General features: G+C 41.1%; 12 protein-coding genes and 1 pseudogene across 12 annotated transcripts; all 13 read right to left on the bottom strand.

The window, feature by feature from the left end:
• Positions 1–2,788: 2,788 nt before the first annotated feature.
• Positions 2,789–8,249, bottom strand: LOC135236206 (extracellular calcium-sensing receptor-like). Its single transcript, XM_064302443.1, has 6 exons — positions 8,023–8,249; positions 6,972–7,266; positions 5,713–6,510; positions 5,025–5,246; positions 4,811–4,934; positions 2,789–4,555 (listed from the first exon to the last, which is right to left on the bottom strand). Exons 1-6 carry the CDS (start codon positions 8,247–8,249, stop codon positions 3,633–3,635), a joined length of 2,589 nt encoding a protein of 862 aa, XP_064158513.1. The 3' UTR covers positions 2,789–3,632.
• Positions 8,250–15,226: 6,977 nt separating this feature from the next.
• LOC135236164 (extracellular calcium-sensing receptor-like) lies at positions 15,227–21,586 on the bottom strand. Its single transcript, XM_064302379.1, has 6 exons — positions 21,238–21,586; positions 20,210–20,504; positions 17,539–18,336; positions 16,829–17,050; positions 16,623–16,746; positions 15,227–16,324 (listed from the first exon to the last, which is right to left on the bottom strand). Exons 1-6 carry the CDS (start codon positions 21,462–21,464, stop codon positions 15,411–15,413), a joined length of 2,580 nt encoding a protein of 859 aa, XP_064158449.1. The 5' UTR covers positions 21,465–21,586; the 3' UTR covers positions 15,227–15,410.
• A 3,890-nt stretch (positions 21,587–25,476) lies between these two features.
• Positions 25,477–29,304, bottom strand: LOC135236483 (extracellular calcium-sensing receptor-like). The gene is made up of 5 exons (XM_064302907.1): positions 29,042–29,304; positions 27,706–28,503; positions 27,004–27,228; positions 26,791–26,914; positions 25,477–26,569 (listed from the first exon to the last, which is right to left on the bottom strand). The coding sequence occupies exons 1-5, from the start codon at positions 29,300–29,302 to the stop codon at positions 25,656–25,658; spliced, it is 2,322 nt and encodes a 773-aa protein (XP_064158977.1). The 5' UTR covers positions 29,303–29,304; the 3' UTR covers positions 25,477–25,655.
• A 6,768-nt stretch (positions 29,305–36,072) lies between these two features.
• On the bottom strand, positions 36,073–41,412 carry LOC135236675 (extracellular calcium-sensing receptor-like). The gene is made up of 6 exons (XM_064303159.1): positions 41,207–41,412; positions 40,214–40,508; positions 38,588–39,385; positions 37,922–38,143; positions 37,211–37,334; positions 36,073–36,986 (listed from the first exon to the last, which is right to left on the bottom strand). Exons 1-6 carry the CDS (start codon positions 41,410–41,412, stop codon positions 36,073–36,075), a joined length of 2,559 nt encoding a protein of 852 aa, XP_064159229.1.
• Positions 41,413–44,683: 3,271 nt separating this feature from the next.
• Positions 44,684–50,155, bottom strand: LOC135236489 (extracellular calcium-sensing receptor-like). The gene is made up of 6 exons (XM_064302913.1): positions 49,956–50,155; positions 48,959–49,253; positions 47,248–48,045; positions 46,582–46,803; positions 46,036–46,159; positions 44,684–45,811 (listed from the first exon to the last, which is right to left on the bottom strand). The coding sequence occupies exons 1-6, from the start codon at positions 50,144–50,146 to the stop codon at positions 44,898–44,900; spliced, it is 2,544 nt and encodes an 847-aa protein (XP_064158983.1). The 5' UTR covers positions 50,147–50,155; the 3' UTR covers positions 44,684–44,897.
• A 4,932-nt stretch (positions 50,156–55,087) lies between these two features.
• Positions 55,088–60,566, bottom strand: LOC135236121 (vomeronasal type-2 receptor 1-like). The gene is made up of 5 exons (XM_064302318.1): positions 60,148–60,566; positions 58,900–59,697; positions 56,726–56,947; positions 56,511–56,634; positions 55,088–56,211 (listed from the first exon to the last, which is right to left on the bottom strand). Exons 1-5 carry the CDS (start codon positions 60,550–60,552, stop codon positions 55,298–55,300), a joined length of 2,463 nt encoding a protein of 820 aa, XP_064158388.1. The 5' UTR covers positions 60,553–60,566; the 3' UTR covers positions 55,088–55,297.
• Positions 60,567–64,115: 3,549 nt separating this feature from the next.
• LOC135236788 (uncharacterized) lies at positions 64,116–67,797 on the bottom strand (annotated as a pseudogene).
• A 242-nt stretch (positions 67,798–68,039) lies between these two features.
• Positions 68,040–75,275, bottom strand: LOC135236229 (extracellular calcium-sensing receptor-like). Its single transcript, XM_064302474.1, has 7 exons — positions 75,213–75,275; positions 72,981–73,084; positions 71,783–72,077; positions 70,503–71,300; positions 69,656–69,877; positions 69,441–69,564; positions 68,040–69,154 (listed from the first exon to the last, which is right to left on the bottom strand). Exons 1-7 carry the CDS (start codon positions 75,261–75,263, stop codon positions 68,241–68,243), a joined length of 2,508 nt encoding a protein of 835 aa, XP_064158544.1. The 5' UTR covers positions 75,264–75,275; the 3' UTR covers positions 68,040–68,240.
• A 2,225-nt stretch (positions 75,276–77,500) lies between these two features.
• On the bottom strand, positions 77,501–81,845 carry LOC135236122 (extracellular calcium-sensing receptor-like). Its single transcript, XM_064302319.1, has 6 exons — positions 81,613–81,845; positions 80,947–81,241; positions 79,669–80,466; positions 79,124–79,345; positions 78,909–79,032; positions 77,501–78,595 (listed from the first exon to the last, which is right to left on the bottom strand). The coding sequence occupies exons 1-6, from the start codon at positions 81,843–81,845 to the stop codon at positions 77,682–77,684; spliced, it is 2,586 nt and encodes an 861-aa protein (XP_064158389.1). The 3' UTR covers positions 77,501–77,681.
• A 7,195-nt stretch (positions 81,846–89,040) lies between these two features.
• On the bottom strand, positions 89,041–93,928 carry LOC135236152 (extracellular calcium-sensing receptor-like). Its single transcript, XM_064302363.1, has 5 exons — positions 93,634–93,928; positions 92,417–93,214; positions 91,761–91,982; positions 91,546–91,669; positions 89,041–90,110 (listed from the first exon to the last, which is right to left on the bottom strand). The coding sequence occupies exons 1-5, from the start codon at positions 93,892–93,894 to the stop codon at positions 89,197–89,199; spliced, it is 2,319 nt and encodes a 772-aa protein (XP_064158433.1). The 5' UTR covers positions 93,895–93,928; the 3' UTR covers positions 89,041–89,196.
• A 7,936-nt stretch (positions 93,929–101,864) lies between these two features.
• On the bottom strand, positions 101,865–106,762 carry LOC135236055 (extracellular calcium-sensing receptor-like). The gene is made up of 6 exons (XM_064302216.1): positions 106,553–106,762; positions 105,556–105,850; positions 104,281–105,078; positions 103,735–103,956; positions 103,520–103,643; positions 101,865–103,206 (listed from the first exon to the last, which is right to left on the bottom strand). The coding sequence occupies exons 2-6, from the start codon at positions 105,814–105,816 to the stop codon at positions 102,293–102,295; spliced, it is 2,319 nt and encodes a 772-aa protein (XP_064158286.1). The 5' UTR covers positions 105,817–105,850; positions 106,553–106,762; the 3' UTR covers positions 101,865–102,292.
• Positions 106,763–110,865: 4,103 nt separating this feature from the next.
• LOC135236129 (extracellular calcium-sensing receptor-like) lies at positions 110,866–115,277 on the bottom strand. The gene is made up of 6 exons (XM_064302332.1): positions 115,073–115,277; positions 114,264–114,558; positions 113,021–113,818; positions 112,475–112,696; positions 112,260–112,383; positions 110,866–111,969 (listed from the first exon to the last, which is right to left on the bottom strand). The coding sequence occupies exons 1-6, from the start codon at positions 115,162–115,164 to the stop codon at positions 111,068–111,070; spliced, it is 2,433 nt and encodes an 810-aa protein (XP_064158402.1). The 5' UTR covers positions 115,165–115,277; the 3' UTR covers positions 110,866–111,067.
• A 1,816-nt stretch (positions 115,278–117,093) lies between these two features.
• LOC135236450 (extracellular calcium-sensing receptor-like) lies at positions 117,094–122,814 on the bottom strand. The gene is made up of 6 exons (XM_064302849.1): positions 122,615–122,814; positions 121,703–121,997; positions 120,436–121,233; positions 119,779–120,000; positions 119,564–119,687; positions 117,094–119,362 (listed from the first exon to the last, which is right to left on the bottom strand). Exons 1-6 carry the CDS (start codon positions 122,803–122,805, stop codon positions 118,449–118,451), a joined length of 2,544 nt encoding a protein of 847 aa, XP_064158919.1. The 5' UTR covers positions 122,806–122,814; the 3' UTR covers positions 117,094–118,448.
• Positions 122,815–128,551: the final 5,737 nt, after the last annotated feature.

The raw sequence follows: 128,551 nt of genomic DNA, 5'->3' as shown, positions 1-128,551 counted from the left end.
AGGAAACTAGAGCACGTCCTTTAGCTCACACCTCCTATATAAAACAAAATAGCACCAGGTAAATATCAACATTACAGAACATTTCTTTCTTACCATGTTGTTTTCCGATTTTTGGTAAACAACCTAATAATGATATTCTTGGTTAAACGTAAGATTATCCAACAGCAAATCAAGGTGGATGAACATGTCACTTTAACAGGTAGGCCTATTCATAAGGCATACCCGGTATAGAATTAATCATGATCAATTTCCACAGATGCACTTTTGCCTTTCATCGACGATCTTTTTTGCACTGCAGAAAAAAGTCAGCGGGAATCAGTGGATATGCTGCTACAGTTTCCTATATATTGTGTGACAAAAACAAATTAACATTAGACCTTTGTTTCAATAAGAACAAAATAATTCACCCACATGTAGACTGTATCCTTTTTACTGGGCTTCCAAGAAGTCCCAGACTATGGCTTATATGTCCCGATTGATGCTCTTTATTTTATCTTTTGTAGCCTATATGTATGTATTTATTGAAACTATCACAAGGTCTCGTATTGACTCTTAAAGAGATTAACAGATAATCTTCAGTAGGTATAGCTTCCTCTTCTGCAATATTAGATTGATGTAAAATGATTATGATAATAGTTGTTATATTAAAACGTCATTCATAAGCCTTTACAAGTGAGACAATTGATTCGCTTGGCATAGATTGATAAACTTTTCAGCAACACAGTGAAGGCCAGCTTCAACGTATGACGTACCTTTGGAAGTGCCCCTTAAGGGAATTGTTAAGGTATAGTCTGGGAAACACTCGTAAAAAGCGGTTTCCCTTTTAAAGGTATACCTTAGAAACCTTTGTAAAACGTTAAGGTACATCGAAACTCAGACATGGTTTTTCTGCGCGGTTTTGTTCTGCTTTGCTAACTGGATATGCACACCTTCATCAATTAAATGTTCAACTCTCACATTTCCCAAAAGACTCAATTGTACGGTTGCACTGACATGCTCCTTCGATTTTGCACAAATTGTAACAGGCCTGTTGAAATTACACAAATCATCAAAGACATCTCTTGAACATCCATCTCCTGCAGGAGCGCACTTAAAAAAAAACAAGCATGGCTAGCAGTACATGCAATTCATTAGCAAGCTCCCTGATAGCCACTCCACCATGTCATACCATGACTTTTTAAAACTCCAACTTACTGAGCCCACTCAAGCCCAATTGATCAGAGGCTTTAGTCTCCTCCCTACCTTAAATCACAGCCTTTGTTCATAGCTTTGAAAAGAATGAAAAGAATCCCAAAGAATCCAATCCAGGATTTACATGTTCCATTTTCTTCCAAATTAACAAAAAGTGGTCTAACTAACGTTTCCTAGTTAAATCAACAATTTTAGAAAATAGCTAAAATTAGCTATTAGCTGGTTGACAGAATTGTTTACTGGTTTACTTGGTTGCATCTTCAAAACTTTCAAGGGGACTTAGAATGTCTAGGATACATTTGCCAAGCTAAACATTAATTTATATTTTATCTCTGGGATTTCTGAACAGAAAAATCTCTATACTATATATATTATACTTAGGTTTCTGTGGTGTGTATACTTGGTAAAAGTCTTTTCCAACTCTGTGCTCTCACTGGTTGTTTCCATCAGGTCATCAATGATGAAAAAATTGGATTTGTGTACAGGTAACAACTCTTCATCAGTCAAAGTTTCAGGGAGCCTTTTTGCAAACTGTTTTATCTCTTTATTTTACAAAGCAATTCATCATACATTGTTTGCTAGCATGAACAAAACCAGACAGAGGACAAAACATGTGATGCATTTTCCAGCAACTTTTTGACAAAGACACTTTTACCACTGTTTGATGGTCCTGAGATGATGCATGAAGGCAGTGGATTGCATGGATTTTGAAGGCAGTTGTCTAAACCTTCATCCCCAGATTTAGAAGCCATATGGTAATGATGTGAAGGAGCAGGGCCCTTTTGTTGTAAACTACTCAGAATTCCTTAGATACTGTGCGGTTGCTTAGAGAGAATCCTCTCTTATTCCTCACAGTTTGCTCTGTACATAGTGCTGTACCAAATCTGTGAGGGATGAAAGACTGACAACTTATGTGTTAGTATGATGCAGTGCAGTGGTCTCCAACCCTGGTCCTGGAGAGCTACAGGGTCTGCTGGTTTTCATAGTGACTCTTCACTTCATGAATCAATTAGAGCAGTTGATTACACAGTTAACTCAGCTCACCCGGTGTGTTGGGTCTCAAATGGGTGCTGATTTTAAGGTGAAAACAAAAACCAGCAGACCCTGTAGCTCTCCATGACCAGGGTTGGAGGCCACTGATATAGTCTTATAACTTTGACTTTCATGCATGTTTTACCTAGTAATGTCTTGTATCATTTGTTAGTAGACCCTTGATTAACCTCATCAATAAGCTGTAACTGATGAGAGTTGACAGGTATATGCTGCGGTCAGTAGCTGGTCTTTTGTTTCTCTATGATTCAGAATATGTACTACGTAGGCTTTTCGGTACCATTTCAATTAAATATTTTTTCTAAAATGTCCACCTCACAATGAAAAAACTTCTGAGTATTTAAAAACATTTATATTTAACCTCAGCCTGGTTGCTTGATGTTGTAGAACTGGTCATGATGGTTGTAGGGGATATGGTCTGGGCAGACTCAGTTGTGACCTCACGGGGCTGGGTATTGGCTGGGCCGGACGGTTAGAGACTGAAGCAGAATGTCCTGATCCAATTCCAAGGCCTGCAGCTCAGTGTCATAAATGCTGCTCTCTGTTACATCAATTAAAATTTAAATCACCATAATGAATCAAATTTACGGTGCTGTTCGTCAAATCTTCTATGAGGTCAACCAAGTCTGCGAAATATACAGCAGTTGTTTAAAAAACTTGTACGTCAAGAAATAGAGCATTAACCCTAGAATATTTATCCATAACACATTCATGTGTTTAAAATAAACAAATAATAATGAAACATACTTAATTCGCTGGGTCATGCGATATCCCCTTGCTGGTTTGGAACGGAGTTGTATATCTCCGAATCACGGCTTGCCAAAAAATGGTAGAAACCTGTTATCTTGGGGTTTCGTTACACACTTATATTAAACCAATTCTATTTTGATTGCCTCTGATGCCACAGTGTGCAGTTCCATGGGACCTTTGAATCACGTAGTCAACTGAATTTGTGAATTAAATTATAATCCCTGAAACAAGCATTTATTATAGCCTACTATGCTGAACATATTGAGCGGTTTAGGTAAGGAATAAACCACAATGGGCTGTCCCCTTATTGGTAAATAATGTACGACAGGGTTGATGATGCGGCCAAGACGAAGCCAAGGTGAGTCAAGTACCAATCTTGTTGCTTTGCTTGGTGCATTTTCAGTAAGGACTGAACAATTGCACAAAAACACAAACGCCAGAAAAAACAAACAACCTGATTCATCAATGCCATGATATGGTCTGTGGCTCATTATAAATTATATTACAGATGAAAAATATGGTTCTCAGAGAAATTTAGAGATATTAACTTTTTCACTTGAAGAAATACCGAGCATAAAAAATATAACATCATAAACTTTTTAAATACAATCAACATTACTGACAACATTACGAACATTTCTTCATGTGCTTCCGAAAGATTTTGACGGCATTTTCCCCATCATGTGCTTTTTGGTATTGTTCTCGGGCCGAAACAATATTATGAAACATTTAGGGACAAAAATGCAAACGATAAGACCAAAGCTGGAAGCTAGAATTGCAAAGATCTCCACAGCTACAGTGAACTTTCCAGGTGAGCTGACATAAGCTGGTATAAAGGTGATCCAGACTGCACAGAATATGAGCATGCTGAATGTGATGAATTTAGCTTCATTGAAGTTGTCAGGCAGCTTACGAGCCAGAAAAGCTAAAACAAAGCACAATACAGAGAGGAGCCCAATATAACCCAGTACAGCCCAGAACCCCACTGCTGATCCTACATCACATTCTAGAATGATCTTTTCTTTGTAGTGCTTCATGTTCTTGTTGGGGAAAGGAGGTGATATTGTTAACCAAAGCACACAAATAAGGACCTGAATGAGAGTGAAAGCAAGAACACTCAGTCTCTGCTGGGTGGGCCCAAACCACTTCATGACATTACTGCCTGGAAGTGTAGCCCTGAAAGCCATTAACACCACTATTGTTTTTCCCAGAACACAAGAGATGCAGAGGACAAAGGTGATCCCGAATGCAGTGTGGCGTAGCATACAGGACCACTCAGAGGGCCGGCCGATGAAGGTAAGAGAGCAAAGGAAACACAGTTTCAGCGAGAAGACCAACAGGAAGCTCAGCTCTGAGTTATTGGCTTTCACAATGGGAGTGTCCCTGTGTCTGTAAAACACGGCAGCCACCATGATGGCCATGCAGGCCCCAGTTACAGAACAAGCTGCAAGGATGATCCCCAGAATCTCATGGAAGGACAAGAACTCAACAGGTTTGGGTACACATTCATCCTTCTCATCATTTGTCCAGTAGTCGACTGGGCAGGTGATACACTCCAGGGAATCTGCACAAAAGAGAGAAAACCTCAGTAAGAGGAGGTCAGGGCATGGAAAACAGGTCCTCAGAGCTGAGGGATTGAAACATGTGACTAGAATTATGCTTCAGGTCCTTACACTGAAATTAAACCCATCAAAATTGGCCTAAGCTCATAAAGTTGCTGGTGTGTCCCAAAACATGTGAGAGCCACCAGAATTTCCTTATGCTAAATGCAATATATTTAATGTGGTACATACAGCTATTTATTTCAGCTTCTCTGTACCTGTAACATTGCTGATTTCACCCTCAGCACAGGGCACACAGTCATAGCAGCAGACAGGCCTTCCTCTCTCCACAGCCTTCCGAGTGCCTGGGGGACAGCTCTCACTGCACACTGACACAGGCACCTTCAAACAAACAAATATTGCAGCAATATATATGGAGCCAACTCTGACAAGCCAGCATAACTGTCTTATAACATTAGAATTTGAAATTACCTGTGGCTGGCCACCTGCCCAGGTGATGTTCTTGTTCATGATCAACACCTGTCCATCTGGAGCAGATGCATCATAGTGGCCCACAGTCACAAACTCCATGTGTCCATCCCCCATCACCTGCCAGTTCACCAGGTCATAAATGGCCATCGGATCCCCATTTGCATCAAAGGAGACTTTGTACCCGTTCCTGGAGAAGTTCACTTTTCTCAGGTGCTCCATGACCTGATGGGAGGGAGCCAGAGGGCTGAGAGTACACCAGCTAGTGACCAGAGCAATATCCAGTCAGCCTCCATGTTAATCATTTACCCAGTTTTCCCCAATAACCACATCATCACAGCCACCCCCCCCCAAGAAGTGGTATGTTCCTTTTACATATTTTTGTGGCCGGCATAAAAAATTGTCAGTTTTTCATATTCCACATCAGTAAATTCACCATGAAAATAACCTGTTCTGCTGATTGAAAGGGATTTAAGTGATTGAATGCTATATTTTGTAGTGACCTTTTAGGTCATAGCGTGTGTAATGTAGGTTAAATTGTGCTTGCTGAGTTATAATTTGTCAGCTGCATTGTAGTATTGAATAATCACTAATTCACACTGGATAACGGCATCAGCCTCAAAATAACAATAATTATAGTGTTGATACCCATATCCAATATAGTTGAAAGTTTGTGCAATGGACCGTTTACCTGTTGTGGCTCAAAACTTATACTTGTGTTGCAGTGGGGTGGATTGTCAGTCTTGTCTGTGCAGACGATGCTGTGCATGGCATGGGCTATTGCATACACAGCCTTGTATACCATGTTGGAGATGCGCAGCTGGGATGTGTCTGTGTAGGGGTTCTGCAGATCTTGCAGATTCTGGTTTCCATCGCATGTTTTCTGGGCCGCTGAGGTCTGATTTCCCCCCAGGCTGCAGCCGAAAGCGGTCTCCCAGAACTCTGTGAGGAGCGGTGAGTGGGAAACCTGTGCCGGCCCCAGGTCCAACAGGAAGTCTCGCAGCCCTGGAATGACTGAGCGGGGGATGGCAAAGCCGATGGCACCGGCAAACAGACGGAACTGCAACATTATGCGGTTAGTGACCCAGGACTCACTCCCAATCCACTGTAGTGGAGCCATCAGCCTGCCTTCCAGCTCCGACAGCAAGACCAGCATGTCGCCTGTGGCAATGAACGCCACAATGACACGGGCTGTGGACCTGCTGATGACCTCTGCCACGCGTCGCACTTTTGCGCGGGGGTTGGTCCTGAAGAATGCCTCTGAGTACTCCACGCAGATGCCCTCTGCCTGTGCAGCCTGCAGGAAGGCAGCCATCCCACTGTTCCCATAGTCTGAGTCGCTCCTCACCGCCCCAATCCAAGTCCAGCCAAAATGCTTAACTAGTCTAGCCAGAGCAGCTGCCTGGTAGTAGTCACTGGGGATGGTCCTGGAGAAGGTTGGGTACTGCAGCTTGTCACTAAGACAGGAACAGGTGGCAAAATGGCTCACCTATTGCTCCATGAAAGGAAAGATGCAACTTCAATCTAACCAAGAATATCAGTGAATCAATATATCTATCTACCAACCAAACTACTTATTTGTCTATTCAGAACTAATACAGTAGTGCTGTGCCAAATTCCTGTAGCCATTCAGCAAATTCACTGTTTCCCATAGGTGGAATCTTGTAGCAAGAAATATTGTGGCTATATTTGGAAATGATGGTAAATATGTCTGTTCACAAAAACAGTAGTAAGGCCAAGTTGCCACAAAAGCAGCAGTCTTCTTATTCCAAAATATTTCGTGTAAATCGGATGCTTAAAGATGTAATATGAACACAACAGCCTATGTATTAATGGCTCATCTATATATTTATTCCAAATACAATTTTGAATGCAAAGATTATCATATCGTAATAATATCAGGTAATTTATTGGAAAAATGCAATGGAGGGCTGGGTAGGAGGAGCTCACCTGGGGGATGCCAAAGGGTCCAAGAATTCTGGATATGGCCATGGTAGGAGAGGAGTTAGACTCGCCCACTACAGCACGCACAGTGGCAGACTTTGAGCAGGACTGGTTGGGAAAGAAAACTGGCTCAATGCCATTGGCTAACTGGAATGCCACCTTCACAGCCACTGGCACAGAGGCACAGGAGTCATGGATCTGGTAGCCCAGAGTTACACCTGGCAGGAGCTCTGAACTGTTGTTGATTTCCTTGATGGCAAAAACCATGGTTCTAGCAAAGCGAAATTCCCGGAAATTTAATCTGTTTTGAACAACAATATGAAGAGTCACATACAATGACATGAACATAACAGAACATGCAATAAGTTGTCCAAAGACAAGAATGTAAAAATATACCTTATATCTTAATTTAATTAGACATATTCTATATGTAGATAATAAAAAATAATGGAGCATTGCCTTGGCACCCCAGATTATGGCGGAAGGTGGACTTGGAATTATAATGAATGTTTCTAGATTTTATTTCATATTTATTTTTATTTTATTTTATTTAGTTTATATCTAGATTATATTTCATATTTTATTATGTGTATTTTATATTTATTTGACTTTCAGACTTACAGAACTGAAATATTTTGGAAATTGCTATCTATATATATATATATATATATATATATAATTATAAGAGAATACTTCTAAGCATGTGCACCAGCTTACCTTTAAGTTGAAACAGACGGTAAATAATGTGTGAAATAATGAAAATAATCATCATGTAAATAATTTGTGAAATAAGAAATCAACAATGACTACAAACATAAAATAAACAGAATTAAACAAAACAAACTTAACAAGCTTTTAAGGTGAAGAGTAAATCTAAAACAATCCATTACAAAACCTGTGGAGATCATAATATTTGTATAACAAAATATATTTACATCCTGCAGTTCATCTGAGTAGTGCATGTTATGATATATTTGGTTTATATTTATGTAGGTATCTGAAGCATATGTCCACAGTGGCTTCCACATTTTAGAATGCTTTTTCTTTCTTCACTGACCTCCCTGTACACTGCAGCGCTTTGGGTCGGCTGGTGTAGTTGTTCTCAGTGGTGATCACATAGTAGTGAAAGGTAAAAACACCTCCGATCACGAAGTCCCCAGGCTGGGATAAAGACGCAGGACTGGGGGTCCCCTGCAGTGTGCACCCCAAACCAGACCTTCCATTTGCCACGGCAAGAGATCCAGTCACCAGTGCCAGAACCAGCGTAGTCCAGAGTACCTCCATGCTTTCAGGACAGGATGTGGTGCTCTCTCATGTTTAAATACCCTCCTGGAGCACATCCCCTTTAGCTTGTGGAGAGGGAGAGGCATTCCCTTCCTGGGGGAAACATGTAGAGAAGTAGTTATGTATTATTTACAAAATGACCAACTGTCATGATTCAGTTTTTTAGATTTAGTCTCTGATCCTCATAAGAATGCTCTTCTCACCACACAGGCACAGAAAACCACACACAGTAGTAACACTTAACTGAGCAGTATTCTGTAAATTCACTGATACAAGAACCAGTAAGTTCCATGAAATTGATGCAGCAATAAGTACTATCCGTGTCACCTCTCTCCTGGCTCAAAATGACCACATTACATAACTTGACCCCAAATATAATGTGCCAAATATGACATAAATCATCATTTCAGCTCACAAGATTAAATGACAAATTTGGAAAAACATTTATCCCAATATTGTCTAAATATAGTGACTTGAAAGAATTGAGGAAATATTGGGTAGCATTGCTTTGGAATACATTTTATTTAATATCAGCGAGGCAAGATAGCCTATATTGTTTGTAGTACCGTAACTTGGCGTCATTTTGATATCAATACTTTTAATGGCAGGCCTGGATTTTGACAGTCTGAATGAATAAGTTATAGATTTATAGGTGTATGTCTTGTATGTGTGAGTAACTTGGCATTTTTGTACGTTGAAAATGTGTTTTTTATGAGATGATGTATACAACAGAAGACTGTAAGTCCTGTTTGTAATACAGGTCAGGGCTGTGTTTCCCAGTTTCGATGTACCTTAAAGTTCTACGAAGGTTTCTAAGGTATATCTTTCAAAGGGAGCTCACTTTTTTGCGAGTGTTTCCCAGACTATACCTTAACAGTTCCCTTAAGGGACAGTTTCAGAGGTACGTTGTAAGTTGGAGCCGGCCTTCATTGTGGTGCTGAAAAGTTTACCAATCGATGCCATGCGATTGTCTCACTTGTAAAGGCTTATGAATGACATTTTAATATAACACGTGTTGTCATAATCATTTTACATCAATCTAATATTGCAGAAGAGGAAGCTATGCCTACTAAAGATCATCTACTAATCTCATTGAGAGTCAAAACGAGACCTTGTGATAGTTTCAATAAATACATGTAGGCTACAAAAGATAAAATAAAGAACATCAATCGGGACATATAAGCCATAGTCTGGAACTTCTTGGAAGCCCAAGAAAAGGGATATATGCTACATATGGGTGAATTATTTTGTTCTTATTGAAACAAAGGTCTAATGTTAATTTGTTTTTGTCACACAATATATAGGCAACTGTAGCAGCATATCCACTGATTCCCGCGGATTTTTTTCTGCAGTGCAAAAATGATCGTCGATGAAAGGCAAACGCGCGTCTGTGAAAATTGATCATGATTAATTCTATACCGGGTATGCCTTATGAATAGGCCTACCTGTCAAAGTGATATGTTCATCCACCTTGATTTGCTGTTGGATAATCTTACGTTTAACTAAGAATATAATTGGGTTGTTTACTGAAAATCATAAAACAACATGGTAAGAAAGAAATGTTCTGTAATGTTGATATTTACCCAGTGCTATTTTGTTTTATATAGGTGTGAGCTAAAGGAAAGGGGTGTAGATCATTTGTCCTGTTTGTTCATTATGAGCCACCGTACCTGTATGTGTGTTTATGGCTAGGCCAATCAACATTCTTTAGTTCCATCTAGTCCGGTCATGCAAGTATACTCACTCAATGTCGGCTTTGCTCACACGGGTTTTATATTTTTAATAAACCGGCGGTTTGTTCCAAGTCAGTGTGATCATTGACTCACACACAAATAAACTAATTTCTACAGGGTATGCAGTCAGAAAAGCCATATCCTCAGTAAGCTCCACTACGTAAAAATAACATAAGCTTATTTTTTTCACAAATTGGATTAGTATTATGGATAGGCCCTATACGTTATTACCATCATGATGAGAATAGACAGGTGAAACGACAACATTCTCATGATGTCCTATGCACAGAAACGTTGTTTGGATAATTAATTTTCATAAAGTTAATATTAAACTATCTGTAATGAGGCTGTGCTTGCGGCGGTGCTGCCACTGGGTGGCGGCAGAGGTCATTCTCCTCGCTCTCACATCCCCCGCTAATTGCTGATTCGGTCCACCTGGAGTCTACCCTTTATAGGAACCTCACTCACTCTGCTCTGTGCTCTTGCATTTTACAAGCAGCCGGTAACACTCTGGGTATTTAGAGAGCTAGGTGTGACTTACTCGATGGCTATCCGGTACGGGAGCTAAATACGTAGCAACCGGGGCACTTAAGAATTGTCCCGTTTCTTAGAAGTGTATTGTGTATTGTGTTATCTCCAGCTAGTCTCAGTCTTGAGCTGCGAGATCTTACTTGCCTATGTGTTTGTTGTTTTTGGTTCTCAGTCAAGAGACTTTCGTCCTGTTTTTGAGGATTGCTTTTTGTTTGGCCTTTTGCCAGGGTTTATCCCCCTATTTCCTTTGTCCTACCTCGCTTAGTGGTTGACTGCTGTTCGCAGTCAGCTTTTAGACTCCCCTTTCATTTATTGTCCGCATTTGATGTTGCTCGCCAGCCCCATCATTACACTATCTATGTCATTTGTGCATGCAGATGTAGGCTACTAGACGCGCACTGTAGTACAACTGTCGGTTTGTAATGCAAAATGTTGGCCTAATAAGGATAAAACTGTGACAGGATGAGCGGAGCGCATCGCTAAGGGACAGCTCAGATCACCCTTCTAAAGGTATACCTTAGCAAAGGAGGCGCTGGGAAACAGCTTGACAACTAAATGAAGACCTTAAGGTATACCTTATGATGCACGTAGCGCTAAGGAGGCTCTGGGAAACGCAGCCCAGGTCTTTTGGAGACCCTGGTCTCCTCTCACGTACACACATCCACTTGCAAGAAAGGACAAAAAGACTCCAGTCCTATGGACAACAAGTAGGACTGGTGATCAATGGCAGTAAAACCAAAGTCATGCCCATCAACATCAATACACCAACAGAAATAACAATAGAGTAACAGGTCTTAGACAGCACTGATAACTACACATACCTAGGAAGCACCATTTACCACGATGGGGGTACAAACCAAGATATTCAAAACTGGATCAATAAAGCACGCACAACCTTCATAAGACTTAAACAAATCTGGAAATCCAACCAATACAGCACCAAAACCAAACTCCGGATCTACCAAAGCTGTGTACTATCAACACTACTCTACGATGCAGAATGCTGGAAAACAACAGAACAGGACACAAACTATCCACCTTCCACACATCATGCCTACGTAAGATCTTGCATATATTCTGGCTAATGACCATCTCCAACAATAACCTTCTCAAAATCACCCAGCAAGATGACATACACTTCATACTCAAGACACGCAGGTGGACCTGGATTGTCTATGTGCTCAGAATGACATCAAAGCAATCCCAAGAGTTGCATTACACTGGACCCCAGAAGGCAAAAGAAGGAAAGGGAGGCCCAAAATAACATGGCGCAGGATAATAGAGAAAGAACTCCAACAACACCAACAGAGCTGGGGGACCCTAGAGAAGACAGAAGGAAATGGAAGGACTTTGTGGCTGCCCTATGCGACAGCCGGCGCAATGGGGATGAGTGAGTAAGTGAAAAGAAACCTGGACGGAGGGTCCAAGCCAAAGTAAAAATGAAATTCAATATGTACTGGACCTGCGAGCAAAGCTACAGTTAAAAGGACAAATTGCACATGAACATTTTCCCCCAGCCCCGGAACGGCAGAGATAGCAAGATAGAGATAACAGGGGAGTTTGATTGCGAGTATATCAACTGGGATGTCTTACTCCCGTCATCAGCATCGAAATTACTAGCTCAGTGACAACAACTTTTCGAGATCACACAGCAAATTGGGGATGTAGACAATGAGGTTATTTGTTCTGACAGGGGTGTAGCACATCAGATCTACCATCTCAATTTCCTAAAACTGTGGCAAGAGGTTGACCCTGCTTTGCTTGCTACAACGGAAGTCAGGTCAGATTAGCTGGGACCGGGAATTCCTAATTTGGGAAAAACCTGCTCTGTTCCAATTAACAGCCATCTGACTCCAGAACAGCAAGCAGAGGTGGCTTGGTTGCAGCAAGAGTTTTCACCCCTACCAGGAAGAACTGACCTTATAGAACACTGCATACATACTCCCTCCCCCCGGGCACTGTGGTTAGAAGTCCCCCGTATCGACTACCTGAACATAAAGGAAAACTAGTTCAGGAGGAATTGGGCAAAATACTAGAGATGGGAGTGATTGAGGAAACACACAATGAATAGTGTAGCCCCATCATGCTTGTACCCAAGCCATATGGGATAGTTTGTTTCTGCATAGATTACCGAAAGGTAAACGCAGTTTTGAAATTTGATGCTTATCCTATACCTCGGTTGGATTTGCTGCTGGATCAGCTGGGCACTGCTTGTTTTATTCAACTCTGGATTTAACCAAGGGCTACTGGCAGATTCCCTTGCCTCCAGAGTCCAAGGGAAAATCGTCTTTCTCCACTCCGTTTGGATTACACCAATTTGTCACCCTCCCGTTCGGTTTGGGGCACCCTTCCAGTGACTAATGGACCTGCTTTTAAGACAGCATGCCACATATGCCGTGGCTTATTTAAATGACATCATTATTAATAGGTTGAGGCATATACTGCATTTGCAAGCTATCCTGAAGATGTTGCAGAGGACGAGACACATGGCAAACACCAGGAAGTGTGCAATTATGCGGCGGGAGGTACAGTATCTGGGGTTTCTCTTGGAGTGGGGACGAGTCAGCCCATTAGTGGTTAAAACTTCTGCTGTAGCGGCTTGTCCTCCACCCAAGTCTAAAAAAACAAGTGAGATCGTTCTTGGGATTGACAAATTATTATCGTCAATTTATCCTGGACTTTTTTAACCTTACAGGTCCCTTTACCCCTTTACCAACCTCACTTGAAAAGGAGCTCCTGATTCAGTCCAATGGATGGAGCAGTGCCAAGTGGCCCTTGACCGGTGCCTCAGATAGAGGACTGGGTGTGGTGTTGTCCCAGGAGGTGGACGGCGAGGACCAACCGGTGCACTACATTAGCCACAAGCTCAGCCCCAGGGACATTCAGTACAGTACCATTGAAGGAATGTCTCACTATAAAGTGGGCTATACTGACTTTTTGGTACTACCTCCTGGGTTGACCCTTTGTCCTTTATTCAGATAATGCCCCCCATCCAGTGCCTGCATAAAATGAAAGACCCCAACTCTCTGATTACGCGGTGGTATCTGGCTCTCCAGCCATTTTGGTTCCAGGTAATCCATAGGCCGGAGTCCGTTACCCATTGTTGTTCTGATTTCCTCTCCCAAGAGAGGGCAGTGTCATCCAAGCTGAATGCACCCCGGCTGCATTCTGGTGGTACAGGATTGTGCCAGGGCTTAGTCTGTGGGAGAGGTTTAAGGCAATCGGAAGACCACACCTACTAAGTAGGCACACGTGCCTGGAGTGCATTACTAATTAGTCCAGGCATTTAAAGTGTGCTTTTTTCCAGTAGGTGTCTGTGACCAGGGGATTCACAACCTGAGAGGGAGGAAGTGACCAGCAAGGGGAAAAAAACTGAAAAGGAGTTTTGTAATTTTGGTTATTTTTGTCTTTGTTATTTTAGTATGTTGTGTTGGTTCATTATTTTTTACCTGGATCCCATGAGGGTGAAATGCAAAGCTGTTTTATTTATTTTGTAATGACTCTCTGGTATACAAAATAAATACCAGAATATTCCGGAATTCTCGTAACTTCGTGTCCAACTGTTCTGTCCACCAAAGAGGTGTGTCGCGGCGTGCAACAGCCTACAATACGGCGTTTAATTCTAATTAATTATAACTGTAATTTTGATACCAAACACTCTTGGGGCATTGCTATAAGAATATACTAATTAGCCTATAATCTAATGTGTTGTTGACAAAAATATAGCTTGGGAGCTACAGACCTATATACACTGTGATTATGCAATGGCTTATTTACCAATAGCTAACTTATGATAAAATGTGTAGTTTCCTCCAACAGTCCAAAGACATGCAGGTAGGCTAATTGGAGACTCTAAATTGCCCATAGGTATGAGTTTGTAAGTAAATAGTGAGTGGATGGTGTGTGCCCTGTAATAGATTGGTGGCCTGTCCAGGGTGTATTCCTGCCTTTCGCTCAATGTAGGCTGGGATAGGTTCCGGCACCCCCCACGACCCTGCCCAGGATAAGTGGGTATAGATAATGGATGGATAGAAGTATAATCCATAAAAAGCGATCCAGAATGAAACTTGTCCACAGACACCATCTTGGACTTGCCAGCATTCTATTGGCTGTCTGTCTGTACCTCCACCTCAGGTCGCTGAGTCCAGTGTCCAATCTGCTTGGTCAATTGCGCATAAGAGACAGAATGGCAAATACCTCATCAGAATTTGTCAGTTAAAATATGGCCCACGAGAATACCACACAGAATGGTGTAAGTTTTTTTTTTTTTTCTTCCTGTCACTACAACTAACTTAGATTTAAAAGAAAACACTTTTAAAAAACTTGAACGCTTTGCTTGAAACTAACACACAAACACACACACCATGAACCCCAAAAATGAACGCAACCGAAGATGAGACATAAAAAAAATAACAATACAAAAATTTATAATTAACTACCCTTATTGTCCTATTAACCATCATTCAAATTTTGTAATTTGCCGGGACCCATTATCTCTCTTTCAGCCATACCTCCATCTCCCCTCTGCAGCTCCCAAAGGAGTAAGACTGACTCTGCCGGCTCTCCAACAACAGCACTCTGCAGGCAGAGGCTTTGTTCTCCATGGAACTTGCAACTCAAGTTCCAATTTTGCTACTTTACTTGGTGCATTTTCAGTGAGGACTGAACAATTGCACAGGAACACAAACACCAGAAAACGCAAACACCCTGATTCATCAATCTTTTATTGCTGATATGAAATCCCTGATACGATACAAATAAAAAATGGTCCTCAAAGAAATGTAGAGATGTGCATTTTCTCAGTCAAAAGTATATGCAGCAGAAGAAATTTGACGTAATTAACTTTTTAAATACAATAAACATTACTGACAACTTTACTGACATTGCGGCATGTGCTTCAGAAAGATTTTGATGGCATTTTCCCCATCATGTGCTTTTTAGTATTTTGCTCAGGCCGAAACAATATAATGAAACATTTAGGGACAAAAATGCAAACAATCAGACCAAAGCTGGAAGCTAGAATTGCAAAGATCTCCACAGCTACAGTGAACTTCCCAGGTGAGCTGACATAAGCTGGTATAAAAGTGATCCAGACGGCACAGAATGTGAGCATGCTGAATGTGATGAATTTGGCTTCATTGAAGTTGTCAGGCAGCTTACGAGCCAGAAACGCTAAAACAAAGCACAATATAGAGAGGAGCCCAATATAACCCAGCACAGCCCAGAATCCCACTGCTGATCCTACATCACATTCTAGAATGATCTTTTCTTTGTAGTGCTTCATGTTCTCATTGGGAAAAGGAGGGGATATTCTTAACCAAAGCACACAAATAAGGACCTGTATGAGAGTGAAAGCAAGAACACTCAGTCTCTGCTGGGGAGGCCCAAACCACTTCATGACATTATTGCCTGGAAGTGTAGCCCTGAAAGCCATTAACACCACTATTGTTTTTCCCAGAACACAGGAGATGCAGAGGACAAAGGTGATCCCAAATGCAGTGTGGCGCAGCATACAGGACCACTCAGAGGGCCGGCCGATGAAGGTAAGAGAGCAAAGGAAACACAGTTTCAATGAAAAGACCAGCAGGAAACTCAGCTCTGAATTGTTGGCTTTCACAATGGGAGTGTCCCTGTGTCTGTAAAACACAGCAGCCACTGTAATGGCCATGCAGGCCCCAGTCACAGAACAAGCTGCCAGGATGATCCCCAGAACCTCATGGAAGGACAAGAACTCAACAGGTTTGGGTACACATTCATCCTTCTCAGCATTCGACCAGTAGTCGGCTGGACAGGTGATACAGTCCAGGGAATCTGCACGAAAGAGAAAACCTCATTATTCAGGAGAGTGCAGGAGAGGTCAGGGCATGAAAAACAGGTCTGAGGGTTGTGGGATTGAAACATCTGACTAGTTTTGGGCTTCAAATTTTTACATTGATATTAAATGCATCAAATTGTCTGGCCTAAGCTCATTAAGTTGCAGGTATGTCCCCCAACATGTGAGAACCTGTAAAATGCATTGATAAAAAATATACATGTTCAACATTCACCTTTGCTAAATTCAATATATTTATTGTGGTACATATAGGTCATTATTTTTGCTTCTCTGTACCTGTAGCATTGCTGATTTCTCCCTCGGCACAAGGCACGCAGTCATAGCAGCAAACAGGCCTTCCTCTTTGCACAGCCTTCCGAGTGCCTGGGGGACAGCTCTCACTGCATGCTGACACAGGCACCTTTAAACAGCAACAGACATGGAGCCAACTCTGACAAGCCAGCATAATTGTCTAATAAAATCACATTTGACTGTGAAATTACCTGTGGCTGGCCACCTGCCCAGGTAATGTTCTTGTTCATGATCAACACCTGTCCATCTGGGGCAGATGCATCATAGTGGCCCACAGTCACGAACTCCATGTGTCCATCCCCCATCACCTGCCAGTTCACCAGCTCATAAGTTGCCACCGGATCCCCATTGGCATCAAAGGAGACTTTATACCCATTCCTGGAGAAGTTCACTTTCCTCAAGTGCTCCATAACCTGATAGGAGGGAGTCAGAGGGCTGATAGTACACCTGCTAGTGACCAGCTCAACTTCCACCTAACCTCCATGTTAACCATCCACTCAGTATTCTCCAATAACCACATCCTTGCAGTCTTGGCAGTCGTATATGCCTATCCCTGATTTTTGTGTTAGGAGAAAATTAGGAGGTCTTTCACATTCCACATCAGTATATTCACCATGAAAATAACCTGTTCTGCTGATTGACTGTTCTGTTGACTGAATGCGATATTTTGATGTAACACTTCAGATAGTAGATTTTGTGTTGTATCTTACACTGTGCTTGCTGAGTTATTATTTGTAATTTGCACTGTAACATTGAATGCTTTCTAAAACACACAGGTTCAGGGCATCAGCCAATTAATAATAATAATAATAATAATAATAATAATAATAATAATAATAATAATAGCAGTGTTGATACACTTATCCATTATAGCTGAAAGTTTGTGCAGTGGACCCTTTACCTGTTGTGGCTCAACTCGGAAACTTGTGTTGCAGTGTGGTGGAGTGTTAGGTTCGTCTGTGCAGATGATGCTGTGTATGGCATGGGCTATCGCATACACAGCCTTGTACACCATGTTAGAGATGCGCAGCTGGGATGTGTCTGTGTAGGGGTTCTGCAGATCTCGCAGATTCTGGTTTCCATCGCATGTTTTCTGACCCGCTGCAGCCTGACTTCCCCCCAGGCTGCAGCCGAAAGCGCTCTCCCAGAACTCTGTGAGCAGCGGTGAGTGGGAAACCTGTGCCGGCCCCAGGTCCAACAGGAAGTCTCGCAGCCCTGGAATGACTGAGCGGGGGATGCCGAAGCCGATGGCACCAGCAAACAAACGGAACTGCAACATCTTGCGGTCAGTGACCCAGTCCTCACTCCCAATCCACTGTAATGGGGCCTGCACCTTGCCTTCCAGCTCTGACAGCAAGACCAGCATGTCGCCTGAAGCAACGAACGCCACAACAACGCGGGCCGTGGACCTGCTGATGATCTCTGCCACGTGTCGCACTTTTGCACGGGGGTTGGTCCTGTAGAACGCCTCTGAGTACTCCACACAGATGCCCTCTGCCTGCGCGGCCTGCAGGAAGGCAGCCATCCCACTGTTCCCATAGTCTGAGTCACTCCTCACCGCCCCAATCCAAGTCCAGCCAAAATGCTTGACTAGTCTAGCCAGAGCAGCTGCCTGAAAGTAGTCACTTGGGATGGTCCTGGAGAAGGTGGGGTACTGCAGCTTGTCACTAAGACAGGCACAGGTGGCATAGTGGCTCACCTATAGCTCCATGAAAGGAAAGATGCACTTTTTAATAGTGAATGAAACATTATTATTGTCGTGAACAATAGTAAATCAAAATATCTGTCTACATGCCTATCTACTGTGCAGTCTGTAAGTATTTGGACTGTGATATAAAAAATATTCAGCTCTGTACTCCAGCAAATTGGATTTGAAATGAAACACTGATTATCTGACTGTGCAGACTGTCAGGTTTAATTTGAGGATGTTTACAGAATGAGGATGTGATCTGTGTAGGAATGACACACTTTTTTTTTTACATCATTACATTTTACGGGACCAAAATTAATTGATCAGTTGGCTGTTCAGCTGTTTCCTGGCCAGCCGTGTGTCTTTATGTAATTAGTTCATGCATAAAAAAAGTTAACAAAAGGTCCAGAGTTGATTGTCCGTGAGGCATTTGCGTTTGTATTTTGTTCATGTTGCCTTTCAGCATAAGGACCAAATAAGTGTTAATTCCAGTAAAGCAAGCCATCATGAGACTGAAACAGAATAAATTGATCAGAGACACAGCCAAACGCTGGGTGTGTCAAAATCAATTGTTTGGTGCATTGAAGCAATAATGCACTGGTGAGCTCGGCAGAGGCAAATGACTTGGTAGACTATGGAAGACCATTGTAGTGGATGACTGAAGATTACTTCCAATTGTGAAGATAAACCTCTTTCTAGTGTTGAAACAGATTAAGCACAGTTTATAGGATTTTGGCATCGACTTGTCAAAGACTTTAAAAAACAATTTCTGGAACAAAGTCTTATGGGACAGACGAGAGAAGTAATTAACCTGTACCAAAGCGATGAAAGGAGGAAAGTGTGGAGAAAGTAACTGCTCATGATGCAAAGCATACCACCTCATTGGTGAAACATGGTGGTGGATAGGTAGTGTTATGGCTTGGGCATAACAGGCTGCCATGAGAACTGGCTGTCTTGACTTTATTGATGTGACTGCTGATGGCAACAAAAAGATGAATACTGAAGTGTACAAACATCGTATCTGCTCTGATCCCACAAAATACCTCTAAACTCATTGGATGGCACTTCACCTTGCAGCACTACATTGACCAGAAACATACTGCTAAAGCAACCAAGAAGTTTTTCAGCAACAAAAAGTTGAATGTTCTTAATCAGCCAAGTCAATGCACAAGAAACATGAGTCCAAATTGAACTTGAATCCAATTTAACTTCCTTTTGAATTTCCACATAAACAAACAGAAACTGAAGTTGACACAGTGCAGGCCTGCCAGAGCATCACAGGGAAGATAGTCTTCCACAGCAAAATATTTGTAACCAAGGACTAAATACCCTACTGATGTTAATTTGTCAAAATACTTTTGGTCCCATAACTGAGAAATGGGGCTATACATTCTACACAAATCTCCTGAAATGAATGTAAAGACCCTCAAATTAAAGCTGACATTTTAAACTCATATTCATTGTTTCATTTCAAATAGAATGTGCTGGAGTAGACAGCCAAGACAACAAAAATTGTGTCCCTGTCCAAACACGTACGGACAGCACTGTACTTATTTATCTATTCAGTACTAATGCACTAGCACTGTGTACAAATACCTGCAGCCATTCTACAAGTTCTCCAGAAAGAGGAATGTTGCAAGGAGGAATCCAAGATATATTGAGGCTAATTTGGGAAATGATAAGATCTCCATTTACAGAAACTGTAATAAAACCAAATTTCCATGAAAGCAACAGGCTTACTACTGGAAAATATTTACCTGTTGTATATTCTATATTAATAGCTCATCTCTTGTATTTATTTCAAATACATTTATGAGTGCAAGGGATATACAGTGATAATTTATTGGAAGATGCACATGAGGACTAGGCAGGAGGAACTCACCTGGGGGATGCCGAAAGGTCCGAGAATTCTGGACATGACAATGGAGGGGGTGGAACCAGACTCACCCACTACAGCATGCACAGTGGCAGACTTTGAGCAGGACTGGTTGGGAAAGAAGACTGGCTCGATGCCATTGGCCAGCTGGAATGCCAACTTCACAGCCACTGGCACGGAGGCACAAGAGTCATGGATCTGGTAACCCAGAGTTACACTTGGCAGGAGCTGTGAACTGTTGTTGATTTCCTTGATGGCAAACACCATGGTTCTAGCAAAGCGCAGTTCCCGGAAATCTACACTGTTTTGAACAACAATATGACAAGTCACACACAATGACATGAACATAACAGAACATGCAATAAGTTGTTGATAGACAAGAATATAAAAATATACCTTTTATTTTAATTTAATTAGACATATTCTATATTTAGATAATAAAAAAAGAGTGGAGCATTGCCTTGGTACACCAGCAAGATCAACAGATTATGGCAGAAGGTGCTGTTAGAGTTATAATGAATGGTTCCAGATTGTCTATATATTTCTAATTTATTTGACTTCTAGTATTACAGAACTTAAATATTCCTGAAATTGCTAAATATATAGTATATTTGATTAATTTAAGAGAATACTTGATTGCTCTAAGCATTACCTTGAAGGTATAACAGATGCTAAAGAATGTGTGAGATAATGAAAATAATAATAGTAATCTAAAAAAATAAAAAATAAAAAATCTTCTAAATAATGTATGAAATAATAAAACAACTATAACAACATATGTTAAACAAAATAAAACAAAATAAACTTAACAAGCTTTTTAGATGAAGAGTAATACAATCCATTACAAAACCTGTGGAGATCATAATATATGTACAGTAGAACAATATATGTTACAATATAGTTACATTCTGCTGTTCATATAAGTAATGCATTTTATGACTTATTTGGTTTATATTTATGTATATATCTCTTAGATCTAAAACATGTCCACAGTGGCCTCCACATTTCAGAATGTTCTTCCCCTCTTCACTTACCTCCCTATACAGTGCGGTGCTTTGGGTAGGCTGGTATAGTTGTACTCGGTGCTGGTCACATAGTAGTGGATGGAAAAAATGCCTCCGATTACAAAGTTCCCAGGCTGGGAGAATGAAGCAGGCCTGGGGGTCCCCTGCAGTGTGCACCCCAACCCTGACCCTCCCATTGCCAGAGTGAGAGGTCCAGCCACCAGTGCCAGTACCAGTGTGGTCCTTATCACCTCCATGCTTTAATGACAGGATGTGGTGCTCTCATGTTTAAATACCCACCTGAAGCACAGCCCCCTGAGCTCATGGAGAGGAAGAGGCATTCCCTTCTTGGGGAAAAACATGCAGAGGAATATGTATTATTTACAAAATGACTGACTGTCATGATTTTTTAATTATTTTAATTATTTTGTCTCCAATCCGCATAAGAATCCTTTTCTCACCACACAGGCATGTTGGATAAATTAGGTGTTTTATTTGTTGATGCACTTGTGCTCGTTATTCAGTGCCGGATGTCAAATGAGGGTGTTAATGGTTAAAACTGCTGAGTTCAGAAAATTAAACATATTTCACATAGTCCTCACTCACCTGACAGGTGTTTCATTTATGCCACAACTAACCAAAAGTAGTGGAGTATGAAACTAGAGAAGACTGGGGCAGGTTGGCACAGGGTTCGGTTGGCACACAGCTATTTTCTGGTCCTTTGAAAGTCAGAGAAAACAGTAATATCAATATGTTTGTTTTCTTGAGTTGCAGTCATGTTAAAACATATTAAATCATCTGACAAGTACTTAATATTTCAGTTTTGTAGTATCAAAAGTAAAGGAATAATGGACTTCACACTAAATCATAAACTTGTGTTTTTTTTTTTGTTTGTTTTTTTTTTTCAGACAGAAATATTGAAACTATATTACTGCCAGTTAGTGGAGATAGGAATCAGCTTAATTTTGATTTAATATTTGAAAGTATGTCATGAGTGATGTTAGCTGGGAAACATTGTACTATCCCAAACGTGGGTCTCAATATGAGTTGAATTGTTTGGAACACTGATTTTGGGGTTATGCCAACCAACCCTGGTACAGATGTTTAGTTAATGAGAGTTTCAATTCTATTTTATGTAATAATTACCATACATTTTATATTTAATATATTTATTGTATTTATGTTTATTCCATTGAATATTCATACTTTCTAATTAATTAAGTATAGATGATGATTAACAGTGATTGTAACACACCGCGACACACCCCTTTTCTGAACAGAAGAGTTGGACACAGGAATATTTGAGAATCAGGGAATATTCCGATCTTTAGCCTTGGTGTTCAAAAGCACAAAAAGCTCAAGACATTCAGGCTGGAGGTCGCAGATGCACTTATTCACGGTGGAAAGAAGAAGGGAAGGCCCTCCAAGGGAAGGGAGGAGGATGTGCCCACCAGATGCATCCAAAGACCAACAACCCCAAGACCTGTGAATGATGTCCGCTATGATCAAGTGGATCACTTCCCAGTTTTTATTGACAAGGGAAGGTGCAGGTTCTGCCCAGATGAACAGACAACCATCTCCTGTCAGAAATGTGGTGTTCGTCTGTGCATCGTCACCGGGAAAAGCCCACGCAACTGCTTCCAAAATTTCACAAAAAATGAGAGTGGAAAGAAGGAGGAGGAGGAATGAGAGAGAGGAAGTGAAAGGCATTGTGGTTGTTCATTTGTATGTGCCTTGTCCTTTTTGAATCAGTTAAAAAATGTTATTGTTGAAAAATGAATTGTAATGTACTTTTGTTTTTACGTTACTTTTTATGTGGTTGATATTCACTTGTTAGAACTGGATTGGTAGAACTGAAGGTTGTGGTAGGCCTATACTTTGAGAGAAATTATCAAATCAGTTTAAAAACTTGTATGTGTGATGTAAATGACCAGAGAAAACAAGAATGTATCACTTCTCTTTATCAAATAAAACATTAAAATGTTTACCATTTTGGCTGTTTTTACACCTTAATAGGGCATCCTGGGAGATACAACTCATAAAATCTGAAATATACAACATATTAAAAAAAAATATGTATGGAAATGTTTTACTTGGGTGCAAATGAGATAAGGAGTAACATAAAAAAAAATTTACAACTCATTTTCCACTCCTGCCTGTTTAAGGGTTAAGCACTTTAAAGAGAGAGAGAATTCAGTCACTATAAACAAACAAAACAGCTTTGCCCTTCACCCTCACAGGATTGTGGTAAAAATAATAAAGCAACACAACAAACTAAAATAACAAAGACAAAATAACGAAACTACAAAACACTTTCCAGCCTTATTCGTGCTGGTACGTTCCTCTCTGTCAGTTTGCCTCTTCCTTGGTCACAGACCCCTACTGGGAAGAAAGCACACTTCAAATAGCTGGATTAATTACTGAAGCACTCCAGGTGCATGTGCCTACTTAACCAGTAGGCACGGTCCTCAGACTGCCCCGAACCTTTCCCACAAACCGACCCCTGCCACAGTGATGTTTACAACGACAGTCACATGTTGAATTCAGTTCGATTAGTTAGTACCGTGGACATGCTGCAGTATTTTTAAGTGTTGTACAAGGGCATAATATGTTTTGTTAGAAGCAGTGGGAAATGCCCAGGATAAAAATGAGAGCAGTTATATAACACTTAACCTGCACAAAAAAGTCAAATAAAATAATGAACTAATCATTATCATAAGTCAAGAATTTAATTAGAATCAAGTGTCTTAGTGCTGAGTTAAAGCAAAAACCTACACACACACTTTTTGGATACGACTGGATACCCCTGCTTTATGTGGTCGCATTTGTCTTTTTTACTGCAGTGATACTCAATCCTGATTCTAGAGAGCCACAGCGCCTGCTGGTTTTTGTTTGTTCCTTATGGTCAGCATCCAATTCAGACCTAAGAAACCTCTAACGCCAGCCGTCCCTGCGGCTATACAGGGCCAGGAGGATGGAACACTGGCTCAAAGACATGCTTTTGTAGAATTTAAACTTCCATCCATGTTCACTTTCCTTCCTGAATCTCCTTATATTAGATCAACTAATTGTTGTTATAAATTACTCAATTGGAAACTCGCTTTTACAAGTAGTCACTTTAATGAGCCGTTGCAGTGCCTATGGGGACCCTTGGAGGATAACATAAGTTTAAATCTCGACAGGTCACATGGTGAAAACAAACTGGTGGCTCTATTCATGAGGAACAGTGGCTAAGATGATGTTGGCTTTGAAGTCTGTGTAAAAGACCACATCAAATACGGACAACCATGGTCAGCACGCATACTGCTCAACCAAGATGTCCTTCCATTGGTTCAAGATTCAAGGCAAAATGGATGAGCAAATCAACTAAAAGCAAATATCAATCTTGGTCATGAGTGGGCAATTTTATGAAGAAAAATATGTTATGGCTGTTGAATACATACCACAACAACCCCCCCCCCCCCTTCAAAAATAAATAAATAAATACATTTTGTTACTAAAAACCCTTAGAAGTACCTTTGCTTTTACCCACTTATTTTCCAAATTATCACATCATTGAACAGTTGTTCTGAAGAGTGTTTCATGCTGACATAAGTGGCTAACGCTGTGATTCTGATAAGTGTCAGAAGTGGAGAGATTGATGTGTGTGAACTGCTCTATCAGTCTCATGAACCTCAATGCACCTCTGTTGGCTGTGGAGGTGACAGTATAACATTTCTTGATTTTTCTCAGTTTCACGTACTTCAAAAGTCAATGTATGGCAGGTGTTCATTTTATGCTCATAAACAAATAATCCCTGTACACCCCTTCTGTTAAATGGAGAATGGCTGGTGGACAAACAAGCATGTCTGATCATGCAGTATGTTTTTGGTTACCTGAGAGCTGTCTGCAGGATATCTGTGGGAGTCCCTTCTAAGATCATATTACCAAATAGTTTTCAAACAAATGATCACCAGGCAAAAAATAATCCGCCCTCACAAAAGAATGAGCTGAAAACAGCTATGCCCTCCCAGCCCTGAAAAACAAATGTATTGTTAAATGGCAGCTGCAATAATTTTCAGAAATACCTGCAGCACTCTTCTGCAGCTCCCAAAGGAGTAAGACTGACTCTGCTTGCTCTCCAGAAACAGCACTCTGCAGGCAGAGGCTTTGTTCTCCTTGAAACTTGTAAGTTAAGTTCCAATCTTGCTACTTTTCTTGGTGCATTTTCAGTAAGGACTGAACAATTGCACAGAAACACAAACACCAGAAAACACAAACACCCTGGTTCATCAATATTTTATTGCTGATATGAAATCCCTGAATAGATAATAAACGGTCCTTTGAGAATGGTCCATAAACCTATGTACTTTTTCACTCAAAGAAATATACAGCAGAAGAAATAACATAGTAAACATTTAAATATAATCAACATTACTGACAATATTACTGACATTTTTTCATGGGCTTCAGAAAGATTTTGACGGTATTTTCCCCATCATGTGCTTTTTGGTATTTTGCTCAGGCCGAAACAATATTATGAAGCATTTAGGGACAAAAATGCAAACAATCAAACCAAAGCTGGAAGCCAAAATTGCGAATATCTCCACAGCTACAGTGAACTTTCCTGGTGAGCTGACATATGCTGGTATAAAGGTAATCCAGACTGCACAGAATATGAGAATGCTGAATGTGATGAATTTTGCTTCATTGAAGTTGTCAGGCAGCTTCCTGGCCAGAAAAGCTAAAACAAAGCACAGTAGAGAGAGGAGCCCAATATAACCCAGCACAGCCCAGAACCCCACTGCTGATCCTACATCACATTCTAGAATGATCTTTTCTTTGTAGTGCTTCATGTTCTTGTTGGGGAATGGAGGGGATATTGTTAACCAAAGCACACAAATAAGGACCTGTATGAGAGTGAAAGAAAGAACACTCAGTCTCTGCTGGGTGGGCCCAAACCACTTCATGACATTACTGCCTGGAAGTGTAGCCCTGAAAGCCATTAACACCACTATTGTTTTCCCCAGAACACAAGAGATGCAGAGGACAAAGGTGATGCCGAATGCAGTGTGGCGTAACATACAGGACCACTCAGAGGGCTGGCCGATGAAGGTAAGAGAGCAAAGGAAACACAGTTTCAATGAAAAGACCAGCAGGAAGCTGAGCTCTGAGTTGTTGGCTTTCACAATGGGAGTGTCCCTGTGTCTGTAAAACACGGCAGCCACCATGATGGCCAAGCAGGCCCCAGTCACCGAACAAGCCGCCAGGATGATCCCCAGAACCTCGTGGAAAGATAAGAACTCAACAGGCTTCGGTACACATGCATCCTTCTCAGCATTCGACCAGTAGTCGACTGGACAGGTGATACATTCCAGGGAATCTGCACAAAAGAGAGAAAAGTTAATTGTTCAGGAGAGTGCAGAGGTCAGGGCATGAAAAAGAGGTCTGAGGGCTGTGGGATTGAAACATTTAACTCTAGTTTTCAACATGTGAAAGCCTGTAAAATGCATTGATTAAAAAATACATATTCAGCATTTACTTCTGCTAAATGCAATATATTTCATGTGCTACATATAGGTAATTATTTCTGCTTTTCTGTACCTGTGACATTGCTGATTTCTCCCTCAGCACAGGGCACACAGTCATAGCAGCAGACAGGCCTTCCTCTCTGCATGACCTTCCGGGTGCCTGGGGGACAGCTTTCACTGCACACTGACATAGGCACCTTCAAAAAAAACAAATATCACAGCATGGAACCAACTGTGACATGTCACCATATCTGTGTCATGGAATTACATTTGAATGTGAAATTACCTGTAGCTGGTCACCTGCCCAGGTAATTTTCTTGTTCATGATCAACAACACCTGTCCATCTGGAGCAGATGCATTATAGTGGCCCACAGTCACAAACTCCATGTGCCCATCCCCCATCACTTGCCAGTTCACCAACTCATATGTAGCCACTGGATCTCCATTGGTATCAAAGGAGACTGTGTACCCATTCCTGGAGAAGTTCACTTTTCTCAGGTGCTCCATGACCTGATGGGAGGAAGCCAGTGGGTTGATAGTACACCTGCTAGTAACCAGCTCAACTTTCACTCAACCTTCACATTATCCATCCACTCAGTATTCTCCAATAACCACATCCTCACATTCTTGACAGCGGTATATGCCTGTCCCAGATTTTTGAGGCCAGCATAAAAATTAGCAGGTCTTTCACATTCCACATCAGTATATTCACCATGAAAATAACCTGTTCTACTGATTTAAAGAAATTTACGTAGCTTAATGCTATATTTTTTTGTGGCCTTTTAGGTAGTAAGTTGTGTACTGTGGGTAAAACTGTGTTTGCTGAATTATTATTTGTAATATGCACTGCAATATTGAATACTCTCAAAATATATATTATAAGGGCATCAGCCTAATAATAACAATACTAATAATAATAACAACAAGTATAACAGTGTTGATGCCCTTAATCATTATAGTCGAAAGATTGTATAATAAACCATTTACCTGCCTGGGCTGAACTTGCATACTTGTGTTGCAGTGGGGTGGATCATCAGATTCGTCTGTGCAGATGATGCTGTGTATGGCATGGGCTATTGCATACACAGCCTTGTACACCATGTTGGAGATGCGCAGCTGGGATGTGTCTGTGTAGGGATTCTGCAGATCTCGCAGATTCTGTTTTCCATCACATGTTTTCTGGCCTGCTGCAGTCTGACTTCCCCCCAGGCTGCAGCCAAAAGCGCTCTCCCAGAACTCTGTGAGGAGTGGTGAGTGGGAAACCTGTGCCAGCCCCAGGTCCAACAGGAAGTCCCGCAGCCCTGGAATGACTGAGCGGCGGATGGCAAAGCCGATGGCACCGGCGAACAGATGGAACTTCAGCATCTTGCGGTCCATGACCCATGACTCACTCCCAATCCACTGTAGCGGTGCCAGCACCTTGCCTTCCAGCTCTGACAGCAATACCAGCATGTCGCCAGGGGAAATGAATGCCACAATGACCCGGGCCGTGGACCTGCTGATGACCTCTGCCACGTGTCGCACTTTTGCACGAGGGTAGGTCCTGTACAGCGCCTCTGAATACTCCACGCAGATGCCCTCTGCCTGTGCAGCCTGCAGGAAGGCGGCCATCCCGTTGTTCCCATAGTCTGAGTCGCTCCTCACCGCCCCAATCCAAGTCCAGCCAAAATGCTTGACTAGTCTAGCCAGGGCTTCTGCCTGGTAGTAGTCACTGGGGATGGTCCTGGAGAAGGTGGGGTATTGCAGCTTGTCACTAAGACAGGCACAGGTGGCATAGTGGCTCACCTACAGCTCCATGAAAGAAAAGATGTATATTTTAATAGTGATTGTAACATTATTATATCCATGAATATTAGTAATTCAAAATATCTCTACATGCCTATCTGCAGTGCAGTCTGTAAGTATATAAAGAATGTAAAGACTCTCAAAATAAAGCTTACATTCTGCTCTTTAAACTCATATTCATTGTTTCATTTCAAATCGATTGTGCTAGAGTTGATAGCCAAGACAACAAAATGTGTGTCCCCTTACAAACACTTATGTATTTATTTATCTATTCAGTACTAATACATTAGCACTGTGCACAAATACATGCAGCCATTCATCAAGTTTTTCAGAAGTACGAATCTGAATGCAAAATATATCGTGGCTATCATCTCTATTTACAGATTACTAAAATTACTTATTACTAAAAAATATTTACTTATTGTATATTAGCTAATCTCTCCGATTTATGTCAAATACATTTGACATACATGTGCAGGGGTTATATAATGATAATGTATTGGAACATGCACACGAGGACTGGGCAGGAGGAGCTCACCTGGGGGATTCCGAAGGGTCCTAGAATTCTGGACATGGCGATGGAAGAAGTGGAGCTAGAGTCGCCCAAAACAGCATGTACAGTGGTAGACTTTGAGCAGGACTGGTTGGGAAAGAAGACTGGCTCAATGCCATTAACCAGCTGGAACACAACCTTCACAGCCACTGGCACAGAGGCACAAGAGTCATGGATCTGGTAGCCCAGAGTTACACCTGGCAGGAGCTCTGAGCTGTTGTTGATTTCCTTGATGGCAAAAACCATGGTTCTAGCAAAGCGCACTTCCCGGAAATCTAAACTGTTTTGAACAACAATATGGTGTGAACATAACATATCAGTACATGCAATAAGTTGTCCAAAGACAGGAATGTAAAAATATAGCTTTTATTTTCATTTAATTAGACATATTCTATATTTAGATAATAAAAAAAGAGTGAAGCATGAAGCAGGAGCGGTAAGCAAGAAAGATCAACAGATTTTGGCAGAAGGTGCTCTTGGAGTTATAATGAATGGTTCCATTTTGTCTCTATATTTTATATTTATTAGACTTCTAGAATTACAGAACTTAATATTTATGAAATTGCTAAATATATTTGTATATGTTTTATAAGAGAATACTTGATTGCTCAAAGCATGTGTACCGGCTTACTTTGAATGTGAAACAGATGGTAAATAATGTGTGAAATAATCAAAATAATAATCCTGTAAATATTGTGTGAAATAATAAAATCGCACCGACAACATACATAATATTTACAAAATAAAATAAAAGAAAACAAACTTAACAAGTTTTTAAAGTGAAGAGTAAATCTTCACTTTATTACAAAACCTGTGGAGATCATAATATATGTAGAACAATATATATTGCAATATATTTGCATTCTACAGTTCATGTACGTAATGCATTGTATGATGTGTTTTGTTTATATTTATGTATGTATCTCATAGATCAACATTATATGTCCACAGGCCTCCACAGTTTTCTTCCTCCCTTCACTGACCTCCCTGTACAGTGTGGCGCTTTGGGTCGGCTGGTGTAGTTGTTCTCAGTGTTGATCAAATTGTAGTGGATGGTAAAAACGCCTCCGATCACAAAGTCCCCAGGTTCGGAGAATGAAGCAGGCCTGGGGGTCCCCTGCAGTGTGCACCCCGACCCTGAACTTCCCTTTGCCAGGGTGAGATTTCCAGCCATCAGTGCCAGAACCAGCGTGGTCCAGATCGCCTCCATGCTTTCATAACAGGATGTGGTGCTCTCACATGTTTAAATACCCTCCTGGAGCACAACCCTCTGAGCTCATGGAGAGGGAGAGGCATTCCCTTCTTGGAGGAGGGGCTATGTATTATTTATAAAATTCAATTTTTTTTATTTTGTGTCCAATCCTCTTAAGAATCCTCTTCTCACCACACCGGCATACTCAACCACACACGATTGTAAAACTGAACTGAGGTGTGCTGTTTACTTACTGGCACCTGAATCAATTAGCTCCCTGAATTTGATGCAGCAATAATTACTATCAGTGTCAACTCTGCTGGTTCAAAATTGCCACATTACCTAATTTGACCGTAATAATATTGGGCCACATATTACATACATTTAATTTTTGCCTACAAATCATTAAATGGGCTAGCTCCAACATATCTCTCTGTCCTGTTACATCCACACGTCCCATCAAGGTCACTCAGGTCTGCTGACCAGTTGCTTCTAGTTGTCCCAGGATCTAGGTTGAAGCAGAGGGGAGATCGCACTTTTGCAGTGGTAGCCCCCAAACTCTGGAACGAGTTGCCTCTGCATGTTAGGCTTGCCCATACAGTGCCTGTTTTTAAATCCCATCTTAACACACATTTTTATTCTTTGGCTTTTAACTCAGTATGAGAGTTGCCCTTCTATTTCTTGTGATCTGTTTTATTATTTTATTGTCCTTTTGTCTTTTAAACTGGTCTGTGTGTTTTTATTGTGTTGTTTTTAGGGTTTTGCTATTTCTGATTGTACAGCACTTTGGTCAGCTGTTGTTGTTTTTAAAGTGCTTTATAAATAAATTTGGATTGGTTTGGATTGGATAAATCATGTTTACAGCTCACAAGATGAAATAAAAATTATGAAAAACTAAATTATTTATGTCAGGTTAATAAATAGCATAAATATGAGAAATTAATTTACCTAAAACAGCGATGTTTTTCATGAGTAATGATTGTTCATATATAAGTGCCAGACCAGTCCAAACTGTGCATCCTCTGGATAGGCATGGATACCTGGTGTGGTAATGTGGGACAAGGGTGAGAGCAAAGTATTTATGTCCTGCAATCACATGGACTGGACTGGTTCATTTTGTGTATATTATGGCTACCACATATAAATAATAAAATATTAGAACACCAAACAAAAGACAGTGTTGGAAACCTGGACATTTATTCCAGTCATATCTCTGCTATAAAAATCATTTTTGCACATTCAATTTTTTCCGTCCAGAGGGTGCCTCACCACCTCTTGCTGTGGGTACTCCCGAGGCCTCGTGTCCCCTGCCCTCTTCAGCCAAAAGCCGCCACCACCCCACCGCCAGCATGCTCATGGTTATATACAAACATTGTGGACAGGGTAAGTGTCCTGATATTGTATTTTGTCTGCCATTTATTGTAGAAAGGCACACAGTGTCTTTGAAAGGGAGTGGTTGGCAAGGTATGTTTAGAAGGACCTTTTAAGTGACTTAGGGTGTTTTTACACCTGTGCTTTTTAGTCTGGTTAAATCGGACTTTGGTTCGTTTTCCCCCTTGGTGCGATTCGTTTGGGCAGGTGTGAACACAGTAATCGCACTCGGATGTGGACCAAAACAACCGCACCGAGACCCTTGTGAGGAGGTGGTCTCGGTCTGGTCCCAAACGAACTCTGGAGCGCTTCGTTTGTGGTGGGAACGTGATCCGACCTCGATCCGACCCAACTACCAGGTGTACCCCGCAAGTTTGAGCTAAATGGCTCTTGTAACCATTTTATTATATTTTATTACATTAGCTCCTTTGTTCTGCTCAGTCGTCTGAAGGCAGCATGTCTTCTTTGCAAAGTGTAAAGCAGTATAGTATTTTCAAGACGTTTCCTCAAAGTGCATTCGGCATTCTGCTGGTATAGTTTTGCCTGGTATATTGCCCAGATAATTACCACGGTTATGAGCAAATGCCAACTCTGCCGTTGCTCCATGTTAAATTGCATAGCAATGTTTCTCTCACAGAAATATGCACTAGCCTAGAACACAGGACCATCTTCCTGTATTTACTTTCTTGCTCCCGCCCAAGACACATCTGACCAATAAGCGGAATGAACGTGCACGTGGTTCGTAGTGATGCATTTTGGTTCGCTTAGATTTTTCTCTGTGTGAAAAGAGACCGAACCAAGGGGAAAACGCTCCAAGTTTACAAACTCATCAATTGATTCGGACCAGAGTAAACAAACGAAAGGTGTAAAAACGCCCTTAGACTGATGAGGAGGGCGTCCAGTTTGTCTCCCTTTGTTTTCTCGCATGGTACTTCAGTCCTCCGCCAGCTAGAGGTCGCGATAGCCTTTGTCAAGCCCTTTCTCAAACAGTCCCCTTTGCACCATCTCAATAACCTGATACAGTAATTGGCCCTAATTAAGCACAGATGATCACTGACCACTATGTTTAGGAGCAGTCACATGTTATATTTAGTTTGAATGCTTACTTCCGTGGATGTCTTGTGGTTTTTTAAGTGTTGTACAAGGGCATGTTATGTTTTCTTTGATGCAGTGGGAAATGCCCACAATATAATTGAGAGCAATTATATAACCTTTCTTGATACAGTGGGAAATGCCCACAATATAAATGAGAGCAGTTATATTACCTTTCACAACATTCACAAAAAAGATATATAAAAAATGAATTCATGATTCAAATAATTAAGTCAACATGGTCTTCGATCAAGAATCTAATAGAATCAAACATCTTAGTGCTGGGCTAAAGCAAAAACCTGCACACTTCTACCCTTTTTGGAGAAGATACCCCTCCTTTATATGGTTGCATTTTCCATTTCACTGCTTCACTCACTCCTGCTCTCCTGAGATCTACAGCGCCTGCTGGTTTTTGTTTTTTCTTTAAAGTTAACAACAGATTCAGACCCAAGAAACCAGATGACCTAAGTTAACTGTGTAATCAACTGTTTTAACTTACCAATTGCTGTGCTCCTGAAGTGCTGAGTAACAAAGAAGGCCAGCAGGCCCCACAACTCTACAGGACCAGGAGTGAGGAGCACTGGCTTAAAGACATGCTATTTATAGAATCTAAACTTCCATCAATATTCGCAAACTGATGGGCCCTATTCATGAGGAGCAGTGGCTAAAGATGATGTTGGCTTTAAAGTCTGAGTGAAAGACATCAACTAGGGTTAACCATGGTCAAAATGCGTACTCCTCAACATGGACTTCTGTGCATTGGTTCAAGATTCACGGCAAAATGGTCGAGCAAATCAACTGAATGTAAATATCAATCTTGGTCATGAGCAGGTGATTTAATAAAGAACAGCATGTTATGGCTGTTGAATACATACCACAACACCTCTACCCCCCTCCAAAACAGAGAAATTTTAATGCTAACAACACTTTGAAGTATACTTGTTACCACTTACTTTCCACATTATCAATATAATTATTTATAATTGTTATTTTGATACCAGACACTTTTGGGGCATTGATATAATAATATAATAATTAGCCTACAATCTAATGTGTCAAAAATATAGCATGGGGGCTTCAGACCTATATACATTGTGATTATGCAATGGCTTATTTACCAATAGCCTACTTACTGTATGCTAAAATGTGTAGTTGCGTTAAAAATGTGTGCACTTTTTTATAACAGCTTGTTATAGACTACTGTCTTCTCATAACAGAACAGGGATCTTTCTGGACCCCATATATGGGACGTTTTCACAATGTTATTTTGGTTAAAAATAACATAGATAGATATAAGACATAGCCTATTATTTTTTAAATTAAAATATAGTTGGAAAAAAACTGGACCCACGTTTAACTTCCTGCTTTTATGACTTTTTATAGGGCACCAAGGGCTATAAAAATTATCAAGTACATTCCCATGGGACCTTTGGTTCATAGTAGTTGACTTAATTTTTAAATTATAATTATAATCTAGTTCTTCCTGTGTCTGCGTGGGTTTCCTCTGGGTACTCCAGTTTACTTCCACAGTCCAAAGAAATGCAGGTAGGCTAATTGGAGACACTAAGCTGCCCGTAGGTATGCGTATGTGAGTAAATAGTGAGTGGATGGTATGTGTGCCCTGCAATAGATTGCCGACCTGTCCAGGGTGTATTCTTGCCTCTTGTCCAATGCATGCTGGGATAGGCTCCAGCACTCCCCGCGACCCTGACCAAGATAAGTCGGTATAGTTTATGGATGGATGAAATAATAATCCATAAAAAATTGTCCAGAAGGTGCCAAGGGGAAATAAAGTGTTTTGCCAGATAAACCATGTCCACAGCAGAACTGGGTCAAGTATCTATTTGTTTTCAATTAAAATACTATTCTACGCTTTACTGATCTTGTCTGCTGTATTGGAACCAATGGAATACTCTCAAAAAGTGCAAACCCCACCTTCTGGTCATATTGGCAGGCTCAATTACACCAGGCAAGATCAACAGAGCACAAAAAAGTATTTGAATCCAAAACAAATACGTATTTGACCCAGATCTGGTCCACAGGCACCATTTACGAACCAAGTTAACCAAAAACCTTCTGGGGTTTCTATAGTCTGTATGTGCATGGACAACATTATCAATCATTTTTTTACAGATACTTTCCAGTATCTATTATGGTGTGGTAACTTGGAAAAAGTGTTCCTCAGACCTCTCACTTACCAATCGAGTAAGGATGTTGGACTTGCCGGCATTCTATTGGCTGTCTGTACCTCCGCCTCAGGCCGCTGATTCCAGTGTCCAATCTGCTTGGTCAGTTACACATCGGCGACAGAACGGCAAACACCTCATAAGAATTTGTCTGTTCAAATTCAGCCGTGAGAATTCCAAACAGAATGGTTTAAGTATTTTTGTTCCTATCTCTACAACAAACTGATTTAAATGAATACTCTTTTCACATAGCCCGATAATTTAGTCCACACGGCAGTGCTTTGCTTCATAGACAAAATTAACTTGTATTATTTATTTATTTTTGAAACTTGTTTTGCAAATTTAACACACGTTTACTTAAATCTATGCTATTTACTCATAGCCAAATTTACAAACCAACTAACACATTGCAATAAAATAAACATTTAATGATTGTATGCTTTGCTTAAAACTTTTATTTATTTCTTGTTGATGTATTTGAGTCGGATGGTTTGCAAACAAAAAAAAGTGAAAACTGACCCAAGCACTTTTACAGGAAACCACCTTTTTTAAACATTTTTAAAAAGCACCAACTTAACACTTTCCCTTCACAGAACCGATTAAAAATAAAATGTCACACACACACACACACACACCATGAACCCCAACAATAAATGCTACCAAAAATTAGTAATGAAATAATAATAAAAATTGTACAATTAATAATTAACTGACCTTATTGGCCTATTAGCCATCAATCAAATTTTGTCATTTAACGTGACCTATCTTCTTTCTTTCAGCCACACCTCCAGCTCCCCTCTGCAGCTCCTGAAGGAGTAAGACTGACTCTGCCTGCCCTCCAGCAACAGCACTCTGTAGGCATAGGCTTTGTTCTCCTTGGTACTTGCAAGTCAAGTTCCAATCTTGCTACTTTGCTTACTGAATTTTCAGTAAGGACTGAACAATTACACAGAAACACTAACACCCTGATTCGTAAATGTTTTATTTTCCTGAAAAGAAATCCCTGAGGGATTTAAATATTACAGATAAAAAATAAATTTATATTACAGATAAGAAATATGGTCTTCAAAAAATTTAGAGACATAAACTTTTTCACTTAAAGAAATATACAGCAGAAGAACATTTTAAATATAATCAACATTACTGAAGAAATTACTGACATTTCTTCATGTGCTTCAAAAGGATTTTGACGGCATTTTCCCCATCATGTGCTTTTTGGTATTTTGCTCAGGCCGAAACAATATTATGAAGCATTTTGGGAAAAAAATGCAAACGATCAAACCAAAGCTGGAAGCTAAAATAGCAAAGATTTCCACAGCCACAGTGAACTTTCCAGGTGAACTGACATATGCTGGTATAAAGGTGATCCAGACTGCACAGAATATGAGCATGCTGAATGTGATGAATTTGGCTTCATTGAAGTTGTCAGGCAGCTTACGAGCCAGAAAAGCTAAAACAAAGCACAATATAGAGAGGAGTCCAATATAACCCAGCACAGCCCAGAACCCCACTGTTGATCCTACATCACATTCTAGAATGATCTTTTCTTTGTAGTGCTTCATGTTTTTGTTTGGAAAAGGAGGACATGTTGTTAACCAAAACACACAAATTAGAACCTGTATGAGAGTGAAAGCAAGAACACTCATTCTCTGGTGCAGAGGCCCAAACCACTTCATGACATTACTGCCTGGAAGTGTAGCCCTGAAGGCCATTAACACCACTAGTGTTTTCCCCAGAACACAGGAGATGCAGAGGACAAAGGTGATCCCAAATGCAGTGTGGCGCAGCATACAGGACCAATCAGAGGGCTGGCCAATGAAGGTAAGAGAGCAAAGGAAACACAGTTTCAATGAAAAGACCAGCATGAAGCTCAGCTCTGAGTTGTTGGCTTTCACAATGGGAGTATCCCTGTGTCTGTAAAACACGACAGCCACCATGAAGGCCATGCAGGCCCCAGTCACAGAACAAGCTGCCAGAATGATCCCCAGAACCTCGTGGAAGGACAAGAACTCAACAGGTTTGAGTACACATGCATCCTTCTCAGCATTCGGCCAGTAGTCAGCTGGACAGGTTATACAGTCCAGGGAATCTGCAAAAAAGAGAGAAAACCTCATTAATTCAGGAGTGTGCAGAAGTGGTCAGGGCATGAAAAACAGGGCTCAGGGCTGTGGGATTGGAACATGTGACTAGTTTTCAACATCTAAAAGCCTGTAAAATACATTACTAAAAAAATAAATATTCAACATTTACTTTTGCTAAATGTGATATATTTAATGTGCTACATATAGCTAATTATCCCTTGTTTCTCGGTACCTGTAGCATTGCTAATTTCTCCCTCAGCACAGGGCACACAGTCATAGCAGCAGACAGGCCTTCCTCTCTGCACAGCCTTCCGAGTGCTAGGAGGACAACTTGCACTGCACACTGACACGGGCACCTTCAAACAAATATAACAGCAACAGACATGGAGCCAACTCTGACATGAACTAATGTTAGACGACATGAGTTCATGTCTCATGTTAGACAAGACATAGCCAGTCTTGTACCTTTTTATTTTTTCTTTCTTTTGATTTATCTCTATATGTTAAGTTTCCTTAGTGTGAATTTTTCTTTACTTTTCTTTGTTATCATAAAATGATAAAAGAGGGGACTGTGATAGAAAAATTATTCTTAGCTACAGCAATAAGAAACAGTAAACGGAAAATTACAAATGTACCTCTCACCCCTCCCTTAAAAGATGTGTTGTGCTGAACCGAAGGATATAAGGGAGGGGGAGAAGATTATACTTTATGCGAGACACACCTACGAAGTGTAAGCTTATAAAAGAGAAGGCTCTCTAGTGTTCAGAGAGCCTTCATGCAGAAACTATGTTTTTTTCTCTGTGTGAACTCTCCTATTTGGCCAAATAAATGGTTGAACTGAATATTGTGTGAAAGTCTATTTGACTCTTCGAACTTGGAGATCTAGAGAATGTCCACCACACCCCATATCTGGACATGAAATCACATTTGAATGTGAAATTACCTGTGGCTGGCCAACTGCCCAGGTAATGTTCTTGTTAATGATCAACACCTGTCCATCTGGAGCAGATACATCATAGTGGCCCACAGTCACAAACTCCATGTGCCCATCCCTCATCATCTGCCAGTTCACCAACTCATAAATGGCCACTGGGTCCCCATTGGCATCAAAGGAGACTTTGTACCCGTTCCTGGAGAAGTTCACTTTTCTCAGGCGCTCCGTGACCTGATGAAAGGAAGCCAGAGGGTTGATAGTACACCAGCTAGCAACCAGCTTAATTTCCATTCAGCCTCCATGTTAACAATCCATTCAGTTTTCCCCAATAACCACGTCCTCGCAGTCTTGATAATGGTATATGCCTTTCCCAGATTTTTGTGGCCAGCATAAAAATGAGGAGGTCTTTCACATTCCACATCAGTGTTCACCATGAAAATAATCTGTTCTGCTGATTGAAGGGCATTTAAGTGACTGAATGTTATATTTTGTTGCGGCCTTTTAGGTTGTATGTTGTGTGTTGTATCTTAAACTGTGCTTACTGAGTAATTATTTATAATTTTCACTGTAACATTGAATTCTATCTAAATCACAGTGGATTAGGGCATCACCCTAAAAAACAGTGTTGATGCCCGTATCCATTATAGTTGAAAAATTGCATAATGGACCGTTCACCTGACATGGTACAACCCGGATACTTGCGTTGCAGTGAGGTGGAGTGTTAGGTTCGTCTGTGCAGATGATGCCGTGTATGGCATGGGCTATTGCATACACAGCCTTGTATACCATGTTGGAGATGCGCAGGTGAGATGTGTCTGTGTAGGGGTTCTGCAGATCTTGCAGATTTTGGTTTCCATCGCATGTTTTCTGGCCCGCTGCAGTCTGACTTCCCCCCAGGCTGCAGCCGAAAGCGCTCTCCCAGAACTCTGTGAGGAGTGGTGAGTGGGAAACCTGTGCCGGCCCCAGGTCCAACAGGAAGTCTCGCAGCCCTGGAATGACTGAGCGGGGGATGCCGAAGCCGATTGCACCGGCAAACAGACGAAAATTCGACATCATGCGGTCAGTGACCCAGTCCTCACTCCCAATCCACTGTAGCGGTGCCATCAGCCTGCCTTCCAGCTCTGACAGCAATACGAGCATGTCGCCAGGGGAAATGAACGCCACAACAACACGGGCCGTGGACCTGCTGATGACCTCTGCCACACGTCGCACTTTTGCGCGAGGGTTGGTCCTATAGAGCGCCTCTGAGTACTCCACGCAGATGCCCTCTGCCTGTGCAGCCTGCAGGAAGGCGGCCATCCCGTTGTTCCCATAGTCTGTGTCGCTCCGCACCGCTCCGATCCAAGTCCAGCCAAAATGCTTGACTAGTCTAGCCAGGGCAGCGGCCTGGTAGTAATCACTGGGGATGGTCCTGGAGAAGGTGGGGTACTGCAGCTTGTCACTAAGACAGGCACATGTGGCATAGTGGCTCACCTACAGCTCCATGAAAGAAAAGATGCATACTTTAATAGTGATTGTAACATTATTATAGCCATGAATATTAGTAAATCAAAATATCTCTCTAGATGCCTATCTACAGTGTAGTTTGTAAGTATTTGGACTGTGATATATATATTTTTTCAGCTCCAGCAAATTGGATTTGAAATGAAACATTGAGTATGTAGTTGAAGTGCGAATTGTCAAGTTAATTTTGCATCATCAGCGAAAATACAGTTTTTCACTGCGAACGATTTGTAACCAAGGACTAAATATGTTGTCCTTAATTAATATGATGTTAATTTGTACAAATACTTTTGGTCCCCTAAAATGCAAGAAATGTGCACAAAAGGGCTGTACTTCCCACACTGATAACTCGATGTGAATGTAAAGACCCACAAATTAAAGCTTACATTCAGCTCTTTAAACTCATATTCATTGTTTCATTTCAAATCGATTGTGCTAGAGTTGATAGCCAAGACAACAAAATGTGTGTCCCTGTGCAAACGCTTACGAACGGCACTGTATTTATTTATCTATTCAGTACTAATACATTAGCACTGTGCACAAATACATGCAGCCATTCATCAAGTTTTTCAGAAGTATGAATCTGAATGCAAAATATATTGTGGCTAATTTGGGTAATGATAAGATCTCTATTTACAGATAACTAAAATTACTTATTACTAAAAATATTTACTTATTGTATATTCTATATTAATAGCTAATCTCTCCGATTTATGTCAAATACATTTATGAGTGCAGGGGTTATATAATGATAATATATTGGAACATGCACACGAGGACTGGGCAGGAGGAGCTCACCTGGGGGATGCCGAATGGTCCTAGAATTCTGGACATGGCGATGGAAGAAGTGGAGCTAGAGTCGCCCACAACAGCATGCACAGTGGTAGATTCTGAGCAGGACTGGTTGGGAAAGAAGACTGGCTCAATGCCATTAACCAGCTGGAACACCACCTTCACAGCCACTGGCACAGAGGCACAAGAGTCATGGATCTGGTAGCCCAGAGTTACACCTGGCAGGAGCTCTGAGCTGTTGTTGATTTCCTTGATGGCAAAAACCATGGTTCTAGCAAAGCGCACTTCCCGGAAATCTAAACTGTTTTGAACAACAATATGGTGTGAACATAACATATCAGGACATGCAAGAAGTTGTCCAAAGACAGGAATGTAAAAATATAACTTTCATTTAATTAGACATGTTCTATATTTAGATAATAAAAATGAGTGGAGCATGAAGCAAGAGCAGTAAGCGAGAAAGATCAACAGATTTTGGCAGAAGGTGCTCTTGGAGTTATAATGAATGGTTCCATTTTGTCTCTATATTTTATATTTATTAGACTTCTAGAATTAAAGAACTTAATATTTATGAAATTGCTAAATATATTTGTATATGTTTTATAAGAGAATACTTGATTGCCCAAAGCATGTGTACCGGCTTAATTTGAATGTGAAACAGATGGTAAATAATGTGTGAAATAATCAAAATAATATTCCTGTAAATAATGTGTGCAAGAATAAAATAGCACCCGAAACATACATACATTTTACAAAATAAAAGAAAAGAAAACAAACTTAACAAGTTTTTAAAGTGAAGAGTAAATCTTCATTACAATCTATTACAAAACCATAATATATGTAGAACAATATATATTACAATATATTTGCATTCTGCAGTTCATGTGCGTAATGCTTTGTATGATGTGTTTTGTTTATATTTATGTATGTATCTCCTAGATTCACATTATATGTCCACAGGCCTCCACATTTCAGAGATTTCTTCCTCTCTTCACTTACCTCCCTGTACAGTGTGGCGCTTTGGGTCGGCTGGTGTAGTTGTTGTCAGTGGTGATCACATTGTAGTGGATGTTAAAAAAGCCTCCGATCACAAAGTCCCCAGGTTCGGAGAATGAAGCATGCCTGGGGGTCCCCTGCAGTGTGCACCCTGACTCTGAACTTCCCTTTGCCAGGGTGAGATCTCCAGCCATCAGTGCCAGAACCATTGTGCTCCACATCGCCTCTATGCTTTCAGGACAGGATGTGGCACTCTCTCATGTTTAAATACCCTCCTGGAGCACAACCCTCTGAGAGCGAGAGGCATTCCCTTCTTGGGGAAAACATGTAGAGGAGGGGCTATATATTATTTACAAAATTACCAATGGTCATGATTCAATTTTTTTATTTAGTCTCCAATCCTCATAAGAATCCTCTTGTCACCATACCGGCATACTCAACCACACACGATTGTAAAACTGAACTGAGGAGTGTGCTGTATATTTACTTACACCTGAATAATTTTGCTCCCTGAAATTTATGCAGAAATAATTACCATCAGTGTCAACTCTCTGCTGGATCAAAATTGCCACATTACATAATTTGACCGTAATTATATTGGGCCACATATTACATAAATCATATTTACAGCCCACAGGATTAAATGAAAATTATGAAAAACTCAATTATTTATGTCAGGATAAAAATTAATTGACCTAAAGCTGCCATGTTTTTCATAAGTAATGATTGCTCATATATAAGTGCCAGACTAGTCCAAACTGTGCATCCTCTGGATATGCATGGACACCTGGTGTGGTAATGTGGGACAAGGGTGAGAGCAAAGTATTTATGTCTTGCAATCGCATGGACTGGACTGGTTCATTTTGTGTATATTATGGCTACCACAAATAAATATTAACATATTAGAACACCGAACAAAAGACAGTGTTGGAAAACTGGACATTTATTCCAGTCATATCTCTGCTATACAATTCATTTTTGCACATTCAGTTTTTTCCGTCCACAGGGTGCCTCACCACCTCTTGCTGTGGGTACTCCCGAGGCCTCGTGTCCCCTGCCCTCTTCAGCCAAAAGCTGCCGCCACCCATCGCCAGCATGCTCATGGTTAACATTCTGGACAGGGTAAGTGTCCTGATACTGTATTTTGTCTGCCATTTATTGTAGAAAGGCACACAGTGTCTTTGAAAGGGAATGGTTGGCAAGACATGTTTATAAGGAGCTTTTAAGTGACTTAGACTCATGAAATCTTTCATGAGGAGGGCGGCCAGTTTGTCTCCCTTTGTTTTCTCGCATGGTACTTCAGTCCTCCGCCAGCTAGAGGTCGCGGTAGCCGTTGTCAAGGCCTTTCTCAAACAGTTATCCCCTTTGCACCACCTCAATAACCTGATACAGTAATTGGCCCTAATTAAGGACAGATGATCATTGACAGCTATGTTTAGAAGCAGTCACGTGTTAGATTTAGTTCGAATGCTTCCATCTATTATATAAAATAATATAATAATTAGCCTACAATCTAATGTGTCAAAAATATAGCATGGGGGCTACAGACCTATATACATTGTGATTATACAATGGCTTATTTACCAATAGCCTACTTACTGTATGCGAAAATGTGTAGTTTATTTTACAATATAACATACAGTACTTGCATTAAAAATGTGTGCACTTTTTTATAACAGCTTGTTATTGACTACTGTCTTCTCATAACAGAACAGGAATCTTTCTTGACCCCATATATGGGACGTTTTCACAATGTTATTTTGGTTAAAAATAACATAGATAGATATAAGACATAGCCTATTATTTTTAAAATTAAAATATAGTTGGAAAATAACTGGACCCACGTTTAACTTCCTGCTTTTACAACTTTTTATAGCACCAAGGGCTATAAAAATTCCCAAGTATATTCCTATGGGACCTTTGGTTCTTAGTAGTTGACTTAATTTGTGAATTAAACTGTAATCTAGTTCTTCCTGTGTCTGCGTGGGTTTCCTCTGGGTACTCCAGTTTCCTCCCACAGTCCAAAGACATGCAGGTAGGCTAATTGGAGACACTAAACTGCCCATATGTATGCGTATGTGAGTAAATGGTGAGTGAATGATGTGCATGCCCTGCCATTGATTGCCGACCTGTCCAGGGTGTATTCTTGCCTCTTGTCCAATGCATGCTGGGATAGGCTCCAGCACCCCCTGCGACCCTGACTAGAATAAGTCCGTATAGTTTATGGATGGATGAAATAATAATCCAGAAAAAATTGTTCAGAGGGTGCCAAGGGAAAATAAAGTGTTTTGCCAGATGAACCATGTCAACAGCAGAACTGGGTTAAATATGTATTTGTTTTCAATTAAAATACTATTCTACACTTTACTGAAAAAGTGTTCCTCCAGGACGCCGTCATTACATGGAAGGATGTGACTGCCTGCATTCATGGCTCGTCGTACTCGCCTCAGGCCGCTGATTCCAGTGTCCAATCTGCTTGGTCAGTTACACATCGGTGACAGAACGGCAAACACCTCATAAGAATTTGTCTGTTCAAATTCAGCCGTGAGTATTTTTGTTCCTATCTCTACAACAAACTAATTTAAATCGTAAATGGACTGCATTTATATAGCGCTTTTATCCAAAGCGCTTTACAATTGATGCCTCTCATTCGCCAGAGCAGTTAGGGATTAGGGGTTAGGTGTCTTGCTCAAGGACACTTCGACACGCCTAGGGCGGGGTTTGAACCGGCAACCCTCCGACTGCCAGACAATCGGTCTTACCTCCTGAGCTATGTCGCCCCCCAAATGAATACTCTTTTCACATAGCCAGATAATTTAGTCCACACGGCATAGACAACATTAACTTGTATTATTTATTTATTTTTGAAAATTGTTTTGCAAATTGAACACACATTTACTTTGCTTAAATCTATGCTATTTACTCATAGCCAAATTTACAAACCAACTAACACATTGCAATACAATAAACATTTAACGATTGTACGCTTTGCTTAAAACTTTTATTTATTTCTTGTTGATGTATTTGAGTCGGATGGTTTTGCAAACAAAAAAAAGTGAAAACTGACTCAAGCACTTTTACAGGAAACCACCTTTTTAAAACATGTTTAAAAAGCACCAACATAGCACTTTCCCTTCACAGAACTGATTAAAAATAAAATGGCACACACACACAGACACACCATGAACCCCAACAATAAATGCTAACAAAAATTAGTAGTAAAATAATAATAAAAAATGTACAATTAATAATTAACTGACCTTATTGGCCTATTAACCATCAATCAAATTTTGTCATTTAACGTGACCCATCTTCTCTCTTTCAGCCACACCTCCAGCTCCCCTCTGCAGCTCTGACTCTGCCTGCCCTCCAGCAACAGCACTCTGCAGGCATAGGCTTTGTTCTCCTTGGTACTTGCAAGTCAAGTTCCAATCTTGCTACTTTGCTTACTGAATTTTCAGTAAGGACTGAACAATTACACAGAAACACTAACACCCTGATTCGTAAATGTTTTATTTTCCTGAAAAGAAATCCCTGAGGGTCCCTGAGGGATTTAAATATTACAGATAAAAAATAAATTAATATTACAGATAAGAAATATGGTCCTCAAAAAATTTAAAGAAATATACAGCAGAAGAACATTTTAAATATAATCAACATTACTGAAGAAATTACTGACATTTCTTCATGTGCTTCAAAAGGATTTTGACGGCATTTTCCCCATCATGTGCTTTTTGGTATTTTGCTCAGGCCGAAACAATATTATGAAGCATTTTGGGAAAAAAATGCAAACGATCAAACCAAAGCTGGAAGCTAAAATAGCAAAGATCTCCACAGCTACAGTGAACTTTCCAGGTGAGCTGACATATGCTGGTATAAAGGTGATCCAGACTGCACAGAATATGAGCATGCTGAATGTGATGAATTTGGCTTCATTGAAGTTGTCAGGCAGCTTACGAGCCAGAAAAGCTAAAATAAAGCACAATATAGAGAGGAGCCCAATATAACCCAGTACAGCCCAGAACCCCAGTGCTGATCCTACATCACATTCTAGAATGATCTTTTCTTTGTAGTGCTTCATGTTCTTGTTTGGAAAAGGAGGACATGTTGTTAACCAAAGCACACAAATAAGGACCTGTATGAGAGTGAAAGCAAGAACACTCATTCTCTGGTGCAGAGGCCCAAACCACTTCATGACATTACTGCCTGGAAGTGTAGCCCTGAAGGCCATTAACACCACTAGTGTTTTCCCCAGAACACAGGAGATACAGAGGACAAAGGTGATCCCAAACGCAGTGTGGCGCAGCATACAGGACCAATCAGAGGGCCGGCCGATGAAGGTAAGAGAGCAAAGGAAACACAGTTTCAGTGAAAAGACCAGCATGAAGCTCAGCTCTGAGTTGTTGGCTTTCACAATGGGAGTATCCCTGTGTCGGTAAAACACGACAGCCACCATGAAGGCCATGCAGGCCCCAGTCACAGAACAAGCTGCAAGAATGATCCCCAGAACCTCGTGGAAGGACAAGAACTCAACAGGTTTGAGTACACATGCATCCTTCTCAGCATTCGGCCAGTAGTCATCTGGACAGGTTATACAGTCCAGGGAATCTGCAAAAAAGAGAGAAAACCTCATTATTCAGGAGTGTGCAGAAGTGGTCAGGGCATGAAAAACAGGGCTGAGGGCTGTGGGATTGAAACATGTGACTCTAGTTTTCAACATCTAAAAGCCTGTAAAATACCTTCCGAAAAAAATAAATATTCAACATTTACCTTTGCTAAATGTGATATATTTACTGTGCTACATATAGCTAATTATCCCTGCTTCTCTGTACCTGTAGCATTACTGATTTCTCCCTCAGCACAGGGCACACAGTCATAGCAGCAGACAGGCCTTCCTCTCTGCATGGCCTTCCGGGTGCCTGGGGGACAACTCGCACTGCACACTGACACAGGCACCTTCAAACAAATATAACAGCAACAGACATGGAGCCAACTCTGACATGAACTAATGTTAGACGACATGAGTTCATGTCTCATGTTAGACAAGACATAGCCAATCTTGTACCTTTTTATTTTCTCTTTCTTTTTATTTTTCTCTATATGTTAAGTTTCCTTAGTGTGAATTTTTCTTTACTTTTCTTTATTATCATAAAATGAAAAAAGAGGGGACTGTGATAGAAAAATTATTCTAAGCTACAGAAACTATGTTCATGCAGAAACTATGTTGTTTTCTTTGTGTGAACTCTCCTATTTGGCCAAATAAATGTTTGAACTGAATATTGTGTGAAAGTCTATTTGACTCTTCAAACTTGGAGATCTAGAGAATGTCCACCACACCCCATATCTGGACATGAAATCACATTTGAATGTGAAATTACCTTTGGCTGGCCAACTGCCCAGGTAATGTTCTTGTTAATGATCAACACCTGTCCATCTGGAGCAGATACATCATAGTGGCCCACAGTCACAAACTCCATGTGCCCATCCCTCATCGTCTGCCAGTTCACCAACTCATAAATGGCCACCGGGTCCCCATTGGCATCAAAGGAGACTTTGTACCCGTTCCTGGAGAAGTTCACTTTTCTCAGGTGCTCCATGACCTGATGGAAGGAAGCCAGAGGGTTGATAGTACACCAGCTAGCAACCAGCTTAATTTCCATTCAGCCTCCATGTTAACAATCCATTCAGTTTTCCCCAATAACCACATCCTCGCAGTCTTGATAATGGTATATGCCTTTCCCAGATTTTTGTGGCCAGCATAAAAATGAGGAGGTCTTTCACATTCCACATCAGTGTTCACCATGAAAATAATCTGTTCTGCTGATTGAAGGGCATTTAAGTGACTGAATGTTATATTTTGTTGCGGCCTTTTAGGTTGTAGGTTGTGTGTTGTATCTTAAACTGTGCTTACTGAGTAATTATTTATAATTTTCACTGTAACATTGAATTCTATCTAAATCACAGTGGATTAGGGCATCACCCTAAAAAACAGTGTTGATGCCCGTATCCATTATAGTTGAAAAATTGCATAATAGACCGTTTACCTGCCATGGTACAACCCGGATACTTGCGTTGCAGTGAGGTGGAGTGTTAGGTTCGTCTGTGCAGATGATGCTGTGTATGGCATGGGCTATTGCATACACAGCCTTGTACACCATGTTGGAGATGCGCAGCTGGGATGTGTCTGTGTAGGGATTCTGCAGATCTCGCAGATTCTGGTTTCCGTCGCATTTTTTCCGACCTTCTGCAGTCTGAATTCCCCCCAGGCTGCAGCCGAAAGCGGTCTCCCAGAACTCTGTGAGGAGTGGTGATTGGGAAACCTGTGCTGGCCCCAGGTCCAACAGGAAGTCTCGCAGCCCTGGAATGACTGAGCGGGGGATGCCAAAGCCGATTGCACCGGCAAACAGACGAAACTGCGACATCATGCGGTCAGTGATCCAGTCCTCAGTCCCAATCCATTGTAGCGGGGCCATCTGAATGCCTTCCAGTGCTGACTGCAAGACCAGCATGTCGCCTGTGGCAACGAATGCCACAACAACGCGGGCTGTGGACCTGCTGATGATCTCTGCCACGCGTCGCAATTTTTCAACGGGGTAGGTCCTGTAGAATGCCTCTGAGTACTCCACGCAGATGCCCTCTGCCTGTGCGGCCTGCAGGAAGGCAGCCATCCCATTGTTCCCATAGTCTGAGTCGCTCCGCACTGCCCCGATCCAAGTCCAGCCGAAATGCTTGACTAGTTTAGCCAGGGCAGCTGCCTGGAAGTAGTCACTGGGCATGGTCCTGGAGAAGGTGGGGTGCTGCAGCTTGTCACTAAGACAGGCACAGCTGGCAAAATGGCTCACCTATAAGTAAGTATAGGTGTAAGTATTTGGACAGCGATATAAAATTTTTAAAGCTCTTTACTCCAGCAAATTGGATTTGAAATGAAACACTGAGTATGTGGTTAAAGTGTAGACTGTCAGGTTTAATTTGTGGATATTTACATATTTATTAGGTGATCTGTGCAAGAATGACAGCCTTTTTGGTCATCATTACATTTTAAAGGATCAAAAATAATTGATAACTGAAGGTGCAATTGAAGGCTAAAAGCTACCTAAACAAGCAGGAACAGAAGTTGACACAGTGCAGGCCTGCCAGAGCATCATGAGAGAAGATACAGTCTTCCACAGCAAAAGATTTGTAGCAAGGACTAAATATGTTGTCCTTAATTAATATGATGTTAATTTGCACAAATACTTTTGGTACCCTAAAATGCATGAAATGTGTACAATAAGGGCTGTACTTCCTACACAGATAACCCAATATGAATGTAAAGACCCTCAAATTAAAGCTTACATCCCACACAGTAAAATTAAAATTTCAAATCAAATATGTTGGAATAGACAGGAAAGACAACAAATTGTGTGTCCAAACACATGCGGACGGCACTGTATTTATTTGTTTGTTCAGTACTAATACATTAGCACTGTGCACAAATACCTGCAGCCATTCATAAAGTTTTTCAGAAGGAGGAATCTGAATGCAAGATATATTGTGGCTAATTTGGGAAACAATGAGATCTCCATTTATAGAAATAGTAATAAGACCAAATTACCATGAAACAGCAGGCTTACTACTCAAAAATATTTACCTATTGTATATTCTATATTAATAGATAATCTCTTGGATTTATTTCAAATACATTTATGAGTGCAAGGGTTATATAATGATAATTTATTGGAACATGCACACGAGGACTGGGCAGGAGGAGCTCACCTGGGGGATGCTGAAGGGTGCGAGAATTCTGGAGATGGCGATGGTAGGAGAGGAGTTAGAGTCGCCCACAACAGCATGCACAGTGGCAGACTTTGAGCAGGACTGGTTGGGAAAGAAGACTGGCTCAATGCCATTGGCCAGCTGGAATGCCATCTTCACGGCCACTGGCACGGAGGAGCAGGAGTCATGGATCTGGTAGCCCAGAGTTACACCTGGCAGGAGCTCTGAACTGTTGTTGATTTCCTTGATAGCAAAAACCATAGTCCTGGCAAAGCGCATATTCCGGAAATCTACGCTGTTTTGAACAACAATATGAAGTCACACACAATGACATGAACATAACAGAACGTGCAATAAGTTGTCCAAAGACAATAATGTAAAAATATAACTTTTATTTTAAGTTAATTGGACATATTCTATATTTAGATGATAAAAAAGAATGGAGCATTGCCTCGGTACACCAGATTATGGCAGAAGGTGCTCTTGGAGTTATAATGAATGGTTCCAGATGGTCTATATATTTTATATTTATTTGACTATTAAAATTACAGAACTTAAATGTTTCTTAAATTGCTAAATAAATAAATATTTTTAATAATAAGAGGATACTTGCTTGCTCTAAGCATGTGCACCGGATTAACTTTAATGTGAAACAGATGGTAAATAATATGTGAAATAATCTAAATAATATTCATGTAAATAATGTGTGAAATAATAAAATAGCACCAACAACATTCATAAAATTTACAAAATAAAAGAACACAAACTTGACAAGTTTTTAAATCGAAGCGTAAATCTTCATTACAATCTATTACAAAACCTGTGGAGATCAAAATATTTGTAGAACGATATATATTACAATATATTTACATCCTGCAGTTCATCTAAGTAATGAATTTTATGACAGATTTTGTTTATATTTATGTATGTATCTCCTAGATCTAAGACATATACACAGGCCTCCACATTTCAGAATGCTCTTCCTCTCTTCACTGACCTGCCTGTACAGTGTAGCTCATTGGGTCGGCTGGTGTAGTTGTGCTCGGTGCTGCTCACAAAGTAGTGGATGGAAAAAACACCTCCGATCATAAAGTCCCCAGGTTGGGAAAATGAAGCAGGCCTGGGGGTCCCCTGCAGTGTGCACCCCGACCCTGAACTTCCGTTTGCCAGGGTGAGATCTCCAGCCATCAGTGCCAGTACCAGTGTACTCCACATCACCTCCATGCTTTCAGGACAGGATGTGGTGCCCTCACATGTTTAAATACCCTCCTGGAGCACAGCCCCCTGAGCTCATGGACAGGAAGAGGCATTCCCTTCCTGGGGAAAACATGCAAAGAAGTAGCTATGTATTATTTAAATGACCCACTGTCATGATTCAATTTGTTAAATTTTGTCTCTGATCCTCATATGAATCATCCCCTCACCACACAGGCACAGAAAGCCACACACAACAGTTGTAACACTGAACTGAGGAGTGTGCCCTAAACTCACGGACACCTGAATCAACAACCTCCCTGAAATCGATGCAGCAATAATCACCATCAGTGGTTCAAATTACTCTCTGCTGGTTCAAAATTGCCACTTTACATAATTTGACCCCAAATATAATGTGCCAAGTATTACATAAATCATATTTAAAGACTACAGAATTAACTAAAATTCTGAAAAACATGTATTCCAATATGGGCAAAATATTGCATTTCAAAATGATTAACGTCATATTCAAAGATGATAAATTAATTTACCTAAAACAGCAATGTTTTTCATGAGTAATGATTGCTCAAATATAAGTGCCTGACCTGTCCAAAGTCCATTCTTTGGATAGACATGCACACCTGGTGTGAAAATGTGGAACAAGGGTGGGAGCAAAGTACATATATCTTGCAATCACATGGACCGGATTGGTTCATTTTGTGTATATCATGGCTACCACAAATAAATATTAAAATACCGAACAAAAGACAGTGTCGGAATATTGGACATTTATCCCAGTCATACCTCTGCTGTAAAATACATTTTTTTCCTCCAGAGGGTCGCTCACCACCTCCTGATGCCATGAGCCCTCCAGAGGGTCCCTTGCGGCCGCGTCCTGATGTCGCAAGCCTCCCTCCGGATGAGGAGCCCCCGCAGCCTGCTGCAATGGAGCCCTCCAGAGGGTCTCTTGCCACCTCCTCGTGCTGCGAGTACTCCCGAGGCCCCGTGTCCCCTGCCCAGTTTAGGGGTTCAGCCAACAGCCGCCGCCACCCCATCGCCAGGATGCTCATGGTTGTATACAAACATTCTGGACAGGGCAAGTTGCCTGATACTGTATTTTGACTGCCATTTCTTGTAGAAAAGAACACAGTGTCTTTGAAAGAAGAGTGGTTGGTGGGACATGTTTGGTAGGAGCATATAAGTGACCTAGACTGCTGAAATTTCCCATGATTAGGGCAGCCAGTTTGTCTCCCTTTGTTTTCTCGCATAGTACTTCAGTCCTTCGCCAGCTAGAGGTCATGATAGCCTCTTTGTCAAGCCCCTTCTCAAACAATTATCCTATTTGGACCACCTTCGTAATCTAAGTTGATAAAGTAATTGCCACTAATTAAGCACAGATGATAATTGACAGCTATGTTTAGAAGTAGCCACATGTTAAATTCACTTTGATTACTTACTTCCGTGGACATGCTGTGTTTTTTTTTTTTTAAGTGTTGCACAAGGGAATGTTATGTTTTCTTTGATGCAGTGGGAAATGCCCACAATTTAAATGAGAGCAGTTATATAACCTTTAACTTTCACAAAACATATGAATAAAAAATTAATTAATGATTCAAATAATTAAGTAAACATAGTCTTTGTCCAAGAATGTAATGAGAATCAAGTGTCTTAGTGCTGGGCTAAAGCAAAAACCTGCACACACATCAACCCGTTTTGGAGAAAATTTGACACCCCTGCTTTATGGTTGCATTTTCCTTTTCACTGCTGTGATACTCCTGATCCTGGAGAGCCACAGAGCCTACTGGTTTTTGTTTTTCTTTAAACTCTTAGTGCAATGCCCCTAGTGGTCGGCACGCCGACGTGCCGAGATTACTAAACTCAGACATTCGGTGCTACTGCAACCAAAGTACATGAGTTAAAAACAGAAACGCGTTGTTTTAGTTTCATTAGTAGATTATACACGACAACTATGCCGAAAACTGAGCTTCGCTGCCCCACCATTGTCGCTCTGGTCGTTCATTTAACACGCACCCCCTCCCTGCAGTCTCATCTACCAAACACCCCCCACCCTTGACATAATGGACAATACTGTCTAACTTGGCATTCATAAAAATATTCTTTCACCACTAAAAAATCATATTCCGTCATAGCAACAAGATAAACCCGGCAATAGCCCTAAGATATGCCTATACAGCAGTGGAAACGCTGCTCACTGACTAACGAAATAAACGAGAAAAAGTTTTTTTTTAATTATACCATGTTATTCTACAGTCAATATCTGGGACTAAATATTGAATAAATATACAACCTTACTGTTGGTTTTACGTGTAGAGATGTCCCTTTTGAGACTGCGTGGTCATATATTGTTTTGGACAATCCGTTCGGGAAATATACGCGCATTTGTGACATCTGGGTATCTTCCAAAATAGCTGTGCATAATACCACACCTGTTGTTCACGGCGTCGTCGCCCTTTTCAGTACAGTCTGGCTTGATTGACAATTCATTTATTCAGTAGGTGAGAGTATAAGCTTTCTAACGATGTACAACACGTCTAATTCTGCTTTTGGAATAGCGTTTTATAGGTCAGCGTAACCGAAAATGTTCTTATCATCGCATTCAATTACGCATTCTCTGTGGTAGCAGTAAAACAAAGACGCTGCTAACAAAACGTTGTCAACGATTTTTCGTAAATTCTTGGAAAATACTGTTATTTAGTATTATTATTGAGGACTTCTGAGCATAGCTAAGCCATATGTTTGCTGATAGACCTAGCTGACATCGTTTTCTGGAGCAAAACAGAAGCGAATAGAACAGTCATTTATTTACTGTCTCTGTCTCCATCTACTGAACATAGACAAGATTTCATTCATTGCCATGTAAGTATTACTTCTCAAAATACTTCGGTTATATACGTTATTTTTGAAATTGAGAGTCTTTAAATAGATTTGTGGTATTATATAATGTGGATATTTCACACTGTAATGTAAGCATTAGTTAGGAATGTAATGTTTGTGAAGCATGCAACAGTGATGATGTAAGAGTTGGAACATTGCGAAAACGTGGTGGACGGTTGAAAATTGTTTTCATGTTGTCCCATCCCCATACAAGAAAACATACCAGAGAGTTAATTATTGCACATTTAGGCACTCTACTGCATTGTGTGACAATATTTTTGTATTATTTTTTAATCTGATAGCAATGTTCCATCTTAAACCTTCATTAGGGGCTCATTTAGGCTATATGCTTTATAATGAACAAAAAGCATTTTATTCAATTTTGGAGAGATTTTGGATATGTTTCTGGACCCCTAGATATTTTAGACCACTGTACTGAAAGCTTGTAATTCCCACTTGAAAATTATGCAACAGTGATTTTCTTGAGTCAAAACAGTTGATTTGTAGTGAAATATGTGAGTTTGTTGTGATTTACAGCAATGCATAATTTAGACATTTTGGATAGATTTTGAGACACTGGGTACACTGCTTAGTTTTTGCTTCATGCATCTATAGTAGTTCTACAAATTCATTTTTTATTTTTTGTCAAAACAATTGCATTTGTGGCACTTTATTTCTTCCAAAATTATGAATATAAACTAATCTGCATTAGTATTGTAAATTGTACAAATGTCTTGCTTCATTTACGCCATTTTTCAAGTCTCTGTGGTGTTCACATCTGGAGTTATAAAGCTTTAAATAGGGTACCCCCTAAATGGGTAAGGATTAGCAAGATTTGGCTTGTGCGCTAAGGGGTTAAAGTTAACAACTGATTCAGACCAAAGAAACCAGATGACCTAAGTTAACTGTGTAATCAACTGTTTTAACTTATCACATGCTGTGCTCCTGAAGTGCTGAGTAACAAAGAAGGCCAGCAGGCCCCGCGACTCTACAGGACCAGGAGTGAGGAGCACTGGCTTAAAGACATGCTAATTATAGAATTTAAACTTCCATCAATATTCACAAACTGATGGCCCTATTCATGAGGAGTAGTGGCTAAAGATGATGTTGGCTTTCAAGTCTGAGTGAAAGACTAGGGGGCAGCCATAGTCAGAATACATACTCCTCAACAAGGATGTCTGTGCATTTATTTCAAGATTCACGGTAAAATGGACAAGCAAATCAACTGAACGCAAATATCAATCTTGGTCATGAGCAGGTGATTTCATAAGGAACAGTAAGTTATGCCTGTTGAATACCTACCAAAAACCTCTGCCCCCATCCAAAAAAGAGAAATTTTGTCACTAACAGCTCTTAGAAATGCCCAATCCCTTGCTTGTCCACACTTACTTTCCAAATTATCACATCATTGAACAGTTGTTCTGAAGTGTGTTTCATGCTGACATAAGTGGCTAATACTGTGATTCTAATAAGTGTCCGAAGTGGAGAAATTGATGTGTGTGAACTGCATAGCTCTATCAGTCTCAGTAACCTCAATTGCTTGATTTTTCTCACAGTTTCACATACTTCCAAATTCAATATATGGCAGGTGTTCATTTTATGCTCAGAAACAAAATAATCCCTGTACACCCCTTCTGTAAGATAGAGAATGGCTGGTGGACAAACAAGCATGTCTGAACATGCTTTATTTTTTTGGTTACCAGGGAGCCGTCTGTTGGATACTGTGGGAGTCATATTAACACAAGGTTTTCAATCAAATGATCACCAGAAAAAATCAACTCTGCCCTCCCAAAGGAATAAGCTGAAAACAGCTATGCCCTCCCAGCCCTGAAAAACAAACATATTGTTAGAATGGCAGCTGAAATGTACTTCAGCCATACCTCCAGCTCCCCTCTGCAGCTCCTAAAGGAGTAAGACTTTGCCTGCTCCCCAGCAACAGCACTCTGCAGACAAGTTCCAAACTTGCTACTTTGCTCGGTGCATTTTCAGTGAGGACTTAACAATTGCACATCATGCACAAATGCCAGAAAACACAAACACCATCATAAATCAATCTTTTATTGATAGCATGAAATCCCTGAGGGTCTGTGGCTCCAGATAAGTTAATATTAGAGATAAAACATATGGTCCTCAGAGATATTTAGAGATAGGCACTTTTTCACTTAAAGAAATGTACAGTAGAAATACATTTTAAGTAAGATTTTTTTTTAAAAATCATCCATAAACATTACTGACATTTGCGTCTCTGCTTCAAAGAGATTTCGATGGCATTTTCCCCATCATGTGCTTTTTGGTATTTTTCTCAGGCTGAAACAATATTATGAAGCATTTAGGGACAAAAATGCATACTATCAGACCAAAGCTGGAAGCTAAAATAGCAAAGATCTCCACAGCTACAGTGAACTTTCCAGGTGAACTGACATAAGCTGGTATAAAAGTGATCCAGACTGCACAGAATATGAGCATGCTGAATGTGATGAATTTGGCTTCATTGAAGTTGTCAGGCAGCTTACGAGCCAGAAAAGCAAAACCGAAGCACAGTATAGAGAGGAGCCCAATATAACCCAGTACAGCCCAGAACCCCACTGCTGATCCTACATCACATTCTAGAATGATCTTTTCATTGTAGTGCTTCATGTTCTTGTTGGGGAATGGAGGGGATATTGTTAACCAAAGCACACAAATAAGGACCTGTATGAGAGTGAAAGCAAGAACACTCAGTCTCTGCTGGGGAGGGCCAAACAGCTTCATGACATTACTGCCTGGAAGTGTAGCCCTGAAAGCCATTAACACCACTATTGTTTTTCCCAGAACACAAGAGATGCAGAGAACAAAGGTGATCCCAAACGCAGTGTGGCGCAGCATACAGGACCACTCAGAAGGCTGGCCGATGAAGGTAAGAGAGCAAAGGAAACACAGTTTTAATGAAAATACCAGCAGGAAACTCAGCTCTGAGTTGTTGGCTTTCACAATGGGAGTGTCCCTGTGTATGTAAAACACGGCAGCCACCATGAAGGCCATGCAGGCCCCAGTCACAGAACAAGCTGCCAGGATAATCCCCAGAACCTCGTGGAAGGACAAGAACTCAACAGGCTTGGGTACACATTCATCCCTCCCAGCATTCGTCCAGTGGTCGGCTGGACATGTGATGCAGTCCAGTGAATCTGCACAAAAGAGAGAAAACTTCAATGTTCTGGAGTGTGCAGAAGATGCTAGGGCATGATAAACGGGTCCTAAAGGCTGTGGGATTGAAACATGTGACTCTAATATCCTTCCTCAGATCCCTATCCTGATGTTAAACGCATCACCATCATCTGGCCTAAGCTTAAGTTGCAGCTATATCCCCCAACTTCTGAGAGCCTCCAAAGTACATTGATGAAATATACATGTTCCAAATTTGCTCATGCTAAATGTGATATATTTGATGTGCTACATAGAGCTAATTATTCATGCTTCTCTGTACCTGTGACATTGCTGATTTCTCCCTCAGCACAGGGCACACAGTCGTAGCAGCAGACAGGCCTTCCTCTCTCCACAGCCTTCCGAGTGCCTGGGGGACAGCTCTCACTGCACACTGACACAGGCACCTTCAAACAGATATCACAGCAATAGACATGGAGCCAACTCTGACATGCCACCATATCTGTCTAATGAAATTACATTTGTGTGTGAAATTACCTGTGGCTGGCCACCTGCCCAGGTAATGTTCTTGTTCATGATCAACACCTGTCCATCTGGAGCAGATGCATCATAGTGGCCCACAGTCACAAACTCCATGTGCCCATCCCTCATCACCTGCCAGTTCACCAACTCATAAGTGGCCACCGGATCCCCATTAGCATCAAATGAGACTTTGTACCCGTTCCTGGAGAAGTTCACTTTTCTCAGGTGCTCCATGACCTGATGGGAGGAAGCCAGAGGGCTGATAGTACACCTGTTAGTAACCAAGCTCAACTTTCACTCAAACTCCATGTTAACCATCCACTTTGTATTCCCCAATAACCACATTCTTGAAGTCTCAGCAGTGTATATTTCTTTCCCATATTTTTATGGCTAGCATGAAAATTAGCAGGTCTTTCAGATTCTACCTCAGTGTATTCACCAGGAAAACAACCAATTCTGCTGACCGGAGGGTTTTAAAAAGTGGCTGAATGCTATATTTCTTTGTGACTTTAAGGTAGTAGGTTGTGTACTGTGGGTAAAACTGTTTGCTGAGTTATTATTTGTAATATGCACTGCAATGTTGAATGCTCATATATATATATATAAATAATAGCAATACTAAATATTGCCGCAAGCGGCAATTCTGGGGGTTCAAGCCAACATGGAACGTTAGAAGGTGAAAGCTGTGAAGTGCAATAAGAACTAGTCAGAATCAGAGTAATTGTAATAGTCAAGTCTATTTATACATACAAGGAATTTGACTTGACACAATATGTTCATTCTCAATGAATGAATGAAAAGGTTTAATTGCACAACAAGCTAACAGTAGCATAGGACCATCATCATCATGTCATACACGAACTATAAGAAAAAAATAGTCATCATATCATACAAGAACTAAATAAAAAATAAATGACGGTTTGATTGTGTCTGCATGAAAACTATTTAAGGTATTGGGTTTGGGAATAGGGAGCCTTAACACTTATAATCAATGGCTATATTTCTGTTTGTAATTGTTATTTATTTTACTGGTACATTCGAGGTGCGAGGATATACCCATATATACTCATTCAAGCTAAATCCAGTTCTAATTTACGTTCTAGAATGGTCATTTTTAGATGTGAAGCACCTTTATGACCAGCAATGTCACTAACTCACTCAGTCAGCACCCCCGTCAGTAATTCAATCAGTTAATTCATGGTTCTTGAGGCAAATTTGTAGAGTGAGGATAGATGGAGGTCTGTAGCACGTTTTGTATAAATCAGACTCATGGCGTAGGAGTTATGACCTTCAACCTTTGCCTGTAGACTGGTGGTGCCCCCTATTGGACGATTTTAAAATAGTTTTACACACGTTGTTCAACAGTGTTATGAAACATATCCTGCGAGTTTTGTAATGATTGGACAAACAATTTTTGATTTATAGTCTGATTTGTGTTATGCCACGCCCAGTTTTTGCATTTGTAGTGCCCCCTAGTGGTCAATTTGAATGAAACATTCAGGGTATGTTTCATGTAGTTATGTGGACATATCCTGCAAGTTTTGTGATGATTGGCGCAACGGTTGCTGACTTTGGTCTATTTATGTGCTGAGCCACGCCCTTTTGAAGTTCATTGGTAAATATCTTCGAAATGCGATAAGATATCAACAAGTTTTGAATAAGTTTTGATAAGCTTGGTCCAGTAATGTTCCACAGTAAATTTGGTAGGAATCAGACCTACAGTTTAGAAGGAGATGTCAAAAATGTGTTTTTCAAAAAATTCTAAATGGCGGAAAATCTAGTCTTTAGATTCGTAGACACGGACTTTAATGGTTCTTGAGTGAGGATAGATGGATGTCTGTAGCAAATTTCATGTAAATCGAACTCACGGCATAGGAGTTATAACTTTTCAAATGTAAAAATTTTGACCTTTAATTATAGCACCCCAATCAGGCCGATTGGGGTCATATTTCTTGGGCAGCACTTGCACACAACTTCCATCAATCAATGAGCAGAATTTAATGTCTCTACCATTTACCATCTCACAGGAATTTGCGCAAACATTTCTGAAGAAGATTAATAATAAACCAGCACAAAAGCAAAAACTAGGGTTTCAGCCCTTCGGGCTTGAACCCCTAATGATATTAATAAGAATAACTGTTGATACCCTTAATCATTACAGTCGGAAGATTGTGTAATAGATCGTTTACCTGCTGTGGCTCAACTGGGATACTTTTGTTGCAGTGGGGTGGAGCGTTAGGTTCATCTGTGCAGATGATGCTGTGTATGGCATGGGCTATTGCATACACAGCCTTGTATACCATGTTTGAGATGCGCAGCTGGGATGTGTCTGTGTAGGGATTCTGCAGATCTCGCAGATTCTGGTTTCCATCGCATGTTTTCTGGCCCGCTGCAGTCTGACTTCCCCCCAGGCTGCAGTTAAATGCGCTCTCCCAGAACTCTGTGAGGAGCGGTGAGTGGGAAACCTGTGCCGGCCCCAGGTCCAACAGGAAGTCTCTCAGCCCAGGAATGACTGAGCGGGGGATGCCGATGCCGATGGCACCGGCAAACAGACGGAACTGCAACATCTTGCGGTCAGTGACCCATGACTCACTCCCAATCCACTGTAGCGGGGTCATCAGCCTGTCTTCCAGCTCTGACAGCAAGACCAGCATATCGCCCGAGGCAATGAACGCCACAACGACGCGGGCCGTGGACCTGCTGATGACCTCTGCCACGCGTCGCACTTTTGCGCGAGGGTTAGTCCTGTAGAATGCCTCAGAGTACTCCACGCAGATGCCCTCTGCCTGTGCGGCCTGCAGGAAGGCGGCCATCCCGTTGTTCCCATAGTCTGAGTCGCTCCGCACCGCCCCGATCCAAGTCCAGCCAAAATGCTTGACTAGTCTAGCCAGGGCTTCTGCCTGGAAGTAGTCACTGGGAATGGTCCTCGAGAAGGTGGGGTACTGCAGCTTGTCACTAAGACAAGCACAGGTAGCAGAATGGCTCACCTATAACCCCGTGAAAGGAATGATGCGCATTTTTAACAGTGAATACAACTTCATTCAAACCAAGAATGTTAGTGAATTAATAAATCTGTCTACCTACCAACCTACGTATCTATCCATTCAGAACTAACACAGTAGCACTGTGCACAAATTCCTGTAGCCATTCAGTAAATTCAAAGTCTCCTGTAGGAAGAATCTTAACTGCAAGAAATATTGCCGCTACATTGGGAAATGTTGGTAAAGATATCTATTCACAGAAACAGCAGTAAGACCAAGTTTCTACAGAAGCAGCAGGTTTATTATTCAATAATATTGCACAATAGCCTATATATTAATGACTCATCTCTATAGTTATTTAAAATAATATTTTTTAAAGGCGTGGATTATTGTATTATAACTATTTCAGGTAATTTATTGGACCATGCAATGGAGGACTGGGCAGAAGGAGCTCACCTGGGGGATGCCAAAGGGTCCGAGAACTCTGGACATGGCGATGGTAGGAGTAGAGTTAGAGTCGCCCACAACAGCATGCACAGTGGCAGACTTTGAGCAGAACTGATTGGGAAAGAAGACTGGCTCAATGCCATTTACCAGCTGGAATGCCACCTTCACGGCTACTGGCACGGAGGCACATGAGTCATGGATCTGGTAGCCTAGCGTTACACCTGGCAGGAGCTCTGAGCTGTTGTTGATTTCTTTGATGGAAAAAACCATTGTCCTAGCAAAGCGCACATTCCGGAAATTCAAACTGTTGTAAACAAAATTAAGAGTCAAAAACATTGACGTAAACATAACAAGAATGACCTGAAATAAAATTTGCTTTGTATTTTCATTTAAATTGGACATATTCATATTCATGTTTCATATTCTGATTGAAATAAGAGAGGAGCATTATATGGGCTCACCGTGACGATCAGCAGATTATTGTAGAGTACCAAGTTATCCTGGTATTGGGGTTATAATAAATAGTCTAAGTTCATCTATATATGTTATAATTTATTTGACTTCTAGGATTGCAGAACATGTATATTTCTAAAGTTGCAAAATTGTCTCTAACCTATGTGAGTACACAACTGCTCCAACGACATACAATGTATTAACTTGAAAGCGAGACAGATAGAAAAGATATCTTTTGCTAAAAATGAAACAACCAAAATTAAATAAAATTTACAATATATATTCTAAATAATTTCTAACATAATAAATCAACAATGACAAAATTTAACAGGCTTGTCTGTTTTAAGATTAAGAGCAAACCTGTGGAGCTCATAATATAAGGTGTATGTATTTAAATTATAATGTATTTACCCTATATTCTGCAATTTATATAAGTAATACATTTCACAACATGTTTTGTTTATGTTTATGTATATCCAGAAACTGAACAGCTGTCCCCACAGTGGCCACATTGTACAATGCTCTTCCTCTCTTCACTGACCTCCCCGTACACTGCGGCGCTTTTGGTCGTCTGGTGTAGTTGTGCTCAGTGCTGCTCACATAGTAGTACATGGAAAAAATGCTTCCGATCATGAAGTCCCCAGGTTCGGAGAATGAAGCAGGCATGGGGGTCCCCTGCAGTTTGCACCCCAAACCAGACCTTTCCTTCATCAGGGCAAGAGCTCCAGCCACCAGTGCCAGTATCAGCGTTAGCCAGAGCACCTCCATGCTTTCAGGACAGGATGTGGTGCTCTCCCATGTTTAAATACCCTCCTGGAGTACATCCCCCTTATCTCATGGAGAGGAAGCGGCATTCCCTTCTTGGGGAAAAACATGTAGAGGTGTAGCTATTTATTATTAACAAAGTGACCAGCTGTCATGATTTTATTTTTATGCCTCCGCAACGGCACAGCCGTGGCCGGAGGCATTATGTTTTCGGGTTGTCCGTCCGTCCGTTCGTCCATCCCATTTTCGTGAATACGATATCTCAGGAACGCCTTGAGGGAATTTCTTCAAACGTCCACTTGGACTCAAGGATGACCTGATTAGATTTTGGTGGTCAAAGGTCAAGGTCACTGTGACTTCACAAAACACATTTTCGCCTTGAGGGAATTTCTGCAAATTTGCCACAAACGTCCACTTGGACTCAAGGATGACCTGATTAGATTTTGGTGGTCAAAGGTCAAGGTCACTGTGACCTCACGTCTGTCCCATTCTCTCGTGAACATGATATCTCAGGAACGCCTTGAGGGAATTTCTTCAAACGTCCACTTGGACTCAAGGAATTCCGCTACAACTTCCATTGCATTACTTGTGTATAAAAACCATTCTGCTCCGTTCATTTTATCTATAATTTAATAATTTATACGTATATACACACTTGTCCTCCTCTCCCCCACTGCCTCCACACTGTCCAGTTCCAACCTGATCACCTAGCTAGCCTTCCTTAACAGCTTGTTGAGACTGCTGACCTTTAAGCCTTGATACCACCACCCCAGCACATCACTGCGAAAAACAGAGCCCTGGCTCCTGCTTGGCGGAGGCATACAACCGCAAGGCGGTATTTCTAGTTTTATATTTTGTTTCCAATCCTCATAAGAATCCTCTTCTCGTCACACAGGCATAGTAAACCACACACAATTGTAAAACTGAACTGAGGAGTGTGCTGTAAACTCACTGACACTTGAACCAATAAGCTCCCTGAAATTGATGCAACAATAATTACTATCAATGTCAACTCTCTTCTGGTCCAAAATGACCACATTACATAATTTGACTCCAAATATAATGTGCCAAATATTACATAAATCATATTTACAGCCTACAAGATGAAAAGAAAACTCTGAAAAACATTTATTCCAACGTGGTCAAAATACTTAATTTCAAAATGATTAACATAAGGATAAAAATTGCATAAATATTTCATGAGTAATGACTGCTCATATGTAAGTGCCTGACCAGTCCAAACTGTGCATTCTCTGGATAGACATGCAGACCTGGTCTCGTAATGTGGGACAAGGGTGGGGCCAAAGTACGTATACCCTGCAATCACATGGACTTGACTGGTTCATTCTGTGTATATTATGGCTATCTAACACAAATAAATATTAAAATACCAAACAAAAGAGAGTATGGAAAAACTGGACATTCATTTCAGTTGTACCTCTGCTGTAAAATTAATTTTTGCACATAAATGTTTTTTCTTAATAATAAAGCCACGCTCACACACAAATTTATGGAATTGTTATTTTTTCAGTGATTAACACTGTTATACGTGCCGATTTTTTAATTTACTATTAGCTGAATTTTCTCAATACCAGGAAATTTACTCAAATGTATTTACAGTTTACACTTTAATGTAATTCGACAAGCTTATTAATGTGTAATTATTGGGAAAATTATTGGGAAATTGTATCCACAGTATTCCTTTCCTTTCACTCTTCTTGGCATGTAAAAGTAATGAAGTTTTTTAAATGAAGTTAATAGAGCAATGTCAAGGTCTGTGAGTGAGAAACCAGCATTTTTGGTATGTAGGGAATTGTGATAACCATATAATAATGTGAGAAACCATACACTACAAGCAGTTAGCATTTCCCATAACAGCTTCTTATATTTTCCTTTTACATTAGATTTCTATCTTTTTGGAATTGATATAGTAGGGGAGAGAAGGGCAAAATGTAACACTGAATTTTTAGGTTGATGCTTCGAGCTTGAACAACGTATTTCACGTTAAACACACAGAATTACCCTCTCTTTGTCTCTAATGAACAATGGGAGATTTCAGTAAATATTTCAAGAGATACTGTCAGAAGTCTACAGTTCTAGTTTAGGCTATATGCAAGTAAAGAAAATTTGGAGTTTTAAGCGATGTGTATTTTTTTAAGTGAAGTGTTTTTCAGCTACTGTATTGTGTGTTTATCTCAAGGAATCCAAAGATATGTCATCATAAAGTTATTTCACACATCTTGCGATGCACTTGGATGCATCATCAGTGATGTAACCTGGGGTCATGGGGTGTTTGGGTCTTTTAACAATCAGACACCCTCACCCAGGTGACCCAGCCAAGATTGATCAGGCCTTATCTTGTAGTCCAAGTAGCATGTGTTGTCCACAGATCTCTCCTCTTGATCCACAGCCAACTTGACACCCTCTCTGCGGACTCAGTGGTGGTCTTGATGTCTTTCCTGCTGTACAGTCCTGTGATGCTGAGGATCTTGAATGCCCTGCAAGGAAACAGGCCTGCAAAGCCTCTGCAGCCCACCTCCACAGGAACACATTGTGCCCACCATCCCTGCCTCCGGCACTCGCTAACCAGGTCCTCGCACTTAGCTCGCTTCCTCTCGTAGGCCTCCTCCATCCGGTCTTCCCAGGAAACAGTCAACTCCAGCTGGACCACCTGTCTAGATATTTCAGACATCAGGACCATGTCAGGCCTGAGCATAGTCGCTGCAATTGTGTTTGGGAACTTGAGCTGCTTCCCCAGATCAACCTCTGGTGTCAGTGGAGTCTCTGCATTGCAGCACCTCTCTTGCACGGATGACCATGAACTCCTTAGTCAGGCTACTGAATGGGAGCCATAGCTTGTTCTTCTGCTCATACAAGGCGATGCTGCTCAGGCTTCATGGCAGGCCCAGCCATCTGTGGAGGAATTAGCTAACCTTACTTTTGAAGCTCTTGACAGTTGTCAGTGGGACCTAATAGACTACCAAGGGTCATAGGAGATGAGGGAGAATGCTGTGCTGGTATGTCCAGGCCTTGAACTTCCCTGGCAGCCATTATTTGTCCACTGTCGTCAGCCATGACTCCAACTCCTTACTGGTTGTCTGGAGTGATGCAGTGTCCTTCAGGGTGCAGTCAAAGACCTTGCCTAGACTCATGACTAGCTTCTCAGTGACAGATGGAATCTGGATACCTCCTAGGGAGAAGCAAAAATTGTCTGTTACCTTCCCCTGCTTCACAACCAATGACCACGGTGATGAGTCCATCAAGGCCTTGGAGAATCTATCTGCATCCAGGCACCGATGTAGTTGTCACTGTCAAGTCGTCCATGAAGGCTCTGATGGGGGGCTGTCGGACATCAGACTAGATCAAAGGACCTCTGCACTCCACTTCTGCTTATTTAACCAGCATATCCTTAACTAAGGAAAATAGGGTCACTGAAATGTTAAATCCTGTGATTATCCCCTTCTCCAACCAATGCCATGCTGTTGTTGTAGTTCCACAGGTGACTCTCAAACTGAAGCAGTTGTAATAGTCCAGAATGAGGTCCCTGATCTTGCCTGGAATGTGGTGCCAGACAACTGCTACTTCCACCAGCTTATGTGGTATGGACCCATAGGCGTTGGCAAGGTTCAGCCACAGAACAGCCAGATCTCCTCTACCTTCTCTTGCCTTTCTGATGAGCTGATTGACAACCCCTGTGTGCTCAATGCATCCTGGCACTTTTGGGACACCCCCCTTCTCCACTGAGGTGTCGATGAAGGAGTTCTTCAGGAGGTTCTCAATCAGGCATCGGGCAACGATACTAAAGAATACCTTGCTTTCAACACTGAGGGATGAGATAGTTCTGAACTGCTATTCTGAACTAAACAGTCTATTAGTGACAAACAGATTGCATATTTTTGCTTTAGCATGCTAACGTGCTGGGATTGCAAGCCAGGCAAAAGTGTAGACAGATCTGGTGTGCTATGTGAGGTGTGAATGTATGTATCTTTTGGAATATCCTGCTGTGTTGTAATTTTGAATTTTGGTCTTTGTACATCCTTGGATTACTTTGGGACAAAAGCTGTGGTTTGGCATCTGCTTTCATTATTTTCTTGGGTGACTGCCCATGTCTGTAACCTTTGTTAATTGTTTTAAGGTAGTTGAACCTTGTCTTTAGATTAGACGTGAATATTTGTTGTAACTTCAATTTATCAATTTTCATCTGGTTGTGAATTGTACATTTTGATAAAGGTTAATCCAACACTTTGCTCTGCCTATCAATGAATTTGGTGATTTAATTGATAATTGATATCTTAGATTATATTTACCAAATTAAATCAAATAAATATATTTTACATGTTGGTGAGGTGTTTTAACTGTTGATGCACTTGTGCTCATTATTCAGAGTGCCGGACGTCAAACGAGGGTGTTAACGGTTAAAACTGCTGGGTTCAGAAAATGAAACATATTTCACATAGTTCTGACTCGCCAGATAGGTGTTTAATTTATGCCACAACAGAACAAATGTACTAGAGAATGCAACTGGAGAAGACTGAGGCTGGTTGGCACAGAGGTTGTTTGGCAGCTATTTTCTGGTATTTTGAAAGTCAACTTTCACTTTAGGCTACCTGGTGACATGTGACATTGACTGATACAGCTGTTTGGATCAAAAAGATAAAATATAAGACAGGAACTAGATAATATTATACAGTCTTGTAATAGATTTATTAAGATAGATCGGCTGTTTGTGTTATGTAACATTGAATTGTAGTGAATTACCTTACTTTGTGTTAACTTTTAAAGCTTTTAAGACTGTTAGGTGTACCCCCGGCCCCCGCCGCATTCGTTTTTACCCCACCCACAGGGTTAAATGTAACATTTCACTCCTGGTACTTTCAGTCAGATTGCTAGTGAATGGTATGTCCCAGAAATGTAATTGTTGTGTGTAATCATAGCCAAGGGATGTAGGTTGTTTGTAATTAAAAATGATGAATCTATTTCTAGTAATATTTTCACAATTGAGCCAAATACAAAAACCATTAGTTAGTTCTGCACTCTCACCAAACTGCCAACTTACTAAAGGAAACACTTAAGTAATGAGGGATACAACGTATAATGAAAGCAGGTGCTTCCACATGGGTGTTGTTCCTGAGTTAAACAATTAACATTACAGCTTGCTCATGGTTGTATACAAACATTCTGGACAGGGAAACTTGCCTGATATTCTATTTTTGCTGGCATGACTTGTAGAAAAGCTCTCATTGTCATTGAAAGAGGAGTGGTTGGGCGGGCATGTTTGTTAGGAGCTTTTAAGTGACTGAGACTGCTGAAATTTTTCATAACTTGGGCCACCAATTTGTCTTTCTTTGTTTTCTCACATGGTACTTCAGTCCTCCATCAGCTAGAGGTTTCAATAGCCTCTTCTCAAACAATTATCCCCTTTGTACCACCTCAGTAACCTAAGTTGATGAAGTTATTGCCACTAATTAAGCACAGATGATGATTGACAGTAATGTTTACAAGCAACGGTCACATGTTAAATCCAGTTTGATTACTTACTGCCGTGGACATGCTGCAGTATTTGTAAGTGTTGTACAAGGGCATGATCTGTTTTGTTAGCAGTGGGAAATGCCCATGATAAAAATGAGAGCAGTTATATAACACTTCACTTTCACAAAAAAGTCAAATAAAAATAAATTCATGATAACCGTTGACATATCAGTTTAAATCCCAACAGACCACATGGTGGAAACAAACTGGTGGCCCTATTTAAGAGGAACAGTGGCTAAGATGATGTTGGCTTTGAAGTCTGTGTAAAAGACCACATCAACTACGGGCAACCATGGTCAGCACGCATACTTCTCAAATGGGATGTCGTTCTGTTTGTTCAAGATTCAAGGCAAAATGGATGAGCAAATCAACTGAACGCAAATATTAATCTTGGTCATGAGCGGGTGATTTCATAAAGAAAATTATTTTATGGCTCTAGAACACATGACCACCCCCCCCCCCCCCCCCAAAAAAAAAAGACATACATTTTGTCACTAACAACCGTTAGAATTGCCAAATCCCTTGCTTGTTACCACTTACTTTCCAAATTATAACTATAATTGGACAACTGTACTGAAGAGTTTTTCATGCTGACATAAGTGGCTAATGCTGTGATTCTAATAAGTGTCAGAAGTAGAGAAATGGATGTGTGTGAACTGCATAGCTCTATCAGTCTCATGAACCTCAATGGACCTCTGCTAGCTGTGGAGGTGACAGTATAACAATGCTTGATTTTTCTCAGTTTCACATACTTCAATGCATAACAGATGTTCATTTTATGCCCAGAAATTAATTCCTGTTTACCCCTTCTGTTAGATGGAGAATGGCTGGTGGACAAACAAGCATGTCTGATCACTGTTGTATTTTTTTGGTTACCAGGGAGCTGTCTGCTGGATATCTGTTGGGGTCCATTCTAAAGTTATATTAACACAAGGTTTTCAATCAAATGATCACCAGACAAAAAATACTCTGCCCTCAAAAAGAATGAGCTGAAAACAGCTACGCCCTCCCAGCCCTGAATAACAAAACTTTTGTTAGAATGGCAGCTGCAACAAGTTTCAGTGAAGTTCCAGTCTTGCACCTTTGCTCAATGCATTTTCAGTGAATACTGAACAATTGCACATCATGCACTAATGCCAGAAAACACAAACACCCTGATTAATCAATCTTTATTGATGGTATACAATCCCCAAGGGTCTGTGGCTCCTGCTAAGTTAATATTACAAATGAAAAATTTGGTCTTCAGAGATATTCAAATATATGCACTTTTTCACTTAAAGGAATATACCGAAGAAATATATTGAAAGTTTAAAATACAATCATACATCAACATTACTGAGATTTTCTTTTGTGCTTCAGAGAGATTTTGATGATATTTTCCCCATCATGTGCTTTTTGGTATTTTTCTCAGGCTGAAACAATATTATGAAGCATTTAGGGACAAAAATGCAAATGATCAAACCAAAGCTGGAAGCTAAAATAGCAAAGATCTCCACAGCTACAGTGAACTTTCCAGGTGAGCTGACATAAGCTGGTATAAAGGTGATCCAGACTGCACAGAATATGAGCATGCTGAATGTGATGAATTTGGCTTCGTTGAAGTTGTCAGGCAGCTTACGAGCCAGAAAAGCTAAAACAAAGCACAATATAGAAAGGAGTCCAATATAGCCCAGTACAGCCCAGAACCCCACTGCTGATCCTACATCACATTCTAGAATGATCTTTTCTTTGTAGTGAATCATGTTCTCGTTGGGGAAAGGAGGCGATATTGTTAACCAAAGTACACAAATTAGGACCTGTATGAGAGTGAAAGCAAGAACACTCAGTCTCTGCTGGGGAGGCCCAAACCACTTCATGACATTACTGCCTGGAAGTGTAGCCTTGAAAGCCATTAACACCACTATTGTTTTTCCCAGAACACAAGAGATGCAGAGGACAAAGGTGATCCCAAATGCAGTGTGGCGTAACATACAGGACCACTCAGATGGTCGGCCGATGAAGGTAAGAGAGCAAAGGAAACACAGTTTCAGTGAAAAGACCAGCAGGAAACTCAGCTCTGAGTTGTTGGCTTTCACAATGGGAGTGTCTCTGTGTCGGTAAAACACGGCAGCCACTGTGATGGCTATGCAGGCCCCAGTCACCGAACAAGCTGTCAGGATAATCCCCAGAACCTCGTGGAAGGACAAGAACTCCACAGGTTTGGGTACACATTCATCCTTCTTAGCATTCGACCAGTAGTCAGCTGGACAGGTGATACAGTCCAGGGAATCTGCACAAAAGAGAAAACCTCGTTGTTCAGGAGTGTGCAGAAGAGATCAGGGCAAAAAAAAAAAAAAACAGGTCTGTGGGATTGAAACATCTGACTAGTTTTGGGCTTCAGATTCTTACATTGATATTAAACGCATCAAATTGTCTTGCCTAAGCTCATTAAGTTGCAGGTGTGTCCCCCAACATGTGAGAACCTGCAAAGTACATATTCCAAATTTAGTTATGCTAAATTCAATATATTTAATATGCTACATATACAGTAGCTAATTATTCCGGCTTCTCTGTACCTGTAGCATTGCTGATTTCTCCCTCAGCACAAGGTACACAGTCATAGCAGCAAACAGGCCTTCCTCTCTGCACAGCCTTCCAAGTGCCTGGTGGACAGCTCTCACTACACACTGACACGGGCACCTTCAAACAAATATCACAGCAATGGACATGGAGCCAACTATGGCAAGCCACCATATTTGTATAACAAAATCACATTTGAATGTGAAATTACCTTTGGCTGGCCACCTGCCCAGGTAATGTTTCTGTTCATGATCAATACCTGTCCATCTGGAGCAGATGCATCATAGTGGCCCACAGTCACAAACTCCATGTGCCCATCCCTCATCATCTGCCAGTTCACCAGCTCATAAATGGCCACCGGATCCCCATTGGCATCAAAGGAGACTTTGTACCCGTTCCTGGAGAAGTTCACTTTTCTCAGGTGCTCCATGACCTGATGGGAGGAAGCCAGAGGACTGATAGTACACCTGCTAGTGACCAGCTCAACTTTCACTCAACCTTCACGTTAACCATCCACACAGTATTCTGCAGTAACCACATCCCTGCAGTTCTTGCAGTGGTATATGCCTGTCCCAGGTCTTTCACATTCCACATCAGTGTTCACCATGAAAATAATCTGTTCTGCTGATTGAAAGGCATTTAAGTGACTGAATGTTATATTTTGTTGTGGCCTTTTAGGTTGCAGGTTGTGTGTTGTATCTTAGACCTTCCCCAGCAGTGGTATACAGGTATGTCTTTCTCAGATTTTTGCTGCCAGCATAAAAATTAGTCGATCTTTCACATTCCACCTGAGTATATTCACCTTGAAAATAACCTGTTCTTCTGATTAAAAGGGATTTAAGTGACTGGATGCTATATTTTGTAGTGCCCTTTTATTGTAGTATGTTGTGTAATATAGGTTAAAGTGTGCTTTCTGAGTCATTATTTGCAATCTGTATCATAGTATTGAATGCTCTCTAAATCACACTGGTAAAGGGCATCAGCCAAATAATAAAAATAATAATATTGTTGATACCCATATCCATTATAGTGGAAAGTTTGTGCAATGGACTGTTTACCTGCTGTGGCCCAACTAGGATGCTTCTGTTGCAGTGGGGTGGAATGTTAGGTTTGCCTGTGCAGATGATGCTGTGTATGGCATGGGCTATTGCATACACAGCCTTGTACACCATGTTGGAGATGCGCAGCTGGGATGTGTCTGTGTAGGGGTTCAGCAGATCTCGCAGATTCTGGTTTCCATCGCATGTTTTCTGGCCCGCTGCAGTCTGACTTCCCCCCAGGCTGCAGTTAAAAGCGCTCTCCCAGAACTCTGTGAGGAGTGGTGAGTGGGAAACCTGTGCCGGCCCCAGGTCCAACAGGAAGTCTCGCAGCCCTGGAATGACTGAGCGGGGGATGCCAAAGCCGATGGCCCCGGCAAACAGACGGAACTGCAACATCATGTGGTTAGTGACCCAGGCCTCACTCCCAATCCACTGTAGCGGGGCCATCAGCATGCCTTCCAGCTCTGACAGCAAGACCAGCATTTCGCCTGTGGCTACGAATGCCACAATGACGCGGGCTGTGGACCTGCTGATGACCTCTGCCACGTGTCGCACTTTTGCACGGGGGCTGGTCCTGTAGAGTGCCTCTGAGTACTCCACGCAGATGCCCTCTGCCTGTGCAGCCTGCAGGAAGGCAGCCATCCCACTGTTCCCATAGTCTGAGTCACTCCTCACCGCCCCAATCCAAGTCCAGCCAAAATGCTTGACTAGTCTAGCCAGAGCAGCTGCCTGGTAGTAGTCACTTGGGATGGTCCTGGAGAAGGTGGGGTACTGCAGCTTGTCACTAAGACAGGAACAGGTGGCAAAATGGCTCACCTATAGCACCGTGAAAGGAAAGATGCACATTTTTAACAGTGAATGCAACTTAATTCTAATCAGGAATATAAGTGAACCACCATATCTGTCTACCTACCTACCTACCTATCTCTCTATTTAGAACTAATACAGTAGAATTTTGCACTAATTCCTGTGGCCATTCAACAAATTCAATATCTCCTGTAGAGGAATCTTGTACAAAGAAATATTGTCGCTACTTTGGGAAATGATGGTAAAGTAGTAGTAGTAAGCAGTAGTAAGACCAAGTTGCCATGAAAGCAGTAAGCTTATTATGCAAAAAATATTTTCCATTTGTCTATTAAATACTTAATATAATAATATGAACACAATAGCCTATATATTAATCATGTATCTTTACATTTATTCCACATACATTTTTGAATGCAAGGATTATTATATCGTAATAATATCAGGTAATTTATCAAAAAAATAAAATGGAGGACTGGGCAGGAGGAGCTCACCTGGGGGATGCTGAAGGGTCCAAGAATTCTGGACATGGCGATGGAAGGAGTGGAGCTAGACTCACCCACAACAGCATGCACGGTGGCAGACTTTGAGCAGGACTGGTTGGGAAAGAAGACTGGCTCTATGCCATTAGCCAGCTGAAACGCCGCCTTCACGGTCACTGGCACAGAGTTGCAGGAGTCATGGATCTGGTAGCCCAGAGTTACACCTGGCAGGAGCTCGGAACTGTTGTTGATCTCCTTGATGGCAAAAACCATGGTCCTAGCAAAGCGCACATTCCGGAAATTCAAACTGTGTGAACAACATGAAGAGTCAAGAACATTGACATAAACATAACAGAATAGGCAAAAAGGTGTGAAATGACAATAATTTAAAATATGCTTTGAATTTGTATTTATTTGGACATGTTTCATATTCTGATTGATAAAAGAGAGAAGCATTACATGGGTTCACCACTGGGGCGACATAGCTCAGGAGGTAAGACCGATTGTCTGGCAATCGGAGGGTTGCCGGTTCAACCCCCCCCTGGGCATGTCGAAGTGTCCTTGAGCAAGACACCTAACCCCTAACCCCTAACTGCTCTGGTGAATGAGAGGCATCAATTGTAAAGCGCTTTGGATAAAAGCGCTATATAAATGCAGTCCATTTACCATGAAGATCAACAGATTATTGTAGACGGTCATCTTGGTATTGGGGTTATAAGAAATAGTTCAAGCTCATCTACATTTTAGCATTTATATTCTGACATCTAGAATTACAGAACAGACATATTTCTAAAGTTGCAAAATTGTCTCTAACCTATATGTGAATACTTGACTGCTGTAAGGACAAACAATGCCTTAACCTGAAGGGGAGACTGATGGAAAAGATATCTTCTGCTAAAAATGTAACAACCAAAATAGAATTGAATGAATATCTTCTAAATAATTTCTAACGTAATAAAACAACAATGAAAACATGTATACAATAAAAACTTAATAGGCTTCTCTTTTAAAACGAAGAGTAAACCTGTGGAGATCATAATAAAATTAAATATTTAGCTATTTAAATTACAGTATATTTATCATACATTCTGCAATTGATCTAAGTAATAACGTTCCCAACATGTTTTGTTTATATTCATGCATCACCAGAATCTTAATGTGTGGCTGCACAGTGGCCACATTGTACAATGCTCTTCCTCTCTTCACTGACCTCCCCATACAGTGCGGCGCTTTGGGTTGGCTGGTGTAGTTGTGCTCAGTGCTGCTCACAAAGTAGTGGATGGAAAAAACGCCTCCGATCACAAAGTCCCCAGGCTGGGATAAAGACGCAGGCCTCGGGGTCCCCTGCAGTGTGCACCCTGACCTTGGCCCTCCCTTTGCCAGGGTGAGAGCTCCAGCCATCAGTGCCAGGACCAGTGTGGTCCATATCGCCTCCATGCTTTAATGACAGGATGTGGCACTCTCTCATGTTTAAATACCCTCCTGGAGCACAGCCTCCTGAGGTCATGGAGAGGAAGAGGCATTCCCTTCTTGGGGAAAACATGCAGAGGAATGGTTTTGTTTTATTTATAAAATGACCAACGGTCATGAATCCATTCTTTACATTTTTTCTCCGGACTTTATTAAACTAGACCTCAGAATTCTAAATTTGGATCTCTATAGACTGAACATGGGGAGATATACATTACATTATAGTCATTTAGCAGACACTCCAGAGCTACTTTTTTTAAAAGCATAAAAATGCATTAAAATGGCAAGATGAAATCCCCTTTTCTCAGCCTCACTCCAGTGCTGCTCATAAATGTCCTTAGTCTACCACTGTAATGTCCTGGGATTAAAAATTTTTTAAATTTTTTTATCTCAAGCTAGCTTCTCTGGGTTTGAATTATTCCATCATTTAAAAGTTATAAAAATGAACATTAGATGAGAACAATGGGAAACTGTTAAGTCCAGGGACTGTCACAGGCAGGTAGCAACAGCCAGTCAAACTCACCAATTTAGCTCGGGCACTCTGGGTTGGTCTATTCTGAGACATACTCCATTGCCAGGGGCATTCACCTTATCTAATAGCTAATATCGACAGCATCAGCCAGTCAGTGTCTGAAATGGCTAGCAGGCAATCTGTGTCGAATCCAGTGAAGCAAGGGTGTAACCATATGGCTGGCCAGTTCATTGAACATCATGTACCGTATTGTCTTTGCTATCTGTTAGCTAAATAGCTAATTACAGCTGGCATGACTAGAAATGTTTTTAGTAGCTAGGATCTTCATGACAACTCTCCAGTAAAGCTAACGAGACTTCATAGCAAATGCTCGATCTACTATGATATGGCTAGCTAGCACTAACGTTTCAAATTGTTTTACTAGTTAGCTAGCTAGCTAGATGTATATATATATATATATATGTTGTAAGTGCACATTTTTGATGTCTTAGCCTAGAATACTTAATGTTGTTAGCAGGACTAAATGTATGTTTATCTTAAGAAGAGCTAATTTATGTCTGGGAATACCACTGGTTCTGTTTCTAGTACTGTAGGTTATCCCTGTTTTTACCAAGTTGGACTGATGACATCTTGTGGAAAGCATAGCTATACTTAATTGTTACGGTTTAAGTTACTGGCTTTTCCATTATGTTTTGTGTTGGAGCATGCCATTGTGAAGAACCAACATAGCAAATGTAAATTCAATTTCTCTTAGTAATGGGAATTTCAATTATATTTAATTGGTGAAAATAAAATACTTTCTTGTTATATGTGATTGATTGCTTGTGGAAAATAACATAGTGGGTTGGGGGGTGTTAAATGGTGACTATGCCTACTATACTATGACTATGTGGCTATGTTTGGGAAGGATATTCTTTGCACCTATGGTGCTATACTCAATATGTACTGCAGTGTTACAGAAAACATTATTTATAGTTGAGACCAAAAGTTAGGCTAAAGATATTCAAATTCAATTTTTCACAACTCCACACATTTCATGTTACCATAAATTTCCTGTATTAAGTCAATTGTGGTATCTACTTTATTTCCATAAGAGGTTATTTCAAAATAATAGCTAAGATACTGATTCATTTCAGCTTTTATGTACTATATCAGATTTTCAGTGGGTCAAACGTTTACATACACTTTGTTAGTATTTGGTGTCATTGCCTATTAATTGCTTAAATTGAATCAAATTTTTGGGGTAGCCTTCCACAAACTTCTCACAATACTTTGCTGGAATGTTTGCCCATTCCTCATGACAGAACTGGTGTAACTCAGTCAGGTTTGTGGGCCTCCTTGCTCGGACACGCTTTTTCAGTTCAGTTCAGAGGGATTCAGGTCAGGGCTTTGTGATGACCACTCCGATACTTTCACTTTGTTGTCTTTAAGCCATTTTGTTACAGCTTTGGAGGTATGCTTAAGATCATTGTCCTGCTGGAAGAGTTTGAACTTTCTAGCTGATGTCTTGAGGTGTTGCTTCAGTATTTCTAGATAATCCTCCTTCCTCATGAACCCATTATGGTAAATGGACTGTATTTATATAGCGCTTTTATCCAAAGCGCTTTACAATTGATGCCTCTCATTCGCCAGAGCAGTTAGGGGTTAGGTGTCTTGCTCAAGGACACTTCGACACGCCCAGGGCGGGGTTTGAACCGGCAACCCTCCGACTGCCAGACAATCGGTCTTACCTCCTGAGCTATGTCGCCCCATAAAAATGGTAATGGTAAATGGACATTTTTTATGAAGTGTACCAGTCCCTTTTCCAGCAAAACACCCCCACAACATTTTGCTGCCGCCCCCATGCTTCACAGTTGGGATGGTGTTCTTTGGATTAAAAGCCTCACCCTTTTCCCTCCATAAATAGAGCTGATTATGGCCAAACAGATCAATTTTTGTTTCATCTGACCAGAGAACACTCCTCCAAAAGGCTAGGTCTTCGTCCTGGTGATCAGCTGCAAACTTAAATCTGGATTTTTTATGCCAGTCTTGCAGTAGGGGCTTCTTCCTTGCGCGATAGCCTTTCAAGCCACAGCGATGTAGGATTCTCTTAATGGTGGATGTAGATACTTTGGTACCTGATGCCTCCAACTCCACCAGTTCCTTTGTTGTTGTCTTGGGGTTCAGTGGAACCTTTCGGACCAAAGTTTGTTCATCCATGGGAGTTATTTTCTGCCTCCTCCCTGAATGATGCAGTGTCTGTGTGTTCCCAAGATTTTAATATTTGCATACAATTGTTTATACAGATGCTTGTGATACCTTGTTTGGAAATTGCTCCTAAGGAGGAACTGGCTTTGTGGAGGTCCACAATTTTTTTCTGAGGTCTTGGCTGAGTTACTTGGATTTTCCCATGGTATCCAGGGCAAAAAGTCAGTAGCTCTAAAGGTAGGCCCTTAAATACAGCCACAGGTGCCAATTAGCTCCCAATTAACTCCTAATTATGACAATTAGCCAATCAGAAGCTTCTAAAAAGTCATTACATCAATTCTGGAATCTTCCAGATTGTTTAAAGAGACAGTCAACTTGGTGTATGTAAACGTTTGACCCACTGGAATTCTGATATGGTGAACTAAATCTGAAATAAATCTCTCTAATCGATTGTTTGGAAATTACCTCTGATGTGAACAAAGTAGATGCCCTAATTGACTTGCCAAAAGAAATCTATGGTAACATAAAATGTGCAGAGTTGTGAAAAACTGAGTTTGAATATCTTCAGCCAAGCTGCATGTAAACCTTTGGCCTCAACTGTACCACAACCCACAGATAACCCTTTGACAAACCATTGAAGTACCAAATATGTTCTGTGTTACCACTTACATTCCCCATTATCACTTTAACTGGACTATTGTACTGAAGAGTGTGTCATGCTGAAATAAGTGGTGAATGCTGTGTTTCTAGTAATGGTCAGTGGAGAGATTTACTTTTGTGAACTGCTTAGCTCAATCACTCTCATGAACCCCAATTAACCTCTGCTGGCTGTGGAGGTCACAGAAGAAAATTGTTTGATTTTATTCACACTTTCACACTATTCCAAAACCAATCATATGTGGCAGGTGTTAATTTTATGCTCAGAAATCAAAATACGCCCTGTACACCCCTTCTGTTAGATGGAGAATGGTCAGTGGATAAACAACAAACAGCATGTGATCATGCTGTATTTCTTTGAATCCCAGTGAGAAATCCGCTGGATATCTGTGGGAGTCATTACATTACATTACATTATAGGCATTTAGCAGACGCTCTTATCCAGAGCGACGTACAACAAGTGCATAGGTTTCATGATGTAGAGGCGCAAAAGAAACACTAGAGTGAAGTAAGGATCGTAGTGCCAGAAGTGACCACATCGATCAGGACTCCAACCCTGTAGAGTAAGTCCCTTTCTAAAGTCATATTCACACAGGTATTTTCAATCAAATGATTACCAGACAAAAACATGTCTCTCCTCCTGAGCCTAAGACAGCTATGCCCTCCCAGCCTGGAAAAACAAACAACCCCTTGCTTGATGATGATGTATATTGTTAGGCTGGCAGCAAACTTCAGTCACACCTCCTGCACCCCTCTGCAGCACACAAAGGAGTAAGACTGACTCTGTCTGCCCTCCAGCAACAGCACTCTGCAGACAGGCTTTGCTCCTTCTAAATCTAAAACTAAGTTCTAATCTTGTTACTTTGGTGCATTTTCAGTGAGCACTGAACAACTGCACAATTTACACAAAAGGCAGAAAACACAGGCATTCTGATTTATTAATGTTTTATTGGTGGTATGAAATCCCTGATGGTCTTAGGCTCCAGCGAAATTAGCATTGGTAGTAAAAATATCCTCAGAGATTTTACAGATATATCTGTTTTTCACTAAAAGAAATATATTATAATTTAACAAACATATGGCATACAATCATGCATCAATATTACTGAAATTTCTTCATGTGTTTCAGAGAGATTTTGATGGCATTTTTCCCATCATGTGCTTTTTGGTGTTTTGCTGAGGCCGAAACAATATTATGAAGCATTTAGGGACAAAAATGCAAACAATCAGACCAAAGCTGGAAGCTAAAATTGCAAAGATCTCCACAGCTACAGTAAACTTTCCAGGTGAGCTGACATAAGCTGGTATAAAGGTGATCCAGACTGCACAGAATATGAGCATGCTGAATGTGATGAATTTGGCTTCATTGAAGTTGTCAGGCAACTTACGAGCCAGAAAAGCTAAAACAAAGCACAATGTGGAGAGGAGTCCAATATAACCCAGGACAGCCCAGAACCCCACTGCTGATCCTACATCACATTCTAGAATGATTTTTTCTTTGTAGTGCTTCATGTTCTTGTAGGGAAATGGAGGTGATATTGTTAACCAAAGCACACAAATAAGGACCTGTATGAGAGTGAAAGCAAGAACACTGAGTCTCTGCTGGGAAGGCCCAAACCACTTCATCATATTACTGCCTGGAAGTGTAGCCCTGAAGGCCATTAACACCACTATTGTTTTCCCCAGAACACAAGAGATGCAGAGGACAAAGGTGATCCCAAACGCAGTGTGGCGCAGCATACAGGACCATTCAGAGGGCTGGCCGATGAAGGTAAGAGAGCAAAGGAAACACAGTTTCAATGAAAAGAGCAGCAGGAAGCTCAGCTCTGAATTGTTGGCTTTCACAATGGGAGTGTCCCTGTGTCTGTAAAACACGGCAGCCACTGTGATGGCTATGCAGGCCCCAGTCACCGAACAAGCCGCGAGGATGATCCCCAGAACCTCGTGGAAAGACAAAAACTCAACAGGTTTGGGTACACATTTATCCTTCTCAGCATTTGTCCAATAGTCAGCTGGACAGGTGATACAGTCCAGGGAATCTGCACAAAAGAGAGAAAACCTCATTGTTCAGACATCTGCAGGAGAGGTCAGGGCATGAAAAACAGGTTCTGAGGGTTGTGGGATTGAATCATGTGACTAGTTTTCTGCTTCAGATACTTGTAAAAACTCATCAACATTGTCTTGCCTAAGCTCATTGAGCTGCAGGTGTGTCCACAAATGTGCAAAAGCCTGCAATGGCTTTTATAAAAATATACATATTCAGAATTAACTCATGTTAAATGCAATACAGTGTGCTACATAGATGTTACAATAATGTCCTACACAGAGTTAATTATTTCAGCTTCTCTGTACCTGTAGCATTGCTGATTTCTCCCTCAGCACAAGGGACACAGTCGTAGCAGCAAACAGGCCTTCCTCTCTGCACAGCCTTCCGAGTGCCTGGGAGACAGCTCTCACTGCACACTGACACAGGCACCTTCAAACAAATATCACAGCAATAGGCATGGAGCCAAATCTGACATGCCACCATATCTGTTTAATGAAATCACATTTGAATGTGAAATTACCTGTGACTGGCCACCTGCCCAGGTAATGTTTCTGTTCATGATCAACACCTGTCCATCTGGAGCAGATGCATCATAGTTGCCCACAGTCACAAACTCCATGTGTCCATCCCTCATCACCTGCCAGTTCACCAGCTCATAAGTGGGCACCGGATCCCCATTGGCATCAAAGGAGACTTTGTACCCATTCCTGGAGAAGTTCACTTTTCTCAGGTGGTCCATGACCTGATGGGAGGGAATAAGAGGGTTGATAGTACAACTGTCGGTAACCAACTCAACTTCCAATCAACCTCCATGTTAACTATCCACTCCCCAATAACCACATCCTCACAGTCTCAGCAGTGATATGTGCCTTTCCCAGGTTCTTATGGCCAGCATAAAAATGAGCAGGTCTTACACATTCATCATGAAAATAACCTATTCTGTGGATTTAAAGGGATTTTTGAAGTGACGGAATGCTAAATTTTGTTTGGCCATTTAGGTAGTAGGTTTCGTGTGTTGATGTCCTTATCCATTATAGTTGAAAGATTGTGTACTGGACTGTTTACCTGCCGGGGCTCAACTTGGATACTTGTGTTGCAGTGGGGTGGAGCGTTAGGTTCGTCTGTGCAGATGATGCTGTGTATGGCATGGGCTATTGCATACACGGCCTTGTATACCATGTTGGAGATGCGCAGCTCGGATGTGTCCGTGTAGGGATTCTGTAGATCTCGCAGATTCTGTTTTCCATCGCATGCTTTCCTCCCCGCTACAGTCTGACTTCCCCCCAGGCTGCAGCCGAATGCGGTCTCCCAGAACTCTGTCAGGATTGGCGAGTGGGAAACCTGTGCCGGCCCCAGGTCCAACAGGAAGTCCCGCAGCCCTGGAATGACTGAGCGAGGGATGCCAAAACCGATGGCACCGGCGAACAGACGGAACCGCAACATCTTGTGGTTAGTGACCCAGGCCTCACTCCCAATCCACTGTAGTGGGGCCATCAGCATGCCTTCCAGCTCCGATAGCAAGACCAGCATGTCGCCTGTGGCAGCGAATGCCATAACGATGCGGGCCGTGGACCTGCTGATGACCTCTGCCACGTGTCGCACTTTTGCGCGGGGGCTGGTCCTGTAGAATGCCTCTGAGTACTCCACGCAGATGCCCTCTGCCTGTGCAGCCTGCAGGAAGGCAGCCATCCCACTGTTCCCGTAGTCTGAGTCACTCCGCACCGCTCCGATCCAAGTCCAGCCAAAATGCTTGACTAGTCTAGCCAGGGCAGCTGCCTGGTAGTAGTCACTGGGGATGGTCCTGGAGAAGGTGGGGTGCTGCAGCTTGTCACTAAGACAGGCACAGGTAGCAAAATGGCTCACCTACAGCTCCATGAATGGAAAGATGCACAATTTAATCTGTGAATACAACTTTATTCTAATCAGGAATAGTGAACAAATATATCTGTCTACCTACGTGCCTAACTACCTACCTACTTATCTGTTTATACATTAGCGCTATACACAAATTCCTGTAGCCATTCAGCAAATTCAAAGTCTCCTGAAGGAGGAATCTTGACAGCAAGAAATATTGTGGCTATATTGGGAAATGATGGTAAAGGTGTCTATTCACTGAAACAGCAGTAAGACCAAGTTGCCATGATAGCAGCAGGTTTATTATTCAAAAATATTTTCCATGCGTCTGTGGATACATAAAGACAAAATATGAACAAAATATCCTATATATTAATGGTTTGTCTCTATATTTATTTCAAATACATTTTTGAATGCAGGGATAATTACATCAGTAATTTCAGTTAATTATTGGAACATGCAATGGGGGACTGGACAAGAACAGCTCACCTGGGGGATGGCAAAGGGCCTGAGAATTCTGGACATGGCGATGGAAGGAGTTGAGCTAGACTCACCCACAACAGCATGCACGGTGGCAGACTTTGAGCAGGACTGGTTGGGAAAGAAGACTGGCTCTATGCCATTGGCCAGCTGGAACGCCACCTTCACGGTCACTGGCACAGAGGCACAGGAGTCATGGATCTGGTAGCCCAGAGTTACACCTGGCAGGAGCTCTGAGCTGTTGTTGATTTCCTTGATGGCAAAAACCATGGTTCTAGCAAAGCGCAGTTCCCGGAAATTCAAACTGTTTTGAACAAAATGAAGAGTCACAAACATTGACATAAACAAAACAAGAGTATGCAACCTGAAGGTGAGACTGTTGGAAAAAATATTGTTTGCAAAAAATGAAACAACCAAAACGAAATGAAATGCACAGTATACCTTGCTTTCAGTGTAATAACACAACGACATATATAAAACAAAAAACTTAACAGGCTTGTCTTTTATGACGAAGAGGAACCCTGTGGAGATCATAATATAATAAATGTTTTGCTATTTAATTTACAGTATATTTACTCTACATTCTGCAATCAATTTAAGTAATATATTTCACAACATATGGCTGTCCCCAAAGTGGCCTCCACATTGTACAATGCTGTTCCTCTCTTCACTGACCTCCCCATACACTGCGGCGCTTTGGGTCGGCTGGTGTAGTTGTTCTCAGTGGTGGTCACATAGTCGTGGATGGAAAAAACGCCTCCGATCACAAAGTCCCCAGGCTGGGATAAAGACTCAGGACTGGGGGTCCCCTGCAGTGTGCACTCCGACCCAGAACTTCCCTTTGCCAGGGTGAGAGCTTCAGCCACCAGTGCCAGTACCAATGCCAGCAGGGTCCATATCACCTCCATGCTTTCAGGACAGGATGTGGCACTCTCTCATGTTTAAATACCCTCCTGAAGCACAGCCCCCTGAGCTCATGGAAAGGAAGAGGCATTCCCTTCTTGGGGAAAAACATTCAGAGGAGTGGCTTTGTATTATTTACAAAATGACCAACCGTCATGACTTCTTTTTTAAATAAGCTATGGCCAAATTAAACTTTTCATTTATTACATGTATAAAAGAGCATAATCTTTTTTTAAATGAAATAGTCTGTTGTCAATTAGATAAATGCATCTTTTTGCAATGCTGTGCAAGTTATGTGAAACATAATTAACATAACTTCATTCACAGGTCACTACATTGTCTTAAAAGGGTAAGCTACATGGAAGTTCTGATGTACAGTAATTTACGGTGATGGTAGGAAAAATCCAGCACATCTAATCGAAATTGACTAAGTTATGAACACAGCATAATTGAAAAGGGGAATTAGGCTACTCCTGACATAGACTGTTTGAAGTAAAATTATGCAGTGTTAGGCTAAATATTTAAATATTGAGTAAATGAGCAAAATCCAAAAACTGTTATATTTATACCAGCTCTCCTCCATGTCTGCAATAAGTAGTTATACAAATGTTTTTAATTTAGAATTTCAAGATTAATTGCCTGTAATCATGTCTCTACTGTCAGCATCTAGTTCCTTGTTTAGTGAATAGGGGAAATGGACAATTATGGAAATGTCTGAATTATTGAATTTAACTTTAAATTAAATTCAAATAAATAACATTCAATTATTGATTTTAACTAAATTCCATTTTGTTTTCATCATTACTTTACTTTTCAGCCACCACATTAATAATTGGGGGAGACTTTAACACAGTCTTGAGCCCAATTAACCAATCCAATATTTTAGACAATACAATATCCTGGAACTCCACAAAAATAATAAAACAATACATAAATGATTTTGTGGGCGGCATGGTGGGGCAGTGGGTAGCACTGTCGCCTCACAGCAAGAAAGTCATGGGTCCGAATCTCAGCTTGGGGCCTGTGTGGAGTTTGCATGTGTCCCGGGTCCAGGTGGGTTTCCTCTGGGTACTCCGGTTTCCTCCAAAAAGTCATGCAGGTAGACTAATTGGAGACTCTAAATTGCCCACAGGTATGAGTGTGTGAGTGAGGGTGTGTGTGCCCTCCGATAGATTGGCGGCCTGTCCAAGGTGTATTCCTGCCTCTCGCCTAATGCACGCGGGAATAGGCTCCAGCACCCCCGGCGCCCCTGCTCAGGATAAGCGGGTGTAGATAATGAGAAAACCCACGTGGTAGCACTGTTGTCTCACAACAAGTAGGTTGTGGGTTCGAATCTCGGCTTGGGGCCTTTCTGTGTGGAGTTTGCATGTTCTCACCCTGTCTGTGTCGGTTTCCTTGAGGTACTCTGGTTTCCTCCCACAGTTCAAAGACATGCAGGTAGGCTAATTGGAAACTCTATGCTCCAGCACCACCCCCGACCCTGCTCAGGATTATCGGGTATAGATGATGGATGTATAAATGACTTTGGCCTTGGTGATAGCTGGCGACTAAAAAATCCATTAGTAAAATGCATTCTTCTCATCCGTAGACAAATCCTTCTCTAGGATTGATTTCTTCCCGAGCAATTCCATTATGCCTCATATTTCTAATACACGAATTCACACAATTATCATCTTGGATCATGCCCCAGTTGTTACGAACGCGACTCTGAAGAAGCCAAGTGCAGAACTCGAACACAGAGATCAGATGAATCAAACAGATTTATTAGCGGGTTGTACAATTATGACGAGGCTTGGCGAGGGCGAAGCAGGAGCCGGGGAGGCGGGGCCGAGGCGCGGGAAGTAGCTGGGTCCGCAACTGAGCCAGGCAAGGCGGGGAGCTGTCACCAGACTGGCAGGACGAGGACGGGACTGGGCTGGGCTGGACCGGGCTGAACCGGGCTGGACTGGGAGGCCAGCGAAGGGCGAGCTGGATCCCGCAGCTAAAATAGGAGAAGTGATGACAGGACAAAGACAAGACCCTGAACAACCACGAAGACTGGACTACGAACAGGACAGGTGACAGACATGCAACACGACAGGAACAGGACCGACTGGCAGAGTAGGGGAAGCAGGCGAATGCACGGATCTGTAGAAACGAGAAAACACAAGTTTAAACAGCAAAAATAGGGAAACCCGGCGTAACGCATCAGACGAGCTGAAACAACGATCTGGCGAAGATCTGTGGATGAGCCGAGACTAAATGCTGGCGAGGCAGCGTGCGGAATGCGAAGAGCGCAGGTGAGTCAGATCAGCCTTGATCTGAGAGCTGGGGCGAGAGTCCGCCTACGCTGCAACAAAGAACAAAGATCGTACGAAAAAGACAAGATACGTGAGGCTAACAGAAAACATGAGAAACACGAGGAATATGACACCAATTAGTGTTGAGTTACATAACCAATACCTCAAAAAAAACAACCTCCAGATGGTGCTTTGATACATCTCTGCTAAAAGACCAAGATTTTGACTCTTATTTTAAGAGAGAGTGGGCATCCTTTCTAGAAATTAATGATTCTTCAGACACATCGCCTAAACTCCTTTGGCAAACAGCTAAAGTAGTACTAGGAGGCAAAATCATTTCGTTTTCAACATACAAGAAAAAACACGAACACTTGAACATGAATTGGAACAAAAAATAAAGCATTTAACAAATCTATATTTTAATAATCCTTCTGATCAAATTGACAGCAAAATTCATTCTTGAAGACATACTCAATAAAAAACACAATTTCTAATACAAAAATAAAAACATAACAACTTTGAATTTAGTAGCAAATCAGGTAAATCTTAGCTACTCAACTTAAAAGAAACAAAGAAAAGTCAATAATACCAGCAATTAAGGACTTACAGGGTAACATATTATATTCCCCAGAAGATATTAACACCATATTTAAGACATTCTGTAATCAGCTATACACTCCTGAGAAAGATCCAAACCCATTAGACATTGAAACCTTCCTAAACAACATCACCCTCCTAAAAAGAACAAACAGAAACACTTGATAAACCACGCTCACCAATAGAACTGGAGAAAGCCATACATTCATTGACCAATAATAAAGCTCCAGGCCCAAATGGTTACCCTGCTGAATTCTCTAAACAATTCTGCCAAACTATCTCACCACTTCTCATCAGAATGATTACATAAATTAAAACAACCTCATGTATACCCTTGCATTAATACAGCTTTGATCTCAGTACTACCTAAGCATGACAAAGACCCCACAATCTGCTCTGGTTATTGCCCTATATCACTCATTAACACAAACCTGATAATCATCAGTACAGCATTCGCCACCAGAATTGAAGGTGTCATTCAAACATTAATCCACGCAGACCAAACTGGCTTCATGAAAGACATTCATTTAATAATACATTCTTGTTGAATATTGTTCAACAAGAAAATACCAATGCTACAGTCACCTCTCTAGATGCAGAAAAGGCTTTTGACAAAGTTAACTGGACATTTTTGGCTTTGGAGAATCACTCATTCATTGGATAAGAACACTCTATAAATCACCCATGGCCGCAGTGACAACTAACGGTATCAATTCTGAACTCTTCACACTGCAACGCGGAACTAGACGAGGATTCTCACTCTCACCCTCTCTGTTTGCAATTTTCATAGAGCCCCTAGCTACTGCCATACGTTAAAACGACAATATCATAGGAATCTCAACCCAGATGATTTATTGCTATATACACAAAATCATTGCAATAAGCTTTCAAACTCATTAACCCATTCTCAAATTTATCTGACTACTCCATCAACTGGACAAAATCAACAATTCTACCACTCAGTGAAGCTAAGTGGAATGCTGCAGCCCAAAACCAAATCTCACTGCCCCTCACTACTGGCAATATCAGATCCCTTGGAATTAACATCTCCCCCAGGCTGTCAGAGTTGTTTCAGCTCAATTTCACTCCTTTATAAAAAACCATAGAAAATTATCTAAAACGATGGAATAACCTACCCCTTTCACTTATGGGATGAATCTCCACAGTTAAAATGAATATCCTTCCCATAATAAATTATCTGTGCACAATGAGTCGTGTCCAACCCAACACAAATTGGTTTTCCACTCTAGACTCAATAGTATCAAAATTCTGCCAGGAAAATAAACCACCCCGGATAAAACTGACCACCATACAAAAAGCTTATGGAGGCCTAGATGCCCCCAACTTTCAGCATTATTTTCTGGCAAACTGACTAAAATACATTACAAAATGGATCAGCAAAAACCAGCACCAAAACCCATGGCTTGAGATTGAACAGTCAGAATGCAGAGACGTTTACATTAACGACCTACCCTTCCTGAGCAAAACTATTAATGGGCAGCAAAGGAATATAATGGGTAAGGAGTAACCAAAAGGTTGCTGGTTTGATTCCCTGTTAGGACACTGTCATTGTACCTTTGAGCAAGGTACTTAACCTGCATTGCTTCAGTATATGCTGTATAATTGGATACACTGTAAATGCCATGTGTAAGTTGCTCTGGATAAAACCGTCTGCTACATGCTTGTAATGTATTTTTTTTTAAACCCTGTTATAAAAACCCGGACAGCCTGGTGGACTATTAACACAATGACAAATTTATGACACCCAAACACACTCCAATCTGGTCAAATCCAGAATTCTTGGTTAACAAAACTCCCCTAAAATCCAAAATTTGGAAACACCCATCTCCATCTTGATGAAAACACTTTCCTCAGTTTTCAAGCATTGACCCAGAGGTACAACATTGGTAGAGATCAACATCTATTCTATTTACAGATAATAAAATGCATTTAAAGGAAAAGTAAATATTTATTCGAACAATCTCCAACAACCTCCTTTACTTGAAAAAAAAAAGACTACAATATCAGGCTCCAAAAAACTAGTATCAAAACTATATTCTCCTCGCTATAGACCCAACCATTGCTCTACCAAAAAACAATCGATCTCTACTGACACAAAATTCTGGGAACAAATCTGCTTCAACACTTTCACAATGACTTTATCTGCTAATCTACAATTAATCCAATACAAGGTAATATACAGCACACATATCACTCAACACAAAATGGGCTTCAACACTTCTGATATCTGTTCTCACTGCTCCCTCAACCCCAGAGATAACAACATCCTTGCCACATGGCACTGCCCACCAGTTCACCAATTCTGCAAAACAATCACCCACACCATATCATCAATTCTGGCTGGCATCATTCCGCTATCCCCAAATCTAGGAGACCTAACAACTCTTAACTAACAATATCATGACTCCAAACTCGTCCTAGTCACCCTTGCTATCGCTAAAAAAACAATACTCATGAACTAGAAAACTAGACGCAAACTCAACTTATCACCGCATATCCAATTAATTACAGAACACATATTGCATGAAAAAATGACAGCCTCCTTAAGAAACCAATCAGAATATATCTCAGAAATCTGGAAACCTATCATCACCTATCTAAATCTACCTGTGAATTAAAGCAACTTCCACACACACTCACACACAGACCCATAAACATACTAACATACACCTTCATCCCTTCAACACAAACAGGCACACAAACATAGCACCCTATTACAATCTTATTTTGGTTACCTAATTTTACTCTACTATATGTATACAGTGTATGTATTTTCTATTCATTATTCTTCTCCTACCTGTCATCAAAATTGCCTAATCTCTCGAATATAACGGCTACACCTCCTTCCACCCATTTGCTACAAGGCCCTCTCACTACTGCACCTTGCTGTGGTTCACTAGTGAACTAGCCGAGCTACCGGGCTAATAACTTTGACTAACTGGAATCTAACTGGTTATCATCTAACTCAATCAATGAAAGTGGATTTTAGCTAGTTTTATTTTTTCTATTTAACATTTATGTGTACAAATGCAGAATAGCATTAATGAATACTACCATTTCCATTCAAGCCTAATTGCATTGCAGTGCTGCTGTAGTGTACACAATACCACAACCAAACAGATATATCCTGTGACCTAAGACATGATACCATGACCAAATAGATATCCCATGTGATCTAAGTTTGGCTGGTCGACCCATACTTTGTGCACCACTGGCCTAGACAAGAACTTCATATCCAAGCAAGAGCCTCACGCACAATTACTATAAGCAGTTTGTTCAATTGGTGAAATTTTAGCAGTAGGAATTACGTGGGTCACCCTCTCTCCATTGAAAATGAATTACTTCTGGCTAGAGTGCCTCAGGAATGCAGTGTTTGGTATAAATCCAGGATTACTCATAATGATTGCACAAACCAATAGATATCTCCCACGACCCAAACTTTGGTCGCCCCCCACAGTTTGTGCACCACTGGTTTAGTGTGTAATAAGTTATCAGGGGATGGGGAGACTCCTTTAGTTTTGTGGCCTTTTATCACCTGAGAGCTGATAACGGAATGAGTTGCATTATTGGCCAGAGATAAGTAATGAAAATGCTGAGTGCAAACTAGAAGCTTGTATGTTGGCTATATTTTAAAACATTGTGGATCTTTGTGTTTTTCCCATTCTGTGGGTGGTACCACCCATTACACTAGGGGGCAAAGTGATGTAGGGTAAAAAATTGTTTGATTTTATTTGCACTGTTTCACACAATTCCCAAAACAATCATATGTGGCAGGTGTTAATTATATGCTCAGAAAGTCAAAATAAGCCATGTACACCCCTTCTGTTAGATGGAGAATGGTTGGTGGATAAACAACAAACAGCATCAGATGTTTTTCTTTGAATCCCAGAGAGAAATCTGTTGGAGTCCCTTTCTAAAGTCATATTCACACAGGGATTTTCAATCAAATGCTTGCCAGACAAAAACAAGTCTCCCCTCCTGATAGAATGAGCCAAAAACAGCTATGCCCTCCCAGCCCTGAAAAACAAACAACCCCAGCATGATGATGATGTATATCGTTAGGCTGGCAGAGAACTTCAGCCATAGCTCCTGCGCCCCTCTGCAGCTCCCAAAGGAGTAAGACTCTGTCTGCCCTCCAGTAACGGCACTCCGCAGACAGGCTTTGCTTCTTCTAAATTTTATAGAACTTCCTATCTTGTTAATCTGGTGCATTTTCAGTGAGGGCTGAACAACTGCACAATAAACACAAAAGGCAGAAAACACAAGAATTCTGATTCATTAATCTTTTATTGGTGGTATGAAATCTCCAATGGTCTGTGGCTCCAACTAAGTTAATATTGGTGGTGAAAAATATTATTCTCAGTGATTTTACAAAAATTTATGTTTTTCGCTTGAAGAAATATAACATTTAATGAATGTTCTGCATACAATCAATATTACTGACATTTCTTCATGTGTTTCAGAGAGATTTTGATGGCATTTTCCCCATCATGTGCTTTTTGGTATTTTGCTCAGGCCGAAACAATATTATGAAACATTTAGGGACAAAAATGCAAACAATCAAACCAAAGCTGGAAGCTAAAATTGCAAATATCTCCACAGCCACAGTGAACTTTCCAGGTGAGCTGACATAAGCTGGTATAAAGGTGATCCAGACTGCACAGAATATGAGCATGCTGAATGTGATGAATTTGGCTTCATTGAAGTTGTCAGGCAGTTTACGAGCCAGAAAAGCTAAGCCAAAGCACATTATAGAGAGGAGCCCAATATAGCCCAGCACAGCCCAGAACCCCACTGCTGATCCGACATCGCATTCTAGAATGATCTTTTCTTTGTAGTGCTTCATGTTCTTGTTGGGGAAAGGAGGGGAGATTGTTAACCAAAGCACACAAATAAGGACCTGTATGAGAGTGAAAGCAAGAACACTCAGTCTCTGCTGGGGAGGCCCAAACCACTTCATAACATTACTGCCTGGAAGTGTAGCCCTGAAAGCCATTAACACCACTATTGTTTTTCCCAGAACACATGAGATGCAGAGGACAAAGGTGATCCCAAACGCAGTGTGGCGCAGCATACAGGACCAATCAGAGGGCCGGCCGATGAAGGTAAGAGAGCAAAGGAAACACAGTTTCAGTGAAAAGACCAGCAGGAAGCTCAGCTCTGAGTTGTTGGCTTTCACAATGGGAGTGTCCCTGTGTCTGTAAAACACGGCAGCCACCATGAAGGCCATGCAGGCCCCAGTTACAGAACAAGCTGCCAGGATGATCCCCAGAACCTCGTGGAAGGACAAGAACTCAATAGGCTTGGGTACACATTTATCCTTCTCAGCATTCGACCAGTAGTCAGCTGGACAGGTGATACAGTCCAGGGAATCTGCACAAAAGAGAGAAAACCTCAACTTTCAGGAGTGTGCAGAAGAGGTCAGGGCATGAAAAACAGGCTCTGAGGGTTGTGGGATTGAAACATTTGACTAATTTTCTGCTTTAGATCCTTACACTGATAATAAACTCATCAACATTGTCTGGCCTAAGCTCAGCAGACCTTTCCCCCCTGAGCTCACAGAATGGGGTAAAGCAAAAAGCCCCAATTTATTAAAAAATGAGCTACAAACAACTTGTTCCCTTATTAGTGCTCAGGGCAATAATAAGCCTCCCCTTCCTCCAATCACTTATGACACTCAAACCCACATCACACAACTTATTTTTTAAACATTGTTACTTGGTCTTGTTTATTTTTGTATGAAATAAACCCTTGTACGAAGTATACCCTTTCAGCTTTCAGAACAGCACCTCAGATCACGGAATAAAGAGAGGGCGCTAGCCAAAGCTATAGGCCCACTAGTAGGCATGTAAGTTCACAGAAAAAGTGAGTTTAGTGTTCTCTTTATTATTTTATCCATGTCAAGATTCTGTACATTACTCCTCCTACAGCTTTTTAGAGAAACCAAAGTTTGGCTAGATTCACCTCGTTGACTGTCCTTTTTGTGTTAATAGCGCAAAATATATATATTTTTTATTTATTATTTTTTTGGAGATATTTAAAATTTCCCTTTGATTAACGCACATACTGAACAACACACTACACTCGTTCACGATAGCTGCCACAGATAGTGACTGTCACACTTTTTTCCCAAGCTCCCAATGGACAAATTCTCTGACAATAGGTATGTAATGGTCACAGCAGTAACGTTAGAAGCAAAACATGTTACAATTCATTCTTCTTTGTTATCAGTTCAATATATGCGATTGTGAGTGCAAAAATTTGTTTTATGGTGTAGATAACATGTTCATTATCCAAAATGTTCAATTTGGAGAGGTTTTAGGTATGTCTTGGATAAACCATTGCAAAATTTCACTGCTTTTATTCTTCAATTCTTTTGCAGGGGTGGGTAACAAGTTATGGGTGAACTGTGTATTATTGTGTTGCCACTAGCTTGAGTTAATTTTGTAGAATACACAGTATGGTTGCCTTTTTATGTACATTATGTGTATACCATGAATAATTCTTGGTATACATATACATATTCATTTTGATGAATAGTCTTGATGGTACACATGCCCTTCAAATAATGCCATAATCTCTCTGCTGTGTGTTGCCTCAAAGGTGTAAAGTTTTATTTAAGAGTCGTGCGAAGCAGGTGGAAATTGCCTTTTTAAATCCTAGGGATTAAGGAGTTAAGTTGAAGGTGTGTCCCCCAACATGTGCAAGCCTGCAAAATACACTGATAAAAATATACATATTCAGAATTATGCTAAATGCAACAGAGTTGATGTGCTACATAGAGCTAATTATTCCTGCTTCTCTGTACCTGTGACATTGCTGATTTCTCCCTCTGCGCAAGGGACACAGTCATAGCAGCAGACAGGCCTTCCTCTCTGCATAGCCTTCCGAGTGCCTGGGAGACAGCTCTCACTGCACACTGACACGGGCACCTTCAAAGAAATATAACAGCAACAGACATGGAGCCAACTCTGACATGCCACCATATCTGTCTAATGAAATAACATTAGAATGTGAAATTACCTGTAGCTGATCACCTGCCCAGGTAATGTTCTTGTTCATGATCAACACCTGTCCATCTGGGGCAGATGCATCATAGTGGCCCACAGTCACAAACTCCATGTTCCCATCCCTCATCACCTGCCAATTCACCAACTCATAGGTGGCCACTGGATCCCCATTGGTATCAAAGGAGACTTTGTACCCGTTCCTGGAGAAGTTCACTTTTCTCAGGTGCTCCATGACCTAATGAGAGGTAGTCAGAGGGTTGATAGTACACTGCCAGTAACCAGCTCAACTTCCACTCAACATCCATGTTAACCATCAACTTACTTTTCCCCAATAACCACATCCTCACAGTCTCAGCAGTAAATATGTGCCTTTCCCAGGTTCTCTTTGCCAGCATAAAAAGGATCAGGTCTTTCAGATTTGACCTCAGTGTATTCACCATGAAAATAACCTGCTGATTGAGAGGGATTTATGAAGTGACTGAATGCTATATTTTGTTTTTGCTTTTTTAAGCAGGTTGTATGTTGTAGGTTAAACTGTGCTTGTTGAGTATTTTGTGATCTGCACTGTAACACTGAACTGGATCAGGGCAATAGCCAAACGATTATAATAATAATAATGTCAATACCCCAATCCATTATAGTTGACAGATTATGTAATGGACTGTTTACCTGCCATGGCTCAACTTGGATACTTGTGTTGCAGTGGGGTGGAGCTTTAGGTTTGTCTGTGCAGATGATGCTGTGTATGGCTTGGGCTATTGCATACACAGCCTTGTATACCATGTTGGAGATGCGCAGCTGGGATGTGTCTGTGTAGGGATTTTGCAGATCTCGCAGATTCTGTGTTCCATCGCATGTTTTCCGACCTGCTGCAGTCTGACTTCCCCCCAGGCTGCAATTAAATGCGCTCTCCCAGAACTCTGTGAGGAGTGGTGAGTGGGAAACCTGTGCTGGCCCCAGGTCCAACAGGAAGTCTCGCAGCCCTGGAATGACTGAGCGGGGGATGCCAAAGCCGATGGCACCGGCAAACAGACGGTACCGCAACATCTTGCGGTCAGTGACCCAGGCCTCACTCCCAATCCACTGTAGCGGGGCCAGCACCTTGCCTTCCAGCTCAGAAAGCAAGACCAGCATGTCGCCCGATGCAATGAACGCCACAACAACGCGGGCCGTGGACCTGCTGATGACCTCTGCCACGCGTCGCACTTTTGTGCGGGGGTTGGTCCTGTAGAGCGCCTCTGAGTACTCCACACAGATGCCCTCTGCCTTTGCGGCTTGCAGGAAGGCAGCCATCCCGTTGTTCCCATAGTCTGAGTCGCTCCTCACCGCCCCAATCCAAGTCCAGCCGAAATGCTTGACTAGTCTAGCCAGGGCAGCTGCCTGGAAATAGTCACTGGGGATGGTCCTGGAGAAGGTGGGGAACTGCAGCTTGTCACTAAGACAGGCACAGGTAGCAAAATGGCTCACCTACAGCTCCATGAAAGGAAAGATTCACATTGTAAAAAATGAATGGAACTTTATTCTAACCAAGAATATTCGTGAATCAATATATGTGTCTACCCACCTACCTACTTATCTGTCTATTCAGGGATAGTAAACAAATTACTGTTGCTATTCAGCTAAGTCTTTTGCAGGAGGTATATTGAGTGCAAGAAATATTGTGGCTGAATTTGGAAATGATGGTTAAGATGTCTATTCGCAGAACCAGAAGTAAGACCAAATTGCCATGAAAGCAGCAGGCTTATTATTCTAAAATATTTTCCATGTGTCTGCTGGGTATACAATATTCTATATATTAATGGCTCATGTCTATTTATTTCAATATATTTTTGAATGCAAGGATTTGTCAGAAAAATGCAATTGAGGACTGGGCAGGAGGAGCTCACCTGTGGAATGCCGAAGGTTCCAAGTATTCTGGACATGGCGATGGAAGGAGTGGAGCTAGACTCGCCCACAACAGCATGCATAGTGGCAGACTTTGAGCAGGACTGGTTGGGAAAGAAGACTGGCTCGATGCCATTAACCAGCTGGAACACCACCTTCACAGCCACTGGCACGGAGGAGCAGGAGTCATGGATCTGGTAGCCCAGAGTTACTCCTGGCAGGAGCTCTGAGCTGTTGTTGATTTCCTTGATGGCAAAAACCATGGTCCTAGCAAAGCGCACTTCCCGGAAATCCAACCTATTGTGAACAATATAAGAAATCACCGACATTGACATAATCATAACAGAATATGCTTTCCTTTTTTATTAAATGAACATGTTTCATATTTAGATTGAAATAGGTGAGGGGCTCACTGTGAAGATCAACAGATTACAGTAGGCGTTAGGGTTATAAAAATAGAACTAATCTACATATTTTAAAATTGATTTGACTTCTAGAATTACAGAACATTTACAGAACATCTTGAATGCAAAATAGTCTATTTTAACTTGTATGTGAGTACAGTTTGGACATACAATGCCTTTAAATGAAAGCAAGATTGATGATAAAGATGGAAAAGCTATATTTAGCTAAAAATGCAACAACCAAAACAAAATGAAACATACAGAGTATCTTGTAAATAATTTGTAACATAAAAAAACAAGAATGTCAACATCCATTAAACAAAAAACTTAACAGGTTTGTCCTTTAAGATGATGCATAAACTTGGAGATAAATTAATAATCAACCTTTGGCTGTTTAAATTACAATATATTTACCCTACATTCTGCAATCGATTTAAGTAATAAACTTCACAACATATTTTGCTTATATTTATATTGATGCATCTCTGGAATTTGAACATATGATTGTCCCCAAAGTGGCCTCCACATTGTACAATGCTCTTCCTCTCTTTACTGACCTCCCCGTACACTGTGGCGCTTTGGGTCGGCTGGTGTAGTTGTTCTCAGTGGTGATCACATAGTTGTGGATGGTAAACACGCCTCCAATCACAAAGTTCCCAGGTTGGGAGAATGAAGCAGGCCTGGGGGTCCCCTGCAGCGTGCACCCAGACCCTGACCCTCTCTTGGTGAGGGTAAGCTCTCCAACCACCAGTATCAGAATGGTCCACAGCTCTTCCATGCTTTCAGGACAGGATGTGGTGCTCTCTCATGTTTAAATACCCTAATGAAGCACAGCCCCCTGAGCTCACGAAGAGGAAGAGGCATTCCCTTCTTGGGGAAAAAAATTCAGAGGAGTGGCTATGTATTATTAACAAAATGACTATCATGATAACATTTTTTTTAAAATTTGCCTCTGATTCTCATTGGAATCCTCTTCTCACCACACATGCACAGTAAATCATCCACAGTAGTAAAGCTGAGTTGAGGACTGTGCTGCAATCTCAATGATGCATGAACCAAAAACCTCTATGATACCCTGATGCAGAAATAACTAGAATGTAAACTTTAGTGTTGTAACTTCAGCAGTTGTTAGAGAGCAAGTTAGAGAGCGGTATCATCTTAAAACATCTCCAGTTTAACCTCATGACCATTTTTGTAAGGTTTAATTTAGTTGGCTAGCTTTAGCATGGTAAGCAGGATAAGTCAGGCAAAGGTTTAAAAGTAGTAGTAGTAGTAGTAGTTAGTCGTCGTAATAGTACTGCTGTCATTTTTATATCATTGTTGATAAATTATTCTTCACAATACTTTTCTGTTGTAATAATAAAAATAATAATAAGTACTGCCTATGTGGTATATATGTTAGCTACGAAGTGTAGCCTAGACAGCGCATGCCCAAATGTTAGACTACTGTAGATTGGAAAGTATATTTGTTTAATGACTTCTACAAGTCTTGATAGTCTAGTTGTATTTCACCATACATGTAACTGTAATATGGGAATGTGCTGAAAATAATTAGTTAAAATAGCATAATTGTTATTTAGCAGGCATTGTCTCACATAACTTTAATTTAAGAATATACTAAAGTTAACCACGAGAAGAAGCCAGCAACATGCACTCAAGTACTACACAATGAAATGCTTAAAAATGCGGATACAAAGCATTTTTTATCCTTTGAATATCTTAGTTACATATAGCAAAATGTATAGCAAGTTAGGGGTGCAGTTACATATAGCAAACATTTTTGCGGTTAGGGGTGCAGTATTTATTAAAGGAGTATAACATGGTGGTTGAATGTGACACTTGCCAGTTGTCTTCAGGCAACAACAAAACAAATGTGCATAATTTTTTTATTCAGTAATTTAAATGTATTTTAAAGGAGTACCATGGTGGTTGAACATGACACTTCCCAGTTGTCTTCAGGCAACAACAAAACAAATGTGCATAATTTTTTTATTCTTCAGTCATTTCAATGTACTTTAAAACGTATTTTTCTAAGCCTAAATTTCCCACTATAAAAATTCACCCGAACTGTCTGGGCGTGGTAATGAGAACTGTCAGTTAGCTATGATTGACAGACCGTGCCCCGTTACCATAGCTACCCCCATGATGCGCGCTTTGGGAGACTGAATTTTCACAAGCTAGCTAGCTTAGTAGTATATCAAGTATTGATAGATAGCTAAGGTAAGGACGTTGACTTATATTCAATTATAATTTTTGCTATCGAGCTAGCCAAGTTAACATAAAAGCACAACTATAACGTCCTCATAAAAGCAAACTAGCAAGCTAACGTTATCGATAACATTGCCTTATGAAAGCAAACCTCCTAGCTAGCTAACGTTAGCTAGCTAGCTAAATGAATATAACCAGAAATAATCTAAAGGCACTCTAATTTACGTGACCCTAACGTTAGTCAAATATTTGCATTGTCTGAACAGCAGGACGGCGTGTCCTGTCAGATTTCTTTACGGGGCGTGGAAATGGGAGTGGTTACTGTATTCGTGACGTAGAAAAATAACACCTTTCTCAACCGGTTGAAAATAGGACGATAAATTGAAAACGCGTATTTCTCCAAAAATACAGAACAGACATATTTAATACTTTGCTCATTGTGTTTCTTCAATGCCTCTTGTGCAAATAGCACATAAAACCAAGAAAGTGTGAAAATCACCATGGTACTCCTTTAAAACTTATTTTTCTAAGCCTAAATTTCCCATTATAAAAGGGAAATTTCACCCGAACTGTCTGGGCGTGGTAATGCGAACTGTCAGTTAGCTATGATTGACAGACCGTGCCCCATTACCATAGCTACCTCCATGATACGCGCTCATCTTGAATTTTCCCACCTAGCTAACTTAGTATATCAAGTATCGATAGCTAAGCACATTGACTTATATCCAATAATATTTTTTTCTAGCTAGCTAGCCAAGTTAAGATAAAACCACAACTATACCGTCCTTATGAAAGCAAACTAGCTAGCTAACGTTATCGATCACATTGCATTATGAAAGCAAGATACATAGCTAGCTAACGTTAGCTAGCTAGCTATAAATGAATATAACCAACCAGAGATAGTCTAATAGTCCTTAAAAGGCACTCTAATAAGTGAACCTAACGTTAGTCAAATATTTGCAGTGTCTTGCCTGTAAGCCAGTGGCACAAACTATGGGTCACGAGTTATCCATGGGTCCCCAAATATGATTTAGAATGAGCTATCACAGCAATCTGACTGACAGTAGGGAGGGCAAAATGGAGCTTTAGAATGTCGCCAGCAGTGTGTGCGCGTTAGCTCAACAATACATTTCTCAAAGAAAAGGTAGTTTGTCGCCTTTTTTTAGTTCATTTCAGTGGTGATAGAAGTGACAATAATTAAGTGTAGCCTTTACTGACCGCCGTACAAGGTTAATGTGAAGTAGCTAGCACAGTCGGACAGCACTAACCCATAAAAATGTACTTTGAATGATACTTGCTCATTTGAACGGTAAATCTGAAAAACATTTGATTATAGTCAGTGGCACCGAAATTTTCTTTCACACCCTCAATAAATGGCAAAAGTCCCAGTAGAAGATTGAATTAAACCTTTTAAATGTATATATTTTCTGAAACGTTATCGATTCCGCTTGGCCACAGTGAGTGAAACTAGGCGATCTGAGTTTCTATGTAAATTACGTCAGAAAGATTCAGCCTTGTTGTTTGCTACCTAAACTTCACAGCACACTTGTATGTAGTATCCGGTCAGATTTATTTACGGGGCATGGAAAGGGGAGTGGTTATCCTCGTTTGACGCACTATGAGGAGAACACTCTCAACCGGCTGAAAATCTGACGATAAATTAAAAACGCATATTTCTCCAAAAATAAAGAAAAGGACATATTTAATACATTACTCGTCATGTTTCTTCAATGCCTCTTTTGCAAATAGCACATAAAACTGAGAAAGTGTGAAATCCACCATGTTACTTCTTTATTGTTGCATAGTTATGTGGGCTAGATTGCAATGACACAGCTGACTAGCTTCACGATTCCGGTCCCTAAATTCAGTTTTCATGCAAAGGCATGCCAATTTGCAATTGACCATCCAGTTTTATAAATGTATGATCCTGTTTGTTGTGATATTGTTACATTTCCACTATTATAAGTATTTGGTTGTTATGAATAAGCTTGGTGTCTTGCTTTACAGGCACAAAATGGCGTCTTTTCAATTTGATCTGCGTCCTATTGGCTGAAATAACATCACATGACATGCTATGGCTCAACATTTGCCATTGCTGTAATATACTCTTCATTCCTCATTCTTTTTTCTATGGGAATTCCTTCCCAAAGACTTTAAGTATTTGTAAAACTATTTGGAATTTCAAAAAGCTTTGAACAAGCACACTGCTTAGAACCAACTGAATATTTGTACAAATGCAGAATAATGTTAATGAATACTCACACTTTTTCCATACAGGCCTAATAGCATTGCAATGTTGCTGTAGCCTAAACAATACCTCAACTAAATAAACATATCCTGTGACCTAAGACATGATACCATGATGAAATAAATAGATATCCCATGTGATCTACGTTTGTGCACTGCTGGCCTAAACTAGAACTTGATAGCCAAGCAAGAGCATCACATACAATTACTATAAGCAGTTTGTTCAATTGGTGAAATTTTAGCAGTAGGAATTATGTGGGTCACCCTCCCTCCATTGAAAATAAATTACTTCTGGCTAGAGTGCCGCAGGAATGCAGTGTTTGGTATAAATCCAGGATTACTCATAATGATTGCACAAACCAATAGATATCGCCCACGACCCAAACTTTGGTCGCCCCCCATAGTTTAGTGTGTAATAAATTATCAAGAGATGGGGAGACTCCTTTTGTTTTGTGGCCTTTTATCACCTGAGAGCTGATAACGGAATGAGTTGCATTATTGGCCAGAGATAAGTAATGAAAATGCTGAGTGCAAACTAGAAGCTTGTATGTTGGCTATATTTTAAAACATTGTGGATTTTTGTGTTATTCCCATTCTGTGGGCGGTGCCACCCATTACACTAGGGGGCAAAGTGATGTAGGGTTAAGTTAATTCAGTGAGCTTATTAGTGTGGTCAAATTGTATCCACAGCATTCCCTACCTTTCACCATTCTGAACATGCAAAATTGATCAAGCCATCAGGTCCTTTTTGGAAAGTTTGTTGAGTAATGTGTGTGTGAGAGAGAGCATTTTTTTTTTACACATAATTGAGAATTGTGAAACGTAATGTGTGATATATGACATTATAAGCCTTTAGCATTTACCATGACAATTTCCAACGTTCTAATTGTTTTGTAGATTGCCATATTTATACATTTGATATAATAACTATCAAGATAATAACACTTAAGTAATTGAGGGATACCAAGTATATTGAGAGCAGGTGTTTCCGCAGAGTTGTGGTTCCTCAGTTTATTAATTAACATCCTATTGTGCTCATGCTTGTATACAAAAATGTAGGACAGGGCAAGTTTCCTGATATATTAAAGTCTGCGGGAAAGACATCCTTAAATAGGGGCAACTGGAGTCAGGAGCGCATACTTCTTGACAGTGATGTCCATGCTCGATTCAAGGCAAATCAGATCAGCAAATATATTGAATACAAATATCAATCTTGGTCATGAACAATTTTTTTAAGAACAGTATGTTTGGCAGTGCCGCTTTGTTCAGTTATGGCTGCTGAATACATACCACAACTCCCAGATAACCCTTTGACAAGCCTTTAAAGTACCAAATACTTTCTTTGTTACCACTTACATTCCACATTATTGGGATGGCAGGCATGCCATCCAGCTAAGTTATGCTTTGGCGGGGCATGTCACATATCTATACATCAGCGATAGTTTGGCACTTTTCAGGGTTCCCCACAGAAATGAGCACAACAACCACAGACTCACAGCCCTTAAAAACATTAATTTTTGTACATGCTGACGCCATTTCAACAGACAGAATTTACAAACAACTTCACACGTCCACACAATAAAGCCCCAAACTAAGGGGATTTTGCATTTTCTCTTTCTTCTTTTTCCTGCCTCAAATGCTCCTAGCCCACAAAAAATATGTCTCCCTATTGGTCATTTTAGGTACATAAACCAATAAAAACACAAAATGAACATAAGTGCACACGTCTAAAAAAAGTAAAACTTTGCAGCCCACATGTCAACTTCCCTTGTAGCTCACTAGATAGTGCCTTTGCCTTTGGAACTTTTTTCACGACTGACCGACCCAGGTTCAAATCCGCCCTCCGACGGAAACAAATCTCTAACTCATTACACTGGCTTGCTGGCTAACAAAAAATACAACATTTAAACTATTGGTTTTGCTTTTGTAAATTTTTTCTGGGAAACTCATTTATGTTTCAGAAAAACAAATAAAATACACCCACACTTTACACAGTTCCACTTTCGACATTTTCACTGTTTAACATTAGCTACCTTGTTAATGACACAACAGACCGACTGTATAACTGTACAGAAGATCTTTGTGGGAAAGTCAATTATATATCTGTATTCATACAACAGCAAATGAAATTTACCCACACGTTACACAGCTCCACTTTCGGCATTTTGACAAGTTTAACGTTAGCTACCTTTCTAACAAGACGACAGACTGACTGTATAACAGTAGAGACGGCTGTCAAATTAAACTCAATAATCAGCATTGCACTTCGGTCCAGTAGGTAACGTTACCGGTCATATAGAAACTGGTGCAAGATAATGACTTCTTCACAGCATGTATATCCATTTCCTTAAAAAGTTACAATGTCAAATACACCGCTCTGCCGCTATACACTACAATGCCACACTTCTACATTATGTTACCTAACTCTATATAACCTCTTCTGACATATAAACAATTAGTAGGTTTGTCGTTTACAATAGCCCTTTGAAAATGCTTCCATTTGAAAATATGAAATACATTTTCATTTATTTCTCATTCAGGGTAAAGCAAAAATTCTTGAATACATGTTTCTTTCAGCTAGAATGTGTGTTTGCATGCATGTGTATGCATGTCTCTCAGCCTACATTTATATGAATTACTATTATCACCAACTCATAACAGAGTACAAAAAGACAAGATATTTTATGAAAAGCACGTTTTCAGCATACAAAAATACCTCACACATACAAAGCAATGTCTATAAGCCATTCATTCAAATCTAGGCCTGCCATTAAAAGTATTGATATCAAAATTTTAGCTAAACAATCTGTATTCCAAAGCAATACTACCCAGTGTTTCCTAAATTCAAGTAACTTGGCCCTGTGTGTACAAGCATACTGTGCATGAATGGGGTAAACGTATGTGTGGATAGGTTTGTAAGATTCTATATTTATTTAATAGGCCTCTATATGTGTGAACTGTATAGGTCAGTCAGTCCCATGAACCTCAGTTAACCTCTGCTGGCTGTGGAGATGACAGTATAAAATTGTTTGATTTTATTCACACTTTCACACTATTCCCAAACCAATCATATGTGGCAGGTGTTAATTTTATGCTCAGGAATCAAAATAAGCCCTGTGCACCACTTATGTTAGATGGAGAATGCTCGGTGGATAAACAATAAACAGCATCTGATCATGCTGTATTTGTTTGAATCCCAGTGAGAAATCTGCTGTATATCTGTGGGAGTCCCTTTCTAAAATCATATTCACAGAGGGATTTTCAATCAAATGATTGCCATACAAAAACAAGTCTCCCCTCCCGATAGAATGGGCCAAAAACAGCTATGCCCTCCCAGCCCTGAAAAACAAACACCCCCAGCTTGATGATGATGTATATTGTTAGGCTGGCAGCAAACTTCAGCAACACCTCCTGCGCCCCTCTGCAGCTCCCAAAGGAGTAAGACTGATTCTGTCTGCCCTCAACAGCACTCTGCAGACAGATGTTGCTTCTTCTAAATCTTCTAAAACTTCGAAACTAAGTTCTAATCTTGTTACTTTGGTGCATTTTCAGTGAGGACTGAAAAACTGCACAGTATATACAAAAGGCAGAAAACACAAGCATTCTGATTCATCAATATTTTATTGGTGGTATCAAATCCCTGAAGGTCTGGGGCTCCAGCGAACTAAATGTTGGTGGTAAAAATATCATGCTCAGACATTTTACAGATATGTATGTTTTTCACTAAAAGAAATATAATATAATTTAACAAACATACGACATACAAACATGCATCAATATTACTGACATTTCTTCATGTGTTTCAGAGAGATTTTGATGGCATTTTCCCCATCATGTGCTTTTTGGTATTTTGCTCAGGCCGAAACAATATTATGAAGCATTTAGGGACAAAAATGCAAAAGATCAGACCAAAGCTAGAAGCTAAAATTGCAAAGATCTCCACAGCTACAGTAAACTTCCCAGGTGAGCTGACATACGCTGGTATAAAGGTGATCCAGACTGCACAGAATATGAGCATGCTGAATGTGATGAATTTGGCTTCATTGAAGTTGTCAGGCAGCTTACGAGCCAGAAAAGCTAAAACAAAGCATAATGTGGAGAGGAGTCCAATATAACCCAGTACAGCCCAGAACCCCACTGCTGATCCTACATCACATTCTAGAATGATCTTTTCTTTGTAGTGCTTCATGTTCTTGGTGGGAAAAGGAGGGGATATAGTTAACCAAAGCACACAAATAAGGACCTGTATGAGAGTGAAAGCAAGAACACTCAGTCTCTGCTGCAGAGGCCCAAACCACTTCATCACGTTACTGCCTGGAAGTGTAGCCCTGAAGGCCATTAACACCACTATTGTTTTTCCCAGAACACAGGAGATGCAGAGGACAAAGGTGATTCCAAACGCAGTGTGGCGCAGCATACAGGACCACTCAGAGGGCCGGCCGATGAAGGTAAGAGAGCAAAGGAAACACAGTTTCAATGAAAAGAGCAGCAGGAAACTCAGCTCTGAATTGTTGGCTTTCACAATGGGAGTGTCCCTGTGTCTGTAAAACACGGCAGCCACTGTGATGGCCATGCAGGCCCCAGTTACAGAACAAGCTGCCAGGATAATCCCCAGAACGTCATGGAAAGACAAGAACTCAATAGGCTTGGGTACACATTCATCCTTCTCAGCATTCGTCCAGTAGTCAGCTGGGCAGGTGATACAGTCCAAGGAATCTGCACAAAAGAGAAAACCTCATTATTCAGGACTGTGCAGAAGAGGTCAGGGCATGAAAAACAGGTCCTGCGGGTTGTGGGATTGAAACATGTGACTAGTTTTCTGCTTCACTTGTACTGATGTTAAACTCATCAACATTGTCTTGCCAAAGCTCATTGAGCTGCAGGTGCGTCCACAAACATGCAAAAGCCCGCAAAGTATTTATGAAAATATACATATTCAGAATTAACTCATGTTAAATGCAGTACAGTGTGCTACATAGACGTTACAATAATGTCCTACATAGAGTTAATTATTTCAGTTTCTCTGCACCTGTGGCATTGCTGATTTCTCCCTCAGCACAAGGCACACAGTCGTAGCAGCAGACAGGCCTTCCTCTCTGCACAGCCTTCCGAGTACCTGGGGGACAGCTCTCACTGCACACTGACACAGGCACCTTCAAACAAATATGACAGCAATAGACATGGAGCCAGCGCGGACATGCCCACATATCTGTCTATTGAAATTACATTTGAATATGAAATTACCTGTGGCTGGCCACCTGCCCAGGTAATGTTCTTCTCCATCATCAACACCTGTCCATCTGGAGCAGATGCATCATAGTGGCCCACAGTCACAAACTCCATGTGCCCATCCCTCATCACCTGCCAGTTCACCAACTCATAAGTAGCCACTGGATCCCCATGGGCATCAAAGGAGACTTTGTACCCATTCCTGGTGAAGTTAACTTTTCTCAGGTGCTCCATGACCTGATGAGAGGGAGCCAGAGGGTTGATAGTACACCTGTCGTTAACCAGCTCAACTTCCACTCAACCTCTATGTTAACCATCCACTCCCCAATAACCAAATCCTCACAGTCTCAGCAGTGATATGTGCCTTTCCCAGGTTCTTATGGCCAGCATAAAAAAGAGCAGGTCTTTCAGATTCATCATGAAAATAAATGTATTCTGCAGATTTAAAGGGATTTTTGAAGTGACTGAATGCTATATTTTGTTTGGCCTTTTAGGTAGTAGGTTTTGTGTGTTGATGTCCTTATCCATTATAGTTGAAAGATTGTGTAATGGACTGTTTACCTGCCGGGGCTCAACTTGGATACTTGTGTTGCAGTGGGGTGGAGCGTTAGGTTCGTCTGTGCAGATGATGCTGTGTATGGCATGGGCTATTGCATACACAGCCTTGTATACCATGTTGGAGATGCGTAACTCAGATGTGTCTGTGTAGGGATTCTGTAGATCTCGCAGATTCTGTTTTCCATCGCATGTTTTACTACCCGCTGCAGTCTGACTTCCCCCCAGGCTGCAGCCGAATGCGGTCTCCCAGAACTCTGTCAGAATTGGCGAGTGGGAAACCTGTGCCGGCCCCAGGTCCAACAGGAAGTCCCGCAGCCCTGGAATGACTGAGCGGCGGATGCCAAAGCCGATGGCACCGGCAAACAGACGGAACCGCAACATCTTGTGGTTAGTAACCCAGGCCTCACTCCCAATCCACTGTAGTGGGGCCATCAGCTTGCCTTCCAGTTCCGAAAGTAAGACCAGCATGTCGCCTGTGGCAGCGAATGCCACAACGACGCGGGCTGTGGACCTGCTGATGACCTCTGCCACATGTCGAACTTTTGCGCGGGGGCTGGTCCTATAGAACGCCTCTGAGTATTCCACACAGATGCCCTCTGCCTGTGCGGCCTGCAGGAAGGCGGCCATCCCACTGTTCCCGTAGTCTGAGTCGCTCCGCACCGCTCCGATCCAAGTCCAGCCAAAATGCTTGACTAATCTAGCCAGGGCAGCTGCCTGGTAGTAGTCACTGGGGATGGTCCTGGAGAAGGTGGGGTGCTGCAGCTTGTCACTAAGACAGGCACATGTAGCAAAATGGCTCACCTATAGCTCCATGAATGGAAAGATGCACATTTTAAACTTTGAATACAACTTTATTCTAATCAGGAATAGTTAACCAATATATCTGTCTACCTACCTACCTACCTACCTACTTTTCTGTTTATACATTAGCGCTATGCACAAATTCCTGTAGCCATTCAGCAAATTCAAAGTGTCCTGAAGGAGGAATCTTGACAGCAAGAAATACTGTGGCTATATTTGGAAATGATGGTAAAGATGTCTATTCACAGAAACAGCAGTAAGACCAAGTTGCCATAAAAGCAGCTGGCTTATTATTCAAAAATATTTTCCATGTGTCTGTGGATACATAAAGACACGATATTAACAAACTATCCTACATATTAATGGCTTGTCTCTTTGTTTAATCCAAATACATTTTTGAATGCAGCGATAGTTACATCAATTATTTCAGTTAATTTATTGGAACATGCAATGGGGGACTGGGCAGGAGGAGCTCACCAGGGGGATGCCAAAGGGTCCGAGAATTCTGGACATGGCGATGGAAGGAGTGGAGCTAGACTCACCCACAACAGCGTGCACAGTGGCAGACTTTGAGCAGGACTGGTTGGGAAAGAAGACTGGCTCTATGCCATTAGCCAGCTGGAACGCCACCTTCACGGTCACTGGCACTGAGGCACAGCAGTCATGGATCTGGTAGCCTAGAGTTACACCTGGCAGGAGCTCTGAACTTTTGTTGATTTCCTTGATGGCAAAAACCATGGTTCTAGCAAAGCGCAGTTCCCGGAAATTCAAACTGTTTTCAGCAAAATGAAGAGTAAAAAACATTGACATAAACATTACAGAATATGCAACAAGGTGTGAAATGACAAAAATTTTAAACATGCTTTTTTTATTTAATTTGACATATTGTGGTTGGTTTCATATTTAAAATTAAATTAGAGAGGAGCAGTACATGGGCTCACCACGACAATCAACAGATTATGGCAGGTGTTAGGGTTATAAAAATAGTCCAGACTCATCTATATATTTTGTAATTAATTTTACTTCTAGAATTACAGTCCATGTATATTTCTAAAGTTTCAAAATTGTCTCTAACCTATATGTGAGTACATGACTGCTGTGAGGATGTGTAATGCCTTAACTTGAAGGTTAGACTGATGGAAAAAATATTGTTTGCACAAAATGAAATGAAATGCACACATACCGTGTAAATAATTTGCAGCGTAATAAAACAATGACAACATGTATTAAACAATAAACTTAAAAGGCATGTCTTTTTTGACGAAGTGGAAACCTGTGAAGATCATAACATAATAAATGTTTTGCAATTTAATTTACAGTATATTTAATCTACATTCTGCAATTGATCTAAGTAATATATTTCACAACATATTTTGTTTATATTAATTTTTAGGCATCTCCAGATTCTGAAAATATCGCTGTCCCCAACATTGTGGCTTCCACATTGTACAATGCTCTTCCTCCCTTCACTGACCTCCCCGTACACTGTGGCGCTTTGGGTTGGCTGGTGTAGTTGTTGTCAGTGGTGATCACATAGTCGTGAGTGGTAAAAACGCCTCCAATCACAAAGTCCCCAGGTTCGGAGAATAAAGTAGGCCTGGCAGTCCCCTGCAGTGTGCACCCAGACCCTGACCTTACTTTCAGCAGGGTGAGATCTCCAGCCACCAGTGTCAGAACCAATGTAGTCCAGAGTACCTCCATGCTTTCAGGACAGGATGTGGCACTCTCTCATGTTTAAATACCCTCCTGGAGTCCTGCCCCCTGAGCTCATGGACAGGAAGAGGCATTCCCTTCTTGGGGAAAAACATTCAGAGGGGTGGCTTTGCATTATTTACAAAACGACCAACTTTCATGATTTGTTTTATATTTTTTTCTCTGTTCCTCAGAAGAATCCTCTTCTCACCAAATAGGAACAGTAAACCACACACAACAGTAAAACTGAACTGAGGAGTGTGCTGTAATCTCACTGATACATGAACCAAAAACGTCCCTGACATCCTGTTGCAGCAATAATTACTGTCAGTATCAACTCTCCCCTGCTTCAGAACTATATTACATAATGAGACAACAAACATTAATTTGTCAGATATTATATAAATTATATTTATCATCAACAAGATTAACTGAAAATACTACATTTAAAAAAAATGGGAAAAATATACAGCAAATTAATTGACATAAAGCAGATATGTTTTTTTCCCACTATTGACAGTTATTAGTACTGTAGTGATTTAGGCAAGAGACAAGCCAGGCAGATCTGATGTTGCTAGTATTCACCCTACCAAATACAATGGGGTAAATTTCCACAAAATGTTTTATACCAGTGATCTATCCCTTTAAGATAATAAATGTTTTGTTTGCTTATTTGTTTACCATGGCTGGAGTTTTATGGTTTAAATATTCATTAACTCATAAATACACATAGCCATCACATAACCATTCATGTTACAGTTAGTGATTTAAATAGCCAGGTACAACTGGGATACATTCTGATGCCGCTTTTAAACCAAGTAATTACTTTGCTAACAGCAAGCTAACAGTGCTTTGGATTTTATTTACGTCACAGCTAGCAGGATCTGTGGCAAGGAATTCAAGGTAGTCAAATGGAAATGACTCTCTTTAAGAACATGAAGCACAATTGACATGCATCTGATGACATCATCTGTGTGCGCAGAATTCTAGATCTTTGTCACCCACCGGTGGTGTGAAGATCCCCCCCCCCCTTCCACCAGGTATAAAAGGTAGGGACAGCAATCGCTCACTCTCTTCTTGCAGTGTCTCTTCCTGCCCCTTTCACCCAAGGTGCCATTGTCCTAGGTAGCCAGCTAACTTGGGAAGGTTGCTTCCTGTTGATGTGTAACAGAATAGAATTTGTCATTGTTAAATATCTTGCAATTTTTAAACTATCCAGACTTTAAAGTAGGCTCTTAAGCATTGCACACACTGGAAAATTAGGCGATATAATATATTACTTTTACTTTCCTGCCAAAATTCTGTGTGAAGTCTGCTTTAAAAACTAGTATTGTTATAGTGTATCATGCACTAATAAATCAAAAACACAGGTTGTTGTTTCCACTCATAGTTTTGTTGCAGGAGCAATGAATGTCTGAGTTTAGCTATCGGAGCACGCTGGCATGCCGACCACTAGGGGGCTTGCACAAAGGGGATAGAAATTGCAAAATTTCCCAAATGGGGCCTTTGCATTGAGAAATGTATCACACTCTGAAGTTGAATGAATGATCTTAACATTGGACAGGATTTTAGTTCCTTTTGTTCCTTTTCTCTTGGATGAGTGCTAATAATTCTGACTAACTGGATAAATTCAATCAATAAAAAGTGGATTTTAGCTAGTTTTATTTAGTCTATTTAGCATTTATATGTACAAATGCAGAATAACATTACTGAATACTAACATTTTTTTCCATACAGGCCTAATTGCAGTGTTGGTGTAGCCTACACAGTACCGCAACCAAATAGATATATCCTGTGACCTAAGACATGATACCATGACCAAATAGATATCCCATGTGATCTAAGTTTGGCAGGTCGACCCATACTTTGTGCACCACTGGCCTAGACAAGAACTTGATATCCAAGCAAGAGCCTCACGCACAATTACTATGAGCAGTTTGGTCAATTGGTGAAATTTTAGCAGAGTGCAGTAGGAATTACGTGGGTCACCCTCTCTCCATTGAAAATAAATTACTTCTGGCTAGAGTGCCGCAGGAATGCAGTGTTTGGTATAAATCCAGGATTACTCATAATGATTGCACAAACCAATAGATATCTCCCACGACCCAAACTTTGGTCGCCCCCCACAGTTTGTGCACCACTGGTTTAGTGTGAAATAAGTTATCAGGGGATGGGGAGACTCCTTGTTTTGTGGCCTTTTATCACCTGAGGGCTGCTAACGGAATGAGTGGCATTGGTGGCCAGAGACGAGTAATGAAAAGGCTGAGTATAACCCAGCAGTTTGTATGTCGGCTACATTTTAATGCATTGTGGATCTTTGTGTTATTCCCATTCTGTGGGCAGTACCCACTGAACTGTATAAGAACTAGAATGAGCCAACCAACCACCACCGTCTGCATATAAGGCTACCCGCAAACTTTAATGCTAGTCTATAGCTAACCTTTTGCAGGAAACTTAAAACGAGTGTAAATTAATACTGTCAATTTTCAGACATCCTTGTAGATTTTTCTAAATCCATCGGCCGTGTTTGGGGGTTCTGATAGGCTACGCGCAAGTCCCACCACTGTCAGGCTAACCGTGGATCAGCCTTGTGCGGCTATCTAATAAGCCTAAATAATGAGAAAAATGCCCACAATGTAAATAGAAGCCTATTTTGCAGCCCCATAGTTCGGCTATCATCTTGTAGTTTATTGCAGGCGGGGTTAGACTATGTTGAAATCAGTACCCAACCTTACATGCAGTTTTGAGAAACATGCACATTTTGCTGGTAGCCGAACACAGACATTGCGATATTTTTCAATTGAAATGACCCAAAATTATTTCACAAGGGAAACTTGGTTTTGCTTCTTTAAATGGCCTTTAAAGGCTTATTTTAATGGTGCAAACCATTTAGATCAAGGCAGAAAGACAGGTGCCAGATAGTCAACAGCTCTAGGCAGGTTCGGATGATACAACTTTGCTGTCAATACAGCCAAAATGTTATCACGATATGGAGAAATAAGCCGCGAGTATGCTAAAATAGCTTAACAGCCATAGCTTAATAAATTACATTGGTAGGCTACATTTGGTTTATGGTCTAAACATATTTCACATGGGGAACTTGATTTTGGTTATGCAAATGGGTATAAGGCAAATTTTAATGGCGCGCATTTGTTTAAATCACGGCAGAGAGACAGGGGCCTGATAGCTAGCCAGCGACTGCCAGATCCGTCCCAGTGTAATTGGCTATCTGCGGCAATACACAATCAGACAATAAAAAATTTTCAGTACAGCCTGTTGAATACATACCAGTACATACCCCCCAAAAAAGACATTTTGTCGCAAATAACACATTCCACATTATCACTTTAATTGGACTATTGTAGAGTGTTTCATGTTGACATAAGTCATGAATGCTGAGTTTATAATTAGGGTCAGAAGTGGAAAGATTTACTTGTGTGAACTGCATAGGTCAGTCAGTCTCATGAACATCAGTTAACCTCTGCTGGCTGTGGAGATGACAGAATAAAATTGTTTGATTTTCTTCACACTGTTTCACACAATTCCCAAATCATATGTGGCAGGTGTTCATTTTGTGCTCAGAAATCAAAATAAGCCCTGTGCACCACTTATGTTAGATGGAGAATGCTCGGTGGATAAACAATAAACAGCATGTGATCATGCTGTGTTTCTTTGAATCCCTGTGAGAAATCTTCTGGATATTTGTGTGAGTCCCTTTCTAAAGTCATATTCACACAGGGATTTTCAATCAAATGATTGCCATACAAAAACAAGTCTCCCCTCCCGATAGAATGGGCCAAAAACAGCTATGCCCTCCCAGCCCTGAAAAACAAACACCCCCAGCTTGATGATGATGTATATTGTTAGGCTGGCAGCAAACTTCAACAACACCTCCTGCGCCCCTCTGCAGCTCCCAAAGGAGTAAGACTGATTCTGTCTGCCCTCAACAGCACTCTGCAGACAGGCGTTGCTTCTTCTAAATCTTCTAAAACTTCGAAACTAAGTTCTAATCTTGTTACTTTGGTGCATTTTCAGTGAGGACTGAAAAACTGCACAGTATATACGAAAGGCAGAAAACACAAGCATTCTGATTCATCAATATTTTATTGGTGGTACCCAATGGTCTATGGCTCCAACTAAGTTAACAGTGGTAAAAATATGGTCTTCAGAAATATTTACAGATATGTGTGTTTTTCACTTTAAGAAATATACTGTGGGAGAATAACATATGCCAGACAGTCTAAATAAAGTTATCCATGAACATTACTGAGAATTGCTTCTGTGTTTCAGAAAGATTTTATACCATTTTCCCCATCATGTGTTTTTTGGTATTTTGCTCAGGCCGAAACAATATTATGAAACATTTAGGGACAAAAATGCAAACAATCAGACCAAAGCTGGAAGCTAAAATTGCAAAGATCTCCACAGCTACAGTGAACTTTCCAGGTGAGCTGACATAAGCTGGTATAAAGGTGATCCAGACTGCACAGAATATGAGCATGCTGAATGTGATGAATTTGGCTTCATTGAAGTTGTCAGGCAGCTTACGAGCCAGAAAAGCTAAAACAAAGCACAATATAGAGAGGAGTCCAATATAACCCAGCACAGCCCAGAACCCCACTGCTGATCCTACATCACACTCTAGAATGATCTTTTCTTTGTAGTGCTTCATGTTCTTGGCGGGGAATGGAGGGGATATAGTTAACCAAAGCACACAAATTAGGACCTGAATGAGAGTGAAAGCAAGAACACTCAGTCTTTGCTGGGGAGGCCCAAACCACTTCATGATATTACTGCCCGGAAGTGTAGCCCTGAATGCCATTAACACCACTATTGTTTTTCCCAGAACACAGGAGATGCAGAGGACAAAGGTGATCCCAAACGCAGTGTGGCGCAGCATACAGGACCAATCAGAGGGCCGGCCGATGAAGGTAAGAGAGCAAAGGAAACACAGTTTCAATGAAAAGAGAAGCAGGAAACTCAGCTCTGAGTTGTTGGCTTTCACAATGGGAGTGTCCCTGTGTCTGTAAAACACAGCAGCTACTGTGATGGCTATGCAGGCCCCAGTCACCGAACAAGCTGCTAGGATAATCCCCAGAACCTCGTGGAAGGACAAGAACTCAATAGGTTTTGGTACACATTCGTCCTTCTCAGCATTCGTCCAGTAGTCGACTGGACAGGTGATACAGCCAAGGGAATCTGCACGAAAGAGGAAATCTCATTAGTCTGGAGTGTGCAGAAGAGGTCAGGGCATGAATAGCAGGCTCTGAGCGCTGTGGGATTGAAACATGTGATAATAATCTTTTGCTTCAGATCCTTGTACTGATATTAAACTCATCAACATTGTCTTGACTAAGCTCATTAATTTACAAATGAGTCCCCCAACATGCGAGAGCCTGCATCAAGTACATTGATACAAGAATGTACTTTTGCTAAATGTGATGTAGTTAATGTGCTACATAGAGTTAATTATTTCAGCTTCTCTGTACCTGTAGCATTGCTGATTTCTCCCTCAGCACAAGGCACACAGTCGTAGCAGCAGACAGGCTTTCCTCTCTGCAGAGCCTTCCGAGTGCCTGGGGGACAGCTCTCACTGCACACTGACACAGGCACCTTCAAACAAATATCACAGCAATAGACATGGAACCAACTCTGACATGCCACCATATCTGTCTAATGAAATTACATTTCAATGTGAAATTACCTGCAGTTGGCTGCCTGCCCAGGTAATATTCTTCTTAATGATGAATACTTGTCCATCTGGGGCAGATGCATCATAGTGGCCCACAGTCACTAACTCCATGTGCCCATCCCTCATCACCTGCCAGTTCACCAAGTCATAAGTAGCCACCGGATCCCCATTGGCATCAAAGGAGACTTTGTACCCATTCCTGGAGAAGTTCACTTTTCTCAGGTGCTCCATGACCTGATGGGAGGGAGCCAGAGGGCTGATAGTACACCTGCTAGTAACCAGCTCAACTTCCACTCAACCTATATGTTAACCATCCACTCTGCAATAACCACATCCTCACAGTCGCATCTGTGATATGTACCTTTCCCAGGTTCTTATGGCCAGCATAAAAATGAGCTGAACTTTCAGATTCACCATGAAAAGAACCCATTCTGCAGATTGAAATAGATTTAAGAAGTGATTGAATGCTATATTTTGTTGTGGCCTTTTAGGCAATAGGTTCTGTATGTTCGTGTCCTCACCCTTTATAGTTGAAAGATTGTGTACTGGACTGTTTACCTGCCGTGGCTGAAGTTGGATACTTGTGTTGCAGTGGGGTGGAGCTTTAGGTTTGTCTGTGCAGATGATGCCGTGTATGGCATAGGCTATTGCATACACAGCCTTGTACACCATGTTGGAGATGCGCAGCTGGGATGTGTCTGTGTAGGGGTTCTGCAGATCTTGCAGATTCTGGTTTCCATCGCATGGTTTCTGGCCCACTGTAGTCTGACTTCCCCCCAGGCTGCAGCCGAATGCGCTCTCCCAGAACTCTGTGAGGAGCGGTGAGTGGGAAACCTGTGCCGGCCCCAGGTCCAACAGGAAGTCCCGCAGCCCTGGAATGACTGAGCGGCGGATGCCAAAACCGATGGCACCGGCGAACAGACGGAACTGCAACATCTTGTGGTTAGTGACCCAGGCCTCACTCCCAATCCATTGTAGTGGAGCCATCAGCTTGCCTTCCAGCTCAGAAAGCAAGACTAGCATGTCTCCATAGGCAGCAAATGCCACAACGACTCGCGCTGTGGACCTGCAGATGACCTCTGCCACACGTTGCACTTTTGCGCGAGGGTTGGTCCTATAGAATGCCTCTGAGTACTCCACGCAGATGCCCTCTGCCTGTGCGGCCTGCAGGAAGGCGGCCATCCCGTTGTTCCCATAGTCTGAGTCGCTCCTCACCACCCCAATCCAAGTCCAGCCGAAATGCTTGACTAATTTAGCCAGGGCAGCTGCCTGGTAGTAGTCACTGGGGATGGTCCTGGAGAATGTGGGGTGCTGCAGCTTGTCACTAAGACAGGCACAGGTAGCAAAATGGCTCACCTGTAGCTCCATGAAAGGAAAGATGCACATTTTAAACCATAGAACTTTATTCTATTCACGAATATTGGTGTGTCTTCCTACCTATCTACTTATGTGTATTCAGCACTAATACACTAGTGCTCTGTACAAATTCCTGTAGCCATTAAGCAAATGCAAAGTGTCTTATAGGAGGAATATTGACTGAAAGAAGTATTGTAGTTAAATAGATAAAAATGTCTGTTCACAGAAACATTTGTAAGACCAAGTTGCCTTGAAAGCAGCAGGCTTATTATTCAAAAATATGTGTCTTTGGATACATAAAAACACAATATGATCAAAATATCATATAATGGCTCATCTCTATATTTATTTAAAATACATTTTTGAATGCAAAGATTATTATATTATAACTATTTCACATAATTTATTGGAACATGCGATGTAGGACTGGACAGGAGGAGCTCACCAGGGGGATGCCGAAAGGCCCAAGAATTCTGGACATGGCAATTGAAGGAGTGGAGCTAGACTCACCCACAACAGCATGCACAGTGGCAGACTTTGAGCAGGACTGGTTGGGAAAGAAGACTGGCTCAATGCCATTGGCCAGCTGGAATGCCACCTTCGCTACCACTGGCACAGAGGCACAGCTGTCATGGATCTGGTGGCCCAGAGTTACATTTGGCAGGAGCTCTGAGCTGTTGTTGATTTCCTTGATGGCAAAAATCATGGTTCTAGCAAAGCGCAGTTCCTGGAAATTTAAACTGTTGTGAACAAAATGAAGAGTCACAAACATTTATAAGACATAACATATGCAACAAGGTGTGAAATGAGTATTTAAAATATGCTTTTTACTTTTATTAAATTGGCTGTTTCATTTTTAGATTGAAATTAGAGATGAGTATTACATGGGCTCACCGTGAAGATCAACAGATTTTCCTAGTTCCTTAACTTGAATGTAATTCCTAAAAATTAAACAACTGAAACTAAACTAAATATACAGTACATCTTGTAAATTATTTGCAGCATAATAAAACAACGACAATATGCATAAAACAAAAAACTTGTCTTTTAAGATTAAAAGTAAACCCATGGAGATGATGTAATTTCATAAGTGTTTAGCAATTTTATTTACAATAAATTCTGCAACCAATCAAAGCAATGTATTCCACAGCATATTGTGTTTACATTTATTTTTATGCATCTCTGGAATTTGAACATATGATTGTCCCCAAAGTGGCCTCCACATTGTACAATGCTCTGCCTCTCTTCACTGACCTGCCCGTACACTGCGGCGCTTTGGGTTGGCTGGTGTAGTTGTTCTCAGTGGTGATCACATAGTCGTGGATAGAAAAAACGCCTCCGATCATAAAGTCCCCAGGTTGAGAGAATGAAGTAGGCCTGGGGGTCCCCTGCAGTGTGCACCCCAACCCTGACCTTACCTTTGGCAGGGTGAGATCTCCAGCCACCAGTGCCAGTACCAGTGGGGTCCACATCACTTCCATGCTTTAATAACAGGATGTGGCACTCTCTCATGTTTAAATACCCTCATGAAGCACAGCCCCCTGATCTCATGGAGAGGAAGAGGCATTCCCTCCAGGGGGAAACACATGCAGAGGTGTGGCAATGTATTATTTACAAAATGACCAACAGTCACAATTTCATTTTTTTTGTCTTTGATCCTCATAAGAATCCTCTTCTCACCACACAGGCACAGTAAACCACACACAGTAGTAAAACAGAACAGAATGGAATCATTACAAGCCTGAAACTAATTCAGTACCCAAGTGACTTTGATTTATGTTAATTTGACACTAAATACATACTGTAAAAATTGTCTACCCAAATTTATGGAACCATTATTTTTTCAGGGAGGAACATGTTATATGAGCAGTATTTTGACAGAAATTAGAATTCTTAAACAAAGGGTATAATTTCCGGGCAACATACTGTATCTATACATATTCGTACATACCGTTTACCACTACATTCCCAATCACTTAAAAAGGCAATCTCTTAAAGCTGAATCACTTTGTGGCAACACACAGCAGATATAAGAATGATGGTAGTATTTGCAGGGCATAAGTGTGCAATCAAGATTAAAGTATCAAAACCAATTAAATATGTGAGGAATTATTCATGATGCACACAATGTACATGAAGGCGTAAATTAACATAAATGGCCAGAGTTACCTACATGAAACTTCCAGCGCAAAATGTGGCTTGATGCAGGTATGTTGGTGCGTACACAGTCTGCATTAAATTAACATCTTATTTACAAAGGCTACAGCTAATTACACAGTCAGTGAATGGGACTTCCTACTAATCACATTCTGCATATGAGGCATAGCTTAAAATGCACAGTTAAAAAAACTTGAATGTGGGGAAATTAATGCATCTTCTCATGTGAGATTAGAGCATATCCAGCACTATGGTCAGCACAGGACAAAATGCGGACTGTGATATTCCAGTTGTGGCTACAGTTGTAATGTAGCCACAAATTAAATGAAACAGATGAAACAGATGCGAGAGCATAATGATACAAGGGTTGTCTATTAGCGGGATGGAATGGGGACTTTGTGTGGTTCAATGGAAGTTCTAGGTCATCTTTTATTTCTCCCAGAGGAGTAATTATTTCTATTGCTGGGTGTTTATCAGAGTAATTGTAAGTGTCACTGATTCCATACAATTTATCTCTATTTTTTGGCTGTTCCGTGTCTTGTCTTATAGTGCTTTCCATGATTTTTTGGCATGGAAAATATAATGGAGACTCAAACCTTGTGATATAGGCTACAACATATGCCAAATATAACTTTAAAGAAATAAAAACAAACACACAGTAACCCTGTTTTTTATTACTGTAATGCAATTTGAGCATGAACTGTTTCTAACAATGTTCCATTAAAAGCACAAATCACACCTTTTCCGTGATATACAAGATTAGTTAAATGCACCAGACTATCAATGCATTTACTTGTATTTTTTTACTAGTAGCAAATGTCCACTGATCACTTGTTATGGTCGCTACAGTTGCACATGTTAATACATTTTAAACTTCACTTAACTAAATCAAAAATCTAAGAGGTGACCTGAAGGATGTAGTTCTCGGGTAGACTATTTTGACAAATGGATCTAAAATACAAAATAAAATACACCCACACTTGGGACAGTTTTTTGTACGAGTTCTTGTATTTGTAAAATGTAAAATACTGATTGTAAAAAATATTGGACATACATACATACATACATACATGGATACTTCATTACTCCAATGGGAACATTTCCCTAGCAGCATATAGCAATCACATTTACAAACAGACATTGATATCAAGAAACATGCAATCATTCACTTTACAGAAAGCATCAAATAAATATATAAACAGAGATACAAATTGAGGCATATTGAATAAATTCTTACAAACCTATCCAGACATATGTTTGCCCCATTAATATTCTGTATGGTTGAATGGTGGTTGGTGGGGCATGTTTGGCAGGGTATTTTAAGCGATTTAGACTTCTGAACTTGCTGAGGAACAGTGGCTTAGGGAATGTTGGTTTTAAAATCTAAGGGGAAGACAAATAGGGGCAACTGGAGTCAGAAGTGCATACTTCTTGACAGTGAAGCCCATGCCCGATTCAAGGCAAAATATATTAGAAAATAAATTGAATACTAATATCAATCTAGGTCATTAGCAGGAAATTTCATTAAGAACAGTATGTTTGGCATACCACAACCCCCCAAAAATATATTGTCTCAAAGAACCCTTTGAAGTGCCTCTACTTGTTACCACTTGTGTTCCACATTATCACTTTAACTGGATTGTTGTAGTGAAGAGTGTTTCATGCTGACAAAAGTGGCAAATGATGTGTTTCTAATTAGGATCTGAAGCAGAGAGATTTACTTGTGTGAACTGCAGAGCTAAGTCAGTCTCATGAAACTCAATGAACTTCCACTGGCTGTGGAGGTAACAGTAGAAAATTGTTTGATTTTACTCACAGAGTTTAATGTAATTTCCAAATCAATCATGTGGAAGGTGCTAATTTTATGCTCAGAAATCTACGTAAGCCCTATACACCCGTTCTGTTAGATGGAGAACAGCTGGTAGATAAACAATAAACAGCATGTGATCATGCTGTGTTTCTCTGAATCCCTGAGAGCAATCTGCTAAATATCTGTGGGAGTCCTTTGCTAAAGTCATATTCACACAGGACTTTTAAAGCAAATGATTACGGAAAGAGAAAACCAAAAACAGCTATGCCCTCCCAGCCCTGAAAAACAAGCACGATGATGATGTATATTGTTAGGCTGGCAGCAGACTTCACCCCTACACCACGCTCCCTCTGCAGCACCCAAAGGAGTAGGACTGACTCTGCCTGCCTCCAGCACATGCCCTCTGCAGGCAGACTGAACAATTGAGCAATTTACAGAAAATTCAGAAAACACAATCACTCTGATTCATCAATCTTTTATTGGTGGTATGAAATCCCCAATTGTCTATGGCTCCAGCTAAGTTAATATTAGAGGTACAAATATGGTCCACAGAGATATTTACAGATATGTGTGTTTTTCTCTTTAAAAAATATACAGTAGCAGAATAATAAAACAAACATAACAATACAATCATCCATCAATATTACTGAATCTTTGTGTGCTTCAGAGAGATTGTGATGGCATTTTCCCCATCATGTGCTTTTTGGTATTTTGCTCCGGCCGAAACAATATTATGAAACATTTAGGGACAAAAATGCAAATGATCAAACCAAAGCTGGAAGCTAAAATTGCAAAGATCTCCACAGCTACAGTGAACTTTCCAGGTGAACTGACATAAGCTGGTATAAAGGTGATCCAGACTGCACAGAATATGAGCATGCTGAATGTGATGAATTTGGCTTCATTGAAGTTGTCTGGCAGCTTACGAGCCAGAAAAGCTAAAGCAAAGCACAATACAGAGAGGAGCCCAATATAACCCAGTACAGCCCAGAACCCCACTGCTGATCCTACATCACATTCTAGAATGATCTTTTCTTTGTAGTGCTTCATGTTCTTGTAGGGGAAAGGAGGGGATATTGTTAACCAAAGCACACAAATAAGTACCTGTATGAGAGTGAAAGCAACAACACTCAGTCTCTGCTGCAGAGGCCCAAACCACTTCATCACAGTACTGCCTGGAAGTGTAGCCCTGAAAGCCATTAACACCACTATTGTTTTTCCCAGAACACAGGAGATGCAGAGAACAAAGGTGATCCCAAACGCAGTGTGGCGCAGCATACAGGACCACTCAGAGGGCCGGCCGATGAAGGTAAGAGAGCAAAGGAAACACAGTTTCAAGGAAAAGAGCAGCAAGAAACTCAGCTCTGAGTTGTTGGCTTTCACAATGGGAGTGTCCCTGTGTCTGTAAAACACGGCAGCCACCATGGTGGCCAAGCAGGCCCCAGTTACAGAACAAGCTGCAAGGATGATCCCCAGAATCTCATGGAAGGACAAGAATTCAACAGGTTTGGGTAAACATTCATCCTTCTCGGCATTCGACCAGTAATCAGCTGGACAAGTGATGCAGTTCAGGGAATCTGCACAGAAGAGAGAAAACCCTGTTCAGGAGTGAGCAGAATTAAATCAAAGCCTGGGGGAAAACTGAGCCTGGGGGCTGTGGGTTGAAACATGGATTTGACACAAATTTTCTACTTCACACCTAAATTAAACGCATCAGCATTGTCTGGCATGAACACATAGTGTTTCCCCCAATTTGTGAGAGCCTGCATGCAGTGTACCTGTAGCATTGCTGATTTCTCCCTCAGCGCAGGGCACACAGTTGTAGCAGCAAACAGGCCTTCCTTTCAGCATGGCCTTCCGAGTGCCTGGGAGACAGCTGTCACTGCACACTGACACAGGCACCTTCAAACAAATATCACAGCAATAGACATGGAGCCAACTCAATCATGCCAACATATCTGTCTAAGAAAATTACATTTGAATGTGAAATTACCTGCAGCTGGCTGCCTGCCCAGGTAATGTTCTTCTTAATGATGAAAACCTGTCCATCTCGGGCAGATGCATCATAGTGGCCCACAGTCATAAACTCCATGTTCCCATCCCTCGTCACCTGCCAGTTCACCAGCTCATAAGTGGCCACTGGATCCCCATTGGCATCAAATGAGACTGCGTACCCATTCCTGGAGAAGTTAACTTTTCTCAGGTGCTCCATGACCTAATGGGAGGGAGCCAGATGCCTGATAGTACACCTGCTAGTGACCAGCTGAACTTTGACTCAACCTCCATGTTAACCATCCACTCAGTATTCCCCAATAACCACGTCCTCACAATTTCGGCAGTAGTAAATTTCTTTCCAACATTTTTGTGCCCAACTAAAAATTTAGCAGGTCTTTCACATTCCAGTCAGGATTTAAGTAACTGAATGCTATATTTTGGTGTGGCCTTTTAGGTAGTAGGTTGTGTGTTATACCTTAAACTGTGCTCACTCAGTTATTATTTGTAATTTGCACTGTAACATTGAATGCTCTCTAAATTACACAGGATTAGGGCATCAGCCTAATAATGATAATAATAATAATAATAATAGTAATAACAGTGTTGATACCCTTAAACCCTTTATAGTTGAAAAATTGTGTGCTGGACTGTTTACCTGCAGTGGCTCAACTCGGATACTTGTGTTGCAATGGAGTGGAGCGTTAGGTTCATCTGTGCAGATGACGCTGTGTATGGCATGGGCTATTGCATACACAGCCTTGTATACCATGTTAGAGATGCGCAACTGGGACGTGTCTGTGTAGGGGTTCTGCAGATCTCGCAGATTCTGGTTTCCATCGCATGTTTTCTGACCCGCTACAGTCTGACTTCCCCCCAGGCTGCAGCCAAAAGCGCTCTCCCAGAACTCTGTGAGGAGCGGTGAGTGGGAAACCTGTGCCGGCCCCAGGTCCAAGAGGAAGTCCCGCAGCCCTGGAATGACTGAGCGGGGGATGCCAAAGCCGATGGCACCGCTAAACAGACGAAACTGCAACATCATGCGGTCAGTGACCCAGTCCTCACTCCCAATCCACTGTAGCGGGGTCATCAGCCTGCCTTCCAGCTCTGACAGCAAGACCAGCATGTCGCCCGAGGCAATGAACGCCACAACGACGCGGGCCGTGGACCTGCTGATGACCTCTGCCACGTGTTGCACTTTTGCGCGAGGGTTTGTCCTGTAGAGTGCCTCTGAGTACTCCACGCAGATGCCCTCTGCCTGTGCAGCCTGCAGGAAGGCGGCCATCCCATTGTTACCATAGTCTGAGTCACTCCGCACCGCTCCAATCCATGTCCAGCCAAAATGCTTGACTAGTCTAGCCAGGGCAGCTGCCTGGTAGTAGTCACTGGGGATGGTCCTGGAGAAGGTGGGGAACTGTAGCTTGTCACTAAGACAGGCACAGGTGGCAAAATAGCTCACCTATAGCTCCATGAAAGAAAAGATGCAAATTTTAAACAGTGAATGTAACTTAATTCTAACCAAGAATATTTGTGAATCAACATATTTGTCTTCATACATACCAACTTATGTCTGTCTATTCAGCACTAATACATTAGCACTGTGCACAAATTTCTGTAGCCATTCAGCAAATTCAAAGTTTCCTGTAGGAGAAATCTAATCTGCAAGAAATATTTTGGCTATAGGTGTTTATTTACAAAACCAAAAGTAAGACCAAATTGCCATGAAAATGTCCGGCTCATTATTGAAAAATATTTTCTATGTGTCTGTTGGCTACATAAAGGCATAATATGAAGACAATATCCTATATATTAATGGCTCATCTCTATATTTATTTCAAATACATTTTTGAATGCAAGGATGATTATATCATAATAATTTCAGGTAATTTATTGGAACATGCAATGGGGACTGGGCAGATGGAGCTCACCTGGGGGATGCCGAAGGGTCCGAGAATTCTGGACATGGCGATGGAAGGAGTGGAGCCAGAGTCGCCCACAACAGCATGCACAGTGGCAGACTTTGAGCAGGACTGGGTGGGAAAGAAAACTGGCTCAATGCCATTGGCCAGCTGGAATGCCACCTTCACAGCCACTGGCACAGAGGCACAGGAGTCATGGATCTGGTAGCCCAGAGTTACACCTGGCAGGAGCTCTGAGCTGTTGTTGATCTCCTTGATGGCAAAAACCATGGTTCTAGCAAAGCGCATTTGCCGGAAATCCAACCTGTTGTGAACAACAATATACAGTGTCAAAAATATTGAAATAAACATAACAGAACATGCAACTTTTTTATTTGATTGGCTATGGTTTATATTTATATTCAATTAAGAAAGAAGTATTATATGGGCTCACCATGAAAACAAACACATTATTTTAAAAAGGTTATCTTGGTACTGGGGTTATACATAGCCCAAGCTCATTTATATATTTTATACTTATTTGACTTCTAAAATTACAGAACATGTATATTTTTAAAGTTGCTAAATTTTCTCTTTTGATCTAATTGTGACTACATCACGCTTGCAAGGACATACAATGCCTTATCTTGAGAATGATAGAACATATATCTTACTTTTTTATAACATAATAAAACAACGATAGCATGTATTAACTTAACAGGCTTTTTTTTTAAGACTTGGAGTAAACCTGTTGAGATCATAATATTATAAATGTTGAGCAATTTAAATAACAGTATATTTAGCTACACTCTGCAATTGATCTAAGTAATTAATTTCACAACACATTTTGTTTATACTAATAAATATGCATTCCCAGAATCTGAACATATGACTGTCTCCACAGTGGCCACATTGTACAATGCTCTGCCTCTCTTCACTGACCTCCCCGTACACTGCGGCGCTTTGGGTCGGCTGGTGTAGTTATGCTCAGCGGTGATCAATTTGTAGTGGATGGTAAAAACGCCTCCGATCACAAAGTCCCCAGGTTCGGAGACTGAAGCAGGCCTGGGGGTTCCCTGCAGTGTGCACCCAGACCCTGACCTTCCCTTTGCCTGTGTGAGAGCTCCAGCCATCAGTGCTAGAACCAGTGTGGTCCACATCGCCTCCATGCTTTTATGACAGGATGTGGTGCTCTCTCATGTTTAAATACCCTCCTGGAGTCCTGCCCCCTGAGCTCATGCAGAGATTCCCTTTTTGGTTTAAACACATGCAAAGGAGTGGCTATTTTTAGAAAATGTCTCTGATCCTACATGGGTAAGTATGATAAATCAGGCAAAGGTGCATTATTAGTAGTAGTAGGAATAGTAGTAGTATTTATTGTATTATTGGTTTGCTGTTTTTATTACATCGTTATTGATATACTGTTGTTCATCATACTTTTCTGTAATAATAATTATAATAATTAAAGCCGCAAGCGGCGTTGGGAGGCGTCCAAGCATTGGCACTATCGCGCCCCCTATGCAGCAATTTTAAAATGGCTTTGTCCTCATGAGCATATACCTTCACCCAAACATATCTACTGAATATCATGATGATTGTATAAAATATTGATGACTTATGGCCAATTCTGTGCTAAGAGCCGCTGGCGGATGACTTAGTTGCGTCGCCATGGATGTGTCCTGGCCGCTTCCCGTAAAGGCCTTTACTATGATGTAACACTTAGATGGCATGTCGTAACAGTTAAATGGCCCGGTGTGTATGTACAGCTGCAGCGGTTCCATGCCGCAACTAAAAAAGGTGTCACACTAGTGTTGTCACGATACCAAAATTTTGACTTTGATACCAATACCAGGTTTAGTATCACGATAATTGATACTGAAACGATACTGATTCAATACTCGGTACCTAACGATACTTAAATTACCTTAATAGATCAGAAACGTAATGTCCACAAGGGATGACCATTTTCGAATTCACGGTTCATTAAAAACCTGGTTTATTAACAACCTTTAAGTTGAAGCTTGATCAACATATCAATAAGCATAGGACTATAGTATTACAACACTAAACCATAGAAAACTATATTAAATATATTTCAAAAATGAAACAATTGTAAAGTAAATAATCTTTAAGTCTTTCACTTTAAAATATATCTAAAAACAGCATATTTCAATAACAATACAGCATCTTCTTATAATAAAATATTTACAAATTAGAACAGCTATTGCTATTGAAGTGAACTGAGTCTAAGCTGGCGCTGTATCAACCACGAAGAATGCAGAAGCGCAGGTCACCTCACTTGCCAACCTTAGTTGCTACTGCCACCTAGCGAAGATTCTGACAAATTACAGTTTTCATCCTCTCAATCGGTAATGCGGGAGACACATTTCCCTGGCTTTTACATTTGACACAAAACTACCGAATGTCGGGAAATTCTAATACCAAACAGTTTATTTTTTTAAGTACGGAAAAAGTACTGAAGTTTCGGTATACGGTGCAATACTACGTCAGACAAATTCAATCCATTGCTTAGCTTAGCAGAGAATGCACATAGACAGATAGAATAATAATACACATTTCAAATAATAGATAGGACATTGAGAAAAAACGAAACAAAAGACGAAATATCAACCCGCGACCTGCGTGCTGCTCGCATAATAGCCTACCGTATTATTTATTTAGACACTGGCATATAAGAAAATTTTCGGTTACGCTGACCGATAAAACGCTATTCCGAAAGCAAAATCAGACATGTTATACATCGTTAGAAAGCTTATACTCTCACCTACTGAATAAATTAACTGTCAATCAAACCAAATTATACTAAAAAGGGTGACAACACCGTAAGCAACAGGTGTGGTACAAGCGGCCAAAACCAGACTTCGTTTTTGAAGCTCATTTCCTGGTGTTGTAGTTCCTGGTTGCTCACTAGCGCCACTACGGATGGCTCCAGTATAGGTGTTTTCATATCCGGTTTCCATGTAAGTCTACGGTACAAATGCGATCAAAATACAAAGTCAATAATTTTCTCTCACAAGAACAAATAGTCATAATAGGTGTATTTTATTCGTCTTATGACTGTCCATGGGTCGAGTTCATGATTTATTGCGTCATTTGGGCACAGTACCAATATTTGTTCTGAACCAATGAGGTACAGCTTGCGTCACTTCCGGATTACTGCGGAGGACTGAGCTACAGTAGGGGCTACAATCTGTGGTCACTGGGGTGGGAGGTGGCGTCTCTTGGCCTTGACATTGCGGCTCCGACCACGGTCCACCTGTGCGAAGTCAGAAAATGCAGGCATCCCATTTTGTAGTGGTTTCATTATAGCGTGTGCTATTTACAGCTGCACTAGACGACCATAAAATAATCCTCCTCTGAAGTTTTGCAGTAGCCAAGTCATTTTTACTATTTCCTTTAGCCCACTTAACCAAATAATTAGTTGGCAGAAAGCGTAATCAGCTAACGCTTATGTGCTATATGTGGTAGTCCAGTAGCCTATGCTAAAACAGTTCGCAACTTCGGCTACCAAGACATTTGACTAGCTAGCTAACCCTAACCGGCAAATATTCCATCTGTCAAACCTGTTTGACGGCTTGTCAGTCGTGTACATTCCGTAAATGTCTACCTGGGCTAGGCTGCACGAATGTGACAAAGCTAGAAGCTAGCAAGAAAATAATAATAATTAGAAATTCAATGTACATTATTTTTGTCTTTATGCAACAGGTGGAAAACTTGCTCTTCTAAGTGCGTCATATTTACACGCCTGTAGATCAGTTATTAAAATACTTGGTAGATTTGTTAATCACCGCTGACAGTGTTAATTTTTATTCGGTAAAAAGTGACTTGCGAACGATCGGTCAGCTAGCGTCACCCAGCAAGTAAACACCACAAACGGCGATGGAGTAGTAACAGTTAAGGCTCATTAACTGACTGGCGAAAACCTACGACGATAACTTGCTTAGTTAACAGCAGGTCTACCAGACAGTTATATGAAAACTAGCCTAGTCAAATCACTAGTAGTCTACACATCTCTGATTGATTGACCATCAGTGCAGTCGATGTTCTTCCCCTGTAGTTCATATTGCTAATGCATGGTTAGCACGGATAGCTTACCTAGCTCACTGGCAAGCTGATATGCTAGCTAAGCATAGTCGTTTTGCCGAGAAACATAAATTGAAGATAACTGAACAGAATTGTATTATTAATATCATACATATAACGTGATTACATGACACAGTACAGTCACGGATGGAAATGAAACTCCGTAAACATTTGATCATATATTTTAAAATATAACGGCAGACAGTCAGCTAGCCTCAAGTTCGTTCTGCAATCGTTTGTTCAGGTTGATGGGCTTTTCCGCACCGGACTGTCACATTACAAAATCACAAGACCGCTTAACTCTATGGTTTTGGCTCCAAATCGAGAACATGGCCGCGCCCGCCATTGAGCTTCAAAACGTGTTTTACAGACCCACGGAGAGGCAATGGGTGACGTCACAGTAGCTTTGTCCATATTTTTTACAGTCTCTGGTGTGGTATTACGCACAGATATTTTTGAAGGTAGCCTACCCAGGTATCACAAATGCGCGTATATTTCACAAATGGATTGTCCAAGACAATATATGACCACTCAGCCTCAAAAGGGACATCTCTACGCGTAAAACCAGTGGTAAGATTGTATATTTATTCAATGTTTAGTCCCAGATATTGACTGTGGAATGACATGGTATAATTAAAAAAACTTTGTCTCGTTTATTTCGTTATTCAATGAGCAGCGTTTTCACTTCTGTATTGGCATATTTTAGGGCAAATGTCGGGTTTATCTTGTTGTTACGGAATATTACATTACATTACATTACAGGCATTTGGCAGACGCTCTTATCCAGAGCGACGTACAACAATGTGTATAACCATAACCAGGAACAAGTGTGTCGAAAAACCTAGAGCGCAGTAGCCTACCGTTCCAAGTGCAGGGAACAACCGCATAGTTCAACTTGGACCCTGTAGGTTAAACTGATTAACACTAACACAAACAAGAACAGCAACAACGCAGTCTATGCAAAAATACAAGCAATAGTTAAGACTAGTTAAGTGACCTACGAAACAACTACCTAGTTACAACCCTAAGCTTACAGTCAATTTAGAGATTAAATTGAGAATACGATTTCTCTCAGCATAATGACGGATTCAAAGACTAAACGAACTCACCCGATATTGTCTTCAAATGGATCCATGCCAAAGAAAAGTAATGATTCATCCTCTCAAAAAGCTTTTACTAACAAACTTTTAGTAACAAAAAACTAAATATCAGCTCACCACCCCTGCTACCTGCGCTCAGAGTACCATATTATTTATTTAGACATTGGCAGACTACAGCATAAATTGCGTCTTTTGTTTATATTCAATATTAGAAATTGCAGCGAGAAACTGCAGCTGTAGACACAAGATAGTTTGTTATGTTATGGTAGCAACGGAACGAAGCGGACTATATATGTATTACCGTCATTGTTTCCTTATACCAGCGTGTTTTAGCGCGTTTGCACAGAAACTCAGAACCTATAAATAAAATGGTTTAGCTATTTCTCAGCATAATGACAGATTCAAATGGTAAATGGTAAATGGACTGCATTTATATAGCGCTTTTATCCAAAGCGCTTTACAATTGATGCCTCTCATTCGCCAGAGCAGTTAGGGGTTAGGTGTCTTGCTCAAGGACACTTCGACACACCTAGAGATTCAAAGAGATTCAAAGACTAAACGAACTTACCTGATACTGTCTTCAAATGGATCCATGCCAAAGAAAAGTAATTATTCATCCTCTCAAAAAGCTTTTACTAACAAACTTTTGGTAGCCTAGCATGCACTCTGGGTGGCACTGTCTTCCATTGCTTCCCCGACGATCAGACCCTCCCCTCACTGATAAAAACTAAACCCTACGGTGTCGGATTACTTGCGTCGCCATGAATGTGGCTTGCCGTAAAGAAGTTTACTAGATGTCGAAACACTTAGATTTGGCGCTCCAGCTCTTCCGCACCCCAACTAATAAAAAAAGTCCAAATGGCGGGCAAACAATATGGCGGACATAGGTGCTCTCAAAAGCAACGTTGTAGAGCACATTCAGATGCATCGGTCGATGAAGTTTTGTGTTGATCTAACTTATGGTGTAGGAGTTATGGCCTTTTAAAGTATGACCCTTTGTTATAGCGCCACCATCGAGCCGACATAGATTTTTAGTGCCTGAGTAGTGGGGGGCCATAGGAACCCACCTGCCAAATTTGGTTGCTCTAGGACTTATGGTTGCTGAGCCTCAGACACTTTTAGCGGAGAAAAATAATAAGAATAATCCTAACAAAAAAACAATAGGGTTCCACCAGCTTCGCTGCTTGGACCCCTAATAATAATAATCCTAACAGATACAATAGGGTTCCACCAGCTTCGCTGCTTGGACCCCTAATAAGTACTCTATAAAATAGCTATAAAATGTAGCCTAGACAGTGCATTCTGAAATGTTAGGCTGCAATGGATTGAAAGGTATTGTACTGAGCTGTGGCGTGGTGCCATTGGACTAAACTGCACCCACAGCGTCTCTGCCAACATGAACAAGGATTTTGAGAAGCAATCAGTTTCACTAGGTGCTCTGTTTGGACTCTGCGAAAAGACTTTAAATAGCACAGTCAAGGATGCCAGAGGCGGAGCTATGAAAACTGATGCTGAATTCACACTAATTTCTGGAACACTTAAGGTGTGGCATCTGCCCGCATTAGGAGTGGCCAACGTGAGGATAGTTAGAGGCTGAGCTGGTTGCTTTATTGTGGGCATTGTGGGTGGAAGAAGGGGGTTTGGGTAATGCTGTCTTGTGCTCTGATAAATTATC

The sequence above is a fragment of the Anguilla rostrata genome, chromosome 12 (assembly GCF_018555375.3).
Source record: "Anguilla rostrata isolate EN2019 chromosome 12, ASM1855537v3, whole genome shotgun sequence".
In the NCBI taxonomy this organism is placed as follows: Eukaryota; Metazoa; Chordata; class Actinopteri; order Anguilliformes; family Anguillidae; genus Anguilla; species Anguilla rostrata.
Note: the sequence above shows the minus strand (reverse complement) of the source record. Positions and strands in the feature narration are given on the sequence as shown.

What these genes read in the sequence shown, in the direction of transcription:
- LOC135236164 (XM_064302379.1), bottom strand. Translation starts at nt 21,464, where the DNA reads ATGGAGGTGATAAGGACCACACTGGTACTGGCACTGGTGGCTGGACCT. An exon ending in TCCGAGTTGAGCCACAACAG is followed by an intron (nt 17,051 to 17,538) that starts GTAAAGGGTCCA and finishes CCCTCCTATCAG; the next exon opens with GTTATGGAGCACTTGAGGAA. An exon ending in AGAAATCAGCAATGCTACAG is followed by an intron (nt 16,325 to 16,622) that starts GTACAGAGAAGC and finishes TCTTTCGTGCAG; the next exon opens with ATTCCCTGGACTGTATCACC.
- LOC135236122 (XM_064302319.1), bottom strand. Translation starts at nt 81,845, where the DNA reads ATGGAGGTGATATGGACCCTGCTGGCATTGGTACTGGCACTGGTGGCT. An exon ending in GGCCCTTTGCCATCCCCCAG is followed by an intron (nt 80,467 to 80,946) that starts GTGAGCTGTTCT and finishes ATGGAGCTGTAG; the next exon opens with GTGAGCCATTTTGCTACCTG. An exon ending in AGAAATCAGCAATGCTACAG is followed by an intron (nt 78,596 to 78,908) that starts GTACAGAGAAGC and finishes TCTTTTGTGCAG; the next exon opens with ATTCCCTGGACTGTATCACC.
- LOC135236675 (XM_064303159.1), bottom strand. Translation starts at nt 41,412, where the DNA reads ATGGTTCTGGCACTGATGGCTGGAGATCTCACCCTGGCAAAGGGAAGT. An exon ending in GACCATTCGGCATCCCCCAG is followed by an intron (nt 39,386 to 40,213) that starts GTGAGCTCCTCC and finishes ATGGAGCTGTAG; the next exon opens with GTGAGCCACTATGCCACATG. An exon ending in TCCGGGTTGTACCATGTCAG is followed by an intron (nt 38,144 to 38,587) that starts GTGAACGGTCCA and finishes TCCTTTCATCAG; the next exon opens with GTCACGGAGCGCCTGAGAAA.
- LOC135236483 (XM_064302907.1), bottom strand. Translation starts at nt 29,302, where the DNA reads ATGGTTTTTGCCATCAAGGAAATCAACAACAGCTCAGAGCTCCTGCCA. An exon ending in GACCCTTCGGAATCCCCCAG is followed by an intron (nt 28,504 to 29,041) that starts GTGAGCTCCTCC and finishes ATGGAGCTGTAG; the next exon opens with GTGAGCCACTATGCCACCTG. An exon ending in GGGCAGGTGACCAGCTACAG is followed by an intron (nt 26,915 to 27,003) that starts GTAATTTCACAT and finishes TTTTTTTTGAAG; the next exon opens with GTGCCTATGTCAGTGTGCAG.
- LOC135236489 (XM_064302913.1), bottom strand. Translation starts at nt 50,146, where the DNA reads ATGGCTGGAGATCTCACCCTGGCAAACGGAAGTTCAGGGTCGGGGTGC. An exon ending in GAGCTACACTGTACAGGCAG is followed by an intron (nt 49,254 to 49,955) that starts GTCAGTGAAGAG and finishes TGTTCAAAACAG; the next exon opens with CGTAGATTTCCGGAATATGC. An exon ending in AGAAATCAGTAATGCTACAG is followed by an intron (nt 45,812 to 46,035) that starts GTACAGAGAAGC and finishes TCTTTTTTGCAG; the next exon opens with ATTCCCTGGACTGTATAACC.
- LOC135236229 (XM_064302474.1), bottom strand. Translation starts at nt 75,263, where the DNA reads ATGAGGAAGGAGGATTATCTAGAAATACTGAAGCAACACCTCAAGACA. An exon ending in GCGCCGCACTGTATGGGGAG is followed by an intron (nt 72,078 to 72,980) that starts GTCAGTGAAGAG and finishes TTGTTCACACAG; the next exon opens with TTTGAATTTCCGGAATGTGC. An exon ending in GACCCTTCAGCATCCCCCAG is followed by an intron (nt 71,301 to 71,782) that starts GTGAGCTCCTCC and finishes ACGGTGCTATAG; the next exon opens with GTGAGCCATTTTGCCACCTG.
- LOC135236055 (XM_064302216.1), bottom strand. Translation starts at nt 105,816, where the DNA reads ATGGTTTTTGCCATCAAGGAAATCAACAAAAGTTCAGAGCTCCTGCCA. An exon ending in GACCCTTTGGCATCCCCCTG is followed by an intron (nt 105,079 to 105,555) that starts GTGAGCTCCTCC and finishes ATGGAGCTATAG; the next exon opens with GTGAGCCATTTTGCTACATG. An exon ending in AGAAATCAGCAATGCCACAG is followed by an intron (nt 103,207 to 103,519) that starts GTGCAGAGAAAC and finishes TCTTTTGTGCAG; the next exon opens with ATTCCTTGGACTGTATCACC.
- LOC135236152 (XM_064302363.1), bottom strand. Translation starts at nt 93,894, where the DNA reads ATGGTTTTTGCCATCAAGGAAATCAACAACAGCTCAGAGCTCCTGCCA. An exon ending in GAACCTTCGGCATTCCACAG is followed by an intron (nt 93,215 to 93,633) that starts GTGAGCTCCTCC and finishes ATGGAGCTGTAG; the next exon opens with GTGAGCCATTTTGCTACCTG. An exon ending in GGGCAGGTGATCAGCTACAG is followed by an intron (nt 91,670 to 91,760) that starts GTAATTTCACAT and finishes ATTTCTTTGAAG; the next exon opens with GTGCCCGTGTCAGTGTGCAG.
- LOC135236450 (XM_064302849.1), bottom strand. Translation starts at nt 122,805, where the DNA reads ATGGCTGGAGCTCTCACACAGGCAAAGGGAAGGTCAGGGTCTGGGTGC. An exon ending in TCCGAGTTGAGCCACTGCAG is followed by an intron (nt 120,001 to 120,435) that starts GTAAACAGTCCA and finishes CCCTCCCATTAG; the next exon opens with GTCATGGAGCACCTGAGAAA. An exon ending in AGAAATCAGCAATGCTACAG is followed by an intron (nt 119,363 to 119,563) that starts GTACACTGCATG and finishes TCTTCTGTGCAG; the next exon opens with ATTCCCTGAACTGCATCACT.
- LOC135236121 (XM_064302318.1), bottom strand. Translation starts at nt 60,552, where the DNA reads ATGAATATGAATATGTCCAATTTAAATGAAAATACAAAGCAAATTTTA. An exon ending in GACCCTTTGGCATCCCCCAG is followed by an intron (nt 59,698 to 60,147) that starts GTGAGCTCCTTC and finishes ACGGGGTTATAG; the next exon opens with GTGAGCCATTCTGCTACCTG. An exon ending in AGAAATCAGCAATGTCACAG is followed by an intron (nt 56,212 to 56,510) that starts GTACAGAGAAGC and finishes TCTTTTGTGCAG; the next exon opens with ATTCACTGGACTGCATCACA.
- LOC135236129 (XM_064302332.1), bottom strand. Translation starts at nt 115,164, where the DNA reads ATGATCGGAGGCGTTTTTTCTATCCACGACTATGTGATCACCACTGAG. An exon ending in GCGCCGCAGTGTACGGGCAG is followed by an intron (nt 114,559 to 115,072) that starts GTCAGTGAAGAG and finishes TGTTCACAACAG; the next exon opens with TTTAAATTTCCAGGAACTGC. An exon ending in GGGCAGGCAGCCAACTGCAG is followed by an intron (nt 112,384 to 112,474) that starts GTAATTTCACAT and finishes ATTTGTTTGAAG; the next exon opens with GTGCCTGTGTCAGTGTGCAG.
- LOC135236206 (XM_064302443.1), bottom strand. Translation starts at nt 8,249, where the DNA reads ATGGAGGTACTCTGGACTACGCTGGTTCTGGCACTGGTGACTGGATCT. An exon ending in GGGCAGGTGGCCAGCCACAG is followed by an intron (nt 4,935 to 5,024) that starts GTAATTTCAAAT and finishes GTTTGTTTGAAG; the next exon opens with GTGCCTGTGTCAGTGTGCAG. An exon ending in TGAAATCAGCAATGTTACAG is followed by an intron (nt 4,556 to 4,810) that starts GTACAGAGAAGC and finishes TCTTTTGTGCAG; the next exon opens with ATTCCCTGGAGTGTATCACC.